General features: G+C 36.2%; 1 pseudogene; it reads right to left on the bottom strand.

Moving 5' to 3' along the window:
• Positions 1–105,063: 105,063 nt before the first annotated feature.
• On the bottom strand, positions 105,064–106,357 carry LOC111176327 (glycoprotein-N-acetylgalactosamine 3-beta-galactosyltransferase 1 pseudogene; annotated as a pseudogene).
• Positions 106,358–144,179: the final 37,822 nt, after the last annotated feature.

The raw sequence follows: 144,179 nt of genomic DNA, 5'->3' as shown, positions 1-144,179 counted from the left end.
ATGATTTTTTGAAGTCTATCATTAATTAAATAATAGAGCTGGGGACTTCCCTGGTAGCGCAGTGGTTAAGAATCCACCTGCCAACGCAGGAAACACGGGTTCGAGTCCTGGTCCGGGAAGATCCCACATGCCGCAGAGCAACTAAGCCTGTGCGCCACAACTACTGAGCCCACGTGCCACAACTACTGAGGCCTGCTCGCCTAGAGCCCGTGCTCCGCAATGAGAGAAGCCACCGCAATGAAAAGCCCGCGCACCGCAACGAAGAGTAGCCCCTGCTCACCACAGCTAGAGAAAGCCCGCGTGCAGCAACGAAGACCCAACACAGCCAAAAACAAATAAATTAATTAAAAAAATAACAATAATGCTAAGTGTCATACTCTGGTCTTCTATATCTTATTTCAGTCTACTACATTAACCCAAGTGAGGATGTAACAAGTAATAATATTAAAATATCAAACTCCATCAGATCAATAATCTGGTCAATCCAGTGTCTGGGTATCTTAGTGGTATCTGGAAAATTTTAGAAGAAAAAAGTGACTTTCATTGGTTAATGTATTCACTATTGTATTACATGATATCTATATCATAAATAAGTTCGTAATTATAAGTAAAACTCATGTTAGTTAATTTATGGGAAAATCACTTTGAGACTTACAAAGATTTGTATTAACATTTGTAATGTAATTGATGAGATGCGAGAGGCAGGTTAAGACCAGTGTCACAGAGAAATAGCTCAAGGAGGAGATGTAAAACCAAGAATCGCTCAAGCAGGATTCGGCAACATGGGGAAACAAGAAGTCCAGCATAGGGGAGAAGGGACAGTGTGATCAGTGGGCGGTGAATGTAAAGATTTTACTTTTACTAGAGCAAACAATATTTTCATACGGGAGTGGTAGGACACAGCATTTCATGTCTTTTTTTTTAAAAAAAACAAATTGTCATACCTTAGATCTTGTCATTACTAAGGGTTGCAAACCCTCCACAACCTTAATTTTAAGGCCCCTACTCTCTGCGAACTCACTCACAATTGCATGATGACTCTTCACGTATTTCATACCTAATAAGATCCACCATTTTTTCACTGCTCCTTACCTCCCTCATGTCCTAACTTCCTTCCCTCTTCTACCCAACTTTAACTCAGTGGTCAATCATTATAATAACTCAGTTGCATTAGCTTTTACCCTGCTCTCACTTTGTCAAACTCCCTTGGTATTAACAACCCTGGTTAAATAAAATTTCCACTACTTCATACTCTATACTCTGCGTTCTTCCAGCTCAACTTAACATGGCTGGAACAGGTCCTGGGGCTTGTCACCATCCTACTTGATAAACTAAGAGAAATCTTGCACTTTATAGTGTTCAACCTCAGAATATTTCAACAGTTAATTTTTTCAGAACCCATTAGGAACCTAATATTTTTCAGGTTATAAAAGTAGTATTGTATACATAAACATACCGTAACGATTATGGCAGTGAGATTCTATAGCCAGTTGTTATACTTAGAAAGTTGTTTCCCATTCTGTAAAGTTTGCCTAATGTTGATCATGTTAATCATAAAATTTTCAATGTCAAGCCAATATAAAACATGTCAAATGACAAACACTCGAGAGCATACATATTTAACTAATAAATTATTCACATCGTATATTAAACTATATTTGAAATATGTTTAGGTCTTTTGTTAACAATCTCCCAACTTGTTTTCATTGAGTATTTTCTCAAATCATAATTACCTGATAACTTCTCAAAAATGAAGGATAAATAAAAGCTGTTACTGCTCTCACTTAAAAGAGACTATTTTTCATGATGACATTATTTCAATACAAATTTTATTAAGATATTACTTAATAACTTACGCTGTACAAATGTTCCTAATATTGCTAGGCAATTGAAATTCTGTTTGAGAGTTTCTCTCTGCTACAAACCGTATGGGCACATCACATATTTCAGAAGCCCTCAATGTGTACATGATCTTAGCCAAGATGAACATGTGAGTTGAAAAGTTCAGGATTTGGACTAAGGCCTTTAGTGACATAACGTGGAAATACCATTACATTAGCTTAGAGGGAAAATTCACCTTTTTTTTTTAAGTTGATAACATATCAGTTATATCCAGAGACAGTATAACTTTTAAAGACAATAATCCTTGAAATATTTCTTTTATGAGTAAGTGGCTTTTTAAAGGCATTAATTTATAGCAGTATTGTACCAGTTTAGAGATAAGATTTCTTTTTTAAGAATTTTATAAATGTGGTTTTAAATGATGGATTATTTTAATATTCAAGTACTGAATATACATATAAATTTATTAAATTTATGTATTTATATATGTATTCATTTATTCATGTTCTTTCTGCAGACTAGTATCTTCTAAATATAAAAAAGCATTAGGAGGTTTTATGCAAATATCTTAAATGTTATTTAACATTATATACTTCCCAAGACACTTGTAAGTCTATGAAACATACAATAAAGCTTTGTGTCAGATTCTGTATTATTTCATCAGAACTCTGTTGCAAAGCATAGAAGATTAGATTGTAATGAGATATAATATACTAGGACCACACCAAACAGATCTAATGTAAAAAATTATTCAGGAAAAAATTTTGTGACATGTAATTTTTATAATCATAAAATTGTTTTTTTAACCTTAAAATTATTGAAACTCTGAAAAAGTCTACTGTCCATTGGAGCAATTTTTTCTACCTCTGTATATTGTATTCCTACTAATAACTTGGAAAATTTATTTCCTTTTTTTAAAATAACAATAACAATTTTTATAAAACCTGGAGAGAAGCATCTCTAAATGTTCATCTAAACTAGCATTGACTGCTTCCCCTTCTGCCCAACTAAAAACCTATGGAAATAATGCATTAAAAATATATTTGTAGGGGCTTCCCTGGTGGCGCAGTGGTTGAGAGTCCGCCTGCCGATGCAGGGGACACGGGTTCGTGCCCCGGTCTGGGAGGATCCCACATGCCGCGGAGCGGCTGGGCCCGTGAGCTATGGTCGCTGAGCCTGCGCGTCCGGAGCCTGTGCTCCACGGCGGGAGAGGCTACAACAGTGAGAAGCCCGCGTACTGCAAAAAAAAAAAAAATATATATATATATGTATATATGTATATATGTATATATATATATGTAAAGTTAAAAGAAAAAATTATAGTCCTTCTTGGAAACAAGTATGGAACTTAAAGTTAGATTAATAAACTAGAATTGATGCCACCATAGATAGGCCAGTGGGAGTGAAGACCTGGAAAATACGTCTTCAGATATTTCATGGTAGGGATCCTTTTTCAAAGCCTGAAATATGCAAGCATTTCTGTGTTTAGAAAAGTTCTGCCCATCAGCATAGAAAAGCTGCAAAGATGCTCACTTTCTGCCTAGGGTCATGGTTAGAGAAAAGAACAATAACAGTAAACATTCAACTACAAACAATGAAAACCCAAGCCCTGTTTCAGCCATGCTCAGTGATTCTACTGATGCTTTATACATGTCTGCGACCTTAAACCAAGAAATCAACATGAGCAGAGAAATCCTTTGTCAACACAGGCAGAAACAAACAAACAAAACCTTCTATTTAGATACTTTGACAATATAGGGCAAATGGTACACAATACTCCGTCGGGGAGAATACCCCCCCCACCGCCCCTGGAAAGAAAATGAAATTGCAGGAAAAAGGATACTCAAGAGGTTTAATTATAAGATCTAACAGAATATTTTGCATTCCCATAAGTGGAGATAAAAAAATAATAAGAAGAATATAATATAAGTAAGTTCAAAATTATCAAAGGGATAAGACAAAGAAACAGTAATTAAAAAAAAACGTATTTAGAGGAAAAAAAGAAATGCCATCATCCAATCAAAAACAGAATTTAAGGAACTGCATTTTTTGTATTACATGGTGCTTGATGCTGTGAGAAGTACAGACATTTGAGACAACGTTTAATACATTATCAAAACTTAGTATATTATCAAGACATTTTCATAAACATAAAAGGAGAGGGTTGATTTACATACAAAAGCTTCTATAAAGCTGTATTGTCTGACAAATTCAATGATGCACAGCATTCAGAAATCTTTGGTATAAGAGGAATTTCATACTTCAGAAGTCCAGTGTGTTCTTATGAAAGAGTGTGTCATTCTTCCTTAAAAATCAGATTTAATTATGTTGGTACCGTTAGTTTGCTTTTACTTTATCATGGCATTAATACTATCCTAAATACCTGAACACAGATATAATCTGTAAAACCATATTGTATTATCCACAGAGTAGAATTCCTGCTCTTTGACAACATTTTTTAAAGTAAAGTAACTTAAGTCCATTCTCTTGTTTTTCTTGTACATGATGAAAATGATTTGGATAACACTGAAGATTTCAGTAAGTGCAAACACATTCAAAATGTAGTCTGAGACATTTTGCCTGAGGCTTCCGTGAAATAAAATTGATTTCTTCTGAGAATAAAGTATAAAAATATTTATATAATACGGTTTTTTTTACAAAGCATTGTCTTGTGATATCCCATCTCATTTTTACGACAGGGCTATGAGGGCAGTATTCGATGGTTCAAATTAGATGGTAAAATAATGCTATTATTGAAAATAAATGGCCGATTGTATGGAGATAAGGGGAAAGCCAGGAGGCCTGTTAGAAACTCCAGTAGCATGCTACTGGAGTAGCATCCAGTACCATGGTGGCAAATTGAGTAAGTAGAGAAGGCCAGAAGTTTATAGTTAAGAAAATTTGGGGGTTAGAGTCTTAACTCTTAGAATACATTAGATATGGCAGCTAGGTGACTGAAATACTTAAAGATTACTCCAGATTTTCATCTTGAGCAACTCATTGCCTAGTTCATGTTATTCTTTATCCTCCCTGTTCTTTCTTCACCCACGCTACACAATACTGTGACTCACCAAAAGGAACATGTCATCATGTCATTCAAGACAGGGGTCTCTGAGGAACCACAATATCATGAAAAGAAACGTGCACGGAAGCGTGTAGGATGTTATGCCTTGACATTCTCCCTATAACCTCATGTAGAGATTTTTTATTAACTACCAAAGGAAAATAGGCACATGGCTCTAATTTCAATAGGATTAGAGAACACGAATGTCAAGTATGGAGACTCATTCTTTCTTTAGCACCATAGAGAAAGTAAAAGAAGAAAGAAGGATTATGTATAGAGTCAAAAAACTCTGAGTATATGTGTATAAAGTAAATAACCCATTGTGGAAATATTGATAAATCAAGGATATATAACTCGCTTGACATTTTTTTAAATTAATTTTTATTGGAGTATAGGTGATTTACAATGTTGTGTTAGTTTCAGGTGTACAACAAAGTGAATCAGTTATACATATACAAATACCCACTCTTTAGATTCTTTTCCCATATAGGTCATTACAGAGTATTGAATAGAGTTCCCTGTGCTACACAGTGGGTTCTTATTGGTTATCTGTTTTATATATAGTAGTGTGTATATGTCAATCCCAATCTCCCAGTTTATCTCTCCATCCCCTTCCCCTGGTAACCATGTTTGTTTTCTACATCTGTAACTCTATTTCTGTAGTGTAAATAAGTTCATTTGTACCACTTTTTCAGATTCCACATATAAGCAATATCATATGATGTTTGTCTTTTTCTGTCTGACTTACTTCACTCGGTATGACAATCTCTAGGTCCATCCATGTTGCTGCAAATGGCATTAGACTCACTTGAAATTGACAATAAAAATTCTTTAGTAGCTGGAACCCAACTGAATTTAAAATGTAACTCAAGCTCACATAATTAATTGAAATAAATATTCAGGGGCTTATTTAGGTATGTTCCATGAGCAATGTTAGTGAGAGCTCACAAAAACACAGAATTATAGTCCCTGTTTAATCTCTTTGCTGATGGAAATATTACACATGGGATTAAATTTTCAAATTGTTGCCAAACCCAAGTTTTGAAGTGAATGGATGGAAAGTGAAAATTGGTCGTTTCAGACAGCTCTAAACATTGGGATTTTCATTGAGGGCAAAGGACAAGAAACAGGTTCCCGCTCTGTGATTATCTACACATTCATTGTCTGTGTTGTCTGCATTTTCCTCAGAGCACCCTACAGAGGACTGTGTAACTAAAAGCTTTTCCCCTGTATGTAATTGTAAAGAGCACAAGTGGTATGCAACCATATACAATGTGAGAAAAATTATGACCATCACCATCTTGTCTCCAGAGAGATTCACACTTAGCCTCAATTTTCTCCCAGAAAGCCCGGGACAGATACTCTCGGCAGTTTTCTGAGGGTCACGGGTGGAGAGAGGGCAAGCTTCCCACTACTCCAACGGAAATATGTCAGTCTTCTGCTAACGGCATATGTTTCATGCCCACACATGGTAGATGTAACTGGCAGGGAAGCAAAGCACCAATAATACAAAGACCTTGCTTATCTTCCTATTATATTGTCCCCTGCTTATCTTAGATTTCTAGACATTTCTGAATTTCTAGACATTTTCTCGCTTCCATTTGCAGGGAGATCCATGAATGAGCTTAAAAAGTGAGCCATTCACAGGAAGCCTAGTGTTTTAGAAAAGTTTTCTGGGTGCAAGGAAGAGAGACACACTCGGGATGTTCTAAGAAAAACGTGGGTGGAGGATATAGTGTAAAGAGACAGCATTGTTTATTACCTGACTGTTGAGAAATTTGCTTTCTCTTTTGGGTTTTCTCATGGTATCTATGTCAGCCTCACAGGCCAAAATACTACCTCTTCCTGCAATTTCACTGTCCCTGCTGGTCTTGTGGGTGGGGCTTCTTTTGTTATTGAGCTGACATTGAGGCTGCTGTGGGCAGAAAGGTCAGTCTGGAAGGTCAGTGGGAGGAGAATTCCTGGGAAGCTCTAGACGCATGGCTCTGGTCTCTGACTTTCTCTTTCAGTTTTCCTGTCCTTGCCATTTGTCTTCTCATTTCCTCCTGGGATGTAGGCAGTACTGAAAGTTAACTTTACATGTCTCAGTCTCAAGACAGCAAACTTTTTGAGTGGATCACTTGCTTTCTAACCTGCTTTCTTCCTGTGGCTTTCGAGGCTTCAGTTAATTTCCACTCAGAAATTATTATTAGGCATAATCAATCATTGTGTATTCAGTATTGGTTGTGTGCCTGTCACTGTTGGAGGCACTGGGAAACAGTAGTGAACATGACAGATGAAACCCTGCCTTGTTGGGCCTAAATTTCTAACAGATGATAATTAATAAGTAACGTATCATTTCAGGCAGTGATTAATGTAAAAGGGAAAAGCACTCATGTGAGTGCAGGGAATCTATCCTGCATAATGATGACAAAATGTCCCTGTATGTTTAAAATATGTTTTGGTGGTATTTAATAGTCAGTCTAATATTTCAGTAAGCTTGAGCTTTTAGTTGGAAAATGCATATGATAACTGTCAAATCTCTACTAGAGAAGAGGATGCAAAATGCAAATGAGTGGGGCTTCCCTGGTGGCGCAGTGGTTGAGAGTCCGCCTGCCGATGCAGGGGACGCGGGTTCATGCTCCGGTCCGGGAGGATCCCACATGCCACAGAGCGGCTGGGCCCGTGAGCCATGGCCGCTGAGCCTGCGCGTCCGGAGCCTGTGCTCCGCAACGGGGGAGGCCACAACAGGCCTGCGTACTGCAAAAAAAAAAAAAAAAAAGCAAATGAGTTCCTGATCAGGAAGGAGAGGTGTGGCCCTGAAACCCAGACACCTCAGGTCCCAAGGTAACAGAGCATTTTCTGTTGGGTTTTGTGAAAAAAATTGCTAAAGCAGTTATGATGGGCTGTATTGTTTTCTATTGGTGTGAAATAATTTCCTAGAAAGCTAGTGACTTAAAACGGCACCTGCTTATGATTTCATAGCTCCTGTGTATCAGCGGGACATGGCTTAGCTGGGTGCTCTGCTTGGTGTCTCCCAAGGCTGCAGTCAAGTTATTGCCAGTCCACATTCTCGTCTAGCACTAGGGTCCTCTTGCAAACTCTGGTTCTTTTATCAGAATTCAGTTCCACGTGGCAGCTGTAAGGCTGAGGCCCTCAGCCCATGGAGGCTGCCTGCTCAGAGCTCCTTACCATGAGGGACTCTCCATGGGCAGTCACATCACAGCAGTTTGATCATGAGGTCAACAAAGGAATCTTTCATGCTAGTCCAAAGTCTGCAGTCTAAGAGGATGGAATCACGTAAGGAGCCTCTCTTCACTGTTTCCGCATAATGTGTACACTCCATATAACGTACCTCATCAAAGGGGTGATAACCCATCACCTTTTGCCAAGTTCTATTATAAGCAGATCACAGGTCCCACCTGCAATCCAGAAGAGGGGATGCCACAAAAACCTTGGGGCGGGAATTATTGGAGGTCACTCTTGCGTCTTTCTGCCACATGGCGTATCTGGGAAAAATAGAGGAAAGTGATCTTTCTTTTTGTAATTATAACTCAGCTGAACCCATGCAGTTAGATGCTAAAATACCACAGTTCTTCAGTCTGTGTCCAGTTGTTCTAGTTCACATGTTATAGAGCAGATGCTCTGTGCAAGATCCTTAGCTTAGCTTGAGTGTTTGTTTCTTTTCCTTCCCTAGACCTCATTAAAAAATATGAAGTGAGGAATCATACAGCCAAGGAAAAGAGAGGGGACCTTGTGGTTAACAAAGAGGTTTCAACAAACATCTGAGTGAGCATGAGAGCTTATGGGTGGATGGTACAGATCATGAAGTGGAGGCCTGGAATGTAAAGACGTGGGCGGACATGGACCTGAGGGCTCAAAAGTGTTTCTAGGCTGTGTGTGCACAGGTCAGAGATGCCAAGGAAACAGTGGGTCCATCAACAGAGGCAGGGGACTGCTGTCAATGGGAATCCTGTTTGTAGAGGGGTGCAAACTCCACCAGGGCGGGAATTGCTGCTTGTTTGGGATCGTTGATTGATATCATGGTAAGGTACTAGAACTGCGCCCACATGATAGGTGGTCCATCAGTGTTTCTGGGACACACATGTGAATTTAAACACTGACAAATGATGTGTAATCGATTCACAGTTCTCTGTAATATAGGGGCTGCATGGAACATACCGCCTGTTCGGTGGTAATGGGCGCTGGAAACTTCTGTTGGTGAAGAAATGAATCTACAAGTGAATGAAGGTTTTTGAATACACCTCTGATTGATCCCTGATGATGACGTTCATTACCTAGACCTTTACCCTAATAACCCAAGACTATCTGGTGTTTGTTACAACAATTTCAAGTACAAGTTACCTAGAAATAATAAACTGTTTTTCCTGGCTATACGTTTCCAACTGAATAAAATGAAAAGTACCTCCAAATGTCAGAAACATAGCAGAAAAAATTAAACACTTTTTTCACTGAAATTTCCTGACTTACATTTTCATTTAATAAACTCTCATGTCAAATGGGAATCTTCTGCATACTCAGTTTACTATTTTTTCATTAAAAAGAAAACGTGCAAACACATTTCAAAAGTGAAGTAGGAAGATGATGTCCTTGGACTGCTGGTGGGGAGGCCTCTGGGCTATGACCATGTGCCCGCAAAGAAAGACAATCAATTTGCAGATTTGTTCCTGCAGAGCCTCGAGAATTTATTTCGAGAGCTGAGCAAGCCGGCTTCGCCATTCCAGCAGTTCTGTTTCCAGTTCTGACTTTCTCAAGTCAAGATTCTGCAGATTTGCTACCCCAGGATGTGCAAGTCTTATGCTACTTGGGGTTTGATGTAAAAAAGAATCCTACTGTTCAGAAGCGAAGGCCTGTCAGAACAGGACCAGCATCTTTTTCCATCTTTCTCTGTAGAATAACTAAGACTAGGGGGGAAAAAGCTACTTTTTCCTCATGAGGAAAAAAAGCAATCAAAGCACTCAAAATTCCTGAGTGATATTTGGAGCTCTGGCAGCATTTCGGGGCTTCCATGCTGCTGCTACTTGCTTTTCTTGATCGAGGTTGCATTTCCTAATACCCTCTGCATTGCCAGAGCCATACCTTCTGAAAATTCAATAGAGATGGAGATGATTCTTTCTAACACTTAAATAGTAAACAATTCAAATTGTCATCATAAAGGCACGTTTATATGTGCCTTTAGGTCATTCTCAGGAACGTTTTGTACATGCTTGTAGTAAAGTTAAGACTCTAGGGGACTTATGAAAACTATGAGTGTGCTACAGCCCTTATCTGCAGAAAGTTGCCTTCTTCTAAGACAATTTTTTCTTCCTTGGTGGCCAGCCTCTTCATGGGTGTACACACGTGTGCATGTGTGTGCATGTGTGTGCGTGCCCAGTGACAAAGCGATCCGATAGATCTGGTAGATACAGCAAAAAGAAAGAGTAGTTCCTCTTTAGAGTTTGTCTATGCAAAACAAGGTGTAAGGCAATTATTTAAGTCATCTCAGAAACAAGATAACGGGTGCCTTAAAACAGAGAGGAAACTTCTCTTTCTCATAATTTATTATAATTAGTTAGAAAAATAATAACACCTTCTATGTTTATTTCAGCTGAGTGCAATGTGGTCCTCATAGCAAGCTATTGCCTTGAGAAAAGCTACTGGGAAAGTAGGAGACCAGAGGTTCATCGTTCTCATTATGGGTTATTTCCTCTTAAAAGTGTTACTTGTGTAAAGCGAGAAAACCTCCACTTTTTGCATAGAGTGTGTTTACTTCTTTTCATAGAGAGGACTCAGAGCCCTAACAAAAGAGCCTGCGTGAGCCCTCACATTTCCTGCCTAGGCTGTTCAGTGGCATCTCGAGCCGATATCCTGCCACTGGGCTCCATGGGGAACACTTCAATATTACTTTCCACCCCTTAGTAACACTAGGCAACCACCTGGTGTGAAAAGTTTCCCAAAAATCTTACACAGGAAGAAAAATTTAAGGCTCCTTCTAGTCTTTTCTTACCTATGGATGTATTAGAAACAAATATTTTGGCAAATATCTCTTTAAAAACTGAAATGAAAGAATCTCCGCTCTCCTTGCTTTGGGGAGCATATTTGTTTGACGATGACATTTGCTGCAAGGTTTTCCCAAAATGGATGCGAATAATCATAGATGTGGCTAAATGTAGATGTTAACCAGCTTAATAGTATTTGGTGAATCTGGATTCTCGCAGAATATACAGATGTAAGCTGAAATAGCATAGAATAAAAGAAAATAATCTAACTATATAAAGCATCTGCCAACATTCTATCAACTTAGTAAAACCAAGATAAATTGACTTATAATTACTCATACGTTGAATAAAGCATTTCCTTTTTAAAGCTTCAGTGAAATCCTGCAAAGAGTAGCACAATTTCCAGGATCACTTTTTATCTTGCTTCTCTTGCTAAGGCACTTTTTTTTTTTTTTAACATCTTTATTGGAGTATAATTGCTTTACAATGGTGTGTTAGTTTCTGCTTTGTAACAAAGTGAACCAGCTATACATATATATACATCCCCATTTCCCCTCCCTCTTGTGTCTCTCTCCCACCCTCCCTATCCCACCCCTCTAGGTGGTCACAAAGCACCGAGCTGATCTCCCTGTGCTATGCGGCTGCTTCCCACTAGCTATCTGTTTTCCATTTGGTAGTGTATATATGTCCATGCCACTCTCTCACTTCGTCCCAGCTTACCCTTCCCCCTCCCCGTATCCTCAATTCCATTCTCTACATCTGTGTCTTTATTCCTGTTGTTCCCCCAAGGCTCTTCAGAACCTTTGTTTTTTTTTTTTAGATTCCATATATATATGTTGGCATACGGTATTTGTTTTTCCCTTTCTGACCTACTTCACTCTGTATGACAGACTCTAGGTCCATCTGCCTCACTACAAACACCTCAATTTCGTTTCTTTTTATGGCTGAGTAATATTCCATTGTATATATCTACCACATCTTCTTTATCCATTCATCTGTTGATGGATGCTTAGATGGCTTCCATGTCCTGGCTATTGTAAATATAGCTGCAATGAACATTGAGGTACATGACTCTTTTGGAATTATGGTTTTCTCAGGGTATATGCCAAGTAGTGGGATTCCTGGTTCGTATGGTAGTTCTACTTTTAGTTTTATAAGGAAACTCCATACTGTTCTTCATAGTGGCTGCATCAATTTACATTCCCACCAACAGTGCAAGAGGGTTCCCTTTTCTCCACACCCTCTCCAGCATTTATTGTTTGTAGATGTTTTTGATGATGGCCATTCTGACTGGTGTGAGGTGATGCCTCATTGTAGTTTTGATTTGCATTTCTCTAATGATTAGTGATGTTGAGCATTCTTTCATGTGTTTGTTGGCAATCTGTATATCTTCTTTGGAAAAATGTTTATTTAGGTCTTCTGCCCATTTTTGGATTGGGTTTTTTGTTTTCTTGATATTGAGTGGCATGTGCTGCTTGTAAATTTTGGAGGTTAATCCTTTGTCAGTTGCTTCATTTGCAAATATTTTCTCCCATTCTGAGGGTCGTCTTTTCATCTTGTTAATGGTTTCCTTTGCTGTGTAAAAGCTTTGAAGTTTCATTAGGTCCCATTTGTTTATTTTTGTTTTTATTTCCATTTCTCTAGGAAGTGGGTCAAAAAGGATCTTGCTGTGATTTATGTCAAAGAATGTTCTGCCTATGTTTTCCTCTAAGGGTTTTGTAGTGTCTGGCCTTATATTTAGGTCTTTAAGCCATTTTGAGTTTATTTTTTGTACGGTGTTAGGGAGTGTTCTAATTTCATGCCTTTACATGTAGCTGTCCAGTTTTCCCAGCACCACTTACTGAAGAGGCTGTCTTTTCTCCATTGTCTATTCTTGCCTCCTTTATCAAAAATAAGGTGACCATATGTGCATGGGTTTATCTCTGGGCTTTCTATCCTGTTCCATTGATCTATATGTCTGTTTTTGTGCCAGTACCATACTATCTTGATTACTGTAGCTTTGTAGTATAGTCTGAAGTCTGGAGCTGTATTCCTCCAGCTCCGTTTTTCTTTCTCAAGATTGCTTTGGCTATTCAGGGTCTTTTGTGTTTCCATATAAATTGTGAAATTTTTTGTTCTAGCTCTGTGAAAAATGCAATTGGTAGTTTGATAGGGATTGCATTGAATCTGTAGATTGCTTCGGGTAGTGTAGTCATTTTCACAGTGTTGATTCTACCAATCCAAGAACATGGTATATCTCTCCATCTGTTTTTATCATCTTTAACTTCTTTCATCAGTGTCTTAAAATTTTCTGCCTATAGGTCTTTTGTCTCCTTAGGTAGGTTTATTCCTAGGTATTTTATTCTTTTTGTTGCAATGGTAAATGGAAGTGTTTCCTTAATTTCTCTTTCATATTTTTCATCATTAGTGTATAGGAATGCAAGAGAGTTCTGTGCATTAATTTTGTATCCTGCTACTTTACCAAGTTCGTTGATTAGCTCTAGTATTTTTCTGGTAGCATCTTTAGGATTCTCTATGTATAGTATCATGTCATCTGCAAAGAGTGACAGCTTTCCTTCTTCTTTTCCGATTTAGAATCCTTTTGTTTCTTTTTCTTCTCTGATTGCAGTTGCTAAAACTTCCAAAACTATGTTGAATAACAGTGGTGAGAGTGGACAACCTTGTCTTGTTCCTGATCTTAGTGGAAATGCTTTCAGTGTTTCACCATTGAGAATGGTGTTGGCTGTGGGTTTGGCATATATGGCGTTTATTATGTTGAGGTAAGTTCCCTCTATGCCTACTTCTGGAAGGTTTTTATCATAAATGGGTGTTAAAATTTGTCAAAAGCTTTTTCGGCATCTACTGAGATGGTCGTGGTTTTTCTCCCTCAATTTGTTAATTTGGTTTATCACATAGATCGATTTGTATTGAAGAATCCTTGCATTCCTGGGATAAACCCCACTTGATCATGGTGTATGATCCTTTTAATGTGCTGTTGGATTCTGTTTGCCAGTATTTTGTTGAGGATATTTGCATGTATGTTCATCAGTGATATTTGTCTGTAGTTTTCTTTCGTTGTGACATCTTTGTCTGGTTTTGGTATCAGGGTGATGGTGGCCTCATAGAATGAGTTTGGGAGTGTTCCTCCGTCTGCTATATTTTGGAAGAATTTGAGAAGGATAGGTATTAAATCTTCTCTAAATATTTGATAGAATTTGCATGTGAAGCCATCTGGTCCTGGGCTTTTGTTTGAAGATTTTTAATCATAGTCTCAATTTCAGTGCTTGTGATTGCTCTGTTTATATTTTCTATTTCTTCCTGGTTCGTTCTTGGAACATGGTGTTTTTCTAAGAATTTGTCCATTTCTTCCAGGTTGTCCATTTTATTGGCATAGAGTTGCTTGAGGTAATCTCTCATAAGCCTTTGTATTTCTGCAGTGTCAGTTGTTACTTCTCCTTTTTCATTTCTAATCCTATTGATTTGAGTCTCCTTTTTTTTCTTATGAGTCTGGCTAATGGTTTATCAATTTTGTTTATCTTCTCAAAGAACCAGCTTTTAGTTTTATTGATCTTTGTTATTGTTTCCTTCATTTCTTTTTCATTTTTTTCTGATCTGATTTTTATGATTTCTTTCCTTCTGCTAACTTTGGGGTGTTTTTGTTCTTCTTTCTCTAATTGCTGTAGGTATAAGGTTAGGTTGTTTATTTGGGATGTTTCTTGTTTCTTGAGGTAGGATGTATTGCTATAAACTTCCCTCTTACAACTGCTTTTGCTGCATCCCATAGTTTTTGGGTCGTCGTGTTTTCATTGTTATTTGTTTCTAGGTATTTTTTGATTTCCTCTTTGATTTCTTCAGTGATCTCTTGGTTATTAAGTAGTGTACTGTTTAGCCTCCCTATGTTTGTATTTTTTACAGATTTTCTTCCTGTAGCTGATATCTAGTGTCATAGCGTTGTGGTCGGAAAAGATACTTGATATGATTTCAGTTTTCTTAAATTTACCAAGGCTTTATTTGTGACCCAAAATATGATCTATCCTGAGGAATGATCCATGAGCACTTGAGAAGAAAGTGTATTCTGTTGTTTTTGGATGGAATATCCTATAAATATCAATGAAGTTCTTCTTGTTTATCATTTAAAGCTTGTGTTTTCTTATTTATTTTCATTTTGGATGATCTGTCCGATGGTGAAAGTGGGGTGTTGAAGTCCCCTACTTTGTGTTACTGTTAACTTTCCCTATTATGGCTGTTAGCATTTGCCTTATGTGTTGAGGTGCTCCTTTGTTGGATACATAAATATTTACAATTGTTATATCGTTTTCTTGGATTGATTCCTTGATCATTATGTAGTGTCCTTCTTTGTCTCTTGTAATTGTCTTTATTTTAAAGTGTATTTTGTCTGATATGAGAATTGCTACTCCAGCCTTCTTTTGGTTTCTATTTGCATGGAATATCTTTTTCCATCCTCTAACTTTCAGTCTGTATGTGTCACTAGGTCTGAAGTGGGTCTCTTGTAGACAGCATATATAGGATCTTGTTTTTGTATCCATTCAGCCAGTCTGTGTCTTTTGGTGGGAGCATTTAATCCACTTACATTTAAGGTAGTTATTAATATGTATGTTCCTATTACCATTTTCTTAATTGTTTTGGGTTTGTTACTGTAGGTCTTTTGCTTCTCTTGTGTTTCCTGCCTGGAGAACTTCCTTTAGCATTTGTTGTAAAGCTGGTTTGGTGGTGCTGGATGCTCTTAGCTTTGGCTTGTGTGTTAAGTTTTATTTTCTCCATCGAATCCTTGCTGGGTCGAGTAAGCTTCATTGTAGGTTTTTTCCTTTCATCACTTTACATATGTCCTGTCACTCCCTTCTGCCTTGCAGAGTTTCTCCTGCAAGATCAGCTGTTAACCTTATGGGGATTCCCTTGTTTGTAATTTGTTGTTTTTCCCTTACTGCTTTTAATATCTTTTCTTTGTATTTAATTTTTGATAGTTTGAGTAATATGTGTCTTGGCGTGTTTCTACTTGGATTTATCCTGTATGGGACTCTCTGCACTTCCTGGACTTTATTGACTATTTCCTTCCCCATATTAGGGAAGTTTTCAGCTATAATCTTTTCTAATAGTTTCTCAGTCCCTTTCTTTTTCTCTTCTTCTTCTGGGACCCCTATAATTCGAATGTTTGTGCGTTTAATGTTGTCCCAGAGGTCTCTGAGACTGTTCTCAATTCTTTTCATTCTTTTTTCCTTATTCTGCTCTGCAGTAGTTATTTCCACTATTTTATCTTCCAGGTCCCTTATCTGTTCTTCTGTCTCAGTTATTCTGCTATTGATTCCTTCTAGAGAATTTTAAATTTCATTTATTGTGTTGTTCATCATTGTTTATTTTCTTTTTCGTTCTTCTAGCCCCTTGTTAAACGTTTCATGTATTTTTTCCATTCTATTTCCAAGATTTTGGATCATCTTTACTATTACTACTCTGAATTCTTTTTCAGGTAGACTTCCTATTTCCTGTTCATTTGTTAGGTCTGATGGGTGTTTACCTTGCTCCTTCATCTGCTGTGTGTTTCTCTGTCTTCTCATTTTGCTTAACTTACTGTGCTTGGGGTTTCCTTTTCGCAGGCTGCAGGTTCGTAGCTCCCGTTGTTTTTGGTGTCTGTCCCCAGTGTGTAAGGTTGGTTCAGTGGATTGTGTAGGCTTCCTGGTGGATGGGACTGGTGCCTGTGTTCTGGTGGATGAGGCTGGATCTTGTCTTTCTGGTGGGCAGGACCACGTCCGGTGGTGTGTTTTGGGGTGTTTGTGACCTTATTATGATTTTAGAATAGAATGTTGTGAATTGTGATTCTTTCTAAATTAAATCACAGTGTATGTTTGATACATTTGTGGGGAGGAAGGTGATCTCCATGTCTAACTCCTCTGCCATCTTGAAGATCTCCCCCGGCACTTTCTTTTAAAAGGATTGACTTCAGTTTTCTTGTAAAAGTTTAATTTTATTTTGACATTTTGGATTGAATTCAAGGGTTTTAAATGGTAATTGTTTCTTGTGGTGTTATTTTTGGAAGAAATATAGAAAAAGTAACAATTCTTGCATTAATTGCAGGATGTAGTGAGAGAGTTATTAATTGTAAATGTTACAAATCTGAAGAGACACATCTACTGAAGAAATCTGGACAAAAACTATTCATGTCTGATTTAACCCTTAAAATTATGTCTTAAAATTGAGAGTGTTATAATTAATCACAACCTTACCTTGCCATAAGGACTTCTATATTCTTAGAGGGAAAATATGTAAAATTTTTTAAAAAAATTTATGCAAGCTAATTATTCATTTTCTTTCAAAATTGGTGGTATATTTGGAGAGAACTGTAATGTTTACTCCATTATGGCTTTTAAAGAGACTATTTTATTTTTCATCTGATCATACTAATTCTCTTCTTGTGATACCTCTCATAGATAAATCAAATTGACTCTTTTATTATTAAATATTCCCATTTATGTTCCATTTTGAATTAGTTATTGGACATGGAATTAAAGAATAAAATGTTGTGAATTGTGATTCTTTCTAAATTAAATCACAGTATGATGAAGACTATTAAATATTAATGAGCTATATCTGATATCAATAGGGGACATGATATCAGTAGGGGACAGCTTTGGAATGGTGTCAGTGATTTCAGCCCAATTGGCAATATATTTCATTTTGTTGTATTACAAAGAACACTAATTAGGCATGAGTATTTAAGCCATTAGATCAATGTTTTCAATTGTTTTCCACTGCTCAGTGATTAACTTAATATGCAATTCAGATCATTGTAAAAAATCTAATATAGATTACTTTATCAAACCTCAGGAGTCAGCCAATATCATTTTAAAACTCTGCTAAAGCATTATCAAATATTGCTCAAAGTAATTTAAAGCCCTGAAGAGGATTTCTTCAGAAATGTCATCTGCCCATAATTTTTCCCATTGATATTAAACTTAATTTTTGCATGTGTACACCATGAGAGGCCTAAGTGTATATTTATGAAATCATTGCCTATGGATAGTATGTGCAGCATATTCAATAGCTTAAAGTTCAAAGTTCTCTTACATGAAGCTGATATACTTGTTTGCTCTCCTATGCTTCAGCCTCTTTTAGGTGGAAATCAAAAAATGTCTTCATTCTGCTCTTTCCTATTTGTGCTGGAAGCAGATGTTAATATTTAATACACAATTTTCGTTAACCAGTAATTGGTAATAAAGACAAAATAATTTACTGTTTCAGGATTCCTCAGTGTTAACTAATTAAACCAGCCGCAGACCTGGAGCACAGGACAATGGCAAACTTTCAGATGAATTAATTTTATGGGAGACCAGCTGAGTAATTGGACTCCAATTACAGGCAGTTTAGTTCCATCATCACCTTCATATATAATTAAATTCAATTGGTTGATACAGCTTCTATTTTTATGAGGCCACTTACCAGCTTTTTGAACCCCACTGTGACTTTGGATTCAGGCCAATCAATTATTAGTCATTTCTCTTTCAAATGGAAATGCTCTGGATTAGTCATATCTTCCATTATGGCCACATTTAAAATATCTCTCTTTTAGTACGTTGTGGTATACTTGGATCTCTCTTTTTGCTTCTACACCAAAAGGATATTCATTTATGCTGAAATGTAATAAGATGAACACCCATAGGGCACGGCCATATGAATTTGAAGCCTGGCTGACATAACATCCTGTGTCATCTTGTTTGCAAATGAATCTTCTCCTTTTGGAAAACAGCAGGACAGGTCTCTCTCTCTCTCTCTCTCTCTATATATATATATATGTATATATATATATATTTTTTTTTCTTTGCCAAAACTCATCTGGAAATCACTTTTGCTTAGTATTCCAAAGCTCAGATTATTTAATTCTCTTGAAAGTGACTTTTCTTGTGTTTTAGGAAATATATACCAATGCTACAACAAAACTGTTAAACATTTCTATAAAAAATCCATGTATATGTTCTGATAGATGGATTGGTCATAAGGTTTTGATCTGTGTGTGTGTAAATTTCCAATGTTTATGATTGTAAATGTTGAAAGTATTTTTTAGGACAGTGATTCTTGAGGACATATTTATTGGCACTTATTAATTATTCTAAAAGTTTAGATTTGCTTTATTTGTCTAGAAACAAATTCTTGGTAAAATGGAAAACATTTCTTTAAAAATCAGAATTATTTATGGGGAATAGTTTAGTTCATTCTAATCTAATCTGTTAAAATGATATAATTTATTGAACGAACAAGAAATGAATTATTTCTAAGACCTTATTATCAATCATAAGTACACATTACTACACTGATAAGGCAGTTTTGACTACACTATGGATCGCGTACTTGTCCTTCTGTAGTGATTTTTAAACATAGTAATATATTATCAGTGGTAAAATAAAATTTAGCAGTTGTGAGGTGGTACCAGTAATAACCCTTCAAAATTAACTAAGATGACAAAATTACTTCCATTTCCATCTATGCAAAAGGAAGGCCATCACTTCACAAGAAAATAAATTGGAGAATCAAGGGAATGGTCTGAGATCAATTAAAGAAAACAATTTATTTTGACCAAACAACGCAAATAATGGAAACAGAAGCACTTCATTTTGTTGCCTTGTGTTTAGTTTGAAAGATTTTGAGCATTACTTGAAGTTTCCTTTTCTACCCTCTCTTTCTGGCTTCAATTTTATGAGCAAAATGCAGAGATCATACAGGCTCTACATGACCCCAAACAGGTAGATTTATGGTTGACCTATAATAAACTTTCTGAAAACGGGAGTATCAATAACAAGGGAAATGATTAAGCATCCCTCAATTTTTAATATGAAGTTAATTTTAACTTTTACTTCCTGAATTGTATTATAAATCTTGTCTTTGTTGCATTGTGTTGCATGGGTTAAACAGGGCATTAGAAGTGATATAGTTAAACCATTTTACAAATAAGAAAACTGAACACTCAAAAGATAAAGAACACATCGATATTTAGTCAGAAAACAGTCTCATTCAGATTTTTACAAACGGGTAGTGTTCATTCTACCATATTTTGTGTGACTCCAAATCTCATGAGTATTTTCTGCTTTGTGTTCATATCTGCATTGCAATGCATAATATTCATATGTCTAGTTAAATATTAGCCTATTATGGTAAAGACTTTTACATAGAATTTTTAAAAATAACTGGGAACTCCATTTTGAAGATATCCTTGTTTTCTTTAAATCTGTCTTTTTTCATGGGGGGCATAAAATAGTGAAAATGCCAAAGGACATTTTCATGTAGTCAGCAATGCTATCTAAATTTTTCTAAAATATGTAATCAATTTCCACTTTGATGTTTGTTTGTTTTTTTCCTATGCGAAACCAAAAAGGATGACTGGATAAATGCCCATTCAATCTAAACAAAACTAAGAGCAATATTTATCATTATGTAAGACAGGAAACACAATAATGTAAATTTTCATTTGCTGTTTAATCAAGGCAGGGTTGTTTTTACTTTGGGAGTCATCTTAAGTCACCAGTCTCATATTATAATATATAAAAAGGGCTCCTGATCATAGGGAAGCATTGACCTTTGCCTTCCCTCAGAACAGAATCAGCTTTCAGGTATCATCTGAATAAAGAGAATGTGTAATAAGACGTCTGTCTGTCTCTCTCGCTTCTCTAAGAAGAGTTTAACTGTGCTAACCAGCATCCCCCTCCAAACAGTACAACAAAAGCCTGTGTGTGCCCTGGTGTCAGCTTAACAAAGGGCTTTGAGAGCGCTGGCCTCCTGGGCAAAGAAGCACATCAATAACCCAGTGGGAAGTGGCACCGACAGAAGGTAAACATGGGTCAGTCCGGGAAAGCCTGGTGGGTGGTGGAGCACAGTTCTGCAGACACAATAAAGAGAATGACATCAGAGGGATTCGTCCTTCTTTTCAACCTGAATTCTCCGTTATTAACTACGGCATAACATCATATAGGCACAACAAAGGAAGACTCAGCCACTTTCAGCTGCACACAGATGGCAGACTCAGGGCTCCTGTGAGAACGGGTCAGTGCCCATTGTGTTGTGAGTTATTCAGCTCGGGGGGTGGGGGGGGGGAAGGGACACATAAATGTTCTGGTTTAAGTAAATATTATTCAGTCATGTATACCACTAGGTTTGCCCAATTCTCTGTCATTATTTATTAGGGACATGTGAACCCCAGGCGAGATTTCCAAAATTCTGGGCATAATTTTTCTGTCAAGGGTTGGCAAAAGAAAATAATATTATGTAGACATTGCATGTATGTCAAGGCATTTTTTTTTAACAGCTTAGCAGGAAATCATTAGCTTTTACTTCAACTGGATTTAATAAGACTCTATTGCAAGATAGTTCTTTTGATATTCATATTAAGTCAAAGAAATACACCTTTATTATTTTCCTATGTTAACTATAAAATAGAGGAAAACATAATTGGGAAATGATGATTCAATAGGTTGAATGAAATTCCATGACATCAGCAAAGTATCATATGGGGAGTCATTTCTGTGAGAATTCCAGCCTCTTTTTTTTTTTTTTTTTTTTTTTTGGATTTTTACTTAGCCAGGCAAGTGGCATAACTCTTTAGACATTTGTGGATAATAAACAAAAGGTTTGGGGTAATGTCATTATACACAAAGCATCATTGTACCACATAAATTGAAAGCTCCACCCTGAGTATTAATTTAAATGTTTAAAACACATAAACATTTACTTTGAAGTGTTTATTAAAATTGTATATTTTAGTAACCTAATCAAATACATTTACCTCCGTGAAATCTACAAATTTAATATATTCCATTTTTCCCAATTCTATTCACTTAACAGGTAAGGAATAAACCAACTGACCTCCCTATACATCTAATAAATATTTTTTATTTTTAAAAATTTTTATTGGAGTTTACTCACTTTACAGCAACTGTACATCTAATAAATTATTTTTTTAAATTTAATTTTAAAAAATTTTTATTGGAGTATAGTTGCTTTACAATATTGTGTTAGTTTCTACTGTACAGCAAAGTGAATCAGCTATATGTATACATATATCCCCTCTTTTTGGATTTCCTTCCCATTTAGGTCACCACAGAGCATTGAGTAGAGTTCCCTGTGCTATATAGTAGGTTCTCATTAGTTATCTATTTTATACATAGTATCAATAGTGTATATATGTCAATCCCAATCTCCCAGTTCATCCCAACCCCCTTTCCCCCTTGGTATCCATACGCTTGTTCTCTATATATTTTTAATGAAATCATGCTTGACTGCATGTTTATTTTCTTTATACTGAAATAAATATCACTTTGGTTCCTATTGTATTTTTAAATATAGTGAAGTATTATAGTCATACTATGTTTTCAGGGCATCATGGCTATTATTTTATAGAACAATCTTGTCCCATCAATTTTTGTTTACTGTGGTAAGTGAATAAAATATCCCATGTTATATTTAAATGCATATCACAGCATAAATCTTAATAACCTAGCTCTACCTTGTAAAATCTACATAGGATATTTGAAAAATAGAATTTCAGAAATGAGAAGTAAATTCACGGCAGATTTTAAGGAAACTGTGAGTAGTTATCATTGTTAAATTTAAGTAATAAAATGAAACTTATGGAAATGTATGAATATGTTCAGAAGTATAGCAATATGAATATGTATTGAGATTTCCTACCAATTCAATTACTCTTTCCACCTCATCAATTAGGTAAAAGCTTAACTAAACAAATTAATATTGAGTAGTTTCCCGAAGGCCAAGGACCTTAGCTTTGTTGTAATGAAGAGGAAATGAGTTCCAGATAAGTGTGTCCTTTGGGGAAAATGGCAGAAGTTCAACTCTGAGGATCAGACAGGAGTGCCCTATTGATCTCTTTTCTCCAAAGGTGGATATCATGAAGGTAAGTAAGTAGTCTCTGAAGTAACTAGGGATTTAACTATCTTACAGGCCAAAATCAATATCTTTGAATTCTATAGTCAAGCAAATATGAGGTTCAACAGTAATATACAGATGCAGTCAGCTCATTAAGTAGAAAAAGAAGAATTATCTTAAAGTTTCAGTGAGAGACAGGGAGAAATGTTTTTTCCAATTATAATTTATGAGATATTTTGAAAACATAATTACTGTCATGTAGAAATTGTTCAAAGCAGATGGTAAACTTCAAGGTAATGAGAAAGTGTCATTCTGTATTTTTACCATTGCCTTCTTTAAAGGTCTTCTTAAAAACAAAAGCAGCACCATTAACTCACCGCTGCACTCCCCTTGCTTATTGCAACTGGAGAAAATGGCTGTCTACAATTTTGAGAAATCCAATTAGTGGAATGTTTTCAGTTTGAAAACCTTTGAGACCTATTACTTTCATTTCTTTATTTGTTCATTCATTTATTCATTAAATATTTATAGGAGTGAATAATATTTGCCAAGAATTGCTCAGACATTAGGAGTACAATATTGAATAAAATAAGAAATCCTCCATTTATGTGAAGAGGCAATTAGACGCGATACAAGATGAGCTTTTAACAAGTAAACAAATACATAATGTTAGTTATTAATTAGTGCTATGAAGGAAATCTGAAGGAAGCGAGGAAGGTTACATATATATAGGGAGGGGAAGTGGGTTCCAGGCAAAGAAAACAGTGAGGGCAAAGGCCCTGTGGCAGGAATTGCCTGGAGAAGTCAGGAAGCAGTGAGATGGCTGGAGTGACATGAAAACAAAGGAAGTCAGGGAAGACGGTGATTAAAGGGATGGGGTCAAGAGATGACGAGAGGCTAAGGCTAGATTGTGTAGGACTTTGAAGGTCAGATAAGGACTTTAGCACTTTCTCAGAGACGGAAATCCTTTAGAAGGTTCAGAAGGTCTGCATCTTAAATGGATCATTCAATTCTGTGAATAAAGCTACAGAGTGAGCTACAGAGGACAGAGGAGGTGATGAAAGATTGCTTTGAAATGTTATTAGAACGTGGATGAGCAGAGATAATTAAGAAAATATCAGGGAATTCCTTGGTAGTGCAGTGGTTAAGAATCCGCCTGCCAATGCAGGGGACACGGGTTCAAGCCCTGGTCTGGGAGGATCCCACATGCCGCGGAGCAACTAAGCTCGTGCGCCACAACTACTGAGCCTGCACTCTAGGACCCACAAGCCACAACTGCTGAAGCCGGTGCACCTAGAGCCCTGTGACAGCTCAGCAACAAGAGAAGCCACTGAAATGAGAAACCCACACACCGCAATGAAGAGTAACCTCCACTCTCTGCAACTAGAGAAAGCCCATGCACGGCAGCAAAGACCCAAGGCAGCCAAAATACATAAATAAATTTAAAAAAGAGAGAGAGAATATCAGAAAATGAAATTTAAAATAAATAAATGAAATGAACAAAGTCAAGTTGTTTCTCTGACCAGGGAAGGAACCTGTGCCCCTGCAGTAGAAGCATGGAGTCTTAACCACTGGACCACCGGGGAAGTCCAACATTTCATCTATAGTCTCATAACTTTTCATAATTTCCACCTATTTGACTTCCTGTCATTTTGGGGATAATTTCTTATGTTCTCTTTTCCAATTCACTAAACTTTTATCTAGCAGTATTTATCTGCTCTTAAACTGTTCCAATTTGTATATAATTATAGTTATTACATTTTTCATTTCTAGAAGTATTTATGAGCCCTCTTCTAAATTTATCTTGAAGAATAACAAATGACCAAGACTTACACTTTTAATCTCTTTGCTAATTGATTTAAACATGCTAAATATTCAAATGTCAATATTTTATTTTTATTCCAAATAATTTCATAATTGAGGTTTAGTTTCTGCTAGATCTCACCCATGGTAACTTGATTCTTGTGTTTCTGCCTGACTCATAGCTTTTCTCATATTTCTTGGTTCCTCTTTGAATTATTTTTTTTATCTGAATATCTGTCAAATTCTTACCAGGTCATTTTTACACTTTTATCCAACACTTTAAACAGGTTCAGCCAGAAGGTTTTGCTGGGTACTTATCTGCCATATTGGTCTAAACAGAAGACTTTACGTAACATCTACATTTCATTTCAGAAAATAATTGGCAAGTGTCCAATTCTGCATAATTGATAGATATTCACATAACTCTCACTAACAAAATTTGAGAAATATTTTCCTGTTAATAGAATCAACTTCAGACACATTATGGAATCAACAAAGCAAAATCTTCTTTTTCTAAATTTTCCTATCTTTTCAGTAATTTTTCTTGATTCTGGCTCAAATTTTTTTATCCAGTTCGTCTTCTTGCATGGGCAATATAGTCTCTCCTGATCACACCTATGTTAAGTGAACTGCTGTCATAAAAGGATTTGGTGCTTCCATTCACGTGAAGTTAAACACAGTTACTGATATTTCCATGTCTTGCTTGGTTACAGGAAGTTTAGTACAGTGGACATGTTGTACTTTGTCAAATTGAGTAACTGAGAACTACATTTCCCAGAATGCCCTTGCCTGTGATAGAGCCAAGACCTTATCAAGCTCTGGGGCTGCTTCAGGTCCTGCGGCTGCTGTAGCTCATGTACTTTGTTCTGTCCTGTGGCTCACCTGGTTGGTGTGGGGAAGCAGCCGGGCCTCCTCTGTGATGGTTAATTTTATGTGTGAACTTGACTGTTGCTAAGACAACTGGTAAAACATTATTTCTTGGTGTGCCTGTGAGAATGTTTCTGGAAGAGACTAACATTTAAATTGATAGACTAAGTAAAGAAGATCACCCTCAGCAATGCAGGGGGGCCTCGTCCAGGTCATTGAGGGTTCAAATAGAACAAAAAGGCGGAGGAAGGGAGAATTTGTTCTTTTTGCTTGAGTTGGGACACCCATGTTCTCCTGCCCACAGACATTGGCTTTCTTGGTTCTCAGGCCATCGGACTCAAACAGGATTTATACCATTACCACCCCACCCTCATTCTTAAGCCTTTGAACTTGGACTGAGACTTATACCATTGACTTCCCTAGTTCTTAAGCCTTCAGACTAAGATTGAATTATACCCCTGGCTTCCCTGGTTCTCCAGCTTACAGACACGGACTCTGGACTTCTCTGCCTCCATAATCCCAAGAGTCAATTCCTATAATAAATCTCCTCTTAACTATATCTATTTCTATCCTATTGATTCTATTGCTTTTGAGAACCCTAATGTCCTCCTTCAATCTTCCAAATCCTGGAATAAGCTTGTGCCTGTATCTTCTTGTGAAGGACACCAGCTTATTCTGTGGGTCACCCACACCTTCAGGGCTGAAGTCACAGAGACAGACATGGGCTCCATTTTTTCCGTGCTCTCCTTTACTTCCCTTCCTGATCTTGGTCCTGCCAACTTCAGGTCCAATGCTAGTTGCAAAAGCCACAACCATACATACAGACTGTTTAACCAGATGCCACAATATGATAAGGGCTAATTATTTTAATGTGTCCTTTATCCTGTATCACTCATAGTGATTCTACCTTGCTGATCAAACTGTAACTAATATCAATACAATGACAAGAGAGCACCAGATTGCCAGGGTTTGAACTTTATATCTCTTCTGCTTAGCAGCTGTGTGACATTTGCCAAAATTACTTAATCTCTCTGGGCCTCGAATTTCTGCATCAGGAGAGTTGAGATAAAAATAATATTTGCCTCCTTTGTTGTAAATTAGGTGCCCATATATGCATGGGTTTACCTCTGGGCATTCTATCCTGTACCATTGGCCTATATTTCTGTTCTTGTGCCAGTACCATACTGTCTTGATTACTGTAGCTTTGTGGTATAGTTTGAAGTCAGGGAGCCTGATTCACATATATACAATGGAATATTACTCAGCCATAAAAAAGAAATAATTAAATTATTTGTAGTGAGGTGGATGGACCTAGAGTCTGTCATACAGAGTGAAGTAAGTCAGAAAGAGAAAAACAAATACCATTTGCTAACGCAAATATATGGAATCTTTAAAAAAAAAAAAAAAGTTGTGCTGACAAACCTAGTTACAGGGCAGGAATAAAGAGGTAGACATACAAAATAGACTTGAGGACATGCGGGTGGGAGGGCGAAGCTGGGGTGAAGTGAGAGTAGCATATTTTACACTACCGAATATAAAATAGCTGGCTGGTGGGAAGCAGCAGCACAGCACAGGGAGATGGGCTCGGTACTTTGAGATGACCTAGAGGGGTGGGATAGGGAGGATGGGAGGGAGGCTCAAGAGAGAGGGGATATGGGGACATGTGTAGGCACATGGCTGATTTGCTTTGTTGTGCAAGAGAAACTAACACGGTATTGTGAAGCAATTATACTCCAATAAGGAGCTATTAAAAAAAAAAGAAAAATAATACTTGCTTCCTAGGGTGTCTGTGATGATTAAACATGTTATTACATGTAAAACACTTTGACCAGTGCCTGCTTGTGATAAGATCTCAATAAATGATGATATTAGCATGACTAGTAATTTTAAAACTAGTTGGAATAGTATTAATGGTGTACTAATGGGAATAGTACACTTAACTGCATTTTATCTGAAGTTTAATGGGCAAAACGCTTTAAAATAAGACTCGAAAATGATGAGACATAAGAAATCAATGTTTGTTTTAAGAGAAAGCTCCACAAACAGTAACAGTTCTATGCTGTGTTTAAATACAGGCCTTCCCTCTTCCAGAATAAAATATCTCTTCCTGCTTGTTTTGTTTTCTTAATGGACTGTAGATGTGATATTTGGAATATGTATATAAGTGATATAAAATTTCAAAAATGCATATAAATATTTATTTCCCTTCTACTTGATCTCATATTAGAAACAGTGGTAAAATTTTTGGCATTTTAAGAAAGGGCTTTAAAAATGAAGGGTCATGTGGATTACCAAAACCAGTATTTCCACCAAAGATATCTATATTTCTAACACACACTAGCAGTGAGCTGTTAAATATTGAAAATATTAAAAAGCAATACTTTAAAAATACTTTAGAAGCTTAATTTGTGACTATGACCAAGTTGTAGATTTTAATTCACTATTTCTTAATGATCATATTGTGTTGAAGAATGAAGGTGTGAGTGGAAATGATCTCTGTAGAAGGCAACACGAGGTACTGGAAACAGCAAACCAATGCGCAAGAACAGTAGACTCTAAATCAGGGGCATTAAGTTCCATTCATACAGTCATGCATTGGTTCATTCAAATGGTTGTTTCTTGAAGGCCTGTCTTGTGTTACCCCAGCTCTTTTGCTGGCTAGCCTGGACTCCTTCAAAACCTATCTCAACCCTAACTCGACCTCTTGGAATCTGTTTCCTCAGGTAAATTTTAGGAGTTGAATTAAATAATTCACCATGGTCCCTTTCTGCTCTAACATCTTATGTTTCTACACAATCTTAAGAAGGTGTCTGTAATGTTAAATTTCACATGTAGCAAACTCTTATAATGAGGTCCCAGGACAAATGCCTATAGATAAGTTTGAGTTGATAAACATGACGTGCTATCTCCAAATTATATTTTAAAATAAAACTTTAGGATTCACCAAATCCCTCCAAGGAAAAGAAGGAGGGGATATTCTGGGCTGCGTATAGTCAGTGAAAACTTGACAAATTCTTAGACCTCATCAGGTTACAAAGGAACAGTGAGAGAAAACAGAGCTCCCCACTGTTCTGTTATTGGTTTTCAAATATGAGGTACTTTTCCCCTTCTCTGGGTTACAATGCAAAACTCTGGTGTATTTGACTGAGTCACAAAAAAAAAAAAAAAAAGGATTAAACCATATGGATTGAGAAGGACTATTCTACCTCAACATTTCACTGACATGAACGCCCATGACTTTTAGTCCTTAGGTGCTTCAAGGAGGCAGAAAACAACTGACTCAGGGTGGGTTTTTTCCCTTTCTTTTTTTCAGTCTTTGTGCAACTGGTGGAGGGGGGTCACTAGGTATTGGGTAACTCTCGGAACAGAAGTTAAAATTCTTTCTTATGTAACGTAAAAAAAGCAGTTGGAAAAAACAGTAATTTTCTGGATATTTGAATGTTTTACAAATAAGTGAGTGGGATTTCTTCTCTGTTCATTTTAAAGACACGACTAGCTTGTTTGGGGGTCTTTCTACATTTATCTCTGCACTTCATTTACTTAAATGGAGTTTGACTTTTGCCAGGGAAAGAACTTGGTTTATCTAAACAATTGTCAGATTTTACAAAAGATATTTACCAAAGCTGTTCTAGCACTTACCATTTTCTTTAAGAAACCAGCATTGAAAGATGAGAAAACCTTTGGATCTCCAGCTGGAAATGGATACAATTTTTAATTACTTTCAAATTATGACTAATTTAATTTGAAATCTTTAACCCCCAGGTATGAATTAGGGAAAAAAGTTAACCATTATAGCTTGTTAATAATGGTAACCCGTACACAAGCTTTAAAACTACCATTTGGCACATAAGAATCACTGCTGAGAATTTAAGTTTTACATAGAAGCACAAGAAATAAAGTTAAATTATTACCAAAAACTTCCTTTTTGTTTCTTTTTTTTTTTTTAAAGATTTATTTATTATTTATTTATTTAATTTATTTTTGGCTGCGTCAGGTCTTAGTTGTGGCATGTGGGATCTTTGTTGTGGTGCGCAGGGTTTTCTCTAGTGACATGCGGGTTTTCTCTCTCTAGTCGTGGCACACAGGTTCCAGGACACATGGGCTCTGTAGTTGTGGTGCATGGGCTCTAGCTGAGGCACGCAAGCTCAGTGGTTGTGGCACATGGGCTTAGTTGCCCTGCGGCATGTAGGATCTTAGTTCCCAGACCAGGGATCGAACCCGCGTCCCCTGCATTGTAAGGCGGATTCTTTACCACTGGACCACCAGGGAAGTCCCCAAACTTCCTTTTCTGAGTGACTGTTTCTATGCTACTCATATAGTTTAAGTGAAAACTGTCAAACTGCACACATCCTGAAACAGTGAAAAAAATAGAGTCAACATTTTGTGGCTTATAATATAGATTTTGGCAAGGAAAATAGAGTTACACCTAAAAAATAAATTAAAATAACATTTACACATTATCATAATCGTACAAAATCAGACGCTAAAAGGACACCTAAACCTGTATTAGATGCTATATTCATTAACAGTTATCCCAAATATATAAATGCAATTGCCCTTAAACACAAATAAGAGCATTTTTGAAGAAAAGAAAGTAAAATGGAGGCAGAAAACTGCTGTGAAAAAAACCAATGATTTATTGACACATATTTGAAAATAGAATATGTTTTTATTTCTATATTATTAATACCATTGTTATGCTATGCTTTTTCAGTAGTTTTTCTAAGATTTATGCAAATTAGATTTGATTGTTTAACCGCATTTTTGTACACGAAAAATTCGATCTGGTGTTAAGCATATCAAATACGACTGGGTTAAGCACTCCGTTGCTTGACAATTGATGTCCTTTTAAAAAATTTAATAAGCAACGTCTAGTTGAAAATACATATGCCAATGAGAATGGAAAACGTCAGCAAAAGTGAGAGATGAAGCAGACTAGAAAATATAGAAACAGTGTTTCAAATTCAGGGAGGTAGAATTAAAATAACTACCCTGAACATTTGATTCAACCATCAATTCTGGAATTTTATGACTTGAGGAAGTGTGCTGAGAGATAAAAATATTGTTAAAACAGCAGAATTATGAAGGCATAGGTATTTTCCACATTCATTCTATGATTTTATGAATTTCAGAAAGGAAAGTTGAATTTAGGGTAGAGCTGTATCAGTCAGGGATATATATATATGTGTGTGTGTGTATATATATAGGCTACAAAGTTCGTTGGCCACAAATTTCGTTTGGGTTTTTCTGTAAGATGTAAGGGAAACACCCAAATGAACTTTTTGGCCAATGCAATATTTTTTATACACACACACATCCTGAGAGAGAGAGATTGATTTTAAGGAATTGACTTACATGATTGTGGGATGGGCAAGTTCAAAATCTTCAGGGTAGGCCATGATCCTGGAGACCCAGGGAGGAAGAGATGTTACAGCTTGAATCCAAGGCAGTCTGGCAGAATCTGTTCTTTTTCTGAGGAACATCAGTGTTTTTCTTAAAGCGTTTGCATGAAGACCCACATCATGGAAGATAATCTGTTTTCTCAAAGTCTAATGATTTAAATGTGAAGCTCACCTTAAAATTTCTTCACAGTGACATCCAGACGTGATTGACCAAATATCTGGGTACCGTTGGCCTAGTCAAGGTGACACATAAAATTAATCATCCTGGGAGCCATTTTGGAAATCTTTAGAGAAAACATGTGTCATGGCTCTGATTTTTAAAGATAGAAAGAAGAGTAAATGGAACGAAAATCAACAAAGTAAGGTTCTTGCAAAAAGACAGACTATATACCATAATAAAACATCTAAAAAATGCTGGGTAAACTTTAATAAATGATCCTTTAAAGGATTAACTGAGCTGACACAAAAAACGAGGAAAATCCCTAAGGGACAAAAATGAAAAGGAAACTGTAAAAAGAGTGTTAAGATGGATCTCTGTTTGGCTATTCTCAGGATATTTAAACATTCAAAGGTTTTTGGAATGAGAAATAGAGCGTCTTTAACCCACAAAGGAGGGAGAGTGAAGTGGCCACTAGCATTTCTAAAAAAGTCCCGCCACTGAACAGGGACAAAGCAAGGAACATGTCTTTCCTGCTGTAGGCACAAGAGATGATATGAAATAAAATACACTTCTCAGGAATATATTTCCCCAGGCTTGACTTTGGACTTTGCGTTTATAGTATCTGAGTAGTCCAGGAAATGTCAAGCAGAGCAATTAGCATAAAAATACGTAACACATGGGAACCCAACATAAACTAACACAGATATCTCTCCAGTAAAAGGCTCTTAGCTAACACACGAGGAGAAAAAATCCACCATGAGCAAAAATCAGTGGAAAAAAATCAAAATTACTATTAAAAATTAATATAGTAGATTTTTTCATTACTGCATATAAATACGTATATACACAATATTAAGTAAGTTAAAAAACAGAAATTGGAATCAAAACACTTTACCAATAAAAAATTGGAGACAATTCTAGACACGACTTAATAAGATAATAATAAATATGATAATGACTAATTCTGGGAGTTAAAAAAGAATATTTGACTAAAATATTAAGACAACACCTATGAGGCCAGGGAACATTTGTGAAAATTGTATTGTTTAGGCACATAGTAGAAATATTTACCACATTCTCTAACCGTAATAATATTATTACAAGTAATAAAAAGTTTACTAAAGATATTTTATATCGTTGGATTTTTAAATACACAGCATAATGAACAACAAAGATCTGACAACATATTAGAAAATACAATTGAACAAAAACAAAATATTGAAAAGTTTAGTTTAATTGATATTCATATAAGGTATTAATGGGGAGAAAATTTCTAGCAAAAAGGAGTATACTGGAAAAGAATTAGCTAATTTTATTTTATTTTTTATTGAAGTATAGTTGATTTACAATATTGTGTTAATTACTGCTGTACAACAAAGTGATTCAGTTATACACACATATATATTTATACACATTCTTTTTTATCTATTCTTTTCCATTATGGTTTAACATAGGATATTAGCTAATTTTAGATTAAGAAATCCTCGAAAGGACAAGAGTCGCTCAAAGGATGTAGAAGAAAATAAATAATAAATACAAAATTTGCGATTACCAAAATTAATACAAGTAAAATTGAAAAGTATTAATGTTTCTAAGATCATTTAAAAACTGTTATCTTGAGCAAAAAACCTACCCTTGAAATTCATCAGACTCACTTCTCATTTTGTTGGTCTAGTGTTACCTTCACATCAACACCTGACAAGGACAGAACCAGAAGGAAAAATTACACACCAATAACATCAGTTAACAGTCATTAGACCTAAGTAAAATATTAATGCACCAATCCTGTATTATAGTTAAAAAATATATATGATTATGTTGGATTGAATCACTCAAGGGTAAGGAAGACTGACCCTTAGAAAAATCTATCAATGTAACTCACCTCATTAACTGATAAAAGATTATATCATAGATGCAGAAAGAAAGAATTTTATAAGACCTCCATACCCATTCACATAAAAAGGTATTCAGCAAATGAGAATTTCTTCAATATTAAACTTTCTAGTAGCCATATTAAAAAAACTTAAAAAGAGGAACAGGTGAAATTAATATGATAATATATTTTATTCAGTCCAAATACAAAATATTATTATTTCAACAAATTGTCAAAAAAAGATCTCTAATGAGATATTCTGCATTCTTTTTCATACTCTTTTACTTCTAGTATACTTGCTGATACACATCAGTTTGCAGCCTCCATATTTCAAGTGATCGATAACAACACGTGATTAGTGGACGGCACTGCTCCAAAGTCTTCCAATAAACATTCACAATTATCATACTGAAGGATGAAATAAAAGCAGTGAAACATAATGCCTCTCCTTGGTACTTTTATTCAACACTGCAATGAAGAGCCTCAGTCCAACCTGAAGTAATTGGGACTACAGAGAAGTTAGTCTGGGAAGCCGATTTACCAACCAGCTTGGCCATTCTCACAAAGAAATCCGGAGGCAGAATGATCCTCCGAAGTTCTTCCCCATGAGGTTGAAATGGCCAGCTCTTAATACCCGTCACACTCTAATGACCCAAACAAGGTGGCCACATGAAGACCAGCAATGCCATGAAGGGACTCATAGCCAAAGGCTCTCCACACAGTGTAATCCCAGCAACTACAACACGTTATTCATGGCAAGACCATGGACGATGCCTTCCAGTGTCCACTACACCAGCCCAAGCACTGGGCTTGGTCTTTTTTTCATGGTGGAAAATAAATTCAGAATAGTAGTGACCTCTGGGTTGGGTGAGAGGCAAAGACGGAGAGAAATACCATCAGGGAGGGATAAACAAAGGATTTCTGAGATATTTGTAACATTATAGTTCTTAAAATTTGTGATGAGTAATGTGCAAGTTCAACTATTTTGGATACTTTTAAATGTATGAAACATTTCATCAAAAAATAAGTGACTGATGCCTGAAGGGAACGAGGAAGGGGGCAGTGAGAGACAGAAAGCAGGGGTAGAAAGAAAGGCAGGAATTACAGATGAGTTGCACCTTGAGGGAAAGTAAAAGAGGCTCTAACTAAGGAAGACATATTTTCAAGAGAAAATGAGTAAACAAACCAATGTATTCTAGACTTTTCTGTAGATAAATAGAAGTAAACATAGTTGAATAAACACATTTAGAACCAAGCTGGGTTAGCCACTCTGTTTTTAGCTAAGGAGTATGGCTTTATCTCATAGGCTGTGTGCGTGTGTGGTCGGTGGGCACTGAAGGAATTTTGTCCATAAAAGACCTATTTGTGGTGATCCAATCTTGAAAAAATATAGTAAATTGAATACATAAAACTTGCGTGACATGAAACCTGTGGTTTTAGAATGGAACCTCTTTTAGTGTGACTTGAGGTGTGGATTTGACGTTGATCTAGCAAAAAATATTCCACAGTCCTACTACATTTTTCATAAAAAGGAAAAGCAATTCTGTGCTCCTTCAAGTGTCCTCTGAGCTTTTATACAATCAGTGATTACGATCGTCTCCGTTTGAAATATAGCATCAATCTGAAGTGGAGTATCTTGTGGCAAATCATTCATGTAATGCATCTTATATGCATTAGTAAAAACAAAACAAAAAAACCCAAAAATAAACAAGTGTAAAGAAGCCATAAAGATACAAAACACTACTGTATTTTTAATATATATTAGCCCTTTGAAAAATATTTGAAGTGTTCCCTAGTACCACTGCTGAACTAACATCTGATTTGGCCTTAAGTAATGAGGATAGTCAGTCTTTAGTGGGACAAGACATGCTTTTTATAGGGTGTCTGTTCCGTTTCTGTAACAATCATGCTTCTATAGGTTGTCTGTTCTCTTTTTTTCAGCCTTGATGATAATCTTAGATTCCTTCTCTCTACCATTCAAAGTTTTACCTTGGGAGTGATCCTTTTTAGTGGACTATATAAGGGAATAACTATGTCAAGGTGGGTCAGCCCTCACTAAACTGCATGATCCTACAGGTGAAGTTGTTGAAACCTGTCACTATGTGTCTCCTTTTCAGGCTCCAGAGATTGAAGGGGTGTCCTGGCAGGACCAAACATCAAGTAACTCATGGAGTCTATTTGTCCTCCCGTCACCAATCCTCCAGGATACTATCAAAAATCAACTGTCCTCTGTCCTCACCAGGGTCTTTGCTCTGAGGTGGAAAAATGCTAAATAGATACAGTTTACTGTGTTCATGACTGTTAACTAGTTATCCTCTCCCCATAATACACTTACATTTTAACTCTGGTTTTTGTCAAATACTGTCTTATAAAAACATTTTTCATACTCATCATTTATTCCATCTCCAGTCAGAGACTGTGCTGCATTATTCCACTTGATTTTCACAATCCTGGGAGGAAGGAATTATTCAAATGATTTTACAGATTAATGAGCTGAAGCCAAGTAACTTGACTGAGGCCACAATGATAGTAAAAGAGTGATGCTGGATTGGAACCTGGCTTCTTCAGATTCAAAAGTTTTATTTATTTAATGACTGTCAAACTTTTTTTTTTTTTTTTTTGTATTTGAGTGACTTTAGTTCCATCACTGTAACAAGTAAATAGGACTTTTTTTAAAGAAGTAAATGTCATTTTACTTTTTAAAGTTTATGTTTTATTTTATAACTCTACACAGAACCAGCTCAGGGTTCAAGTTATTCTTTGTATTATTGAGACTTAACCAAAATTAAGATTCATATGTCAGATCTTTTTATTGTAGCAGAATAAATTTTTATTTCTATCAAACTGAAGAATGGGAGTCATTCTTCAGGCAAGCTATGTCTCAAACATCAATAATACATTTAATACTTAAGTTAACATATGGAGATGAGAATATAGGTTCAGATACTTGGAATTAAGCAAGTATAGTCATCCCCCCTTTAACCGTAGTATCACTTTCTGCAGTCTCAGTTACACATGGTCAACTGCAGTTCAAAAGTATTAAATGGAAAATCCAATAAATAAACAATTCATAAACTTTAAATTGTGAGCCATTCTGTGTAGTGTGATGAAATCTTGCGTGACCTGCTCCTTTTTGTACAGGATGTCAGTCAACACTTTGTCCAGCACATCCTGCCTCATAGTCACTTAGTAGTTGCTCGATAAATCAGCGGATCAAATGTTGCAGTGCTAGTGTTCAAGTGAACTTATTTTATTACTTAATAATGACTCCAAAGTGCAAGAGTAGTGATGCCAGCAATTCAGATATGCCAAAGAGAAGCTGTAAAATGCTTCCTTTAAGTGAAAAGTTGGAAGTTCTAGACTTCACAGGAAAAAAAAAAAAGAAGTATGTTGAGGTTGGTAATATCTACAGTAAGAATTAATCTTCTATCCATGAAATTGTGAAGAAGGAAAAAAATTTGTGCTAGTTTTGGTGTCCCATCTAAACTGCAGAAGTTATGGCCACAGTGCTTGATAAGTGCTTAGTTAAGAAGGACAAGGCATTAAATTTGTAGAACAAGATATTTTGCACTCACATACCTTTTATTACAGTATATTGTTATAATTGTTCTATTTTATTATTTGTTATTGTTGTGAGTCTCTTACAGTGCCTAATTTATAAATTCAACTTTACCATAGGTATGTATGTATAGGAAAAAACATAGTATATATAGGGTTTGGTACTATCCCTGGTTTCAGGCATCCACTGGGGGTCTTGGAACGCATGCCCCACAGATAAGGGGTGACAACTGTCCACCAAAACAAGATGGTTGACAACAGGTGCACAGGAAAAGCGCTCTGACTCACAGCAAACAAACAAATGCCTTCTAAGAAATTTGATCTGACATTTCAAAGAACAGTAAGCCAAGGGGACAAGCTGTTGTTGAGATAGAAATCTGATTTCAGTTTAAAAGATTTCACAGTGAACTAGATTAAACCTTTTTTAAGACCACTTTTAGAAGATTATTTCTGTTTTCTGTGTAAAATTTCTCTTCTCTGGTTAAATCCAGATACTTTCACTCATTCCTTTATTTGTCCATTCATAAATCTATACACGCATATCTGCGTAGATCCCACTGTCAGCTCAAGGGAACCTTATTACCAACACTACGCTTCTTACGGAGCAACTACTAGGTGCTAATACTGTGGAATTAGAAAAGATTAACACGTGGGTTGGGGTTGAGGAGCTCCAAGTCTTATATACAAATAAGTTATAAATGCAATGATGAAATAATATTCTGTGTCTCGAGTTATTCATTCATAGAGAAATCGATGGGTTAGAATTAGATGCATATCGTGCCCAGATTTAAAGGGCACGGAAGTTCTCTAAAGTGATGTACATGAAGGAAATACCGTCTGGGGACCTGTGGCTTAGAGAGCAAATGTAAATGAAAAACAGGGTTGAAAATTGATCTTAAAAGCAGTCTTAGAACAGGCAAAATTAGCCTGTGTAGATTAGTAAGAAATATTTTATATTTCATTTAAAAAATTTTAAAGAAATGTTAATCTTCATAGCTCTTAGTTTTAATTGATAAATTAATAGAATATTTAGTCTCATTCTCGTGTGTGTGTGTGAGTATATATATAATTATATAATTTTTGGTAAAGAAGAAATGTGCTAGGTAACAAATTTATCTGTAAGTTCTTCCACAAATAAAAGCAATTTGAAAGGACTAGTTAATAGTTTTTTTAAATAAACCTAATCCAAGTGGAAAGATAATTCTGAATAATTTAAATTACAAATAGTCTACTTTTCCCTGAACCATAACATTTATTTCTTCCCTAAATGTTACATTTTCTTATTTCTTTCAAAGATGTACTTATTTGCAAAGCAGAAATAGAGTCACAGATGTAGAGAACAAACTTATGGTTACCAAGGGGAGAAGAGGTAGGAGTGGGATGAATTGGGAGATTGGGATTGACATATATACACTATTGATACTATGTATAAAATAGACAAGTAATGAGAACCTACTGTATAGTACAGGGAACTCTACTCAATGCTCTGTGGTGACCTAAAAGGGAAGGAAATCCAAAAAAGAGGGGATATATGTATACATATAGCTGATTCACTTTGCTGTACAGTAGAAACTAACACAACATTGTAAAGCGACTGTACTCCAATTAAAAAACAAAAAGAAGAAGGAAAGGGAAAAAGCAGCCCGGAGAGAATATTAATTATTTCTTTAATTATTAATTAAGTAAATAATAATGATTTACTTGTCAAGTAAACATTCTTTTAAAAATAAATAAAAACAAAACAAAACAAACATGAAGCAACCAAAAAACTGACACACAATGGAAGGCCCATTTTTATATTTTATATAAATTATTTTCAAAACATACCCATCAGTTTCATCAAAACCAGCCTAGTAACTGGATTGATCTTAAATCCAATATTTTCACAGCTGAAAAGTGAATGAATGACCATAAATATTACACTAGCTACTAAAGAAATAAATCCTTTTTATACTTGAAAGCTTCATAGCCGCAGGATTGTAAAATAGGAGGAAATTGTGGACCAAAGAAGGAATTTCCATTTATTTACTGTAATGTTGAGAACTTGGAGAGAAAAAGCTTCAAATTTTCAGTCCTTAAAGGCTGTGAATAACAGCCCAGGGTAAGGAACAGTGAATAATAGTGAACTTAGGGGCTAAACTATAATTGTTGCTGTCCATCAAAGCAGTGTGTAAAAGATTTGTCCCTGAAAATAATCATATGTTTAAATATTTTAATGCAAATAAAATGCATGCTGACTCTTTATAAAACATAATACATCTGAAATATTTTAAAGACTTGTGTCCTTTGTACCAATGACTAAAGTAATCTTACTCATTTATCAAAAATCTTTCTTTGTTGAAATTTAGGATGTACTTTCTTCCTTAGTTATATTATGTGAGTAATTACTTTTCAAGATATTAAATCATGAATGATAAATAAGCCAATTTTAAGTATTTTCAAAAATTGTGACCTTCTTGGAAATAATCTGTAATACTATATACGTTGCACTGGGAAATTCAGTAGTCACTTTATTGAAGACCTTGACCTTACATGTTTTCTTATCAACAAATCAGTATAAAATTGAACATTTCCATCAGACACTGAATTTTTAAAAAATGTTGTTTCTGCGGCTTGGAGTCTTTTGCTACATTTTCCTATCTTAAATTCCTCTGTCTTCCTAGTGACTTGTCTCTGCTCTGGCATAGCCTATGTTTATTTTAAGGAGTGGCTTAAGGAAACAGATCTTCTTGGGACATGGTCCTGACTAGAGCAGGAAGACCATTCCAGAAGGAATATTGTCCTCCTAGGTATCATGATGTCTGTAGCCCAATTTTGCTTAGGGAAAAAAATGCATGTTTAAAGATATTTTATTATGACCTATGAATATTGGCTTTTATCCATAAAGGTCAACACAAATTAGTATTAACACATGGCTCTTTATACCAATTTTGTGGGAACTCGACCCTATACCAATTTTGTGGGGAACTTGACCCTCACATCTGAGTTGTAGATATCTCAAAGCCAAGATCCCCTTATCATTCAAAAACTAACCCTGATTCAAGTCTAGCGTTAAGGTTTTCATCTGCGGGCAGGGATGAGGGGACACTGACAGCCTTTATCCTGTGCGCTTTATCCTGCTGAAGACCCTAGATCAGCTCTCTGGTTGCAACTTTGGTGGCCCAGCACAGGAGTGAGTCACATTTGACTACTTGGTGTAGCAAAGAATAATTTATTTCCACTAAGAATCCATCTCCTTTTAACTTTTTAAAATAATTGCAGTAAATGTAGGGTTATCCCTACCAAAATATCAACTCATTTTCATTCTGATGTATTTTTTTTCTGAGAGGTAGGGACGAGTTGCAGTTAGAGCTAGTATAGAGAATTCTGCTTATACTAGAGCTGGGAGCTGGAGTGTGTCAAGTAGATGACATCACCTGTCATGTCTGTAATGCAGAAAAGAGCTGAAATGCATCTATAATCATGCACATTTGGAGTATCGCACAGCCCGGAGACATATGAAATAGAATTAGCATTGGAAGGGAGCAGTATAAGGGAACATTTCCCTTTCCTGTCTCCTAAGGATTTGGGCACATGCACGTGTTCTGTGGGCTCATAACACACTCAGAAAGTCTGCTTTCCCAGTTCCTCCAAGAAATTCTCAACATTGATATTTACACACAGTTTCTTTATAACATATTTACAGTGTATAATGAATTTGCTTCAAAATAGACACCTCTATGAGTTTTGAGTTCCACTTTAGTTCTTTACCATTTTTGCCTTTTGATTTGTTTACTTACCCAACCAGTGTTCCTATAAAATGTGTTACACTGATTTTCTAAAACTGTCTTACTTGAATATATTTTAAAGTCTACTTGGATATACATGATTCATTATACTTGGGAAAGAAATACTGGTTACCCCCCCACCAAAGAAAAGAATATAAAAGTCTTTTTGCTAACATGAAGACGAGCTGTTAGCTGTGTGTATGTTGACTTTTCACCCCTAATTTAGTGCATTTTCTCAATGCTATTCGAACTTACACTTGAAAGTAATGAATAGTTTCTTTCATTTTACAAGTTGGTCCTTCCCCGAGTGCTTTTAGCTAACTATGCCTTTAGAGAAAGTGGACTTGATTTAATATAAATTGAGGCAGGGTACACAGAGACGTTAGAGAAAAGGTTTCTGAAAACGAGACTGCAATTTACCATTTTGATGTTTATCTGAAAAACGACTTCACTTTAGTACAAGGGGAAAGAAAACACTTAGAGAGAGGCCCTTATGGTCCAAGCATTTTAACTAATAAAATCCTATCGGTATTTTTAATTTTTAAAATTTATGGTGCCTAGCCAAATTTATAGAATCAGTTAAGTCAATTAGAAAGCATGAAATACAAAATTAATGGTCTTACTAAATGTCTCAGATTGCAACCAGCCTTTCAGTGCTGGTATTCTCAGGTTTAAAAAGACTCATCCTGTTATGCTTCCATGTAATAGAGAAGTTATTTTTTCCTCTTTTCTTGTATTTCTCTCCCTTGCCTGTAAAAAGTTATCTCTCACCTTCGTTTTTCATGGAAAGAACAGTAAGTGACACTACTTTACTTAATCTCTAAACCCAAATCTTTAAACCATTGCTCTAAGATAGGGTCTAATGTCACTGTGACAGCTTTTATGCAAGGGTTAAGCATTATCATTTTCTACCTCATTTCTTCCTCCAGGACACCTTGACATTAGAAAATAAGTTCATCCAGCAAGTTAATTCATTCAAGTACTTGGCAGGCCATAGGCAATTGACTGTTCTTGGAAGGCCCATTAACAGGGAGAGGTGCTCTAAATCAGACTTTCTATGGGGACCACACTGAAGTTAGTTTATGACCCAAGATGCTGACGGTTTAATACCTGTCCCTAAAATTTTCCAAGCAAGAATCAGCTCATCTATGGGCTAGGCTACAGGACGTTTTGAGTCTCAAAGACGTAAGCAGGAAGCCGTTTTGCAAAACTGTGAAAGCAGGGGCATTGCAACTAGGCAAATCCAGATCTGAGTCTTGATTCTGTCTGTTCCTTTCTCTGTAAAGTGTGAATCATCCTTTGACAAACTTCATTAGAAGTGTGACATGAGTTAATGTATGGAAACTTTTAGTAAAGTGTTTGACAATAAGGAACTAAGTTGTAGCTTTTATTGATCTTTTCATTACAACTACAATCGTCCAGCCGTGGGAAAGTCACTTAATTCATCCAAGCTTCAGTTCCACATGTACAAAATGAAATCACTACACCACGTTCATAAGTTATGGTTGTGAGTGAAGATTAAATGAGGCAACAGTTGTACTTATAGTTCCTAAGCCTCAAGAGTAGATATGTGTATTTTTAAATACTGAAAAGGATACATGATCGCAAAAGTTTAAAGAAGTTATTTAAAGGGCTGAATATTGACATTTATAACAATAACAAGTTACCCTGAGAATTCATTAGCACAGGCTTGGAAATTATACAGACTTAGCTTCAAATCCCAACTCTGTTATTTTTTTGCTATATGTTCCTGAGTAAAATGCTTGGTCTCTTTACACCTCAATTTTCTCATCTTGAAATGGGGAAAAAATTACTTTTCTATAGAAAGTCAGTGAGAATTAATGACAGTATACATAAGGAATATGGCTTAGTGCTCAACCCATAATTACAATAAGAACAAGGATAGCTAACATGTATTAAGCACACAGTATTTCCCAGATACTAGACTGACTACTTTTCGTGAATCAAATAATTTAACCTTAACCTTAACATGACTATTAACTCTATTTTATCTATGAGAAAACTGAGACCCAGAGAGGTTTGTTTTCTTGCCCAAGACCACAGAGCAAATGAGTGATTGCATACAGATTGAGAAGGTACTCAGAAAAGAAGATATTGTTATAGTACTCCCAGTGAAAACACGATTACTTCCTGGTCGATTGGGGGTGCTCCAGCAACCGTGGTGTATTTTTTTCATCACTGGTTGGAATCTGTCTTGTTCCCACCACTAGTGACCTAGCTAATTGTTATTTAACCTTTCCTTTTCTTTTAAAACATTCCTGATGAGTGATGAATGGTAATGACAGTGATTGCTTATTGACATTTCATGAGCTGGATAATTTCTATGCATACATTCTCTCTGTTCTAGACAATGTCCTTACTGGAAACTGTAATGTCCTCCTTCTTCCAAATACTGATAATCAGATTCAAGGAGCCCAGGTTACTTCTCCAGATTTATATACCAAGGTATTCAAGGAGGTATGAAGAAAAGTTAGGTTTTTCTGAATGTAAAGCCTAAATTTGTTCCATCACGATATATTTCCTTTTTGAAGGATCTTATACATATCTACAAACCCTAGAAACTTCACAGAGCCAACAATATGCCTAAAAACTTATATTAAGAAATGTCTAAAGGATGTAGAATAATTTGGTTTATATCCACAAAATATTAGTGATCCTTTAAGAAAGAATAATCATAAATAAGCAACTCTTTAGTACCACATATGACATTTATGTAAGTACTGTAAACATGTGTATAGTATTCATTAGTATACTTATTAAAAACCCTTTATCACATACATTTCTGTATTCTATTTTACATATAAAATATAAGGATAAGCTGTGCCTTTACATTGTGGTTGCAAAGATGGTTCATTTTCAGAAATTATAGAATATGAAATAACAATATCATTTATAGATAAAAGATAGGAAGTAAACAGAGAAAATTAGACAAAGAATAAATTTAACCTGATGGGGAAATAAGAGAGTAGCAGAATATAGTTTCCCTAAAACAAACAGAGAAACGTGTTTTTGAAAGGAGACGTTGTCAAAACTATGACATGCCTTGAGAGGTTTCATGAGGAGATGTTAATTGGATTCAAAAGATTTAAGAACAAGCGCCCTGTTGTGAGCTTGACTAGAGGATTTCAATAGAGCAGTGAAGTCAGAAATCAAACTAGAATTGATTAACAGTGAGTGGAATGTGAGAAAAGGGACCAACCTGGGAAGACAATCCTTCAAGAATGTTTTCGTTTTCCTTTGAAAGAGAACAAAGAAATGCTAGCAGGTGGAGGAAGATATATGGGGTCAACAGAGAGCTGCTGAGTTTTCTTGGTTGTTGTATGTATTTTGACTCATTTTAAGAGGAAAAATATTAAAACAGTGTTCCTCAATATTGTTATTCTGTTAATTCATGCTTGAAATGGAATGTCCTAAGCCCTTCTAAAATGCAGGCTCATGAGTCCAACCCTTATTTTTTACTGAAACCGTGGGAAAGGAGGCTCAGATATCTGCGAGTGCCTCTGGAGATACACATGAACAGTGCAATATAAGAATCACCCAGTTCAACAACACAAGCACCTTCTCTATTAAAGGTGTCAGATGCATAGATTTAACTGCATGCTGAATATATCAAAACGATTTGAGAGTCCTCATCATCAATTTATTCTTACTGAATCTCTCTCCCCAAGAGATTTTAAAGGTCAATGGATTTATCTAGTTCTAGAGTGGAAAGCTTCAATCTTTTCCACTCATGCTCTCAACCACCAAGTGAGCAAAGATGGCACAGGGGATGGAATCTACTTCTCATCTCTGAACGTGTTCTCCTGCTAAGGAAGTTACCAGAGGAATGGCTTCATTTCCTGTTCGTTCTAGATAAGAAAACCTCCCTTATGAATATAACCTGCTTTCTTTGCTTACAATACCAGACTTTTCATGGACTCAGGGTAGAGGCAAGTGCTATTCTATGTACTCCTTTCTCCTAGATGGTCTCCATGCCTCCTTGTCTTGGTATTTCTGAGAAAGTTCACTCTTCAGTTGCAGGTGCCTCAACTTTATATGTAATCTTCTTAGATCCTCTCTTCTTGGAGTTCTCTGCCCAGCACTTCCCCATGACCTCTTATTTTTTATTACCCTAATAAAGTCCTTTGGGTTTGTGTAAGTGATTAAGACAGGTATAATCACAATGTCCTTACATCCAAATTCCACCTTTTCTGCATGAATCCGATTCTGTTACTTTGCTTTCAAAACTTCAGTTTCCTCTTCTGTAAAATGGAATCAACGACATCTATTCTGTAGTGTTAAGAGTCAATCTGAGAAGAAATAAGCATGCGATAAGCAGTCTTATTTCTCTTCTAGTCCAAAACACCAGCACAAAGGGGAAAACTACTAATATGTTTTTCAGTTATTGTCTCTCTTGCTTAGTGTCTCTGAGAATCTATCCTAATGAAAGTGTTTCAAAGATTTTGCTTTCCTAAAGATTTATAATTTCCTAGAAGTTCAATGGCAGTAAATTAATTAAAGCTTCACTAGTCTTTTACAGTGAGACAAAAAGAATTCTGCTCATCTTTGGCTAATCACATACAATAATTTGGGGAATCTGTCTATTGCCCTAAGAGGTTTCTCTTTCCTGAACTTAAGCAAAAATATGGTGGCTGGATTTAATGATTGTTGATACTACTTCATTCTTCCTCTCAAATTAAAATAACCATAGATGTATAAATTGTGAAGAAAGAATGTCATATGAATGCAAAAATATATTCTTGTAAGTAATAATAAACACCACTGTGCATAGCATCATATTAAAGTCTCCACTAAAATTGTTTAAAAAGATTTATATTGTTAGAGAGAAAAGGGAACTTAATATTATAAGTACATGCATTTAAACTTAAATAATTTTTAGTGGATAAACATATATGAATTTTCCTTAACACAGATTTTCCATATCTTATTCTGTAATAACACACATCTGACTTTTTCAAGAATTAAAAGGTAAGAATTAACACAACATTGTAAATCAACTATACTTCAATAAAATTTTTTAAAAAGGTAAGAAGATATGAGCTGAAGGTAATAATATATTCAAATACACTGAGCCCATGCCTCATATAGGCCCTTAAAAGAGAATGGATATTTTTGAGACTCTTAAGTATATTTGTACCTCCAGAGCTTTTTCAAGTTATATCGGGTAGAATGTTTCCACCTGAATCTTGTAACACTAGGACTTTTTATAAATCACATGGATTGAATAGAATCACATACTTGGGTACTTATGCATTTGTGAACCATGGAATTGAAAAAAGTAATTACATTTGAAAACCAGTGAAAGGTTTTGAACACCGTGTAAAATTCCCAATAGGCAGCGCGATATTGCTTAGCACCATCCATTTTTCCCCCTGGTTGTCATTCTTTTACTGAAAACCCAAACAATGGTACACGTACGACCAGCGTTATGATGTAATTGGTAGTACTTACACATCACCGCCATACAATTAGAAATACTGTCTAAATATGTGCTTCTATAAGGAACAAACACATACTTATTAGAGATATCGACATTTTCGGGTCTCTTAACCGTATCGTAATTTATTCCATAAGATATGGTACATGCATAATTTTAGATTTTTTGCTTTGTTTTATTTTGTGGGCAAAATACTATATTACAAATAGTGAAAAAGGGCGTTATCATGTTAAAGATTTATTCTTCATTTTTCCACCTATAAACTCAAATAGCACGTTTTCCTACTCTAAAAAATTCTTGTGTAATGATGTCACCTTGTATCATTAACACTAAGCATGTGTCTTGATTTCCCTACAAGCCTCCAAACTCACTGAAATCAGGGGCCGTTTCATACACCTCTACTTATACTTCACCTTGACTAGAGAATTGCCTTCAATTTTGTAAAGGTCAACAATTTGCAAGGGATTGAATAAGTGATTGAGGGCACACCTGTGACTCCCATACATGACTGTGAGTACACTGTTGGATAGAAAGTGTTCTTCCCTCCATTAAAGTACTCAACTCTAAAGGAGCTTTTTCTCTTTTCTATTTCCTACAATGCTTCTTCAATGCCCCTTTGATAGTCCTTTAATTTGGCACAGATACTAGCTCATGGAGATGCAGAATACACTTCTCCCCTTCGCAGCATTAATTTTTAAGTTTGTTTGAGTTGGGTGAGTGATCGTTGCTTCAATTCTAGCTTGGAGTCTGTACACAGGCAGTATAACATATGCGCTGCAATGGCGTGTGTCGGGTATGAAGAGCCGAGCCATTAGGCAGTGCATTAAGAAAGCCTCTCCAGCTAGTGCACTGAGCGTGGCTGGATCTCAGAGAGGCCAGACCTATGCAAACAGAGCCCTTGAGATGCATTTGCTTGCACTTTCTTTGTTTGTATTCTCTGATGTTTGTAGATGCTATGTGAGTCTTTTGATTGATTCCATTTGTTGGTTACATGAGCACGCCCAAGTGGGTTTTGTTCTCTGTGAGTTCAGATAGCAAGGAAGTATAATGAAATGTTTCCACCTGCGCATAAAGATCTTATCATATGTTACAGCAAGCTTTATCACATTCAGTGCTGATGGATTTTCTGAGACTTGTTAACTATTAACAAAATGTTTTCTTAAATCCTCTACAAAGTCCATAAGCATCAAATGTCCATTGTCAAATATCTATAATCTTTCCCCCACCAAAAAAATCAGTCTTTTATATCTTGCATTAAATTATCCAGATGCAGCAAATATATTTTCATTAACAATTATCTGAACAATTGCCTCATTTTTGCATGTAATTTTTATGCTGAATGGTTCGTGGAGTATGACACATTTCAAAAGACTGATCAGGCTAAGGATAACTTTTACATTTTACAGATAGACTTAAACAATTTATATGGTTATTTGCATGCTTATTTGCCTATTACCAGAGGAGAGTTTTCTATAATTTAAATTACAAGTGAAGTAAAAACAAAATTCCATTTCATCAATTTTATATACTTAAAATTGTTCTTCTCTACCAAACTCTTTCCCAGTTAGATTTTCTTAATTATGTTGCTTCTTTACCTAAAATCATTTCTTCAAGATTTTGGCTTTTTTTTTTTAACTACTGTTGAGATTTTTTCTAATCTATTGGTTAAACTTTCCTCAATCTAGTTTTTAGTAATTTATTATTAGAATGTCTTTAACCATCATTACAATTTTTTTTTTATAAAAAGTCATTTTGTAAATTTTCTCTTTAGTGGTAGTTGAATAGACAGGCACAAATACATCAGAGTTGTCCTGGTTTATAGAGATGGTGCGTTAAGATATTTATTGAAAACGTTTCTTATAGATGCTATAACTGTACAGACACTTCACCAAAGATGAAATAAAATAAGTAAACAGTTGTGTGCCAAACATACAAAATTATAGTGAGAAAGTGTAAATGACCAAAGCAGTTGGCTCACTACGTTTTGCTTATTAAATTAATAAACACATAAAATATGTATGAGGCAGGTAAGACAGATCAGGAGTCTGTGAAATAATTTTTAATATGCCTGCTTAAGGGTTATACAGGAAAGGTTATGTGTAGGAGCAGGTTTTCAAAGTTGGTGAGACTGGCTCGTCTTACAAGGAAATTGACAAACAAACCTGTAGAACATAAATGGAGTTTCAGTTGATAAAACTTTGTTCTCAGAGGGTTGCAGGAACCTAACCTTACATTCCCCTTAGGGGCAATAGGTTAGTATACACTAATTCAGTGTTCACAGGAACTTTATAGAACATACCTACCATGGATGATGAGAATCAGCTCTGTGTGTGTGTGTGTACATATATTAAAGGAAATGTTGACAATATTAAGTTAAATGTTGTTTTCCTTCTCTTCTCATACCTATCTTATTCATTTCAAGTAGATGTAAGATTCTAATTACTTCACTATGGCCGTTAGGATAGGAGGGCTGAAGCACTGAAATATATATATATATATATATATATAATTTTAATATGAGTCTCTCTCTTTTTTCATTTATATTAGAATTATATCAGTTTATTGATTTTTAAAAAATATGTGTGTAGTAGGTTATATTAAATATCGCTTTCATTCCAGGATTGTAAGGGGAATATTACAAGAAACAATTTGATCTGGTAAGATTAAGTACCACTGAGGTAGGATACTCACATATTTTAGAGAGGTCAGAAGCTTGCTAAATTATAATTAAGAATTTAAAATACGATGCTAGTGAGACAAGTAGGCCATTAGAGAAAGATTATTTAAGAAAAGATAATGGAACAACCATTAATCATTTGGAACTAGCATACTTAAATTCCTAATATGTATCTGACATCAAAATAAGTTCCACAGGAAATTGGTGTACATGTAAAATCTGAAATAATGTAACACAAATGTAGGGATTTTTCAAAAATGTTTTTTGAGATGACAAAACTTCTAAAACCACAAAATCTCTAAAGGAAGACTTTGACTTTATAAAAAGTTTAAAGCTGTGACAAAAATCACTGTAAACAAAGCTGAAAGATAAAATGGGACGTGATCAGAGTTTTCATGATTAGATTAAGAAAAAGTAGATGGAGCGTTTAGGACAAGAATTGAAAAGTCAATAAGAGATTTGTACTCCTATGATGGTGGTAGAGTATGCTGTCACAGCATTTCTGAAAGAGCAGTTAGCCATTTACAACAAAAACTCTAAAAATTTTCACTTCGCAATTCCACATTTAGGGATGTAACTCAAGTAAAGAATTAAGTCCATACTATACACCCCCCCCACATGTTATATATATGACATCCTTTATACCTTTGTTTATTATAGTGCATTTTCAGAGGCAACCTAAGCCTTTAGCAATCAAGAAGTTACTAAATAAAATTATTGAAACATTTTATTTTAGGAAAGCTAAAAGAAAAGATTGAAATCTTAGCAAGGAAGAAAAAGGAGGGGAAGGAGAAAGAGAGGAAGAAGAAGAAAAAGAAGCAGCAGCATTCATCTACAGTTTAGTAACCATTTAGAACAGACACTGACAGGTTTTATTAATAGGTGTAATGGAAATTGAGAAAAGAAATATAGGTAGTTAATTAGTATAGTTACCTAATTCAGGAAACTTTTTTAAAAACTAAAATTCCAGAAATTATATAAATTAATTTAATTTGTGATCCTTCTGGTATTTGACATGTAAATTATAGGTTTTCACCTTTATATGTAATTCTTTAATGAAGCTTATCCAGTAACTATTGATCTGTATTTCAATTTTAATTAGGATGCATTTCTAGATTTGTACCGCTTTTAAAAAATATAAGGCAATTATTTTTGCAACAAATATATCAAAATACCCTTCTAAGGAGAGTGTGTAACACATTCATCTTCATCATCACTGAGTATTAAAATTTTTATAAGTTGCACGTATTTAATACTCAAAATACATCTAAATTTTGCTCTAGATTTTCAAATTAAAAAAAAATTAAAGTGTGTGAGTCCATGATGTTATCAAGAAAAGAAAAGTAAGTGCCAATAATTCCTCTTTTTCCTCTTCTTTTCTTTCTATTTTTGGGGTAACAAATTTAAATCTGGGGAGCAACTAAGACACAGAGAAAATAAGTTTCAAACTATCTTGTTTTGACAGAGGTTTTATTTTTCTGTCTTTGCTGGGGCTCAATGATGCTCTATTGAATCTTACATATTATTTTGTGTCACTGAGAAATAAAATGTATCAGATGGTCTATAAGTGCAGTTTTATGAGGAAAAGAAACTATATGAAATTGACACTTTCATTCTCAATGTATCTGTTATTGGTGTTATTTTGCGTCATTAAGTCTACACAAGAACAAGCTGTTCTGCGTGACAGACTCTAGGTCCCTCCACCTCACTACAAATAACTCAATTTCCTTTCTTTTTATGGCTGAGTAATATTCCATTGGATACATGTGTCACATCTTCTTTATCCATAGTAGCACTGACATATGTACACTACCAAATGTAAAATAGGTACCTAGTGGGAAGCAGCTGCATAGCACAGGGAGATCAGCTCAGTGCTTTGTGATCACCTAGAGGGTGGGAGGGAGATGCAAGAGGGAGGGGATATGAGGATATATGTATACATAGAGCTGATTGTTATACAGCAGAAACTAACATAGCATTGTAAAGCAATTATACTCCAATAAAGATGTTAAAAAAAAACACAAGCTGTTTTTGCTGCTGCAAAACTCGAGTCAATATAGTTACAGCAGAGTGAGTTGAATTGTACCCCTCTTTGCACATCGTGAACTAAATTGTCAATGAAGTAATTCCTCAGAAGCTTTACTATTATTCCCTGTCAGAAAGAACAGCTTGATTTTAGGGTCCCAGACTGAGTCTAGCGTTGGCAGTTGTTGAAATCACCTTTTTTTTCTATACAAATGTAAAACATTACTGTAAAAGTCATTGAAAAATAATCAATACAGACCCTCACAATCATATTTTCACTGGAGTACTTTCTTGGCTCTAACTGAACTTGGAGAAATACTTCTTTTTCCTTCCTTCATACTGATATTCTGTGTGTCTCTCACGGTTTTTTTCTTCAGTTCTTGCACTGGCACAATTGTTGAATCCTAATGGCAAGGAATCCGTGTTGCAACTCCAAACACTTTTCAAGGTAATAGATGTGGGTGTTCTCCGTCCCTCCATCCGTCACATACTTTTTCAAGTAAAAATTAGTAAAGCTCTTGCAGAGTTTTTTACCAGGTTGATCATATGGAATGATTGAGTTACTGAATTGTCCTTCCATCTACTAGAAATGGCAATGGATTTATTCAGTCGATTTCAATCCCCTAAAGGAGGCTCTTTATTTTCATGTAAATACTTAGTTTTTAAAGTTCAGAACTACTCTAAACACCTGTCCTTAATCATACAAAAATCTTGACTATGATTCAGATAAATTTAACTTATATTTGTGTTATTGTATTCCATAAAAATACCAATGAATATTTTGAGAAAAATTTAGATTCTCAGTGCTTTTATGATTTATCCATTCATTTAATGTTCTTATTTTTAAGATTTTTATGAACTATTCCTTGAGCCATAGTCTAAGTTACATGTTGAAAATCAAGACAAAGCTATTTCTTATCTACCTGATCATCAAGTTATTTCGATTACACTGAGCATTGTCTTCAACCTACCGTCATTGGGAAACGAGTGTCTCTAATGCTTAAAAAGCAATAGAGTGGAGGGAAAAGACATACATAAAATGTCACAGTTCTAAAAAAAAACTTGTAATAATAATAATAAAAGAGCAATGACTTTTAGCTTTATCTCCACAAGAAGATCATGACAGATAATGAACTTCTATAGAGCTAAATGCAAGGTAACCTTGGATTTGCTGGATTAGAGCTTTGACAGTGTAGTAAAGATGAATGTCCTTATGCTGTGCACTACAGGAGTGCCCTGACTTGACCAAGCCCAATATATACTAGTGCCAAATGTTCATGACAAAGGATCTTTGTCCTTGCATAAGTCCTTGACATAATATTCCCATTCCTTCCTCCCTCCTGCCCCAGTACCTCTGCTTTGTAATTCCAGGAGGCTACTTGCTATTCCTCAAACACACAATGAATTTTCATGCCAACATGCTGTAACTGGCACAAGAGTTAGACATGAAGAATCCCCCAAGCACCAGTAAAAGAGGGAAATAAAATTGTCCTGGGAGATTGATCAACATGTAAAGAAGACATTTCAATTTAAAGAGACTGAAAGCCCCCAGGGCCAGCAGGCTTTAACTCTAAATTATTAAATATATTAGCATATCTAAAGAAAGAATATAGGAATTCAGGGAAATCTGAGCAAGATGGGAATTGGGGAGGAGTACGAACTAACCTGCAAATTATCAGAAAAGGATGGTCAAGGGAGATAATTATTCAGAGCACCTATCAAACAAACGATCTGCTATACAAACTACATGTATGTATATATGTATGTATGCATACGTATACACACATCGATCTCTAAACATGTATGTAGGTATGTATAGTGGACGAGGAAAAAAAAGACTCAAAAAGAGTTGTGAGTTGAGTTTTATTCAATGTCATACTGAGGACTGTAGTCTGGGAGACAGCCTCTCAGCTCTGAAGAGGCAGGGGGCCAGGCCAGTATACATGCGGTGCTGGCTAAGAAGCACATGCAAGCTCAGTAGAAGGTTACTGCTAGTCAGGAGGAATAGATACCTCCGTTAACGATTATAGTGCTTTTCTAAGTATGGGAAGATGCTAGAATCCGGGTTCACTAAAAATTTCCCCTGAAATATATCAAACTATCTATGTTTCTGTTTTACCTGTTTTCCCAAAGCACAGAGTGCCTTATCTCTTCTTCATCCTCAGTTCCTTTCAGGGTATAACTGTAGGTCAGCAACTGCAGTGGTTAATGACTTAATCCTTATAGAACCAGATGGCAAGTGAAGTTTCTTGTTTTATAGTATCTATCATCTATCTATCTATCTATCTATCTATCTATCTATCTATCTATCCTTGTATGCACACATGTACATAAGGTTGCTAGATATTCCCCTCTAAATTTATACCAGTTGCCATTCTGAAATGAGCAGAATAGAAATTAAATTTAAGACTAAATTTTAAAATGCAGAGGTAATATTCTATTTCTAATTCATAATTTAAAAATATAAGTATATATATCCCTCAAATTTTTAAATTTCAAATTTCTTCATTCTTTAATTCATGCATGCATGCAGACATTTATTAACATATGTTTCTTAGTGTGTTTTCTCAATATTAAATGTTAAAGAAAAAGTATTATTTTTTCATTGTGCCACATATATTGTTTCACTACTGAGTTCAAGCATTGTTCAAAACACTAAAATTCCTTCATGTCCTTGCATTCATGAAAGAAGTCTGTATATAATTCTGAAATAATTTTGACAAATGTAAAATTAATAAGTATCATAGTGTTTTGCAAAATTTGCTCACTTGCTTTCATACTAATGCATGATTTTATATATATATATATACACACATAGATATGTGAATTTTATTTTTCAATCAGGACTTTTCAAATGATAATATAGAATTTTATGTCTTCAGTTCTGTGGTTCTTTTGTTTTTATTTGTTTTCAGTAATTGCTTTTATTTCCCTGGACTAGGATTTTTTTTTTTTAATATCTGCAGGTCATCTGATATTTGTCTGTTAGAGTTTTACTACTTTAGGTCAATATCCCAGAGTCTTAGGGACTGACAAAAATTTGTCTGAGCCCAGCACTCTGGGAAAACAGCAAAGGTAGGAAATCTACCCCCTCTATTTTGTGTTCCTGGGCTAACCACAGAAGATCACCCTCCCCTGTGTGGGATAAACCCCAAATCCACTCTTCCTCAATGACTCTCTTGTTTTATAAAATCCCAATTTTCTCCCTCTTCTTTGACTGGTTCCTCAATGTCAAATTCTCCAGCACAATGGCTTAGATAAAAATCACAGACATAGAGCAAGGGAGTTCATTTTATGGACTTGGACATTGATGAATTCATCAAAGAACTTGCATGCCTGCTCTTCCAGTATGCCTCACCTGCAAAGCCTCTACAGATGTTAGTACCTTAGTGGAATTCCTTTCTCACACATCCTTGCTGACAACCTACTCAAATCTCACAAGGTTTGGCAAAATGTCATCCTTTGATGAAGACTTTTCTGAACCATTCAGTTCTCATTATTTGTTTCCTTATAATATCATACATTTCTCCTAAATCCTATCACCATTTGTTATAATTCATTGCTTCTATGTGTGTCTCTGAAGCACGTTGACAAACACACTGTAGAAAATCAATAAGTGCTTGTTGACTGCCCAGTTTCAATGAATGATGCACACACAATGAATGAATGCATCAGAAACATTTCTTTTTTACTACTTGCAATGGCCTTTCCTTTACCTGTATAAATCCTACAAGGCAAGTTAATCTACATGCAGTGACAGTAACATAATTTGGGATCAGCTCAGAATTACTCTTTCTACCATAAAACATACCTCATATTAATATACTTTTAATAACATTCATTAAATGCTCTAGTTCTCCTACCTATCACTGGAAAGACAGAAAATCAGTAATTTTGGAATTTGTTTGAAGAATAGAGTCACTTCCTGTGCCTGCTAGTATGTATACTACTGCCCAACAGTAACTAAGGTATGCCACTTTCCAGAGTACTTGTGTATCTTGGAGTGAACTATTTTACTAAATGAACCAGAGATCACTGAAATATTTTATGGATGTCCCAAGGAGCCTAACATCCCAGGCAGTAATTTATTTATGGGGAAAATTTGGGTAAATATTTACTATTTAAGCAGCCAAATCTTTATAATAATTAGACTGTAGTGTACATAGGCATTATACAAGTTGTAAAGGTAAGATCCTGAGGGAGGTCCCTACCGTTGATTGGCAAGATTATGTCCTGTAGTTACAGAGGAATGTGTGGTATGGAGCCCATGTGAAATCATGAAATCCATGTTTTCAACTAGCTTGGACCATGCAGATTTCAAGTTGTTTTTACACCTGGTTAAAATGTTATTTCTGGATTCTTTTAAATGCCTAATTTAAAAGCTGAACAGCAATTTGACCTATAAAATAGCACTGTCAGTATAACATTGTGATGAGATAAGATTAAATGAATCAGAAATGATACGTTAATTCCATATTACAATATGCCTGGGTTTAGACATTAGGAGGGTGATTGTTCTTTGTCTTTAATCAAGGATTTGCTATTTCCAAACATTTAAAAAATAGCTGATGTTTTCCAGAAAAAAAAAACTGATGCTAGGCTCACTCATCTCTATTCATTATTCTATGAGTGCAGGGTACAAAGCTGGGCTTAAGCTTTGCCAGTTAATATGCCCACAGGACCTGGCACACTGCTTACCAGAGCCAGCCAGTGGCTGGACTGAAAAATGGATGAGTTTTTATTTCTGTGATATCCAGCACACATCCCAAATATCCAGTCCATGGCAGCTCACAGCTCCCTCTTTTTAACTGCCTCTGCCCAGCCTTAGCCCATGCCTGAATTTCTAGGTATGTGGCACATGCAGTCACTATTCAGACTTGCTTATTAAATTGTTTGGGTTCCTATGGAAAAAAAACATACTAAAAATCATATAAACAATTAAAATGTGGGAAGTATATCTCTCCTTATTCTCAGGTAATATGATTGTCGTATATACAGGGCTTTTGTAGTGATACAGAGCTGAATTAATGTAAGTTAACAATTTTCAGCTTTGGAGACTGACACGAGAGACCTTTAGCCAAAGACTTGCTCTCAGTTCTTTCTGTGGCTCTTTTCCTGGTTATGTTTTACATGCAAAAGCTTCAAAAAAAAATTTTTTTTGAAAGGTTAAATTTGAAATTCATTTTTCTCATGCATTAATCCATAGTATTAAAACAAATATGTAAAAATTTATATTACAACAAAAGTGAAAACTTGTAAATGCATAATGATAACTCGTAAATGCTTAATGTTTATAGTACTTTCAATTACTTTGTGTTTAATTACATCTCTTGAGTTGAAGTTAAACATCTGTTTTGGGACTTCCCCCAATTTTTGTCAGTCTATCCCATGCCCTTCCCTACCCTACATCACTCTGAGACCCTGCTTCAGCTTGGCATTGCCCACCTCTGGGATGGCGATATGACTTAGGGTAACTGAAGTAACCTATCTTTTCAGGAAAGTTAATTAGTCCAGGGGCAGTTAAACTGGTCCATTCCGCGTTCTTTTTTTTTTTTTAACCCTCTGTCTTCCACTCCCCACTCCCCGGCCAGATCTGTTCTCTGTGGGGAAAGAGACCTGCCAGAAAATAAAGCTGGTAAGACATGAAAGTTAAGAAAGATAAGTAGTCAATCCTGTCACATAAATGTAGATGCTCTAATACCTGTTGTATCTTAGACTCACGTAATGGGCCCTTCATGACCATAGCGTTAGGGGGCTGGGTAAAAAGAAAAAAAAATTAGGACGTTGAAATGTGTTGCCTACTATTTCCAGCCTTAGGTGAGATCCAACGAGAAAATGAGCATTAGCCCAAAGAGGCCACCAGAAATAAGAGAAGAAAGAAAATACTTCCAGAAGCACTTTTGGCCAGTAGTCAGCAATCAGTACATCTAAAACCCATAATAAAGTGCCTTGCAGCTTTAGAAAAGTGTGTGAAACTCTCTGCCCCAAGCAGAGACATGGAAGCAACAGTCACAGGAGACAAAAGATTTCAATGTAGGTGGAGACAGAAAAAAGCTGGGAAGCCTGATGCCACAATTATTCTGGGTACTTCTTGCTTGATGAAGGCTAAAATTTTCTCTTTTTGAACTTCATCTCTTTTGGAAGTAAGGACTATCAAATCACTCATGTTGGATTGTCATCCATCTGACACGAAAGATTCAATTAAGCTCATACACATCCTCAAAATGTGATTCTGCTCGCACTTCAGGAAGTCTGAATAGGGTCCTCACCATCAAACGTGTTCTCGTTCAACACTGTCTCTGCTGTTTGTATCTTCACACTGGGTTTTTGTTTTATTTGCACACTATCTTGAACTAATACTTTTGTTAAATATAAGAAAAATTTGGTAAAACTGCAATTTAAAACCATGAAATATATGCCTAAACAATTTGTTATAGGATTTAACAGATGTAAATTACTCTGCCAAACTACAACAAAAATTAAGATGCACTCTCAATTTCCATGCATATTTCTTTGTAGATGGGTAACAGGCCGTTTGCAGATCACACGTCAATTACACTGGTTTGTGTTACTGTGGTCCAGCACCTCATAATGCTGCCTTTACTCAGCTTGAGATTCAGGCCAGCAAGCAGATTGATTGGTACTCAGTGAATCTCTGATAAATATTTTGTTAATTTCTAATAAATGATTGAATGAATATATAGGGAGCTCATTAAATTAGTGTCAGAAAGTTTTAATTCCCTATCCCAATACCCATTTTCTCTCTTCTTTTAATACAATCCCTACATTTCATTTAATTCACTTTTCAATTAGAGAAGTTGCAGCAGCACGAAAACGAAAAGCCCCACATAAGAAAAACTGAGCGATATAAAACTTCAATTTTTTTTCCAGTAAAATAATCCAGAAGTGGCAACCCAGTTGTTCTATGGCTTCTTCATGGTCTCCAGGAACCCCATGACAGCTTCCTACTTGGCCAAAGGTAGCATGTCCTTCTCATTAGCTTCATCCAGAATTGCTCTAGAACCTCAATCAGTATCTCCATGTTCCAGACAGCAGAGTAGAAGAAAGACATAAGAAGATTGTTTGTACTTTTTTTCTGGTAACTTTACCGAAGTACCACAATATGCTCGTCCCACCTCTGGGGAGGAGCTTAGTCACTTGGCTACACGGATGTCTGGGGGAAGCTATGAAAAAATCATCCTTTAGCTGAGCCGTAACGTGCCCAGTTAAAACGTTAAGGGGCCCTATTGAAAGGTATTATCATAAAAATCACAATACCAGTCTTCTCTCTAGGATCATGGTATCTTGTAAAAGAATCCACAGATGAAAATGGAAAAGTTAGGGAAGTGAGGGCAAGATTCAGTTTCCGATCTCATCTCCTAGTGACATTAGGCAAGTCACGTTTCTTGCCTCTCACTCTTTAATTTCGAATGTGGAAATTGTATCAGGCAATCTCTTATTTCTACTGCTATTTCTAGTACCTTCCATGTAATCACATATATTATTTGTCTCTCTCGTTTACAAGCACTTTCATTCACTTAATCTCAGTCATTCCTCAAAAGAACCAAGTAAAGTAGTTTCATTTTTCATATTAAAAGTAAAAAGTCAGTAACATACAAAGACAAGCATCTGGAAAGAGATGGAGACAGAATTGTATTCCTTGATTCTGTAATGATTCCATGAAATTGTGCTTGATATTCATAGCAAAATTAACATTGGTAAAATTATCTTAAACTTACACTCCATTTTGAATGCCTGCTTATAGCTTAATAATTCATTTTCATGAATATTTCCATTTCAAGTTGATTTCCTGCAGGTAATTAAATAGAGTATAGGCATTTAATATCTGAGTTTTTGACCAAAGTTCAGGGTTCAAGGATGTTGAAGAGCAAAAACGTATCAATATCATTTAATTTAAAAATACGTATTTTTCAAACTGTTCATATCTAGTTCCTGGCCTTTCATAGAAGTGGTTTTACACCTAAAAAAGTTTACTCTGCATTTTGTGAAATAGGAGGACTGCTGTCTGTTGCAGTAAATGTAGGTTACAGAGAGCTAAGAATATTTTTATGATGTGACTTTTGCTGTTTTGGACTATATAATATCCTTCATAGTTACATAAAACAGTGCTTTGTGACACTCATTAAAACCTTACTTTTTAAGTACAAATAATATTGCTACATGGCTTATTTGGGAAAGAAAAAGAATGAGGCTTTAACTAATTACAGTTTCCGTACAGTTTCTGACAACTAAATATTGGATTTGTTTCACATGAGAGTTTATGTTCTCCATGTGCTCCACTGAAATTGTTATTTAAATAAAACTTGGGCCTCCATGTGAGGCCCAGTGTACATGACATTCACACACAGCTTGCATGTGATAAATGAAATACTGAGTGCCTATTATCTCTACTTGGTAAAATCTGCCTTCGTTTCTCATTTTGAGGGCTTAGCAGGATGCTCAGAACTCAGTATTGGGAGAAGGACACGCGCTCCCTGCTGGCTGAGGTGCCAAAACACTCTATGTGTCAATGTCCCAGCCTCTTGGCTGGTGGCCTTGGTGATGCTCTGCTCCAAGACAGCAATGCATTGCTCTCTTGCCTGGGCGGTGACTCACTCCTTCGAGCCATAGCCTGGAGAACAAGAGAGTCATCGGCCATTTGGGTCACTTGAAAAAAAAATCCCCTCTATCCCATCCCTAGAAAAGAGCCATCCATTTCCACCATCGGATTCTCCACTGGATCTTCAACCTATCAGACACAAAGGACTGTTGCTCTGTTTGGAATAAAATCCTCCTTGATAAACTACTACACAAACTTGATCATAGCAGTAGCTATCTGAACAGCTGCCATGCCATAGAGCTTGTCATGGAGGGAACCAAACTGTGCCTTTCTCCCATTTAGCAATTCCTCTCATTTTAAAGAAACAGGAAGAACATTTTGCTGATGACCTTCTCTATTCAATTATATTATGCACAAGAAAGTATCTTTACTCATACCAGCTATAGTATATCTGAACACAAAATAATGGTCATAGATTTAAATATGATACATCTTGAATACTCAAAAATTATTCAGAGGTAACACAATCTATATTTCTGAAATAAATTATAATTATGAATTACATTTTTAATTAAAAATCTGCCTGAGTTTTAAGTTTAAAATGCATCAGTTTTTTTTACTTGCTTTATTAATGCAATGTTAATGATAGATCTGTAGTTATAAAATGCAAGATTTTTCAGCTCAATAGGTCCTTCATAGTGTTCCATTCAAATTTCTTACCCTTCTTACCAATATGTATTTATGCTTTATCAACCTAAATCTTAAATTAACAAGTATTTGCCTTAATTGTTATGTTTTCTCCAAAAAAACTCATCCCAGTCTCATGAACTTATACGTGGTAGTATGAACAAAAAATTTAATACTTCTGTCCAGGATGGAGTTCAAAGTGTATTTTTGCCCACCTTCATTGAGATATTTCACACCCACCCAAAATAAAGGGACATAACCATCTATATAAACAAATCATGGTATATAGAAAATGTCCAGTAGATATTTTAGAATAGATGAATGGAAGTCTAAAAGTGAACTCATAAATATATTCCACAAACACACTAGACATAAAGCCTCACTTGATAGCCAATATTTGCTTTCTTTGAGAATTCCACTAAGATGCACATGATTGCCTTTGCCAGACTCCTGAGGGCTTTCTTCTTCACCTTCTTTATCCCCTTGGTCATCACATTCTGTTGGACTAAAGAGCTTTCAAATCTATCCAATCCTTTCTCTTCAATGTTACCACTTCAATTTTCCAGTCTTAATTTATTCTGCAAACTGATAATATATATTTTCTCTTAAAATTGTTTTCTTATTTAAAAAAAATAATTCAGTGGATCCACTGCCTGAAAAATGACTAGACTTTTTTACCTCGCCCTAGAAGCATCTTTATGATCTGTCTCCTGCCTGTTTTAGTGATATCACTTTTTCCCCCAAACACAAAATTTCACCTAAAATGAATAACTTGCAGTTATTTGAAAACACCATGGTCTCTTATGCCCAGGTGTCATGACTCACATAATCCCGATTGCCTTTTCACACTCTACCTTCTTCAGAACTTGCGTTAATCCATCTTCCACATTTCAGTTCCGATATCATCACCTCTACAATTCCCAGTTCCCTGGTCTCTGCTGGGCAAAATGCCCCTTAATTATACATTGTTTTGTGATTATATGTCTATCAGTCTGCCACAAAAAATGAATTTACCCAGTGTCTACCTCATTTCAGATGATCACTAAGTGGTTTTGTATGTCTAAGTTATTGTCATATCAACTTTGTAGCATCAAAGTTAAAAAAAACTACAAAGAGTAAAACAGACTTCAAACACACTTGTGTTATAATTTTAAAAAGAATTAAAATAGCTTTGCCTCACTACTGGCTGAAATATAGCGCCTATTTTCTGGTAATAATAGATAATTATTTCCTACCCTTCCACATAGAACAGTTGAAGATTATTTTTCTGTGAGTAAGGCTCAGTGATAAATTGGCAATAATTTCCTGAAATGTCAAGTGTTTAGGTTGTTACATATTTTTTGTTGTGAATCACATTATTCTTTTAAAATGCCAAATGCACTTGTGAACATTGCATTTTTAATCTAATAATTTTTTATTCTGTATTGTTTGTGCATACAGCAAAAGGTATCCAGACACCAATCTCTTATTCTAGAAGAGCGTTAGCTTTAGAATATCAGGGGTGAGTGGACATTCTGTCTCTCACTGCTTCTCGTCATGGGTCCGCTTGCATGTTATTTAACCTTTGTGATTCTCATTTTTATTTTTATCTGACCTACTTTTTATCAAGATAACAAATTGACATGCTTTTGAAAAAGCTAAGAGATACTAAAATCAATGTAATTGTAATAACTGGAAAAAAACAGCAGCTCACCGTCACCTTCCTCTTTTCTAAGAATTGCATGGGGGGAATTGCCTGGCAGTCTAGTGGTTAGGACTCAGAGCTTTCACTTCCAGTTCCAGGTTCAATCCCTGGTTGGGGGATTGAACTAAGATCCTGCAAGTCTCAAGGTGCAGCCAAAAAAAAGAAAAAGAAAAAAAAAGAATTGCGTGGTGATCAAGCTGACAGCAACGGATTCATTTGGAAACTTTCAATGTCTTCAGATAAGGCTCTTCCAAACATTTGCATGGAACAACTTGCAATTGGGCAGTTGGGGTTCAGAAAACAGGATGGCGCAGGGGGTTTCGCCCTTCGGAATGTAGGGTTTCTCTAATTCCACGTCCCACTCCCTGTTTTCAATAGTGCTGACCCATCCCATTTCTTCAGCAATGACTCTTCAGGCTCCCGTGAAGGTGTAAGCCTCAGTCTGTCCAGGGTGGCCATGATGACCCCACAGTCCCTCAGGTAGACTTCTGGCAAACAGCACTCTCTTTCTGTCACTTCTAGAGTAACTGGTCCTTGTCTTTTGTGGCCTCCGTATTTGGTTTTGGACCTTGATTTCTTCCCCTCACTGCATCAGTCATCTTCCCTGTGCATGCTCTCTGCCTATATGATGTGTGAGATTAAAGATCTCTTCTCCTGAAGATAGAAATTGCACACTGATGCTCATTCTATACGCAGTTTAAGGGATATTTGCCAGAGAATTGGGGTCAGAAAATTCTTTGTTGCACTATCTTGCAATTGGAAGTTGGCTTCATCATTTTTATCATGAGGATAACACCTGCCTCATAGCATTGCTGTGAAGGCTAAATGGAAAAATGTGCAAAGCTTCTAAAACTTTTAAAGTTTGAGAATGAGTTGTGATTTGGTTCATCTCCAAGACCTTTAATAATAGTTTTACTGGCTAAAATTGCATGTGCATGCAAGAGCTTCTCCTTGCTCAGAGGACGTGTGATGCATTTATTTTTTCCCTTTAATTTGGTGGATAGTTTTACATAGAAATACAATTACAACTCTGTATAATTTCATTGTCTATATTTTAATTATCAAAATTAAGTGGAATGCGTTCAAGTTTTAATTCTTTCAGAATCAATATTCAATCATAACTTTTACTGCTGGTTTGAATTAGCCTTCGAACAAGTGAAGGGAAACAATGTCTACATAACTTGGTAATATTTTAAAGCTTTCAGAGAATTAATGATATTTAAAGACATCTTACTGTTTATTTCACACTTAAGTCTATTTAAAGCTAGAACAGGATGAATAGTATTCTAGCATATTAAACAGAAGAAAGAGAAAATACTTCCTAAGCCCTCAAATATCCACAATTTATTAAAGAAAATACTGAAGACTTTTAAACTTGGCATTCTCCACCGAAGACCGAGATGATCTAACTTTAATATCTGAAGGCTATCAGAAGTGAGCTTCTCTATTATGACAACTTCAGCTAATTAGAGGAGATAAACAAAGTTATATTTCTTTTTATCTTTTTCTCCTTACAACGTAGTAACGATCAGATTTCTGCACATAAATATAGCAGTGAGTTTAATGCCCGTTAAAGATGTTCACGAATAAAATAATTAAAAAATGGGTCCACCACATTACTGAAACATATGTGTAAATCATATGTGTCAGGCGGAAGCTAAATGAAGTCAGTCAGAATGAAAAACAAAGGCAAACACAGGAGTTACAGCTAACTGGGAAGTAAGCAGAGGTAGTAGGAAAAAAGTAGTTTAAAATGAACTTCAAAACGTGTAGAAGGCAGAGCAGGGTGGTGAAGAGAAAAAGCAAATATACACTGATGGACTAGCTTTGGTTGTGTCTCTTTGTCTTTCCTTTTGCTAATACTTCTGTCCTCAGATATTTGCACAACACACACACACACAAATCAGGGTAATCAGAGACATCACACTTTTGATCTACTGCTCTGGAATTCCTGTATTTGGGTCAGATGTTTCTCTTGGCATTACAGTGAGAGAGGAAATGAAGACCAAGAGAAGAAGGAGTGATGGATTCTGGGGTGAGGGGCAAATGGAGCCTTTGTCCCTCAGCTTGTGCCCTAGGATTTTCTCCCTGGGTGAACTTGACCTTAAACATATTATGGGATGCAGTTTGGAGTTTCTACATAGTAAACATTTCCATTTCTAAACAGCTGCATTTGTGTTGGCACAATTCTAAATCAATTTGATACACTATCCAGTCGGGTAGAGAATGCAGAATTTTCCCCAGACGGAAAATAACATTTTCAAATGGTTCTCTGTTTTTGATATTTTTAAAATGGAATCAGTGGATTAGGTTAAACCTGCCACCAAGATGCTCTCGGGGTAGCACTATCCTGTGGCTTCATAATGCTTCCGGTTTTCACATAGAAATAGTTTTGATGCTTCCGTGTAGAAACAGATTTAAATATAATGAGCAAAGCTAGCAACGTGAGGCTTAACAAGAATCTAATCAGGTTAAACACAGATTCATTAAATTGGATTCGTTTAAATCACTTATACTTTGAATCACTTATCACTGAAATTATTTCCAAAGTATGTAAAGAAATATTTAATAAAACTGACAGACACTTATGACTACTTTAACAAAAGTCTTTAACATATATGACTGGATTTCTGGTAATTGAATGCAGTCACACAGAGATCTTATTAGAAAATATGGACATAAAAAGTTACCAGCAGTTTGAAGAATACACACAATTGAAAGTTTCTAGCTCTGTCCAATATAGTGCAAACCTTATGTGTAATGTAAAAATATCTTCTTTTAAAGTCTGTTCTGAATTCCACTCTTAAATCACATCTAATTTTGGATGCTCAGTTTTCATGGGAAATACTTGATCTGTATTTAGCTTTCATTACATTTACTGTCAGAAAGCAGATTCATATACACCAGGTATTCCAAACATACTTAAAAGTTTTCAAATAACCAAATTGACCATTAGTTTTTTTTACATTCTCATTAATTAAAGTTCAATAAAATTAAAAATTCAGTTGCTCATTTGTACCAGCCACGTTTAAAATTCATAGCAATGGGGTTAATGGCCGCCATATCCAACAGACGATTAATCTCGTACACCCCTTTCAAAAATCTATTTTCAAAGCCAAGGAGAAACAGCACTGAGGATTAGCTAGCACAAGTTTCCAAAATTAATATTTTCAAATTAGTTTTTAAGGTTAGATAAAGCACAAGAGAGTTTGGACATTGTTAGTTGGGTAGCATCATATATGAAGCTTTACGATACAAATTAATATTCTCCATTTGGTGAGGGGGAAATTCTTAAACTGAAACATTATTCAGATCAATAGAGCAAACGTGTACGAAATTAAGTCTAAAGGACTTTTTCGGTATTAATGCAAAAGTAAATCTTAGTAAAGCAAGAGAGGAAGTAATTCTAACATTAATCAAGGCGATATAAAAAGCAAAGGGCATTTGAGATTTGGGGAACGGGTGAATAAAAGTATAAGCTGTGAAGAAATAATCTTACTGGTCATCTGTTTACTCCTCCTGCATTTTGTAGGAAACTACAAGATTCTCAGTTGTCTGCAGACAGAACTGTTTTTCTAACAGTGGTTTTTTTGACTCACAGTCAGCCTATCTGTTAGGGGTTGAGCAACGTTACATCATTTATGTAAGAAGAAAAGGGGACTAACAAGTCAGAATTAAACCAAGTGAATTTTCTGGTCTCAGGCGCACTTTGGCAACCTTACTTTGGACACCTGGGAAGCCTTTGGAGAGTTTTCAGTAGTCTGTTGGGAAACTGTTCTTTATAAGCTTTTAACATTTCTGCATTCTTATGAACAGAGGCACCGACTGCCCTGGTATAGAGTGTCTTTTCAATGGCGTGTGTATAGTCAATACCCCTGGAGTATAGAGATGGGGTCTTCCTCTTAGCAACAGTCAGGCAATCTACTGCCCATAATAAAATATTTGGGTGCCCTAAGCTCAGGGTTGGTCTGCTTTCACATAATGCACCACATGTGAAGGTGTTACTTGGGCCTCTCTGCATCACCTCATGGGAATTAGAGCTCAAGGAACTGGAGCAAAAATGATGATTTTGGGCTACCATGAATAATAAAATATGCTTTTTCTCTTACTCAGGAGCCTCGTCTTCTATAGCACTCATGAAACTATGGCAGGTTAAATTGTTATCTTTCAACAAGGGTAAAATCTCACACCCTTCACAACAATTGACAAAGTTTACTTTGACATTGGTTGTAAATAATTTGCCCAATAACCCTTTTATTTTGTAGAAATTTTTTTCTCTGTTTTATCCAATGGGACACAAAGTTTTGTAATAAAAATAAAACCAGGTAGATTTAAGTTTGAATTATCTGTTCAAAATTAGACGTTATCATAATTGGCACTTTTCCATTTTAATGTGAATTTTAAATCTATTGGCTATTTAAGGTTTTAATTACCTTTTTGTTTAATCCTAAATATTGCTACAATTTCAAATTAGAATACCATATAACCCAGTAAGAATAACATTTAGTCTGATCGAATAAGATATTCCACTTGATATAAATATCCTACTAGAATGAGTTACACAACTATGATATATAAGGTTTTGAAGACTGCTTTAGATAAGGAAGAAATAGATTGTCATTTGGTCTTAGAGTATGTTAGACAAAATATGAGCCAACTCACTTCCTAACAGGACTTTTGCGAAGTGTTTATCATAATGATGTGGGAATACAACCTGATATTTGGAGGAAAATAATGCGTAGTCACTTGTAAAATATTTTCATTTCTCAATTTAGAATGAAAGGTCCAAGTTCTGAAAAATACTTCCTTTATGTATTCAAAATATTTTCTTTCCACTTTTCAGTCATGATAGATGGATTTTAATGTGAATGTAAAATTTACAAAGTATAAATAAAATAATTTAGTTCAATGTTAGCATTACAAATTTCATTTTCTTGAGCTGGACTAGAGAAAAATTGTAAAATATTGTGGAAAATGTTTTTGACAACAGTTTTTTTCCTTTTATCTACTTAGCTATTAAACAAATATTATCAGTGCTTATGATAGACACAAATTGGAGTGACTAACCAGCACCCATCAGTTTCTCCAAAGACTGTGCTACTTGTCCTTTTCCTCAGGCATGACTGATTGTTACCAAGACAGAAAACACGATCCAAACTAGAACTATCGTATTCAACTCCCCCATAACACAGACACTGAACATGGTTGGTGCTATTCTGGTTTTTGTAGTTTCCGTGAGGCTGGGTTGTTTAGTTCTTCTTTAAATTATATGGGGCTCAGTGATCCCCATCAGTAAAGCCTACAACCCCAGTTTTCCTCATGTTAGAATTTGTTTCTGTTGCTTCTAATTAAAAGGGTTATTGTTTAGCATGTGCTAGGAAATGGGCATGTTAAAAAATGAGTAAGAGAGTCAGTATGATCAAGGATCATGCAACTTAGTGGAGACAAGTCGATCATCATTTGCAAAAGCATGAGAAAATTAATTGCTAAGGCAAGAATAAATCTTGGGTTCCCTGGGAGTCATCTGGGCAGACTTTTTAACCAGTCTCGTTTGACAGGAAACAAGGGTACGAGGGAGCTAAATTCTTCTACTTTCCTTTATTTGTCACATCATTAAACATGACGAAATTGACCTGAAATGTTACTTCATTTTAAACTGCACATCTAGGGACTTCCCTGGTGGTCCAGTGGTAAAGAATCGCCCTCCACTGCAGGGGATGCAGGTTCGATCCCTGGTCACGGCACTAAGATCCCACATGCCTCAGGGCAGCTAAGTCCTCGCGCCACAACTACTGAGCTCGCGTGCCCAAACGAGAGAGCCTGAGTGCTGCAAACTACAGAGCCCGTGTGCCCTGGAGCCCATGTGCCACAACTAGAGAGAAACCCATGCTGCAACAAAAGATCCCACATGCCATAACTAACCAACTAGCCAAAAAAACAAAGAAAATAAATAAATAAATATTTTTTTAAAGTTGCACATCTCATCTCACCACTCTTGGTTATCTGCACCATCAAAGTTACCCTGAGGGAGCCAAAGCCCAGTTAGGACCATGCTTACCATAGAAAGGAGGTCCCAGTTCCCCCTTTTTTAATAATAAAAATTGTTCTGTAATGGCCCCTTTAATATCCAGAAAATAATTTTATAGATAATATCTTACCTTTTTAGAAAAATTTAAAACAAAATCAATAATGCTTTGTGGTATAAAGGAGGAACTAGGTTAAGTAATTTAGAAAACAATAATATGTATATTGATATGAACAGGCTGAGGTATGACTGCACTAGAACATAATAAATTTATTAGATGTTTACAAATCCACATAGAATCAAGATGAATATGGCAGCTAAAAAGACAGAATTATACACATGCATTTTAATGGCAACTCAAAATACATTAAACAACTTCCACTGATGTGATTTTCCAAAGTGGTGACAATCTTAGTGAAAGATCCAAATAAAACAAAGTAAAATATCCCTTCAATTTACATAGTAGTTACATTCCTAAAAAAATGATGTTTATTTAAATCTTGCAAAAATACTGGTTTCTCTGTGAATGAGCATTAGGTTCTAGGCTCAGATGATTTAAACAAGTTTTTAGCCAAAATAAATGTCTAACAGGATTTTACCAAGACGGAAGGGACATAGGACAATGACATGGGCTAACTCTCACACGTATTACAGAATAACTAGTATCCTTTGACTACATCTAGTAAATGACAGTACATCTCAACCACCAAAGCTGTCATGACCGACAAGATCATCTCCTCTATTTTCCACAGTGTTCCCCTAGGGAACAGTGCCACCTTCATTGAGAACCACAGTCATAAAGACATTAGATTTTGTTTAGTTGCCTAGAACTATTGAACAAAAGCTTTTCTTTTATCCCTAATCATTCTTTAGCCTAGGTTATATAGAAATAAATCAAAGAAAGTTGGTTCATAGGAGGTAGAGACAACATAAAAGAATAAGGACACATTCACTTCAAGCGGCGATTTGATAGAAACTGGAGATGTTTGAGAGGAGTTACAGTGAAGAAGAGTGGTCCTAAAGTGAAAATTAATAGTACAAATTGTGCAAATAGTGAGTTAATCTCTTTGGAATCCATGCTAAATAAAACAACTGGGAAAAAAGGTTGGAGCAACGGCAGTTAAGCAGAGATTGACTATGGACAATTGACAGTAGACCAGATCTGGCTAGCAAACCCTTTATTGCTTGACTCATACACATAGTTTTTAAAAAAATGAAGGCCAAACTTATCAAATCAGGAGATTTACCACATTTGCCAAGTTTGGATTTCTGGATTCTTTTAATAAACTGAAGATCTTGAATCAATGAACCACGTTTCCACAGGGAGCATCATGATGCAGCTGAGTAGCGGCTGCTTCCTTTACACGGGGTGTGTAACCTCCATGGGGTACATTTCAGCTTTTACCCAATCTCCCTCACCCTGGGAGCAGTCTGCATTGGTGATTCTTGGTGTAAACTCTTCAAGAGAAGATTAAAGAAGTGAGGTTTATTTCAGTAGGCCATAGACGTTTTTGGTAGTGGATGGTAGGTAGCTTCAAGAGTCCATTATTTGTCATTTATGGAATTAATTTTAGGTTACTGGGATAGTGTATATGGGAAATAATGAGTTTGTGGCTGTAGTAATGATAAAACAAGGAGAGAAAAAGCAATTCAAGTATAATTCAAAGGTAATGTAGACTTATCTGGTTCTCCTATTTAGATGAGGTTGAGGGGAAACGGAAAGTTTCTAAATGCCATTGATATTTTGAGCCCAAATGAGGGGAAAATGGAAGTGCTGTGAGTAGACTTTGAGTATCAAAGGGGTTGCTAGTTTTGGAGGAAAGATGAAATTATATTTCCACACCCATGCTGTTGAAACATGTCAGAATATTTCCATGAAAGATTGACAGGTGTGAAATTGAGGTGATCACTGAAACAACAGAACTGAGTAAAACTGGAAATAGGATACTGTTTTGCATAATGCCTACATTTAGTGGGGAAAACAGAAAGAGAGAAGTGAGAAGAGCTGAAAAGAATGGGTCTGATTGAACAGAGAATCCATCCAAGGAGAGGATGGTGAAGCCAATGAAGTTCAAAGATTAAATAGTATCAGATGTTACAGAGACCTCCAGGAGGATGAGCACAGAGATGCAGTGGAGGACGCAGCCACGCTTGACACAGAAATTAACATGGGATGGTCTAGCTTGAATTCAAACTGTAAGATAAGGCATAAATAGAAAGTGAGAATGGAGACCATTAGAACAAACTACTTTTATGCATCGGGGTGTGAAGGAAAGTAGTGACTTAGGACATTAGGTTGGGTCAGTAGGAGGTTTCCGGGGAGGATTTAGTAGGAGCCTCATAGTATCCAATCTTTCTTGCAACAGTCCTACAGGCATAGTTTCTAATGTTCCCTCAGAGATTATGCCCAATTATTCTATTCCACCACAGTCAAGGAAGCTATATCTCCCCATCAAATATTTAGTTTATTTTTAGTTCTTTATAGGCTTCCCACTCTAAGTAACATTGCCTAGTACCATAGTTGACATATTCCATCTTATCAGGTTAGAAGGAGAACAAAACTAGGAAGTTAATCAAAAGACAAATTCTCATGCAGAAAGGCAAAAGGTCTTGTTAACTTTTGCCCACACTCTCTATGTGTGTCATGATATCTATAATGATGTGTAGATAACGTTAACAATGGTTTTACTGAGTGACTGTTTTTACTTCATTCTTTACATATTATATTCCTTTATTTATAATGAATGTAGACCTTTTTTATCAAAAGAGTAAAGCATATTTATATATAACAACTCATGGAGAATCCTTGTCAGACACAATTTTCTATAAGTTCTGGCCACAGTGCTAATGCAACAAAGAGAAATACTACATGCAGTTTTTAATGAGATACAGAAATAGTAACTATTTCCAGATGATTTATTTATATGCATAACATTGTAAACCTGCAACCTTACAATTAATAAAGCCCTGCGAATCTGATTGAGGGGCTATGAGAGAGAATTTAGATTAAAAAAAGAGGCCAAGAATTGAAACTTGAGCCACTGAAGGGGCAAAAATTCAGGAAACAAAGGAAGCCTCTGCAAAACTGACTAAAGTGGCCAGGCAGTTAGAATGAAAACAAGTGAAGTGGGGTTTTTGCCAAGGAAGTAAAAAATATAAATAAATATTTCCAAGAGGAAGGAATGATTACCTGTGTCAAAGATGAGGACAGTAAATTGATCACTGCAGTTAGCAACAGGAATGTCAATGGTAACCTTAATGAATTCTTTTTCGTGGGATTTTAGAAGAAACAGCCTAATTCAAATAAGGTTAAAAAGTTTGGACATCTTGAGTATGGAAAAATTTTGCAAATATAAACCCCTTTTGTGAATGTAAACCTGGGACCACCAGAGGGATGAGCCTTTTGGCTGTGGAGGCAGAAGATCCAACTGATGTCCAAGAATACACTTGAATTACTGCATAAGGAAGAAATACCCTTTAATTTTTAGGTAGCTAAAGTAGACATTTATTTATCAGTGACACAAGGCAAAAATAAAAAGCAAAATAAGATGGTAAGATTAAATTCAGAATTATAAGGTTTTACAATAACTGTGTCAGGATAGATTTAAAAGATTATGCTGCCTAAAATTTGAGCTGCAACCTATCAAAGAAAATAATTGAAAATAAGTGGCTGTATATAAATGTACCAGAAAATATTAATTAAAAATGTTATATAGCAATGTTACTCTGAGACAAAATGAAATTTAAGTCAAACCATTACAAAAGAAAACAGAGTTGGTTTATTTTTTGAAAGGAAAATAACTGTTGTATTTAAACAACTAAGAACCTCCAAATATTTATGGCAAATGACTGATAAAACTACCAGGAGTATTGACACATGTCTAAAAAATGTTTAGAAATTTTTAATATACTTTGGAAGAAAATGGGAAGTTCCCCAGGCAGAAAATAAATAACTCTAAGGAAGAAATAAATAAAACAATTAACAAACTTGAACTAAATATGTGTAAAATCTATTTTAAAAACAGTGAATATATACAGTGAACTGTTATAAAAATAACTATGCAGTAAATCACAAGGGAAATTTCAGGAAATTTCTTAGTTTTATATTATTAAAACCATAATTATTGACCTCAATTCAATTAACTTTGAAAGTAACAACAAATAACACATAGAAATTTTAAAAACAACATTTTTCATAAACATGAGGAAATAGAGAAGAAACAAATTAAACTTTAAAAATAATTTGAATCGAATGACAACAACACTAAACATGTGAATATAGATAAAACAACACAAAAGAGTTATATTTCAAATGCATTTACTGTCAACATAAAAGTTTTTAAATAAATGAAGTAAGTTTTAGCTCAAGTAGGCTACGTGAAGAAAACAAGAACAAACAGCAAAATAAAACTAAAAACCAAGATTAATAAAAGAAGAAAAGAATTAATAAGAAATACAGTAGAGGGGCTTCCCTGGTGGCATAGTGGTTGAGAGTCCGTCTGCCGATGCAGGGGACACGGGTTCGTGCCCCGGTCCGGGAAGATCCCACCTGCCGCAGAGTGGCTGGGCCCGTGAGCCATGGCTGCTGAGCCTGCGCGTCCGGAGCCTATGCTCCACGACGGGAGAGGCCACAGCAGTGAGAGGCCCGTGTAGCGCAAAAAAAAAAGAAAAAGAAAAAAAAAAAAAGAAATACAGTAGAAATTACAAAATCCATCACCAACAAATTAGTACTGATTAATAAAACCTAAAATGTTCACTAAGAAGTCTAATAAATTAGGAGCTATCACAAATACAATAATAGAGAGGGACAGGAGCATAAAGAGGACGTACCTAACATAATTTTAAAATTATACGCGTGTCCAATAGTGAGCTGCTCTGATTGCTGCAGGACTAGGCTGAATTACACAAAGGGACTCAGGAGGGGGGCTTCAGCTTCTTTCCAGTCCAAGGATTCTTCCAGGCAGTGATGCCAAACCAGTGGAAAAGGTGACAGATCAGATGTGCAACTACTGAATCTATTATCTGTACTGACTTTGATGAAATTCAATGGAAGGAATAATTTATTAGTACTGTGCATGTCCAAAAATATATCTAAAATCTCTTGAGCACTATACCTTTAAATGACTTATGGCTTGATTCTTTTCCTATGGTAAATATATAAATGAAATAAATAAATAAAATGTAAATGTGTCCTCAAATACCTGCCAAGATGGAACACCATCTCTAAATACTATTTATTGGAGTTGGGGTTATTTTTCTCATTATGGTACTCTTTCCATTACCATAAGGTGTGGGTTCTGTGCCAGAGTGGGTGTGTTTCCACTTTTAGTGAGAGTTAGGCTCTGCTTGGCTAAACTCCCACTGTTTCAACTCTTCTCCATGTTGTGGCCCTAAGAATATAAACGATTCTTCAGCTCTGTTGAATTATTTGCTCTTTTGTTTTCACAAGATAAAGTACCAGAGCTCTTTACACTCTTGTTGGTTTATGGGATTACTTCACTTTATATCTATAAATTATCCCTGCTGTCTTTCCCTCACCATACACAATTGGATAAATTCTTGCCTTATTTAACCCAATGCCTACCCAATGGATTTAGCAGTGAGGATCAAAGGGGACTTTTATTTTATCTATAATAATTATTTTATAAGACCATTAGTTTCATGTATTATTTTTGTAAAAGTAATTTAAACTGCAAAAACTTGGTAACTTAAAAAATTACTTCTAAAAAATTAAAATACAAAGCCAATAGACACCAATATAAATTTATATCTGTCTCAGTTTTAGAATGGGCAAAGGCTTACTTATCATAGAAACAGACAAAAACACAGTTCACCTTTGGTTAAATACAGTGTAAAATACGTGGCATGTCAAAATGTCACAAATACAATTAACAAGATATACTACCTTTTAGCAAATTATTATTATCTTAACATATAAATAGCTCTTTTTATTGGATAAGGAAATATTAATACATCAGTATAATTAGAAATGGCTCTAAAAGACAATTTATAGAAATAATATAAATTTCCAATAAATTTAAAAAGTTGAACCATGCAAGAAGTCAAATTTATAAAAATTAGAGAAATAATTTTTAAAGATTTTTATTAAATTTACAAAGAATAAGCCTTACAGTTGTAAATGCTTGGGAAAGCATTGTAGAAGTGATCTTATACTCAGCTTGGGTAATGTAAAATAATAAAAGCTTTTTTGAAAGATTTTCTGGTACTTCCTAGTGTTTGAAACAATACTTTTACTTGCATAAAATTATCTTAGGGAAGAATCTAAGAGGCATTAAAAATTTATATATAATGATATTAATAACTCTTTGATTTCATAAAGTAAAAATGCAGTAATCTCAAGGTTCTACATTCATTTTTCACTGAAGTGGTTATCAAGACTGATGGTAGTTTCTGGGGATAAAATGGAGACTGAATCATACATTGTCATTCTCCACAAGAAGTTTAGAATCTAATGGGAGAAACTGGTGTTTATAAATACTTCCACCGAAGTCTATATAATTATAAACCACATGTAAAAATAGTACAAGGCACTCTGACAACATACACCAGGGAGTAAGGAGAAGTGAACAGAAATGATCAGGTTTCAGAGACATTTGTGGAAAAAAAAAATGAAAAGTTTGGTGCCTAATTACAGCGTGTGATGGATAGGAGGGCATTGTGGATGATTTTAAATTTATTTCTTACATGAGTAACTGTGTCATAATGTTTATTAAAATAGGGCACCCTTGAAGTGCCTTTGGTATATGGGTCTAGAACTTCGAGGTGAGCTCTGGATAGAAATTTACATTTGGACTTGGTGGCCATCCAGAAGTGAGTAGTAGCATTAGTGTGCATGAAAACAGTGGGAAAGAATGTAGGACAGGCCTGCAAACTGAGATGTTTGTGGTTAATATAAACTCTTGAAGGGGCCAAGAAATAAAATTAGACACTTTAAAGTTTGCATAGAGACTGGTCTTGTTACATTGGTTTTTTTTTTTTTTTTTTTGCGGTACACGGGCCCCTCACTGTTGTGGCCTCTCCCGTTGCGGAGCACAGGTTCCGGACGCACAGGCTCAGTGGCCATGGCTCACGGGCCCAGCCACTCCACGGCATGTGGGATCTTCCCATACCGGGGCACGAACCTGTGTCCCCTGCATAGGCAGGCGGACTCTCAACCACTGCGCCACCAGGGAAGCCCATTACATTGGTTTTTAAAACACAGTGGGCCTAAGCTACACTGAATGTATCTGTGGACTTTATATAGCCTGGAGAAGAACCTTTTTGTGAACTATGCTTAGAAAAGAGTTTAAAACTCAACCTTGATGAATTTGGGCAATAGGTAAATGGCGGAATATATTTTATTCCAAATACTGAAAATCTTATACTGATTAAAAATCACTTTAAAATACATTCAAACATATAATTTAGATAACTTCTCAAGACAGTCAGCCAGCAGTTAGGCTTAATAATGTCAGGTGGCTACTGGTATTTCTTCTGTCTTACCTGGAAATGTATAAAATACTAACCAGTATCTCAAACCACAAGGCAGGCCGTTGATGTTTTGTGTGTATAATTTTCTACCACCTCTGCAGCTACTTTTTGCCTTTGCTCTTCAATTCCTCAAACTACATTTTAAAATATGAAAATAGACTTGGTGTGTGCTTATGCATTATTGAAGCACCCAATCACTTAAACGTAAAACTGATTGTTTGCTATTGAGCAAATGAAACATTTAGATGGTAAATTTATCTAATATTTTGATGCCGTCTAAATATAACCATAACCCTAGAGAGGTGTATAGACTTAGAGCGTAGCTATCCATGCATGGAAATGTGACTGAAAATTCTATGTGTGAGAAGGAATTTCAAATCCACATGGCATGACGCTTAAGCGAGTAAGTTTGGTAGTCTCATGGACCTGGCTTAAATTTTTCTACCATTTTTCAATTCCATAGGTAAATTGAGCCTCACTGGCCTTCATGCTCTACAACTACAAAATGGGGAAAATACTATTTACCTAAGAAAGACTGGTGTAATTGAGTGAAAAAACTTGTACAAATGCCTGTCATACTCTGGTACTTGGTAGAGACAGAACTTATATTGTTTTCCTAGTTTTCTTAGTGTAAAACAATAGGATAAGGTGTCAATAGATTTTGTGGAAACTGTGAAACGTTGAATGTTTAAGCCAGGATAAATCCTCCTGCATTGAGACTGGAAAAAAAAATTTTTTTTAAATACTTGCATTGGCAGAACCTAACCTAGCAAAATGATGGCAGTGAATATAAAATGGAGACATAATTACACATAAGTTATAAAGAATCCAAGTGTGTTAGACAAGACAGACCATTAGAACAATTGATGCTCCCCGGTGGGTTTCAGTCTTTTAAGCTGTTCTATCAATATTGACATATACAATAGGCAGGGACAGATCAAGTTTTATGAGAGCTGAAACTTTTATAATTTTATATTTTTTTATGATTTGCAAAGGCCTCCTATAGAAATGAATAAAATTTATAAATCCAAAATTAGGTAAGAAATTGAGTGTTTAAATTGAGAAAAAACTGGCAAATATCACAAACATAAAATCTAGAAAGAAAAAAAAAAGCAAGCTATCTTGATTAATTAGCTGCCTGACACATTTGTATATTTCTTTCAATTACTGGTTTGATTAATATTTCTCAAAAAATACACAAAAGTAAACTGAAATTAAGGCATACACAAGATCAATTCAAACACACTTTAAATCTCTGCTCTGTACATTGAGTTACATTATTATGTAATCAAATTAGTCTCATCTTACACTGATCTATTGATTAATACGTGTAGGTGCTCTGTCACCATTGTACTTGTTTCTTCATTCTATTTGCTGAATTGGTAGAAATTTTGAGCGCTATTTTGTATGGCACTGCCAGTTTTCATCAGGAAAAATGCATCAGATACACTAAGACATAATTTGGTAGGTTGGAACATATAGAACCTGTAACTGCCCACACAGGTGCTCCAGAGCTTTTCAGTGCCCTGTAAATACAGGAATGCGCATCAATTCTATCCCAAGCAATTCCCATCAAAAAAGAAATAAAATCTATGTTCCCGTTATGGTTACTATGATATGTGTGTGTATATAAATATATATTATATATATATACATACACATATATATGCATAAACATACACACACAGACACACACACACATATTTGTGTGTATCCCTAGCAGGAGGTGTTGAATTTCCATTTTGATTAAGTGTCAAAGAAAAATGAATCTTCTGCTCTCAATTCACATTTACAGCAAAAGCAAAACTAGTCCTCGCCTATCCCATGCCTTTTGTGGCCACTATATTTCTCTCATCAGGGCTGATGTGAGGGCTTTGATGTCAAGGTTATGGTACCTGATTATCACGCGACACGACTTCTGGCCCTGTATCAGAATCTTCAGACTGGACAGGTCAGCACGAAGGACAGTGGATGTTTTCCTGAAAGTCCTTCCTGTTCTGTGGGTGGGCCCGCAAAACCTTACCATGGGAGTGATGACAAAGGATAAAATAGACCTGAATCACCAAATCCAAATGAAAATAATTCCCAAAACAACTTACCTAATCACAATAGCATCTTAATGGTCGACTAAAATAAGGAGTGTTGTAACAGAGGGAAAATCAGGGCAGAAAGAGACAGTGATCTTCAAGAATCATAGTCAAAATAATTTAATTTTTCAAATTTTAAAAATACATAAAACCATGTGAACACTTTACTAACCCCCTTCCCAGGACTTTGAGGTAGTTCATTCTAAATCTGCCCTTGTAAAGAAGCCATTGTCCTGACATACATGACTGTGGGTTATCAGTCCTTTAGCGTTTCCCTTTACCACTCAATTTGAAATGTACAACCATCATATCTGTTATAGAGAAAGATGTCTGAAGTAGAATCCACTTTGAGGATGGGTTCCAGCCAGAGAGGTCCTCAAGCCTGCTAGTTATTCCCTTTAACACTATCAGCAGTGCCCTCAAGAAAGTCCAAAATTTGTACCTGAGCCCAAATTAGGTAATCACAGAAAGTTAAGTAACATGGATCGCAAGATCATATAATATTAAAGAAACTTAGAGCTCACTGCTTTCCAAGGCCGGGTTTTCAGACCAGCAGCTTAGGGCCAATGACACCTAGTGATTTTGTCTCTCCGTTATCTACTAGAAGAATTAGGTACATACACCTCACCTTTTTGACGACTAAGTTTTTTTTGTTTTTTGGGGTTTTTTTTGCTGTACGCGGGCCTCTCACTGTTGTGGCCTCTCCCGTTGCGCAGCACAGGCTCCGGACGCGCAGGCTCAGCGGCCATGGCCCACAGGCCCAGCTGCTCCACGGCATGTGGGATCCTCCCGGACCGGGGCACGAACCAGTGTCCCCTGCATCGGCAGGCGGACTCTCAACCACTGCGCCACCAGGGAAGCCCTACTACTAAGTTTTCAAATTGCTTTGACAAGACTCTCCTGTATATTCAACACTATACTCACTACACATTGAGAAAGGAAATAATAATACGTACAATATTTTATATAGTACATATAGGACATTAATATTTTATGTAGTATAGGCTTTTTTCTATACTGCAATTTTACATTATCTAATAGACAATATATGTTCCACTAAATCAGTTGATTTTTCTTAATGTATAATGGTTTTGAAATAAGTAGTTTGGAACTAATGTACCTTCAAGTGTATGCATTTTCTGCAACTCCAAATGGGAGAGCGATGGCTTTAATTTATGTCAAACAATCTGTTTGGGAAGCAGATTTTATATTAACTCTGGGTTTAATCAATATTCAATACTTCATGTTGTATTTTTCACAACACAAAGTAAACAAAATTATTTTTGAAAAGAGCCAGAGGGTACTTGAATTGAATCATTTCCCTTTCCTTACTGTCAGTTATTTGTACAGTCTTCAAAAATTTTTCGTAGAGTTTGCTTTTTTTTTTTTAATTAATCATTATGTTTTGTGGTAAGGCTACTTAGAGATCATAGGGTATTACATATAACTTGTTTGATCTTTGGCTGCAGAAAATTTTATTATGTACAAAAGCAAATTAAATAATGAAAGATAGTGTTGGAATAATATAACTAAATGAAACTCTTGGTTCCCATATTTTAGATAATTTAACTACATTATTTTTCAGCCAGAATCATGTGGGCAGTTACCTCAGTTCTGTGGATCAACTTTATGTCTTGAGATACACAATAAGAAGATTGTCATCTTTTTAAACCTTTGTTGAAGAACACAAACTGTATAGCAGAAATGGTGGTTTCCAATATTCTGAATGTGGCTGAAGCTACAAGCATTCTTAATAAAAATGATGATTTCCACTAGAAAGCAAAATCTTGGAAATCACTAATAAAAATTTAAGGTGGACTTATAGGTTAAACTGATTCATAAATTATATTGTTAAACACCAAAGACATAAAATTTTTCTAAATTTTATATTATTAGTGTACTTTTTCTCAAATCTGTTTTTCCAATAGATGAATTCTACTTGCAAATAAATTAAAATAATTCAGTAAAATAATAGTTAATTTTACTGAGAATTTTAAAGACCATTCTACCCTGAATGTAGCCTTTCTTTGCCACTTCCAGTGTGTTTACTTTTTGATGCTTCTTAGATGCTAGAACAATTTAAGGACAATTGGTATCACCTTTACGAGAGACAGGAAGTATCTGATTTTGTTTTCTAATCTTTCTGACAAAGTGGCATGCGTTTGTTCAAAATCAAAGAATATTCAGTAGAGTATGAGTTATATTATAGTTAAACTTCAAAATAGCATGTTTAGCTTTCATTAATTCATTAACAACAAATCTCTTGTTTATTTTAAAATATTTTCCTAAAACTTCTGGAATGAGAATGTGGGGTTAGATTTCACCTCAACAACCCATTGATGATCTAGGCCCATATGGGTCAAATTACGTAAAATGTTGCCATTATTGAAAAAAAAGTAGTTATTTGATTTTGAATGGTTTCGTTTTTTAGTTTGAAGCCATTGTTTTCCTGTTGATGTTGGATGTCCAAGTTGGATGCTGATAGAATGATTGCCCTATTTGACTTTAGAAAATGTGGTCAATGGAATAAAACTATGACACTTGTCTAAACAAAGCAACTGTCAACTCACATCACAGACTCCTTCTAAATAAAGGACTCAAGTACATTAAATTTGTTTTTCTTTAATGAAACTAAGCCTTTTCACTGTCATTACTCATTCCTTCTAAAAACAGTGGAAAATGCAATACGTTACTCAACTGAGACCATTTGTCTTGAGGTGCATATTTTATTGATGTAAATAAATGAGACTTTGGCCCACTCAACTACCAATGTTTTGATTTTATAGAAATTCTGTATATATATCGAAAGTTGTCATTTTTGAAATTACTCCATCCCCTTCCCAGAAACTCTAGTTATGATGTGCAGGAGCCTTAGGGTAAGACTGAAAATTATTATCAAAAAAGCTTGCTATGTGAGAAATACATGTTGATTAAGATTCTTGACTCCTATGTATAATAGATATACATAATCAAGAACCATAATATTATAATATCCCAGTTGTTTGCCAGCCTCCATGTATTAAACACATTGTTCAATTTACTGCTATTGCTTTTTGTTCAATTCTCTTTTCCTTTGTGACTATTTCCAGGTTAGAGTCCAGCCTTCTCAATACAATTATGTAATTATTGCTGATAAACAGTGTTTCTGATTTATGGCATTTCCACTAGCAGCTACAATGAATTGGATCTTTATGACAGAATCATGTGTTCAAAAACTTCCCTGCCTGCAATTCAAGGCTTTTGACATTTAAACTTCCAAAATATTGCACACTATTGAAATCTTCCATCTCTTGGTATAGAGAGCAAATAAGCCACATACTAAACTTTTTGCAGAGGGATTCTTTACTGCAATGGCCTGTCTGCCTTGGAGATGCAATGGGCTGCTTCTCTTTGGTGGCAAAGAAATCACATGCCTGGAGGATGGCACAACCCTTAAATGAATGCATGGGTTTAGAGGGAAAACTTCGTGGCAGAATGAGTGTCTTTGAGTGTTACAAACTTCTCTCTTCTTAAATACTTGGTGGATGCTTTCCCATAGGTGTGATATTGATATAAGTCTTCTGTAAACTATCCTGCATATAATTTCTCTCTCCAGTGAAAAAGCCAATGAAGTAGTCCATCAGTCAGTTCATAAAAAAAAAAAAAGGCTAAGTAGAATTTTGCTTCTTATAGTTAAAACAAATTGTCAGACAACTTTTAGTTAAAGCAAAGTTCCCCTTAAAATACTTGACATTACTAAAGCTAAAAGAATTAAAATAGACTTTTATAATATCTCATTAGAAAAAATACTGTTCTTTTCTTTGAAACTTAAAGTGACATTTTCCTTCTTTTGATTTTCTGGTATAACAATTTAGTAAAGTTAATGCACATGAAAATTAGATTTCCTTTGCTGTTGCCTTTAAGTGGTGAGGCATTATTATGTCACCAACGTAAATTCTATTTTTAAGGTTATTGATTTAATGGAATACTATAGATGTTCATTCTTTTATTCAGGAAAATAAGTTAGCTTCTATTAGGTATTCATTAGTACAAATTGCACAGGACTGAAAACAGAGTAGTTAATCATATGAGAGAAAACTCATAAAAAATATTGATTTAATATTTGCTTCTGAGAAAAGAAAAATCATGCCAGTTTGAAATGAGCAATCTTAAATAAAAACATCAGGAAAAAATGAGAACTTAGAATCATCCATTCCTCTTATTATTTGCCACTTATATGAATAAAATAAGGACTATACTATAGCATTTATTCAATGTGTATAAATATACAACCCATCCACCTTTTCTCTGCATCATGAAATTGTTATATGCAAATCAAGATTTACATTCACACTTGCAAAACATGCTCTTTCCATTATGAAATGAGATAATCCTTACTTAGGACAGAAATTGAATTTTAACCTTTTGAAGTTATTGTATTTCTACCAAGGGTTGATTTTCCTACGTGGTTATTAACTTCATTTCTCTCAATATGGCAAGATACTTGAAATAAAGGAAAATAAGTGAAGGATTAAATTTCAAAATTAACGTTTTAGTGCTCAAATGTATCATATTTTAAATTAACTTTAGCCTAATTGATTTAGAAGAATCATAAATGTTCCTGTAGAATCTCTCGATTGAAAGACAGTATTAATACACACATGTAATAGTTTGCCATTTTATTTCAGCCTTCAAATTTGTGTTTATTAAAAGTAGATTGCATTTGGAATATGTGGTTTAATATTTTTGTCCACTCATGTATAATACTGGGTAGTGTTATTAAAGGTAAGAAGAATTACGTTGATTCACAAAATTAAATAAAATTTCTGAGTTTTAATTTTAAGTAACTGTAATATGTCCATATCTTCTTCCAGAAGGATAATTTTGTAATTATTTTGTTTTAATTGAGCTAAGTTTTGTGAAGAGTAAGGGTAGAGTAGAAAACGGAACATATTTATGAATGAAGGTTAGTTGAGTAATTTTCTTGTTATTGAAGCTTCTTGTTTCGAGAATGGATGCATGTAATCTGTAAATCTTTATTTTAGTGCAGTCACCTGGCACTTAGTTTGGCCCATATTTCTATAATAAAGTTTGCAATACTTATATTTCTGTCATGTGGTATTTCTTTCACAAATGTATAAAAATTCACCATTTAAAAAATTTTAACAGGCAAAAATTGGGCAGGATGTTGTAGTTATTTTTTAAATATTGCTTATTTATTCAAGCAGATTGAAGCAATAATTAGATATGGCCATGGTATAAGACAAGATGTTTCTCAGTTGCTTTTTTAGGAAAATATGAAATCACCGCTAATCCTAAACAGCTGTATAAAATACATGCGACATACAGGTGATTCCTGATGTTTTTCAGTTTTGTAAAAAACTATAAAGTTTATAGCTAAATTTAAAGTCTGCATGGAAAAATAAGTGGAAAATATGTATAACTTGTAGTACTGTATTTTTTCTCTTAAGTCATGGTGAAAAATGATGATTTCATAAAGAGAAATTCTTAATAGCTAGAATATGATGATATTCCCAAAGCAGGGCATTTTAATGTAGCTAATTTGATATTGCCTCTCAGGAGTGGACACACTTTTTTCTATAAAGTGGCGGATAGTAAACATTTTTGGCTTTGAGAGCCTTGGGGTCTCCATCAAATTAGTCAACAGTGTCATAATGCGAAAGCAGACAATATGTAATCAAGTGAAGGTGGCTGTGTACCAGTAAAACTAATTTGTGGGCACTGAGATTTGAATTCTATATGATTTCACATGTCAGGAAATATAATTCTTTTCTCAATTTTCCAACCTCTTAAATAGGTAAAAATCATTCTTAGCTCGCTGCTTATACAAAAACAAGGGTGAGCCCTAGATTGCTGACTTCTGAGGTAAACATTTTGATAGAGCAGGGCCAGAACTTATGCACCAAATTGTAACAGCACAGAGTCCCATGACCCTCTACTTTACCCTATACCTTTGCTTTAGGACAAAGGATAAGTTGTTCCTCAGTGATGGGATGGGACACGAATCTGAGATCACTGATGGGGTGACAGGTAGGCACTCAGTACCTCAAGTATGAAGTAAAGATGTCTATGGCATGCATTACTTGGTAATAATTAACCAACATGGAAAATTTATCCTTATTATGTTTCAAAACAGCTGCTCTTCAGAATTGCATTGTCAAAATGGTCTTGTCAAATTAGGATCTGTTCATACACATTACTTATTTATTCAGCCCCTATGCAGGAAAGTTGAAATCAAATATTTAAAAGCAACTCCATTAGGGCTTTAACAGTAGGGCTATCATTCCTTCATCTAACTCACCAGATATTGGCATACTTTTCAAATAGCCTGCTAGTCTGATGGGCTGTGGTGGATGGCAAAATCTGGTCTGGGGAAACTTGCCTTAGGAGTTGCTGAGGATGACAAGGGGAACTCTCCCCCTTAACAAAATCGTTTCACTTTCGTTAGTGGTCCATTTGCTTTTCCAACGAGAATCATTTAAAGAATTGGTACACTTTGCTGGTATAGATTTTTGAAAATCAGTGCGCTAGAGCTTTAGCACCTTTGTTAGAACAACATTTCAACTGAAATGAACAAACTCAAACTTCATTATTGTTTACTTATCAGCCGAAATCTTCTCTCACCTTCGTGACAAGGTCATCCAGAATCTACTATCATTTTGCTTTCCAGAATTTCCCAATATCCTCCCATATTGGGCTGTACTCCTCATATGTATCTGAAAACCTGAATTTTGTATGACCTTCTGTCTATGTTAATTTCCACCTATTTTAAACTCTCTTCTCATTTTTTCTACCCAATCTCAAAAAGCCAGCTTTTGTTTCCGGACTGGTATAATTTGGTTATATTTTCTAATTGTTACTTGTATAATTATTTTATTTTCCACAGATACAATTAAATTTTTGAGTGTAATTTTTTTCACTTATTATTTTTAAAAAGTATGTTCTGGATAGTTTTGAATAAAAGCCTGTATTCGATGAATATTTTCTTATGATTGCATATCATTTTTGTCATTAGAAAAATGTTGAATGTTATTAAATATGTCAAAGAAACTTCTAGAAAAGCTGGCACACCCCTCAGTGATGCTTATATATGCTGTTATATAGAATCTCTTAATTTAAGGTAACCTCTGTATTAATTATTATTATTAGTTTATATCTGGTCTTTCAAAACTAGCAAAAGCAAACCAACCAAAATATTTACTTTTCTTTTGAGTTTCACAAACTTTAGGGGAAGTAGGTTATTGAAACAAGCTATTTAAATTATTTCAGAACACCAAAGACAATATTTGATTTCTTCATGAAGTGCTGTATTAGTGTATTTAGATCTCAACATCTAAAAAGTGTGACATCTCCATTTTTTTTTCTTCTTCTTGGTATAGAGTAGTAAAAACTTCATGGAGAAAATAATGTCAAGCCCATTTGCAGTAAGAACGATGAAATGAAAGCCTGGAGAGCAGTGGTATTCTGGATATCAGCAAGAGATACCAGTTACCCTTGAGTCATTCCAAAGGGCACAATTAATTCTTGAGTTCTGTGTGCTGTTTACATTACTTATTCAATAACATCATGGCTTGAGATTTATCTAATTAGTTTACATCCGTTTCATCAATGAGAGTTGCTTAGTATGCAACAAAATGTGTGAGCTGTCTGAAGCAGAGGGTCACTTTGCCAGGCCAGATCTGGAAGTTGGAACCTGAGGGAGCTCCTCTATGACATTTGTCCTCACCAACATCCACTGTACCAGCTTCCTGTGCTCCATCAGGTAGACCACTGAACCCTTTCTTTCTACCACACCCTGGTGACTGCATGGGCTCCCTCCACATCTGGAATCAGGCAGTTCATGGTTTTCTCAAGCCTCCTCACTGTAAAAGAGTGGTTGCCTTCTTCAAAGAGCCCTGAATCAGCTCATATGTCCACTCCCACTGAAACCCAAAGCCCCTACAAAGCGGGGCACAGCTAATTGTGAAAATGCAACCAAGGGGAAAAGGGGGGAAGGGGTAAACTGGGAGATTGGGATTGACATATACACACTACAATATATAAAATAGATAACTACTAAGAACCTACTGTATAGCACAGGGAACTCTACTCAGTACTCTGTAATGACCTATATGGGAAAAGAATCTAAAAAAGAGTGGATATATGTATATGGAGAACTGATTCACTTTGCTGCACAGCAGAAACTAACGCAACATTGTAAATCAGCTGTACTCTACTCAATGCTCTGTGGTGACCTAAATGAGAAGGACATACAAAAAAGAGGGGATATATGTATACGTAGAGCTGATTCACTTTGTTGTGCAGTATAAACTAACACAATATTGTAAATCAACTGTACTCCAATAAAAATTAATATAAGGGCTTCCCTGGTGGCGCAGTGGTTGAGAGTCCGCCTGCCGATGCAGGGGACACGGGTTCATGCCCTGGTCCAGGAAGATCCCACATGCCGCGGAGCGGCTGGGCCCGTGAGCCACGGCCGCTGAGCCTGCGCGTCCGGAGCCTGTGCTGCGCAACGGGAGAGGCCACAACAGTGAGAGGCCCGCGTACCGCAAAAAAAAAAAAAAAAAAGAAAAAGAAAATTAATATAAAATGCAATGGAAAGTTTAACTGTTTAACGAGTTAATCACTAAATCCCTGCACTTTTGCCATACTCTAAAAGCAAATCACAGGGTCCTTGCATTACAGAAAGGGAAGAGAGTATAGGTTGTGAACAGCAAGGAAGTGAAACCCATGGGGCCACCCTGGGTATACCACACATTAATATTAGAGTATTAATATATCTATATGTGTGACAATCAGTGTCAAATGCTATTCATAAGTCAATACATATTTGTATATTTTATTCTATACTGTTTCTTTCCTCTCTCTTAGTTTTTAAATAAAATATCAGATACAAAATCAGACCAAAGGTAATTTTTAGCGATTTCATTGTTGGCTCAATTTTAATCCTTTCTCAACTGTGAAGAATAAGAAGTTCCCTCTCAACACTGAAAGATGAAAACTTTAGGAAACTGGCTGATATCGCAAGTATTCTGAGCACTGAGACCATAAAAAAATATCAGAAATAGAACAACATTGCTTTTTAAATCATAAGCTAATGTCATCAACTGCATAAACTAACTTTTTCTCGGAGCAGTATACATAGAAAACACATCTGACAAAGATACATTGAAAATGTAGAAACGGCCATTGTAAGAGGTTACTGCTACTGTATGTTTCTGTAACAAACTGTAAATGATTGAAAACATTAATGCAAATCATTGTCCCATGTGTATTAACTATATGTGTGTGATGATTAACATTGATCTCATTGCATACTAACTGCACGTGTGTGTGTGGGGAGGGGAGGTTGTATGAGAGAGAGAGAGACAGAGAGAGAGAGAGAGAGAGAGAGGGAGAGAGAGAGAGAGAGGATAGTTATTAAAGATAGCCAGATGACAGTCGAGTGGAGAGGATGAATCTTCTGAAGATAAATGAGTGTGGAAGCCGCTGACCTTCACAAGATCGTGACTGGAACTAGATCTGTGGCTTCTGTTCGGAACTAATTTCTTTGTTTAGAGCATTTATTTGGCATGTGCAAAGCAACTTGCCTACATTCTATTTTATCTATCACCAAAGGGTCCTGTGGTCACTACTAATATAATATCTATTTTTCTCGAAAGAAGACAGAGGCTTAGAGAAATTAAGAAACTTGATAAAATCATATTGCTAGTAAATGAGTGGATCCAGAGTTAGAATAAGATATTTAACGTCAGAATCTGCACTTAGGTTACTAATTCAGGCTTTTCGATTTCAAAGGCATAATTGAGTCTAGGAAGGAAAAAATAAGAGACCCTTGGAGGTGAATTAATTTCAACTGCATTGATTCATTCCCATTATGGCACACTTATTACCCAAATAGTGTATTTTCACTTTTTTTAATGAGAAGCTGCTTTTTTGATCTATTAGAACTTATAATAAATAGTCTCCATACCTGTATGGAAACAGTATGAGCCCTATCTAAATATATCTTGCCTCTAGGTTTCTTTTCACTGTTTAATAACTTCTCACTATCATGTTCTCGCATGTGGTTTTTTCTTCCTTTTACATCTACATACTCTCACTTCTGTTTGTTTATCCATGTTTATTATGAAAAAGTGAGACAAAACTTTTCTGTTAAGGGAAACAACATAAACATGAATGCATTCATGTAAAAGAGACAAATTCAAACAACCCCCTGAAGTTTTGGAAGAGTGTGGAGTTGTTCTTGACTTTGGGTATGAACCCTGTAAGAAGAGCCATCTGCTGTGGCTCTACTGTGAAGTAGAGGCAGGAATAAACTGCCTGCCTCCTGACCCAGTTCCTGACTAATGCGACGTGATGTGTCCTGACACTAACAGTCACACATTAGGCTGCAAGCTGTGTGCTTGTGTGTGTCTTCTCTTTTTCTCTCCCATATTCACAGCACTGGAATTCATCATCTCAACTGAGGTTTTGATGATCAGAATTTCCATAGATTTGGTGGAACCCACCAACCATCTACAATCCATTGAAGGATATATGCTCCTTAGATGGTTCTCTTAGAGACAAGTTTATTTACCTGAATGGATGATCACCAAACTCACTTCACTGAAACCTGGGAAGGTGAGGGTGAGGGGAATAATTCCATGAGGTCTTTGGACTCCGGAAGCATTTGGACCAGGAAGCATTTCTACACTGTGGCTAATGCCTTCGTTGCTTTTTTCTTACTACTTACCTTGAGCAGCGTTCTAGTCTGGGTATGACCTCAGTAGAGCTTCCTTAGATCTATCAGCACAAATGATTGGATGATGACAGGACCAGAGAGGTTAAGTGACTCAGATACCTCTGGGAGGTATATTAGTGATGGCTATTATCTCAAGGCTGCTGAAAACTCTACCTCGGGGGACTCGAGGGAGAGGTTACCTATTACCAACATATTGTAGATAAAGTAAACCATGGCTAACCACGTTGTGTCCAGTCCAGTGCTGGACTCAGTAACCCTTTAATTGCTGGTTGGGAAGAACTACTTGGGAGGAACGTAAACCCCAGAAGACCTCTTGATTCTTCTCACCACGTCTTCATTTCCCTTTAGCCTTTCCCTTTAGCTATTGGCAGCACTGAGCTTCAAGCTAGGAGTGAGCTGTGTAGGCAGGGAAGAGCACCCAGACTTATTGAGGGTCTGATGGGCTAGTCTCTGTAAGTAAAATGGTGAATAAGAAGTAAACTCCATTTTGCACCTTAGAGTCTAAAGGGTTGACAGAAATAAAAAGAGAAATGTATTTGCAATGCAATGGAGCAAGCAAATGACAAAGCCTGTACAAGCTATGATGGTTGTGGGAAGCAAAGCATGCTTAACTGTCTGTGGGGCTTCAAGAGAAGTCTTGAATGAGTACATGACACTTCATTCTTTTAATATGGTTGGGAATTCAAAGCTATTGCTGATAAAAATCTATCCTACCTTTATGAATAACAGAAAAGAAGCACTTCCATCTTTGAATCTCTTTTTCTCTTTCTTGTAGAGTCATTTGACATTAATGTCCCAAATTATAAAATTTACCAAACTGTAGAGGCAGGCTTGCCCAACAGTACTTGCTTAAGTGTACGTAATATCTGCTCGGCCTCATGACTACCATCGCAAAATGCAGATACACATCAACAGTGCAGATCTAATTTAGACTGAAGGGGATAACTCTGGAAAACTCTGACATTCTGTACAATTAAATGAACGCTCCATGGGTTTTGTTGTTTTTAAATGAAACTTCTTATGCTTGTCCCCGAGACCATAAAATGTGGAACAGTGCTGGAGGCCCCTGCTATTTTTATCTGAAGTGCACAGAAAGTATGACTCTTTTTTTAAAGGAAATGTCATTTTGGTGATGTGTTGCCAGCTACTCTCACATGCACAAGGTGACTTTTAGAAGAGTACTTTAAAGTGCCCAAAGTCAGAAACTCAGAATTTTCAGCACCCTGAAAGAATCTTAATGATTAAGACAACATTTCTTCAGATGCTAGACCACAGAGCATTGTTTTTCACTCACAGCTGTACAATTCTAATAAATGCTCAGCAGAGCCAGCTGAGTATCTATCTGTAAGTGTGTATCAATGAAACAGGGTGTATAAATTCTGAACAAGGCATGAAATGACTTAGGATCCCAAAATCTAAACATAGGAGCATAGGAAACGCTGATGTCAGTTGGGGGAAAAGATCGATCACTTCAGAGTAGTATAGGTTCAGCTCTATCTGTGTCAGAAAATCAAACTCAGATTATTTTTATGTTTGGAAATAGATGGGCTGTTTTAGCAAGGTAATTCTATTTTTAGGAGTTGAAATATTAGTAAACAGGCCTTGCCAAAATTGATAAAATGTTCTTGTTTTGTTTTCTTTTAAATTCAATCTTACCTATAATGTTTGTGTGATCAATAACCTTCAAATGCAGACATTCAAATGGAATTTTGCAATAAAAAGGTTAGAATGTACCTCCTCAGATAAAGTGTTATGTATGGATTTCAAAGTCAGGGTTAGCAAAAATATGGAACCTAGAAGGGCCTCCTCGCAATACACGTAGACATCCAAATTGTGACCAATAAACTGAACCTCAAAAAATGTGATTCATCAAAAAAACATAAATCATAGAAGTGTCTCATTCTGGCATTTCTAGGTGATTTTAAAGTCGAAAAAATCCCCAGGTATTTGATACCTTAATATGTATAAGCTTATATTACTTTGTAATCCACTGCTTAATATCTGTAACCTCAAGAATGCCATCTAATACTTTTTAGTGTTTAGTGATTTCCCCATGCAAAATATAAATAAAATCTCAAAATATTTGGGGGTTAAAAAGAATATAATATATAAAATCGCTAGAGGTTTCGTCTAGCTCTGTTGTCTATGATTCTATTGGTTTTTAGAACAATGGCATATAAATAATGCCGAACCTCAAACTCCAGTGAAATAATTTTTATGTTTTATAATATAAAAAGATTATAAAAATAATACTTATATAATTATAAAAAAGTATTTCAGAACTTTAAGATTATACTGAGTTTTCAAGATTGTCTGATTGACAACAAACCTCATGTTTCAAATATGTGACCCACTTCTTTTTCTTCCTCCCCTTTGTGCTGCCCTGTTACTTCTTCCCTACTTACCTGAAATTCCAACAATGGTTATTCTTAATCTTCTTGTCAGAGGCTACATAAATAATGCTAGTGCCTGTCTGGGTTGAATGTGCCCTCTGGGGTCAATGGAGAAATTTTTTTCATGTGAAAATTTGAACTTTCTCTTGGATAAAGGCCTGTATTATTTTCATAATTCACCCACAATTATGTCATCAGTGCTTTCTTTTTCAGGACTGCTAGGCATAGAGTAATTGATAACAGAACAGCTATACCGTAGAGTGACTTATCTTTATGAAAATAAACCACAGTTATAGTTTGAAACTTACATGAAAGAAAAATTAATGGGTTAGAGGAGAAAGCATTCTATAAATCACCCCAACTCACTTATCCATTACCAATTGCAGTGATTGGTGAGTGATTCTAGATATTTTATGCTTTCAGTGATCATTAAAGGACAGTATATTGGATGTATGGAACTAGTTTATTAGTTGTCTTGGTCAGTTTATTCAAGGTTCTGTACATCTTACTTCATATTAGGAGACAAAATGAAAAGTGAAGAAGGCTGCTGCAGCACCCTGACTCATTTTGATCTGCCCAAATCTCTATAACTCTCAGTGCAACCATTTCAACAACTGAAACATGGGAATTATGATCCTGGGAGATGATGTAAGATTATTTGAAAAGTGCATTGTACTATTTAGATGCACATTGCTACATAAGTAGAAAATATTTTAAGTAATGCTACATAAATCACTCTGAATTTCTTAGCAAAGGGAGATAGTATTTTGAAGATGAATTTGAGAATTAAGCACTTAATGAGGAGTCACCTTATGAATATAAATTGATTCTTGGGATCCGTGCATCAGCTTGAAGTTTAAGCAAAATGGAAAAGCTGTGAACAGGAGTTTATTGTTAAGAAGCAACTTGAACAGCTCCTTTAATTCAATGTGTCATTTGAGTTGTTGTTAAATAGCCTTAGCTTATTTTGAAATACAAATTAATTATCTATTACAAGCATGCCATTGCTTATCGCCTTCAAACTCTCATTAGTATGCAAATGACTCTAATTAGGTCACTGTCAGACAATATTAGTGCAGAGTCACTTTCCATGGTTTAGAATGAAAGCTTTTGGCTCCTAAATATTTATAAAACTGTTTCTGAAATCAGCTTTACTTAATTGGGATTATTCTGGAAGTCTTATTGGTTCAGAGGAAATAATCTCAGACAACAGAGGAAAAACAAATCATCCTTTAAAAAGCACCAAGTTTTAATTGACGCACATACAATTAGATTATTAAAGAAGAATATTCATGTCTGTAATATAAATGTTCTTTTAAATACTTAAATCACTACATACGTTTCTATATATTTTTATCATCTGTTTTTTATATATCAGCATGAAAACAGAAGATTAATATGACTGTAACATGAACTTTAAAGAAAGTTTGGTTTATTAGGAATATTTTTAACAGTAGAATTATTAACAGATATTAATTAATAAAACAGGGCAACCCATAGCTCATTACTGTGAGTTCCATACAGTGGATTTTTGTGTGTGTGTGTGTGTGTGTGTGGTACGCGGGCCTCTCACTGCCGTGGCCTCTTCCGTTGCGGAGCACAGGCTCCGGACGCGCAGGCTCGGCGGCCGTGGCTCACGGGCCCAGCCGCTCCGCGGCATGTGGGATCTTCCTGGATCGGGGCACGAACCCGTGTCCCTTGCATCGGCAGGCGGACTCTCAACCACTGCGCCACCAGGGAAGCCCTATGTCGGCTCTTCTTGATTACCTAACCTAATTTGTAGGGGCGTGGGTAATTTTTACAGACTATTTTATACAATGTTGCATATCTGAAATTAACACAATAACATATATTATTATTACTTAGGATATATAAAAATACATAATGTAGAGTTCTTCAGAATACATCTTCAAGCAACAAAAGATTGATGTTTTCTGACTTAAGAACCATACGGAAAACAATTTGAGTCAGCCCTACTTCTGGCCTTGCTTCCTGTAGAGTCTCCTTGACACAGTGATTGGAGGAATCCTGTTAATGTTCAAGTGAAACCCTCAAATGGCTTCTATCTCATTCCCAGCAAAACCCCAAACCCCTCCTATGCCCTCTCAGACTCAACATAGGCTGGCTTCTCATTACTGCCTGACATCTAGTATCCCTTTCTTTGTTCTCTTTGGTCTGCCACACAGAGCTCTGGTGTGTTTCTTGAATACATCAGGCAGGCCCTCATCCAAGCAACAGGAAATTCCTTCTGCTAGTATCGGCTAACTTGCTCCCTCCACACTTTATTCAAAATCCACCCTCTCTGAGGGGCTTCCCATGGATAGCCCTCCCTCAGGCATTTCCAATCTCAATAAGCAACATTTTTTTTTCCTTTCTAGTACTTAGCATTTAACATGCTATTTTTCTTATTTTTGTTACTACTTGCTTCTCCACTAGATCATGAAGTACATACAAGGGAAAGATTTTTTGCAGGAAACCTTGCTTGGCATTATAAAGCATTTAACACGTATTTGTTGAAGGAATAAATAAACAAATGAATATCATATCTTCCCACTGCAGACGGGTTATATTGCAGTCAAATTTTTCTGCATCCTTTGTCAATATTCTTTGAAGATATGGAGTATTTTAAAAAGGATTGATGGAGGATTTGAAAAACTAACTGTAGAAAAACACTTTTTGGAAACATTAAACTATTATATGAAAGGTTAGGAACTGAATGTGAATTATCTTTGTACTTAGCACTGATTTGAATGATTCTCTTTTTATTTTTAAAATCAGTGTGATTGGTAATGTTACTTTTGTGTATTCATAGACTTAACCTCCATTAAACTAAATTTTTGGTGAGTTCTTTTATTCTTGTAGCTCAATTGCTTATAGCGCATAAAAAAATTAGGACAAAATCTACCTCTTGGAACTTTTATGAGTGTTTTATAACTATAGAAATAGATTCTCATATATATGAGTATCTCTAGGATGGTTTACTAGAACATATCAGGACCATTGCATTTCTGAGATATTATTTTTAACTGAGTGCTTGATGGAAAATTTCACATATCTCATAACCAAATGCTTCTAGTGGAGGTGATTTGCAGCCAAGCAGTTTCCTGATGACAAAAATTAGAATATTATCATGTCATCTATTAATAAAGTGCTATTTTTGCAATTTTTGACACATTGGAGTAGGCTATCTGTGTGCGTTATTCTGGTAATCACTCATGTGTTCAGTGTCTATAATCAGAGAATTCATCCTAAATGAGACCCTTCACAGAATCTTACTCTTCACTTCTGTTTAGTTTTTTTTCATATTAAGTATTATAGACCGAAGCTACCATAACTGGAAAATGTTAGAGTGATAAATACAGAGATATTATCATGTTTTTCTCAGCTGAATGCACAGACATTTTAATGCTATTTTTCTGAATATAGAGGAATTTTCCTCACACTTCATACATAGATACATTTACTTTGTTGTGATTGGTGATGATAATGACTATTGGTAACACATATTTAAAATCCCCCACTAAAGTCTTATACTATATAGGAAGCATTTTTCTGCGTTATAAACAGATATTATTAAAGAAACTAGGTATGGTAATTTCACTTTCTTTTTCCTTTCAGTGATTTTAACAAATTGTAACTATCAAGTTCTCAGTAATGAGACATTCATGTGCTGTTCCTGTTTTCTGTTGTTTGTCCCAGGGTCCATCTAGAAGATGAGATAATTAAATTGCTAAATTTGAAAATGCAGCGTTACTTAAATCCCAGGGATAGAAATGAACTAAAGCCCTGGCATTGCAGTCACAAGTCCCAAGGTCAAGTACTACCTACTCATAAATTAGGGTCTTGAGCAAATTTTTTTTTTAATTTCCATTTTCTTTCCTATAAAATTCTTCCCTGAACTCTCATGGTTCTGCAGAAGTGTCTCAAAGAAGTCAGGCCCAAATTATACGAAGAACAAACCATCTCCATTTCATCTGGAGAAGCTCTGCTTTTCATATACTTTATAGTTCCTAAGATTTCCCCATGTTATGCTTCTGTTACGTTTATACTCATATTTCATGATCGTCCGTCAGTCAACATATACTATGAATCTAATAGTTGCTAAACACGTTTTCATGATGGATTTATAAGTTTTGTTTGAGTATTTTTTGTTTGATGATTTGCTTATTCTTGTGACTGTGTTCCAACAATCATTTAAGAACGTAGCTCAATGATATGGAATTTTCTGTTTAAAAATGTTGACTTCAATAAAGTCAACATAACATTAAAACTGGTCACACAGAGTTTGAGATTTCCACATATAGCTCACATAAAACCTGCAAAAAAAGCAAGTTCATTTCACTAAATCAATAAATCCCAAACACCCTTCTGTCGCAATACCTTGGAGTGATAGTCTACATTTTCATCAGTAAGAGTGGCACTTTGTAGTATTGTTTCTGATGTAAGAAATGGTCAGATTTGCAATTCCTAATTGGTTGGATTAGTCTTCAAGACCTGCTTAACGCTAAGGTACAGAGACTTATGCAGTAGTCAACCTATGGCACATAATTCCTGGCCATGGAAAGATCTATTTTCATAATTAGAAATTTTTATTTATGAAATTATAACACTGAATTTGATGTTAAAATGACCATATTTCTACATAATCATGAGTACTGAAGAAATGGAAGAGAAATGAAATACTTTGTCTCTTAATTCCAAGCGATATCACTCTTTTTTCCAACTATAGAGATTTGATCATCTCAGACCATTTTTTTCTAAATCTTCAAGGAGCAAAATAGTTATACTAGTCATGTAAAATTTTACGGAGGCATCTAAGAACAGATATTTATAAAGAAGAGTGTTTGAGAGTACTGGATAGGAACCACTAGATGTCTCTTTTCTTAAGTTTTTTGTTTTTTGTTTTTGCGGTACGTGGGCCTCTCACTGTTGTGGCCTCTCCCGCGCAGGCTCAGCGGCCATGGCTAACGGGCCCAGCCGCTCCGCGGCATGTGGGATTTTCCCGGACCGGGGCACGAACCCGTGTTCCCTGCCTCGGCAGGCGGACTCTCAACCGCTGCGCCACCAGGGAAGCCCCTTAAGTATTTTTAATACCTCAAAAACTAACTGATAACTTATTTGGATAATAGATTACACATTTCTCTATGCTTTACAGTGAAAATGTGTGCCGAAAATAATCAGAAAACAGACTGTGAGATGCTAAAATGTAAATTTATTGGTAGGATCACATAATGTTGCCAGCATCTTCTCTATCTGATTGGAAGTGGTAATGCCCTTGATTCAACACAGTATTGCATAATCGGTTATTCAGTCTGTGTTGTTTGAATTAGGATGTTTTAAAAATATTGGATATGTTGTTTTTTAAAGTTAAAAGGGGAGCAGGTATCATCTAGTCCAATTCTAGGCACAGAGAATGAGCTCAGTTCTTATTTCTTAATACAAGAGTTTATGAATAATTGGATATGTGAATTAATGAATGAGTATTTGAGGCTGTTTAGTGCCTTAAGTCTAAAGACCAAGGACTCTGGAATGAGATCTCATGCATGACTATCCCTCAGGTTCTGAGTTCATAAAATGGAAAGTATCTGCTTAGTTTATTTTCCCAAAGAGGTAGGAGCCCAGAATATTAATGGCAGGAATTCGTATAACAACACTTGGCAGGAGAGGGGAGCAAAGATTTTTGCAGGGGGCTGTTGTGCTTGAATCAAGGAAGGCAGCAACCTGTAGCAAAACTGAGTGAAAACTTGGGCATTTTGACAAAGTAAATGTCATTCTCCAGTGGCTAGGGGGAGAGCAAGCTTCTCTGTAGAGTCCAATGGATGATGTGACAGAAGGCCACAGGACAACTGCAGATCTTTTTGAGCAAATTAGTTCTCATAATACCCCAAGGAAAAACTCTTCAATATTAAAAAAAAAAAAAAAGGGTTGCATGGTTACATGAAAAAACACCCTTTTGAGTCCAGACCGAAAAGATGAAGCTATTGATATAAAAGCTCTGTGTAGCCAGGAAGGCATGGCTTGTAAAAGAAAATAGAAACTCATTTTTTCCACCTCTAAGATATTTTACAGTAAATGAATTAGTTTTAAAGTACCTTAAAGTGTAAAAAAAAAGTGTAGCTAAAAAAGAATCATCATTTCTACCACATGGGGAAGAATTCTGACTGAATTTAAAGTGTTTAGCTGGCACTTATGCATGCATACAATGGAAGAGGCCCACGCATAGTAAAAACCATGATGTTCATTTCTCTGTTGTTTGTAGTGTAGCCATCAATGAAATTGGGAAAAAATGAATCAAAGGAAAAAGGAGCATGTTATTTTGTTCATTTAATTATTGATTGATTGATTCATTCATTCATTTATTAGTGTTGCTTATGTGTAACTTATATATATTTGAAATGAGGTTTTGTTGCTTTGATTTGTTCCTGTTTTTGTTTTGTCTTAGAGAAAAATTGTCAGAGATAAATGTTCTGAAATGTTTCTTCCTTATTTCCTTCCCCCTTCTTTCTTCCCTCTACCCCTTCCTCCCTTTTTTCCTTCTTCCCTTCCTTTCTAGAAACATCTTGTTTACTTCCTCCTTATAGAAATATGTTTTTTAGTACAAGCAAATAACATTAAAACAAAACCTTCGGGATTTTATTTTTATTTGGAACTTTTCCCCCGTTGGATTGCTTACTGTGATACTTCCTTAAACATGTAAACAAATAATTTATTTTCTTATTCTTCTCCCTTCTCCATCTATAAGCAGTAATTTGCATCTTTGTGTGTGTGTGTGTGTGTGTGTGTACGTGTGTGTGTGGTGGCAAGTGAAAGTAGTCGTCACTGAATCCAAATGGGCTTTGGTTTCTTAAATTCCATATCTATTCCTCAGTGATATCAATAGATCCTTGAATATTACGTTTTAAATCATGTTTGCATGTTTAATCATATTGTTTATGATAATTGTGGATTTGTATAGTTGGTTCTCAAAAATTAACAAACCTAACAAAACTATTTTTATTATTCTTACTTCCACATATTAAAATTTTTCAGGGACTTCCCTGGTGGTCCAGTGGTTAAGACTCCACACTCCCAATGCAGGGGGCCCGGGTTCCATCTCTGGTCGGGGAACTAGATCCCACATACCACAACTAAGACCTGGCACAGCCAAAAATAAATAAATAAATATTTTAAAAAATAAATAAAAATAAAATAAAATTTGTCAGCACCTATGGATTTTGTTTTTTGCATTTGCCACCCAAATCTACATATAATTTTATACTCTGAATTTAAAAATATTTTAGTAGATTTTTTTAGAGCAGATTCACATCAAAATTGAGCAGAAGCTACATTCAGCATATATAGCATTTTTTAATATAACCATATAATTAATTTTAATTTGGGATAATTTAGTAGATAGAGCATTCTTTTTAAGTGCTTCTCAATTTTTATCTCTTTAATAATTCATTCAGAGAAACAATATTCCAAATGTTACCTTGTTTCAATTAAAAAAAAATTACTAGAAAGCCAAGCAAATAAGCTATACCATCAGAGATTTTAAAAGTAATTAAATTCTGTGTATACATAAGTGAGTCTGCTATACTCTTAAATAATACAGACTATTTGTACAACATATACGTTTAAATATCAGATGAGAGCCAATGTGGAAATTGTAGTAAAGATAAAAGAGAACTAAACATATGATGCAGGATTAACTGTGGTCTACTGAAGAGAGAAAGGAACCTTGATCTCAATAAAAGATTTATATTTACTAAAAGATTCAATGTAGTTACTAAAATATTGATAATTAATTCAATCTTGCACACTTTTTCATGACTTTTCCTTCACATTTGCCTGCTTTCCTGAATCTCTGGGTCACTTTATATTTGCTCTATCTTTGTGTACATCCTGATTTTACCCACGTGGATTTTCATTAAGTGGCCTCCCAATTAACGTAGAAATAGTACCGTCAAGCTTAAGAAAAAATAAATCCAAAGCCTTATTTTCAACCATGTAAGAAATGCTTCAGACTAGGAAGCTCTTTTATAACGAGTCAGTGACACAAAAACAGCTGCATAGTCGTATAATTTCTTGAAGCATTATTTATAAATTTTGCAGTGATAATTATAGTGGTAACTGAGAAAAAAAAGAGTACAGCACTGGCAATGAAAGTGACAAAGGTAACATCAGAAGAAATGGAATTGATAATCCTTAATAATTTCAGAAAAGAAAACTATTGAATTTATTTATTAGTATATATTATAAAATTGAATGGGATCTTAAAGTATTTTACCGGAGGTTTGTTTTCTTCCCAAAAGAACATTGATTCTAGAAGTCTGTTTAATTATCCAGACTTTATGTAAGATAAGAAATAACTTAAATTTTAATTATCAAAATATATGTTTTTCTTGACTTTTGATAATAAAAAGAATGCTGACATTGATTTTCGTTGCCAATATGTTACAAAATTATCAAAACAAAGCTTAAACAACAAAGCCAGTCTCACAACAGGACTCAACACACCAATTAAGAAAAGAGTAAACTAAAATTGATTCTTCTTGAACCTGCTCTGAGGTTCACTGAATTAATATTTTGGTGGAGTCAGGGAAAGAGAGAATTATGAGGCTCATGGAATTTTGAGTTAATGAATTCCTTTTACCATCCTGGGTTTGCACTTGGCATCATTATCCAAAATGATTCTGTTAATGTCAGGAGTTAAGGGGCAAGAGAAAAAGATCATGGACGGGTGATTTAATATGGGGTTATATGCTTGTATTATTTGTCAAACTCTTAAGTAAGTAAATATAGAACATAGGCATGAATAATGTCTAATATCTTACTGTATCACTTTATTCTAAAGTATCAGATATGTTTATTTTTTCTCCTAATTATATGCTCAAGCTTGATAGATTGCGATGTAACTACTGTTTCAAATTTTCAAAGAAACAGTCCAGGCTAACTGCTTAAGCACAAACCTAATTTGTGTGTAAAATTTTATCTTTTTCAGGGAGCCCTATAATCTACCTTGGACATTACACAACTACAGAGAGGATCGTTTAAGACAAGACAAGCATATCCAGGGATGAGATGGTAGAGAGAAGCAGATGGCAAGGACCATATCTTGGAAAGTACACATGGTTAAGAAACAGAGAAGGTAAGAGGAATGTAAGATAAATGAGTTAGAAAATTATATAGAAAAAGGAAAGAAATATAATTATTTATTCTAGTGAAGATAGAGGTAAAGAGCAGGAAAATCAGTGTACAATGCTCTTTAAGAATTGAAAGCGTTATCTAACAGAGGATGATGACTTGATATATAAGAATAAAAAGGCTCTTAGCCCTCTGAGGGCATGATTGCTAGACCCACAGGATCAGGGCCACAAAATAAGTTTCAGTGGTTATGTCACAAGGTGGAGTTTAAAAAGGTAGAAGGAAGTAAACAAATCTACAGTCTTTATGGCTAAAGGCTACCAGAAACAAGACTGAGTGCAAAAATGTGGAGAAATTTCAAACAGATATAAATGATGGCCAACTCTATTTATTATTCTTTGTCTTTTTCCCTGTTATAAATACACATTGCAGACTCATCTTTACAGAAGATGAATTAATTGCACGACTGTTTCAGATTTAAACATATCTGGGAAAATCAAAATTATCTGTCGAAAGCTTTTATAATTAATTGATATAGTATGAATTAAAAAGAAAGTCAACATTATTTTTTTCTATTCCTTTGATGGAGAGAGGAAAAAAAATGGAAGAAGGCTTTGACAAAGAAATGCTTTTACTGTTCAAAGGGAACTTGTTTAGGAAACGGAACACATTAGCGTCTGATGCTAGAGCTTTCCTTTCAAAGTGAAATTAAGCTGAGTAATAATAACCTCCTCCCTTCTGCCTTCTTTAAATAAATACATTCGAACATAAAACCTTGCATTGTGGTATGAGGCTTATAGCTTCTTTTACCTTTAATGAGACCAGGCAAACCACGGGTTAAGAATGATATGTTAATGAGAGAAGGGAGTAGAGGCAGCCCCAGGATGTAAAGAACTTTTATTCTTCATGATTGTGTGGAGAGTTTCCTTCACTTGTTAGCCTCCATGCATTTTTGTAACACATGAAAGACCATATGGACTTCCAATTGTAAAGGTACTTTGACTTGGGTGTTTATATTGCTTTGCCAAGAATTTACATTTCCTTAATGGTAGATTCAGCCTTCAGGGACTACTTCCTCTTTCCTCAGCCTACAAACCCAAAGGCATTCTCCGATCATCTCCTATCCCTTGGATCCCTGAGCTCCTCTGCACACCCCTCTTTCTTGTTGCCTAAAAGCTCTTGTTTATCCCCCTAGTTTAATTGAGAAATTGACCACTTAGATTTAAGTATTCTTCTCCAACCCATGTTCTGCTTTATTCCAATCTCTCAAACTAGACATCACATATTATAGTTATATAGAACTAATATTCATTTATATTTACCCATATAGTTAAATCACATTTTTAACCAGTGTTTTTATGCGTCAAATCTACACTCTAAAATCATTTTCCTCATTCCTGAAATGTGTCTTTCACAATTTACTTAGTGAAAGTATGTTGGTGATAAACACTTTTGAGTTTTAGATGTCAAAAATTGTAAAATTTCATTCTTGATTGGAATTTTGAATTTTAAGTTCTATTTTCTCTTAGAACATTACAATTATTATCACACTGTTTTCTGGCTTTCTATCATTGTTGCTGTCACTTAGTCAACGGTCAGCCTATTGGCTCTTCGCATTTGTCTTTTCTCCCTGAATGTTTTAAATTTATTTTTTCTTCGAAGTCCCTTCACTTCAGTGTGAAATGTCTAGGTGTGGATTACCTTTTGCTTGTAATTTCTATGCTTCCTGGATCTGAAGTTTACTGTCTACTAGCTGGAAAACTTTCAGACACTATTTCTTTGAATAGTGCCTCTTAAAGTTTGTTTCCCTTTCTTTCCTTTTGGAAAATTAATTAAATGTATATTAAAATGTTTCTATTTTCTATATCGTTTTTAACATTTCTTTCATAGTTCCATGTCTTTTTCTCTCTGGACTGTATTCCGCTAGCTTTGAGGATATCTCTCCATCTATGTCTAATCCATTGAGTTGCAATTTTTCAATTGTGGTTTTCATTTCCAGGTATTCTTTTCATTATTGTTAAAACCTGTTGGTTTATTTCTTAAATGTTGCTCACGTTTTCCTAATTGCCTTCCTAAAAGCATATTAAACATACTTATTCTATATTTTGTGAGTGATAACTCCAAAACCTGAAGTCTCTGTGTTATGTGTTTCAATGCTCAGTCATGGTACCAAGCTGCCCTGGGTATTTTATGATCTGTCACCGTGAGTCCCAAATTCTTTGAGGCCTAGGTTGAAGTTTGTTTGTTTTTCTTTAAAGGTTTGCGTTTCCTTCTGAAAATGCCTGAGGATAATAACAATCTTAATCCACTATAAATTAAATACTTTTGGGCTTCCCTGGTGGCGCAGTGGTTGAGAGTCCGCCTGCCGATGCAGGGGACACGGGTTCGTGCCCTGGTTCGGGAAGATCCCACATGCCGCGGAGCGGCTGGGCCCGTGAACCATGGCCGCTGAGCCTGCTTGTCCGGAGCCTGTGCTCTGCAACGGGAGAGGCCACAACAGTGAGAGGCCCGCGTACCGCAAAAAAAAAAAAAAAAAAATTAAATACTTTTCTTGAGGATTTTGGGGATATATAGGTGACATGAATATATACATCAAAACCACATGAGGTGTGATTTGTAACTATGAATTTTCAGGGAAAATTTTCCCCTTCTATCTAGAACTAAGGTTTAAAAGAGTCAGGAATATTTTTTGACTGTTTACTTAGTGGAATATTTGTACACTTTTTACCTTTAAATATGGGTATAGCTTATAGGATCTCAGTTTCATGCAACCAAATTCATTATCTTTTTCCCTATAAATTCTATCACCATTTCCCCCTAGTTAGGAATCTTCACTGCCCTTGACCCCTGTAATTCCCTCACTTTCCCACATCTATTGATGGTGATATGGCTTGCATTTTAGTCCCTGGACGTAGGGTTCTATCTCAATTTACCAAATGCAAACAAGCCCATAACACTGCTGATTTGCTTCTAGATGATCTGGTCCTGTGCGTATGCTTATTTTAAAAATCTGTATTATACACAAAAGGTTCTCAATACTTATTTTGAAATGAATAGATAAATGAATACTGCGGTCCAATAAACAAAAATTTTCAAAGTCTACAACAAACAACAGTGGCTTGTTCATGATAAAATATAGGATTGTATCCTGTGCCAAATATAATATAAACTAATTATATGGTCATTGAAGGAATAAGTGCCCCATCATCATTTCCAAAACTTTTATTATTGTTATGGTGTACTTGTCATTAGGATAAAAGTTATGTTGCAATTATGCAACCATTACGCTATTAATTTATTCCCTCTCCCTCCTAGCTTTTGCTATCTCAAACCATAAAACCATCTGGGAATCTATTCTGGCACAAAACATACATTTGGGAAGAGCATGCAATTTTATTTTTGCTCATAAGCCATATAAATTCTATTCAGAGCATCTTCTATAACATCTCTACAGTTAGATTTCAACCTAAAAATAAATTCTTAAATATTAAATAGATCTGGTTGTTACTGTTTCTTAATGAATTAGTAACCAAATCCCCCTTTTATGACCAAAGGCACTATAATATCCTTGGGTTTTTAGGGTCAGATTCAAATACACTGCAACATATTTTGTTTATATTGGCAGTGCACATTTTTTGATACAATTAAACCCTGGAGTCAGCCACCCTCTCTGCTCTCAGGTGGAGTGTCCCTCTCTGTATTCTTTGGATCCTAAGTGTTTGAAGAGCACCTTATCTCTGAGAACATGGGTTTCAGGAATACATTGCCTGGATCTCCCACCCATTAGTTTTGCCCCATTATTATTCACCACCTGCAAAATGGGCTGATAAACTTATCACATCAGGTAATTATCATTTTTAACTGAATCAATACACGTAAGGTGCTTAGAAGTGTGTCTAGCACTGAAAAAATTCCTCAATATATGACTCGTAGTAGCAGCAGGAGTAGTAATGTCTTAATTCCCATGGATTTTAATATAGTTAGAGGCTCAATGTTTCAAGTCTAAATAATTCCACAAGCTTCAAAATGTACAACTTTCCTCTGACTCTTCTACCGTTAGAAGAATGACACACCAACTTGATATTACTTGTGAACTCTTTTTCTCTGCTGAACACTGATGTTATCCTTTGTCTATCATCTCAAATTCACGTTTTGTTATTAATCTATTGCTGCTGTGTAATGTGTGGCATAAAATGACACATCTTTAATATCTCACGGTTTCAAAGGGTCAGGGTTCTGGACACAGCTTAGCTGGGTCCCCTGCTCCAGAATCTCTCACAAGGTTGCAAACAAGGTGTTTTTTTGTACCTTATTGAAGTATAGTTGATTTACAATGGTGTGTTACTTTCAAGTGTATAGCAAAGTGATTCAGTTATATATATATAGATAGATATACATTCTTTTTCAGATTCTTTTCCCTTATAAGTTATTACAAGATACTGAGTATAGTTCCTTGTGCTATAGGTCCTTGTTGGTTATCTATTTTATATAAAGCAGTGTGTGTATTTTAATCCCAAACTCCTAATTTATCCCTCCCCCTTTTCCCTTTGGCAATGATAAGTTTGTTTTCTCTCTGTGAGTCATAAAAGGGGGATTTGGTTACTAATTCATTAAGAAACAGTAACAACCACTATTTCTTTGTAAGTAAGTTCATTTGTATCATATTTTAGATTCCACACAAAAGCCATATGACATGATATTTGTCTTTGTCTGACTTCCTTCACTTAGTATGATCACCTCTAGGTCCATCCATGTTGCTGCAAATGGCATTATTTTATTCTTTTTAATGGCTGAGTAATATTCCATTGTATATGTACCACATCTTCTTCGTCCATTCATCTGCTGATGGACAGTTCTGTTGCTTCCATGTCCTGGCTATTGTAAATAGTGCTGCAGTGAACATTGGGGTGCATGGATCCTTTCAGATTATGGTTTTCTCTGGGTACATGCCCAGTAGTGTGATTGCAAGATCCTATGGTAGCTCTAGTTTTAGTTTTTTTAAGGAACTTCCATACCGTTTTGACCAGGACTGGAGTCTGATTTGAAAGCCTGCCTGGAGAATTGTGTCTTCTCACTGTTCAACAACACATAGCATTTGTTTCAATTGGACATGCTTCATAGCCCTCTCAGAAATGAATTCCCACTTCAATATCCCTTTATTCAGTAATCAATTCCCAAATACCTACTCTGTTCTTGTATGAGATGTTATGAAGTCATTCTGCCAGCTTGACTTGGAAAGCATCTTGCCACTTCTGGAACATGGCCCTACCCTCCAAGTCTTAGCCATTCCTCCACCCCTCACAGAACGTCTTGTCTGCATTCTCCAGACAACAGTACTTGTTCCTTCTTCTTACCTCTCATTTTACATTTAGAACCACACATTTTGGCAGTGAGATTTTCTCCGATTTGTTCATATTGGTCATATGGAAATAGGTATTAATGGAACAACAAATAACTTGAATGTAAAATCCATGCCTTATTTTTGACTTGCACAACCCCCAGCACAGATCTTGGAAATTTGGTACAAATAATAATAACTATTATTAGTAAATGATTATCTAATTGAATCATTTTTCAGCATGGAGATCTTGTTATTTAGTATTAGAAAAGTAATGCTGTGTTCTGGTAGGATCTTGGAAAACACCGATAGGATTTTTATTTTAAATTTTGGTCTCCTGAATGCACCTTTAGAACAAGTGCCTTTTTTATTCTTTATTCTGGAAGAGATACTACCAATTATAAGTTATCACTGCAATTACAGATTCAAGGCTTGAGTTTACAAATAACACTGAGCAAAAATATTTCCTTCTAAAATATTTTAAGGACAGGTTTTATTTAGCATTGTGTATATGTTACAAAATGGTGTGATGAAGTTTTAGCAAATTTAACTAGTTTGGTTAGACAATAATACACATGGTCAGGAAGAGGAAACAAAATCTCTAGTTCCTCAATGTGGCCAAAGCCCATTTTAACATACTGCACAGCGTATTTAAAGCTTCAGTCGACAGTCATACATAAGAAAGATTTAAGATACTATACCATGGAATGTTCACTTAGAAGAAGTGCTCACTGAGGTTCCAAGATTCTACAACAGAAACGCAGAAGACTTTATTCAGTGTAATGTTAGACACTTTATTTCTCCATTCACTCATGTTTTTCCTCCTAGAGTTTTATAATTTTTCCTTTGGATCTTCATGTTTGTATGCCTCACTGTTTCCTTTAGTCTAATCGCAGGCAAGGTAGATCGCTGTCTGTAAACACAACCATATGGATGAAGATGATAAACAAGGTATTCTAACACATACACTGCTGTAGAGTCAACAAAGTGAAGATAAACTGCAAGTTCAAAACAGCAAAAAGAACCCTCTACAGGAGGATAATAGGTATAGCCCCAGCACCAAAAGTTTCTGGTTAGATAAACTTTCAGTGGTGTTCTGGTCCAAAAAGATGGAAAATTTCTTTTCCAATGGGGTCTTTAGAATCCCTGCTTCTACATTCATGATTTCCATGTGTCTCCCCTGGGCTGTCTCCCATGGCAGAACTGTGTGTACATCCGTCTGTCTTGGCTGCATCAACAAATTTCAACACTCCTTTGCTTGGTACATCTCCTGCTTCTTCACTTATGTAGCCCTACCTTATATAGGGCTTAAATCTTCTCCCTAAGTGTATGGGTTCTTCAGGGTTAGTCTGCCAAAAGCCATCTCGGGTTCTCTTGTATGACACAAGCATCATCACCCGATGTCAAGAACCAATCAGTATCTTCTAGACAAAGCTCAGGAATGCACTGAGAAGCTTTCATTTTTTCCCAGTAGAATTGGTCCCTGCCTTCTTTGGTGTTTAATCCCACAGTAAGGAAGTCTTTATTTCCTTCTGAACTCATGAACAACACTTTAGTACAATGCCGGGCCCAAGTAGATTTGACATGTTTGGTTCTTTTCTTTAGATTTTTGAAGCCAGGTCATCATAACCCAGCAAAGATTTTTAACCCTCCAACAAGAGTTGTTCAGCTATGTCTGCGTTCTCACCTGCACGCCAGCTGGCATCTGTGTTAAAGCCCATCTCTCTTTCTAGATGGTTGCGCCCCTTATCATGAAGCTCATTGTGAAGAATAGGCTGTGGGTCACCCCACTCTCCCGAAACAATATTAAATAGCTGAGACTATAAGGGAAAGCTGACTGCTGACCCACAGAGGAAGGAGAAGACATTTAGCTAAGACCTGGAGGCCATTCCCAAAGGCGTGTCTCCTAAAATCTGCAGAGGAAGTCAAGGGATCATGAAAATACACCGTGCTTATCCTTTATCCCGTCTCTTCCAGATAGGGCCCCCTCCTGAAAAGCGGGTGCAGGAGACGGGCAGGAGGCTGGAAGCACTCGGTTCACCTGCTCCCTGGAAACTGACAGCACAGGGTGCTATCTTGCCCTCTGGGGGCGACATTGCCCTCCCAGTGTCACTCCTCCTGGCAGCGGAGAAGGAGGTGGAGGTTGACTCAGGGATGCCTGGTCACTCGTGGCCTGTTTCAGCTTCAGCAGCAACTCTCCGAGGGCTTCTCCATCCACACGCTCGGATGGACAGAGCTCCCTCCCCAGCATCCTCGCAGTGAGCTCCCCACCCCGTGCGCATCGCGCCCAGCGAGACCACAGAGCAGCCACCCCGGGTAGGGACTCTAATGAGAAATCTCGACACCGATTCAGATAACATGTTCCTTGGATGTATAGTGCATTTGGAACAGAGGATGAATACATACATCTCTTTTTTTCTTCCCTCTTGAAACTGCTCAAAAGCTACAGTGAAGAGATATTTTAAAAGAAATAAACAGAATTATTAAGGAAAAAAAATGTTAGAAGAGAAAAGAGCAACACCGTTTTCAAAGAGGTAAGGCAAATAGTGAAAAGTTTTCTTAATAGACCCAGGATGACAAAATACTGTTGGGGGTGGAGGTGGGGAGTGGCAGTGGGTTGAGAGCCAAAATGAGATAGAATGAACCATTTCCAGCAGGTTTTCGAATTTCCAAGACTACTAATATTAGCTGTTCACTCCACGGGGAGGATAGAGAAGGATGATTATGTAGAATGAGATCGAAAGGGGAGAAATAAAACTAAAGTTGTGAAGGAAACATTCTGATGTCCTAAATCTCTTCTCCCACTGAACTCCCAGACACTTATCCTCCATGCAGGATATCAGAGGAATTTTTTTGCAAAAGAAGACGATGACTCTAAGAGAAGACTCCTAAGGATACTGATTGTCAGTTCCCCATCAAATGGCCTAGCTGAATCACCACTTGGAGAAGATGGTAGGGGACGTACACTTGGAACCTCTAAACAGCTTCTTACTTTGCCTCCTTACAAGGAGCAGAATCAATGGAGTCAACCAGAGCCTCTCAAACAAGAGGTTTGAAGTAAAGGGAAAACAAACAAAACAAAGAAAGAAAGAGAGAGAGAGAGAGAAAGGAAGGAAGAAAGAGAGAAAGAAAGAAAAAGAAAGAGAAATGGAGAAAGAATTTAGAGGAAATAGGGACTCACCAGGGAGTAGAAAACTTCAAAAATACTAAAACACTACCCTGGATATCCTCAGACTGATAAGAAAATATATTGCAAGCTTGAAGTAAGAAAAATATACTAGAAAAAAAGAGCAGTCTGAAAGCTACACACACACACATTCATACATCTCACACACACACACACACACACACACACACACACACACACTAAATATCTTGGGGAAATTAACTCAAGAGAGCAGAAGTAAAACTCAGTAGAAGTTTTGGAAGATAAAGTTGAAAAAAAAAATCTCCAGTAAGTAGGGCAGAAAGACAAAGATGGAAAACACGAGAAAAGATTAAAATAAAAATTATTCTAATTGAAGTTCTAGAAATTCACAAAGAGTAACAGAGAGAACAGACATGAGAGCACCATGAATTAGATAATTCATGGAAACTTGCTAAAGAGAAAGGGCATGAGTCTAGATTAGAATAGCTTTCTAAGTGCCCTGTGTACTGACTGGAGGGTACGTGCCTCCTAGGTCCTGGGAACAGTCAGCCAGTGTTCCCTGAGTGCCATGTGCAAGGAAGACCATGTTCAAAGTTGAACACAGAGGAAAGAGTCAAATCTTTCAGTAATTGATAGGCATCAGTGATGACTCAGGCTTTTACTGGGGTAGATGGGAAACGACTGCTGTGTTTTGAGTAGAGAAATGACATCGTCTGTTAGTTTAACTTGATCAATCCGAGAACAACAGAAAAGAAGACGAAGACAGAGCAAACCTATCCATTTGCAGCACTTGTGATAAGGTAGAGATGAGGGAAGGAAGGGGTTTTGACCTGGGTGGTAGCAGCACAGGTGAAGAGAGTGGTGGGAACCTGTATTTAAATTTAATATTTAAATATAATTTGGAGGTAAAGCTAATAGGATTTGCTGCTAGATTGAATGCAAGGTAACCCTACGACAAAATTTTTACTAGTGGTAGAAACAGAGTTGGTTTTTCTTTCCTTTCTTTTCTCTTTTTTTTGGGGGTGGGGGTGGGGGTGAGGGTGTTGTTTTCAACATGGTGAGCTCGAAATGTAGATTAGACATCCGGGAAGAACTGTTCAACAGGTGGTTGAATCTAACACTCTGGGATTCAGAGGAAGAACTCAGACAGTAGATATAAACGGGAAGCATGCGATGAGGTGACGTCATGAGGGGTTCGAGTGCGAATAGAAGACAGCCCTGGGCTTACCAGCATTTAGAGGTCAGAGAGAGGAGTCAAGTTCATGAAAGCAGACTGAGAAAAAAAGGCTAGAACACCAGGTGTTTCCTGGAATCCAAGCGAAGAAGATGTTTCAGGGTGCAATTATGTCAAATGTTGATATTCAAGTCAGATGGAGAACAGGAATTAGTCTTCTTGTTAATGGCCTGCAAGCAGGGTGAGAATGCAGTCCTGATTGAGGAGGGTTCAAGAGAAAACGTGAAGAGTTCAGTTGAAGAGAGTGAGTCTGTTCAGACAATACTTGGTGTAGATTTGCCTTAATGGGGGGCTGGGGGGGAGGGAAGGGGGGAGGAGTAGAGAATTGCAGAAGAAGTGTGGGAACGGATGCTAAATGTATTAAGAGAGGGATTTTTCTTTTTGAAAATGATAGAAAAAGTGTTTGATGATAATACTGATTCAGTAGAAATGCAGGGAAGGGAGAAGAGCTACAGCAAATGCCAAGTGTGGGCCAGAAGGATGTGTCAGCAGGAGGAAAGCAGGCAGTACTAGGAACCCAGATGGCACATCTGTCTTTACAGGAGACGAGGTGGAGGCATGGCAGACGTGGGGTCGATGTGTCATATCTGAGAGCTGGGGGAAGGTCTCTCTCCTACTTGCATCAATTTTCTCAGGAAAATAGAAGCAAGGTGGGGAGAAGACGTTAGAAGCTTGGAGCAGGGGAACATTTGAAATGGTGGTTGCATGGGCGTGGGAAAGTGAGTGGGCCAAGTCACCTTGACCTGAGTTTTGGGTAGAATGTAGAGTAATAGAGACACCAGCACTGAGTACTGATCAGACCCAAAGCAGACTCTAAGCTCATCAGGAGAAAACGTTGAAGAGGAAAGTCCATGTGTGTGAGAGAAGACAAGGAGAGAAAACAGAGCTAAGTAGAAAAGAACCATAGCAGAAGGTTAATAGTTACTATCGCACATGCAATTTGTATAAAAAGAGGTGAATTCTCAATGAACCAGATTCAAGAGCTAAGTGGTTTCCTGTTAAAAGGACTGCATTTTATTTCTAGAGCTGGTGGAACTACTTAATTCTTTATATGCATGAATAGCTTTCATATAAATCACATTTGAAAATATTTAATATTTGAAATATCGAAGAAGGAATAGGAAAAGGGAGAAAAAAGTACATGCCCATTTGTGTGTGTGTATATATATATGTATAGATAAGCTATACATTTAGCTGCCTGAATAAATAATGCATGTATTTATTTGTTTACACTTCATGGCCTTCTTAATGCCAAAAAGGATCTGAGATATAAACAGATTTGCCATCTCTATAATGAAGCATCGTCACAATTAATAGTGTGTAGCTGTGCATTTCAGGGAACAGTAGTTTCAGCTAGACTAACCCACTTAATTATTAAAACATGGCATTAAAACTAAGATTGTTTTCCTTGTGAAAGTCATCTGACAACTCATGAATCAAATAGTTAGAGCTGAAAAACAGCAGTGACAAATGCAGAGGACAACGCAGTTTTCTCGTCTATCATTTACGAAATCTTACATTTTGTCAACAAATTTCCCCTGATTAACATATCAAAGCCTTTGTTATTATCATCTTTTAACAAGGTTATACACGTGAAGTTGTATGAATTAAACCCCACCTCCCAACCCCCATCAAACCATTGTTCATGTCCAAGAAAGTAAAATTTGAAAACCAGTACGTTTGTTGGAAAATGGTAATCAAATGTGCCATGATCTTTGGGAGAACAGAGGTCTGCACTTATAAATCAACCTTCAGCCCTGACTTTGACTTTGGTATCCTGGTCAGGTCCAGCCTTGGGGTGGACTCCCCAGTTCTCCAATGTTCCTACAGACATGGGTTCCTGGGACCATCACCTCATGCTTAGGACTGGGGAGAACGTCCAGCGTTTCTGCACATGCCTAGAACACGATGAAGAGTGGATTGCTAAATATTGTCATGGGCCACAACTGTTTTTACTTTGCAAGCATTCTGAGAGTACGAAAAAAGAGCTGATTTAATCTTCATAGCATTCACTGTGGTTTATTGTCTACCCGGAGCCTTAGTTATAATTTCAAACCAAGAACAAGGTCCTCGTGCACGTGACATCCAATGAGCCATGAAAGGAACGAAGTACATTCACTGCCCTGGAGAGATTCCAGCAGCTTCTCCACATGAGATCCGTATATAACAGATGGGACCAGGGTGACTGATTTAATTAGAATATTTTAATAGCAGGATGGTGAACATTGTACAGCTCTATCACTTAGGAGAAGGGCCATTAAATTCACCAAAGTAATTGTTTCATTGGGAGGATATGTCAAATAAAAAAATATCTACATGTAATATATATATTTAATTTGAAGGGAATTTCAGATAATTATGAAAATGAAGTCATTATATAACGTATGATGGTTATCTAAATCTTTATGAGAAGTGAACCTTTAAAGCTGCTCAAATATTTATCTTGTCTTATTAATTGAAGTATCCTGCTGCTTTAAGGTCCTTTTGACCTCGTTACTGTTGTCCTACAGACTTTACCATGATACATGAGAAGGGGAAGTAGCCTTTTCAGTGTGTTCAGAAAAAAGACAGTTTTGAGACATAAAAGGCCGTTTACACAGTATACAGCATTTGTCTAAAGTTAGTGAACTCTCTAAAGGAAATAGTAACACAAAAACACAATTCTTAGAGGAAGATAGCATCCTGAACTATGCTCTGAATGAATTCTACAGAAGCAGAAAACAAATTAATCTCTTTTAATTACTGTTATTTAAACATAACATTTTTGAAGGTTTTTATTGAAAAAATTACTATTAGTCTAAATTTATATTTACATCACTAAGGATTTGCACATTCAAAAAACTTTTATCTTCTAAACCTGGTGGATAATGTATTACATATTAACTCCCAGATAGTATCTATCATTCTATTTTGAACAAATCCTATATTTCATTTAATATAATATAGCAAGTCTTCCTGTGATAATGAGCGGTTGGTGTAACACAAGGCTTAGCACCATGGCGCTTAATGAAAATTGGATTAAAGTGATAATAGAACTGATGTCAGTTAGCCTTAGTAGAATCTATTGTTCAGTTTCTGTTCAAGCAGCAATGAGAAAAATGCCCCTTTTTATTTAAAAGGTCTCAGTCTTATGTATATACCTGATAGAATTTTTAAAATTTTGTTTGCAAATCAAAATAATCAATTAGGTTTAAGGGGAGGTTAAAATGAGATATCTACTATGCCTATATGTTTGTCTATCTATGCATCTCTATATTTATGTAGCAAAGAACAGTTTTCTTTTGATAAAAAGAGGAATAGCATATTTATTTGCATAGTAATAATGTTTCATACTTTATCTTCTTGAACTAATCTATTTAATTAATGCATTTATTTTTTAAATAACTGGTATATTCATTCATCACTCTTTTATTTAAGACATAATGGTAAATGCTTAGTATTAAATACCAGAGACAAGTGAGAATGAAACAGTTAAAGAGAAAACTCCTAGACACTTTGCCTGCAGTAGCCAGGAGAGATATTTGCTGCTAGGATCCAGAAAGTATCATAGTGTCAAAGATGCCGTGGGGTGACTTGATCAGGATGTAAACCTGGCACTAGTTTTCTTCAGACCCCAAACACAAGTGAGCTATAAAATCTCTCTTACTGCCCCAGCCCAAATCAGATTTCAGTCGAGGAAACAAAACTTAGGGAGCTATGACAGTGGTACATTTCTCAGTTAAAGAAGCAGGCAACTGTGCCACGAATTCCTAGGAAGCCTATCGAAGGAGCATACATGCTCCTATATTACTGTATCACACAGACCAGTGCAGTAGCTAGTAGTAACAGGCTTAGCCAGCCTTATGTAAAAAACTGAAAAATAGGCTCATCTTTTTTGAACTTTGAACATTAGCAGATAGTATAAATCGAGCCCTCTGCAGTTTGTATTGATATCAATCTTTATAAAGCTAACAATCTGGGATATGGACAGTGTACACACAAGAGAGTATGAGAAAATAAAAGAAAGCAGGGTGTGTTAAGGAGCGGAGCGCATACTGGCTGGTCATGATACACTAAGAACTGCATCCATTTCCAAGTGAGAAGGACCAAAGATTAATCAGAATCGCTTTATATGTTACCTGTATTTTGATGTATAAATAATTCTGGTTCTGTTAATCATTTAATAAACTGCATGTAGTTCTAATATCATGTTTTAGTCATTCCCAAGGAAAGCTTTTGTTGCTGTTTTAAGACCTCAGTCCTAGCTTGAAGAACCCTTTCCAGTTTTATCAAAGGGTGCAATTGACAACCGTAGTCTAACCTTCTGTTACCAAGAATGATCAGAAAAGATAGGTGTCACCTATACAGCATGCGACTTTCTTCACACCCATTCCTGCAGGAGTCCACTCTGCACCACACCCACACGACACCAAGGAATGGCTCTTCACTTTTCACTTCTTCCCCTCATCAGTGGCTTCCCTACCTCTGAAAATGTTTCCCCAGATGTGCATGTAGCAGCCCAGAATTTGAACAAAAGCCCCATCTTTATTTTTCCCCTCATTACAAATGCAGAGATATAGAGAAAAATTTTATAAGGCATGTCAAAGATAGGAAAACAATTGGATCATTTCTAAATTCCCTTCTTAAAACTGATTCTGTGCTAATGCAGTAATAGGCCACTAAAAAGAAACGTGTCTATGTTAAAATCACTTTTCCATTTTCCCCTTTATAAAATATGGCAAATCGAATAGCTATTTATATTGCCAACAACTGAAACAGTGTCAGATTTTTGAGATCTTCTGGAAATGTTTATTGAATTAGTGAAAGAATTAAGTCAACCAAATATTCTGTACCTTGTGAGAATGCTGCTAATATCTGGTTGTTAATAAAGCCGAAGCTTCAGGCTACAATTATTGAGGAACAGATATTAGTTTCATCATGATATATCTTGTCTCTCCTTCTGCCTCTGATGGAACGGATGCATTGTATTCTGGCTTGTACTGTGTAGGAAATTAACTAGAACATATGAAAATTAAGCTTGCTAACATAGACTCAATAATACATTAAAGCAATCTGATAAAAATAAATGTCTGGGGAGCTAGGACCTAATATGTGCAGAGTTAATATGTGCAGTTAAAACTGTATACTCTAGATGGGAGAAAAGACATATAATTTTGAAAAAGAAAAGTAAATTAAAAAGTGTCATTAGATGACAAAATAATATTCAAATGAGGAGATGTATTAAACGGATGCCATGAATCTGGAGAAATGAGAGGTTATAGTGGTCTGCAGTTGTGTTCAAAGGCTATAAAGAGGCAAGTACTTGAGTGGATTATATTTGACTACTAAATTATTTAGCTAATTATATATTTGCAGCATACTTTGTAATTGCCAGGTGATGTCTTATTGATTCTATGTCAAGACTGTAGAAGCTTAGGGGAGAGTTCAAGAAACAATTGATTGCCATTTCTGATAGAATTGGAAGTGGCTTCTAAATGAGCATTCCACATTCTTATCCTAGAAATTGTTATCTATTGCCCTGGTTACTGGATATTTACCCACCCTATTCAGAAATCACAATGTTAGCATGACATTGAGATTTTCGTTTCTAAGGGAGAAAAATATCTATTCAACACAGTTATGACATGATGAATGCTTGGCTCCAATAAGTGAACTTCTTCTTAGATTGAATATAGAGGTCGATGGATAGAACCTGATGCAAAGGGCCTCATCCTTTTGTTGGTTTCAGATTCTTACCATCCAACTCAGAAGCCTAAATGTGATCTTAATTTTGCCGAGGGAATCCCAAAAGCATCCAAACAGCTCGCTTTTCTGGAAAAATATTTTTCATGATCCTGCATTGTTGAAACAAAACTATTGAAATGGCAGAACAATTTGCTGTAGTGGGCAGTGTGTGGCAGTGATGTAATCAACAGGGCTGTAAGTGGCCAGGTGGGGTATCAGGCAGGCCATCGACCCAATACAGCAGGACAGGTGGACACCAATGGCCATTGCAGTGTCTCAACAACTACCGTGGTAGTGAAAGAGCTTTTTCTTGGACACTTCATGTAGTTTAGTGGGAATAATAGTGGTGGTCATAATAATAACAGTAATAACTAATGTTTTCAGAGTGAATGCTATGTGCTAAGTACTGTTCTTAGCATTTTATGTACATTTAATTTGATTTATTTTATTATTTCCACTAATCTTATGAAGTAGTATTAGTAGCTCTAATTTCAAGAAAACTGTGATACAGAGGAAGTAGTTAGTTTTCAAAGTCCCAGAATTAGAAAAACCAAGGGTCTTGAGGTAGGCAGTGTGACGTCTGTTACACACACACACACACACACACACACACAACATACATACGTCCTGCACATTATCAGAGTATCTCTCTTTTCATGTCTATTCTCCTTGTGCCATTTTAAAATCTAGATATAGCGTTAACCAGAAAAGACCATATGGCAACGATTAAGAAATCATTGATATTCCAAAGCAAATGTGATGAGCAGTGCGCTTTATTAAAACAAAGTATCAGCATCATGCAGGGAGAGTTTTAAACATGAGACATTTAGTGATTTTTACAGTTTTTCTGATATTTCATAACATTTTAGTGTAAACGGTTAATAAAATACTGGAAAAAATACAAGTCCTCAACTATCTTCCCCAGGGTCTTTGTGAAGGTGGGAGATTAGAGTTCTGTGTGAGAACTGTACTTCTACACATGGTGATTCAATATGTATTTACTTGGTTCAGTACTATGGCTCATATGGCAAGCAGAGGGAGGAAGAAGTGTAAAAATTGGATGTAAAAAAACCAGATAATTGACGTATTAGTTTCCTATAGTACTGAAAAAAATTACAACAAATCAAGTGGGTTGAATCAACACATATTCAGTTTGTAGGTAGACACCCTAAAACCAAGGAGTCAGCAGAGTCATGTTCCCTCTGGAGACTCTAGGGGAGAACTGGCCTCCTTGCCTTTTCCAGCTTCTGTAGGCCACCTGTGTCCCTTGTCTCTTGGCCTCTCCTCCAACTTAAGCGGTAGCATAGCACCTTCAAATCTCAGTCTGTCTCTCTCTTCCCCCAACACCTCTGTTCCCTTTGTCACATGTCCATCTGTGACTCACCTTCCAGCCTCCCTCTTACAAAAGGACCTCTGTGATCACATTGAGGCTCTTGGATAATCCAGGATAATCTGTCTATCTCAAGATACACCTCTAATTTAATCACCTCTGCAAAACCCCTCTTGCCATGTAAGGTAACATATTCACAGGTCCCAGGGATCAGTACTTGGATGTCTTGAGGGGTGGGAGACACATCATTCTGTGTACCGCACGCAGGTAGATAACAGCAAGTTCAAATTAACCTAGACCTTAAATTCCCCTCACATCTACCCTCTCCCATCCGAGCACTCTGAGTTTTAGCTGTTAGCCTAGAATGTCTCTTGTTTGTGTCACACTCTTTCTCCCTATCGCCTTACCATGGAAATAAGTTGGAATTTGGAAGAATTCTCTTGCTTGGGACCCCACTGTAGATGTTTTCAAATAATAGTTTTAACTGGCAGGAACCTGCTTTAAAAAGCTGAAAGTGATGTGCTCTATCCTATTAGTCTGACAAGTCACCCTTATCGAATTATTTTGTAGGTATGAGACAAGAGGCCCAACTGCTGTGCTCTGGAAGGGACCACAGGTGGCTTACAGATGTGCTGAGGTGAGGGTCACCACTGGGCGGGGCTGAGGCAGGGGTGAGGGTGCAATGATTATATACTGCAGCATTTCTGAAGTAAGCAATTTAGAGAGATATTGGCAGTTTTACTTTTCTGTAACATGCAAACATTTTGTAGCCCAATGTGCGTAGTACTTTCAATAACAAGCGTTCATTTGAAAGCAATAATTGGGATTTCATATACATGGGACAGGCATTTCTGGTTCAACCGTATTAGAGTCTGGGCATGAAGTCACCTTATTTAGTGCTTTCAGTGTGTCTTATAGAAATATTATGTTATCTTATTTGATCCTCATAGCTCTATAATGAACCAGGTCTCAATTTTCTTTCTTTTTTCTTTTAAAGAATTTCTTTTTTCTGATGTGGCCCATTTTTAACGTCTTTATTGAATTTGCTACAATATTGCTTTTGTTTTATGTTTATGCTTTTAGTTTTTGGCATGTGGGATCTTAGCTCCCCGACCAAGGATCAAACCTGCACACCCTACGTTGGAGGGCGAGGTCTCAGCCACTCAGTCTTAACCTGAGTCCCAGGTCTCAACTCTCTTACATCATATTTTATTCAATAATATTACAGTAGGCATTTTAACTAATGTTTAACTTCTTCAAAACACTCTCTTTCCACTAAAGTCCACCGAAAGGATCATTTCGCTTAACCCATTTATTTTACACAAGAGAAAACCGAGGAGCTGAATGTTTAAGTAACTTACCCTTTCCTCTGTAATTGGCAGAGCTAAACTTACACAGAAAATTAACCAGAGAAGAAATTTCCCTTGGAGGACCAGTAGAAAAAGAATATATGATTAAACACAGATGGTATCTTGCTCTCCTGATATGTCTACACATTTTCTTCACTTGTTTTTAACTCTAATCAAAAATGGAATCACCCTAAGCTTAATATGACACATTTTCCAAAATCCTTTTGAAGTCTCCTGCATACAGCATTTTATCTCTTGAGACTAAGCCAGGCTATGGTTGCCGGCTTACTCCTGGTGAATACAGGTAGAACTTTTTGTTTTTTCTGTTCTTTTGTTTTGATTTTGGACTTTAGCTGGAACTTTATGGTAAGCAACCTTTCTTGACATTAATAAGAAGCCTGTAGCAATTCGTTCCATGGTAGCGTAAAGTTGTAGCCTAATCTTAACTCAGGTGTTCCTAAACTCGGCTGCACTGAACCCTAAGGGATTTGTGGATAGACTTTTGGGGGTTCATGAACTTGGATGAGATGTTAACTTTGTCACCAATAGAAATCAAAAACTTTCATTTTACATTCAAGTTATTTGAATATATCAAAAAAACACTGTACACTCACCACTACTTTGAAATTATGGAAGTTATTAATATGTTAACTACATTTCAATAGTTTGTTTTCCTTTGTTATCCTATTTGGTTATTTTACATGTATAAAAATCTTAGAAGCCTGTGAGCTTCACTGGGTTGTCAAAGGGATCCATGGCTCGAAAAACTACTAAAATGAAATATTTGGAATTCTCCACACATGTTTCTTTCTTTCTAGACTTACTAAAAATGAACCCGAAGTGTGATCAGTGCCCTGAACTTGACCGAATATTCTTTCAAAGTTGGATAGGAAAGAGAAATGTGAACTGCTATCTCTCGCTCTTCTTTTCTCTAAGAACTGAACTCAGGCAATCATTAATAATTCATTCATCACAAGATAGAGGAGGTGTGTATTAACTACTTGAATAGCTAATATTGAGTCTTTACCTACATTTTTATGATAAGCCACTGAACTGAACTTCCATCGTATTGTCTACAAAGCAATAAATGCTACCGTATCTGCTCAGAATGTGTATACTTCCTCCAAAGGCCCAGGTTCTTTAGAGTTCTACATAGCTGATGGTTTTGTGCACCATCAGGTTAAATCTCCCACTTGTTTTTCTTTCACTGATCGCACAACTCCAGTCTGAGAAACGCTGATGCCACAGAAACCGAAACCCCAAATCGCACACTTTTGGTTACACAAATCTGAAGTTTTATAAATTTTAGTCAAGAAAGCGCCCCTGATAATATTTTATTATCTGACTGTGTAAGATACATTGAGCTTCTTAGAACATGTGGCTGTGGATTCATCTCCCATTCAGGCCAGTTAACTCCATTCTGGAATGAGGCCACAGATGCATCTCAGTCAAGGCCGTTTATCTTACAAAATTTACCACAAGTCTCAAAAAGTATTCATGAGAGGAGTCTGATTAGTTGGGTGTCGGCCAGTTATCACTGGCAGAAACTTAGAGCGTGTCGTTATGAACAATACCTAATGTTCTTAAGAGCCCTCTTTGAAAATTTATATTAGAGAGGCCTTCAGACCTCTAGACAAGTCTAAAGGACAGAATGCATCATTGAAAATGGAAACAGAAACTATGAATTGTACAGTTAAAATCAGTTAAGAAAATCAATTTTATGTTACTTTTATTTTACTACAATTAATCCAAGCTAAACTAAAAAAAGTGAAATCAGAAAGAGCTGTTAGTTTCTGTTCAGAGTAACTCCATGATGACATGAAGGTTTGGTTTCAATCTGCCAACTTTCACTAGTTTCCAGTTTAAATTTAAAACTTTACAAAGGGATGTGTGATAATATATATGTCATCTGCTCAGAGCAACGTCCGTTTCTACAAGCACGTCTGAAGAAATATTTAGCCATCGCTTGACATTTTATAAAGTTAATATTCAAGATAGGTAAAATGGGACTTGGTTTCTCTTTGACTAAATTTAAAATAATCCAGAAGTGGCAGAGGAAATCTAAATCATCCCGATTCAGATATGTGATTTAAATGTTGGGTGTTTGAGGATGAAGCTTGGCCAATTCATGATTCTTCCCATGTCACAATTTCCTTTCATTCTTCCGTGGTTTCTCTTAAGTTCCTGGGAAACTGTGCTAGTGTCATGGCATTCCAGGAAGAGGTGTCCGTTCCATTGCCAGCTTTTGTCTCTGACAGCACTTACTGAGACGTCATTTAATTTAGCCAAGTCTTGGGGCACCTGACATGGAATCTGGTCCTGATGCCGAAGAACTGTGCCACGGCTTCTGGGCGTGGGGCCTCGGCCCTTGGACACTATGCTTAGTTCTCCTAAGAGCAGGTGCTTAGATCACGGGCCCCCTTAGATCTACTCCTTGTTTCCCCTCCCCACCGTTGCAGTTATCTAGCCTTCATGACAAACCACATGTAGTGGCATAACAACTATTTTATCATATTCTTGGATTCTGAGGAGAAGGAATCCAGAAAAGGCCCAGTGGGGACAGCTTGTTTCTACGCTGAGCTATTTTGGGCTTCATCTGGAACACATGATGTCTGGAGACATCTGAGTCATCTAAAGGCATGTTTCCTTCACTCACATGTCTGAAGGGTGGTGCTAGCTGTTGGTTGCAACCTCAGCTGGGCCCTGTTGGCCCAAAACCTATGTGCAGCTTCTCTTGGCTGCTTGGGCTTCTTCATAGCATGGATGGCTGGGTTCCAAGAAAAAAAGAAAATCCAACAGAAACAGGCACTGGAGTCACGTAATGTCACTTCTACTGTTTGTAAGCCCACCGGATTCAGGGAGAAACACAAACCCATCTCTTGATGGTAGGACTGTCAAAGTCATGTAGTAAAAATAGCACACGGAATAAGAGTAATTGTTGCAGTTGTCTTTTGAAAATACCACCTGTCACACCCACCTCATGGGGAACTTTATTCCTTATCCGCACCAGGCCAAGATTATCAGAATTTTCTGAAGCTGCCTTCAAGCCCACAGCCTACATCTCTTTTACTGGTTCAGCACCATGATATGTTCTACAAGGTCTGAACATTCATGGGCTACACTTGGGAATATAGAAGGCTTCTCCTCTACTCTCAGATTTCCCTTAAACTTAAATGGGGACTAGCTCTTCCCCCTGGACAGAGCAGAGGGGTGGGTGTGTTGGACTCCTTCTCAGGTTCCAACAGCCTCTAAAGACCAGTAACTTCTCTAGCTTTCCTCTACCTGCTTAACTATTGAGACCTTTATTCATCTGTTTGGGAAAATGCCTAATGTATCTGCATATTGCCTGTCTTACTCTAATACTCCTTAGTTACCTTTTTTCTGTGTTGTAAATGTTTACTTTTTGGATCGTTGGAATCTTTAAGTCATTTTGCTTTCCTCCGAATCTACACTTATATAAATCAAGAGTACCTGCAAGGCTTATCTAGCTTTGGATTTTTAAGGCTTATTTTGGAAGTCGAAGCCAATTATTTGACTACTTCTTCATATTCTATTCTGTGTGTCTTCCCTTCCCAGGGCAATAACTCGGTCTTATTATTATTATTATTTTTTTTGCGGTACACGGGCCTCTCACTGTTGCGGCCTCTCCCGTTGCGGAGCACAGGCTACGGACACGCAGGTTCAGCGGCCACGGCTCACGGGCCCAGCCGCTCCGCAGCATGTGGGATCTTCCCGGACCGGGGCACGAACCCGTGTTCCCTGCATCGGCAGGCGGACTCTCAACCACCGCACCACCAGGGAAGCCCAACTCGGTATTATTTTAATGATAGAGGTAACTCAGAGTAAAACAGAACTAAGAAAGGGAAAAAAAATCAGCTGGATAGTATTTCAAAATACCATTCTGCTACATTTGCAAAGACCATAATCTAGATTGACAATTATATTTCCAATCCTATTTGGTAATGGGTAAGCTTCCTAATGTAATATTCATTATGAGTAAGTCATTCTAAAATATATTAATCTAATCCTGAGACATGTAAAATTTCCAATTATCCTTTATATTTTTGTTTATTATGTAATAAACTAATCTCTAACTTGTGTAAATATAGGTTGTGCCAGATCCAAGGAAACCCAAAAATATTTCGTAAGGTTTGCTTTTTGCCTTAACTCAACTTTTTACACTCTAATTTGATGCAACTTCTATTTGTTTTGTTTTTTTGCGGTACGTGCGCCTCTCACTGTTGTGGCCTCTCCCGTTGCGGAGCACAGGCTCCGGACGTGCAGGCTCAGCGGCCATGGCTCACGGGCCCAGCCGCTCCGCGGCAGGTGGGATCTTCCCGGACAGGGGCACGAACCCGCGTCCCCTGAATCGACAGGCGGACTCTCAACCACTGCGCCACCAGGGAAGCCCGCAACTTCTATTTGTTGCGTTACTATATGTTATGGCATTTTCTAACTATGTGAAAATGTAATGTTTAAATCCAACTAATAGATACAATGTATGCCTTGCCAATTGGATGTGTTTATACTAAAAAATGAATGTCAATTAGTTGTCAAGTTCTCATAGTAGAAAATGATGAGACTTATCCTGGCTTTGTTAATTGATTATTTTGCTCCTCTCTAAAATAATGGCATAAAAATGATTAGATGATGTGCATGCATGAAGTTTCTGTAATAATTTTAAGTAGATAATTAAACACAGGGAAGGTAGTTACAGATATAGACTTTGAGAGTGTTGTTTAGTATAATCAGAAACTGAGAAGGTTTTAGAAGATTTTTCTCTAAAGCAGAGGAGAAACATACTCAAAAATATTCTATTAAAGACTTCAGGTTTCCAGCTCCACATGTAAGGAGATTGAAATTCACTATTCCTTCCTAACAACATATAAAAAGATGAACAGATTGAAACATCAACAACTTTTTTTGAATCTATAAAAAAAAGAATGACACAGGACAAACCACTATCTCCAAGACAGGAGAGACAGGTGAATAAAGAGAGTCACAGCTTCTTGGAGCCTCAAAAGAGAGCCCATAATATAAGCTAAGGACTTTGGATGATGATGTTTTGCAGTGTAAGTTCATTGCTTGTAACAAATGTACTATTTGATGGGGGATGTTGAGAATGGGCTGCTTTACATGTGTGGGGAGAACCTTCACCTCAGTTGTGCTGTGAATCTAAAACTGCTCTAAAATATGAAGTCTTAACACAGATTTAAAAAAAAACTACTCTACCGCGCTTCCCTGGTGGCGCAGTGGTTGGGAGTCCGCCTGCCGATGCAGGGGACACGGGTTCGTGCCCCTGTCCGGGAAGATCCCACATGCCGCGGAGCGGCTGGGCCCGTGAGGCGTGGCCGCTGAGCCTGCGCGTCCGGAGCCTGTGCTCCGCAACGGGAGAGGCCACAACAGTGAGAGGCCCGCGTACCACACACACACACACACACACACAAAAACAAACAAACCTACTCTACTGATCTAAAGTAAAAACAAACAAAAAAAACTATTGAAAAAGACAAGGAATTTCTGAAAATATTCTGCAATAAGAAAATGAAGTATTTCTTCAATTTGTAATTAAACTCTAAATAGTCACTGGTAGAACTCCCATATGCATGTGTACACGTGCGAATGTGCACACGCGTACACACACCGAGGGAAAGGATGAAAACAGAGAGGTTAAAATAAACATAAAAAACAAACAAACAGAAAACTAGATTAGTAATTGAAGGAAGGAAGAGACCACAGCCTTTACTTCATTTTTGAAAGTAGCCATTGAAAATCTAGTTTTCAGACTCTTGGGGTCCCCTAGATACATTCATTGTAATAGTCAAACTATTTTCATAATAATACTGAGATGTTATTTGTCTTTCTTATGGTGTTGACATATGCACTAACCTTGTAAACCAGTTTGGGTAAAACTGCTGGTTTCTTGGCACAAATCAAGGGAGTGGCCCCAAACCACAGGTAACCATGGATTTAGCCAGGACCTTGGTAAGGAAAAGAAAAAAAGAAAATTTATAGAAGACTTTCCAGGGTGAACCATAAATATTGTTACTTTTGTTAAATCTTAACTCTCCAGTAATGCTGTTTTAATTTACTGAGTGATGAAATGGAAGCATTTATAAAGCATTCCCACTGCATATCAAAGTACGGTGATTGCTCCCTAGCTTGTGTAATTGTCTGAATTGCAAGCCAAACTAGTTCATTTTTTTTTCATGAAGCACCATTTTTATTTTACTTGAAAGACTGACAAAAAAGCTGTGTTTACTTAGAGCTGAGTATTTGGTGGACATTTCTTTGACGTTGAACAAAGACATTGAACCTGCCTCTTTAAGAAAAACATCTGATAGCATTTGTTGCCACTGATGAAATTTGAGCTTTCAAATGAAAATCAGAAATTTGGAGAACTTGTATTCACCATTGTAACACTGACACTACTTAATTCTTAAATGCTTTTCTAGTGGACTGGTGATGAAATTAATGTGACAATATTATAAAATAAGATGTGTCAATATTTGAAAGATTAGCATAATTTAATAAAACAATACTTTCCAAATGATCTGTGCATGCATGATGTCACATAATCGTGTATGATTAAAAGACCCATTTAGAATGCAAGACAGACCAATCAATTTGAATGTAAAAGGGCAAAAAAATGATGTTTTCTGATTTCAATTTATATTTTAAAATTACCACTTGTCAAATTTTGGTATAGTATTAAAGAAGAATATCCCCAATTATCTGAAAAAGGTAATTCATACCATCGCCCCTTTTACCAACTACACATGTTTTTGAGAAGAATTTTGTCCATATGCTTTAGTCTAAACAATCTATGGCAAAACAAAGAATACAGAACCAGGTATAAAAATTAACCTATCTAAAGGCAGACATTACATAGATTTGCAAAAATATAAAACAATGTTCTTATTATTTTTTAGTTTTAGAAAATTTAGTAATTTTAGTAATTTTTTTCATAAAACAAGTAATTGTTATTTCAAAAGACTTAATTCATAAATATTTAAAATTTTTCTCACACTCAATTAAAAATATTTTTTTACTATATATGTTATATATTTCTTCCCAATTTGTTCCTTATATATATATACATTTCTTGTTGTTTCTTTATCTTTTGCGCACGCCGCGCAGCCTGTAGGATCTTACTTCCCAGATCAGGGATCAAACCCACACCCCCGGCATTGGCAGTGCAGAGTCTTAACCACTGGACCACCAGGGAAGTTCCTCACACTCACCTTTTAATACAGTAGTAACTATTGATGGATGTAAGTCACGTAAGCAAAAGCTCTTAGATCATCAAATCTATTTAATGGTATAAAACCATATTGAGACAAAAACATCTGCACACCACTGCTTCAAACAATTCTCTGTTGTATATTTGTAGGGAAGATTGTGGACATATCTGACCTGTATGTCACTGTTCCCTCCTGTATATTCTTTTCATCCTTATCTCTCATTACATTTTTTTCTTCTGACTTTTCCCCCGTTCCTCTCATTACTCCTTTCTAGTCTCTTCCAAATATTTTTAAATATTGGTGTTTCTTACAGTTTACTCCTAGGCATTTATTTTTCCTCCATAACTTCTCCCTGGGTGACTGTTGAGAAAGAGGCATCTGCCATGGATTGCACTGTGTATTCTTACTAAGTATGTCAGGAGTGTAAAGCTATGACCACTCTTTCCCCAGGGAATTTCTTTGGGTTGTGTTTTCAATAAGAGGCTCTGAAGGATGAAGGAAATATTCCCCCAAACAATGGGCCAACTGACTTCTCTTTTGATAAAAGCAGTAGATTCCTCAAGCTCAGTGTTGCTCTTCTCAATGCAACCTGCTGCTGTGTGTACCAGCATCCATCATGGACTGCCTGTATCACCCCCTAGGATCTGAGTGACATGGAAAGCTGACAGAAACAGACAGGAACCTCTGGCTTTGCTGTTTGCCTCGTAATCAGGTGCCAGGTGTCTTCTGCCGGCACCTAAGAAATGGTGGCAGGCAAACTTGTTAACTTTCGAATAGAATAAAATCTTTGATCTTGCACAGTTCTTGAGTGTGACTTTTTCTCACCTGTGGTTCCCCCTAAAATTCAGAAAGAGCAATGACTTTAAAGTACATGACTTTACCCTGGATTATGGTCCCAGCTCCAGATTGTCTACTAGAACAATATGAAAAACACAGTTCATGCCCTAATTGCTCAAAGTTTAATTTTGTAAGGTAATTCTTTTCCTCAATGGGTATAAAATCCTTGAAGTAGGGATCATACCTTATAGATCTTCTGTATTCTTTGCAGCCCTAAATTTTATATTAGGTCATAGTTACACTTCAGTAAGGTCCTCATTTAAAGTTAGTTATCAGTGGTAATATTTCCTTCTTTGATGCTCTAGTATCAGCTAAGAATTCCCAAGAAATAATTCAAAAGTAAATGACTTCCCCAGATCTCACACTTCGTTGCTTTTTTTTCTTTCCTTCCATAATTTCCAGGAGTATAATTAATTTAGCCTGAGAGGTTTTTCACAAGTTGCAGCCCTAGCCCATGGCCTTTCAAACAGTGTACCTCTGAGAGTGTCTGGAAACTTAGCTGAGTAGGGAGCTATAGCCAAGCCTTTTGTTCAAATGTACCAAATACAACATGTTGGCTCCAAGAGGGCAGTGTCCATTCACGGCTGGTGGGACCATGGCCCAAAGCCAATCCTTGGTGTGGACACTGTACCTCTTAGAGAGGAAGAAAAAATATCCCTGATAATGACATTTTAGTTATGGTTTCAGAATCCGAATTACCAACAAAATTTTCCTTAGTGAGAAATAAAACAATGTAAGCTTTAATATCATAATTAAGGCTAGGGTAGTGTTTCAGGAGGGCTTCAACAGGACATTTGCACAGAGGAGAGGAAACTCCCAGAGGTGGCTACAAAAAACTAAAGGTTATTTTGAATGATGACCAAGTATTATCAGTGAGGGGTTCTTCTAGGTCAATGAGGTCACGTGACTTCTTACTGTAAATTTTTGCAGAATCAAGTTTTAGGTCCTTCACAGCAGGATTCTTGTAGCCCTCATGATATCTACAGATTGTTTGAGCAGTTTCCATGAGTATACATTCTGTTTTCTACCTCTGCCAACTGTGACTAGTGAATAACCATCTTCAGGATGAGGCATATTCTAGAATTTAAAAACAACCCTTGATTTTGGTATGACACTGATAGAGAGTCCTTTAAAATTGGCCACCAGATAAACAGATTCACCTATTATTCCAACTTCAAGCTTTGTTTGAAATAAAACAGAGAGAAAAGAACATATCATACATACATATATACCTAAAATACAAATACAGGCATACCTCAGAGATCTTGCATGTTCTGTTCCATACTACTGCAATAGTGAAAATATCACAATAAAGGAAGTCACATAAATTTTTGGTTTCCCAGTGCATATAAAAGTTATGTTTACACTACATTATAGTCTATTAAATGTGCCACAGCATATGTCTAAAAATAATTTACATACCTTTAATTTACAAAGTTTTTATTCCTAAAAATTGCTAACCATCATCTGAGCCTTTAGTGACTCATAATCTTTTTGCTGAGGGTAAGTCTTGTCTCAGTGTTGATGGCTGCTGACTGCACAGGGTGGTGTTTGTTGAAGATTGGGGTGGCTAAGGCCATTTCTTAAAATAAGACAACACTGAAGTTTGCCACATGGATTAAATCTTCCTTTCATGTACAATTCCTCTGTAGAATGCAATGCAGTTTGATAGCATTTTCCCACAGTGAAATGTCGTTCAAAATTTGAGTCAACCTTCTCAAAACTTGCCTTTGCTGTATCAATCAAGTTTATGTAATATTCTAAATCCTCTGTTGTCATTTCAACAATCTTCCCAGCATCGTCAGTGGTAGATTCCATCTCCAGAAACCACTTTCTGTGCTCAAGCATAAGAAATGACTCCTGACCAGTGAAAGTTTGATCATGAGATTGCAGCAATTCAGTCACATCTTCAGGCTCCATTTCTAATTCTAGTTCTTTCTATTTCCACCACATCTGCTGTTACTTCCTCCACTGAAGTCTTAAAAACTTCAAAGTCATCCATGAGGGCTGGAATCAACTTCTTCTAAACTCCTGTTAATATTGATATTTTTACCTCTTCCCATGAATCATGAATGTTGTAAATGGTATCTAGAGTGGTGAATTCTTTCTAGAAGGTTTTCAATTTATTTTGCCCAGTTCCTTCAGGGGAATACTATCTATGGCAGCTATAGCCTTATGAAATGCATTTCTTAAGTAGTGAGACTTGAAAGTTGAAATTACTTCTTGACCCATGGGCTGCAGAATGGATGCTGTGTTAACAGGCATGAAAACAACATTAATCTCATTGTACATCTCCGTCAGAGCTCTTGGGTGACAAGGTGTGTTGCCAAAGAGCACGGATATTTTGGAAGGAATTTTTTTTCTGAGCAGTAGTTCTCAACACTGGGCTTAAAATATATTCGCAAACCATGTTGTAAATAGATGTGCTGTCATCCAGGGTTTGTTATTCCGTTTATAGAGCACAGGCAGAGTAGATTTAGCATAATTCTTAAGGGCTCTTGGTTTTTTGGAATGGTAAATGAACATTGGCTTCAACTTTAATAAATCACCAGCTGCATTAGCCCCTAACAAAAGAGTCATCCTGTCCGTTGAAGCTTTGAAGCCAGGCATTGACTTCTCCTCTCTAGCTATGAAATTCCTAGCTGGTATCTTCTCCAATATAAGGCTGTTTCTTCTACACTGAAAATATGTTGTTTAATGTAGCCATCTTCACTAATTATCTTAGCTAAATGTTCTGGGTAACGTTGCATTTTCTACATCAGCACTCAGTCCTTTACCTTGCACTTTTATGTTATGGAGGGTGGCTTCTTTCCTTAAACCTCATGAACCAACTTCTGCTAGGTTCGAACTCTTCCCCTGCAGCTTTCTTACCTCTCTCAGGCTCAACAGATTAAAGGAGCTAGGGCTTTGCTCTGGATTAGGCTTTGATTTAAGGGAATGTTGTGGCTGATTTGATCTTCTATCCAGGCTACTAAAATGTTCTCCATATCAGTAAGAAGTCTGTTTTGCTTTCTTATCATTTGTGTGTTCACTGGAGTAACACTCTTAATTTCCTTCAAGAGCTCTTCCTTTGCATTCACAACTTGGCTGTTCGTTACAAGGGACCTAGTTTTCTTGGAAGCAAACAAGATGTCCTTCAGTAGGTCAATGGATAAATAAACTGTGGCACATCCAGACAAGGGAATATTATTCAGGGTTATCAAGCCATGAAAAAACATGGAGGAACCTTAAATGCATATTACTGAGGGAAAGAAGCCAATCGGACAAGTCTACGAACTATACTACAAACTACAGTATGATATGTTTTTGAAGCAAATTTCATGAGTTCTAGATAGAGCGAATCATCATGAGCACTAGATAAGATATTATAAATAATGTGGCTGCACAAATAGCACATTTATACAGGTGCTTTCCCGTCTCTGCTGTATTGAATTCTCCAACTTGGCTTGACTCTAACTTTAGAGAAATATAGTGCAGTGACGATCCACGTGGAACAGCTGTATATAAAGTATCAACAGAGATATAAAGTTTTAGGAAAGATGGGCTCTTTCAGAACCCTTTGCACCTGTTGAAAATGGACCAGTTCTCCTTTGCCCCTCCCCACGGTGGATGCCTAGTGCCTGCTGCAAAGCTCCTTCCTACCCTCTGGGCCTCGTTGTCTTGCCAAGTGCGGAAGCTGACATTTTTCCTCTTGTTTGCATGAGCATTTAGAAAAGGTTCTTGAACGGGCACCTGAGGGAAAGGCAGCACAGCAGATCCAGTGAGAGAAAGAAGGGAAAAAAAAGGCACAAAGACAGAAAGAACACTCCCCCCAACCAAAACCACAAAGTTAACAAAAAAATAATAGATGGAAAATTATAAGAGGGATGAAGCTTTTGGAAGCAATCGAAATAGCTTTGTCACATTGATCTAAGAGAATTATTTTAAGTAAAGGGTTTGCAATAGAACTGAGAGCTATACCTTGAAGAAAGCTGGAGTTTGGAAAGGTTATCGAATATCTCTCTTTATCCGGTTCTTAAAATAAAATAGACCAGCAGGCTAAAAAACTTTTGAAATAGGTACTGGATAATTTTCATTACAATCTATATTTACAAAGCACTGACAAATAATATAGGGCATGTGAATGGCCTTAATACGTATGCACATATAAAATAAACACGTAAGATACACATATAAACATATGCATTATTATATAAATAATACTTATACTATTACTATTAATTATGGTTTTAATGCAATGATTATATACATGTAGACACCATCTATGTATATAGACCCACATAATTTTTAATTGAACATTTGTGTTCCATTTGGTGTTAATTTTTATTTATAAAATTGCATTTTAAATTAAATGTGCCGCTGTTTTAGAAATACTTAAAATGTACTATTTTTGTAATACAGGTAACTGATATTAGAGGACTGAACTTGAAATTTTTGAATTACTATTATACAGTGTGTTTTCTACAATACATTAGAAGGTTAGAAAATCCCATGATATTTTGATGACCTGGAGTTGTGCTCTAGTGGAAGTGCTGGCTTCAGGTGGATCTTTGCCCTCTTTTCTCCCAGATAAATTATCAGACCTATATCACCATCTTGCAAATTACTCCTCTAAGTAGAGAAATTCTTTTCAAAGAGATCTTATTAAAAGACACATTTCTCCTCTGCTTAGGATGACCGCGTGAGCTCAATCTACAATAAATAGTTCCAGTTTACAAGTATTTGTTTCTTGTATTCCGGAGAAGGCAGGGCTGTGCCAGCTCATTGTCAATTTGGTTCTTTGTGATGCCGTTGCGTGACAGGGCAGAAATCCACTAGCTTGATTCAAGAGAGTGGAATCATTCCAAGTGGGGATACTAACAGCAGGAGAAAGAAACGGATACAGAGTCAGTTTTAAAAACTGATGAAAGGAAAACACGTGAATGGAGAAGAAAATTGAGCTGCTACAATAAAAAGAAGCAGAAATAGTAGCTCGTATTAGATCATCTAGGAAGAAGGACAGTGACTTCAGTTGCCTGGAGCCGGCTGTGATCTTTCGTCAGTCTTGCCAGAGATAGCCATCTGCCCCAATTAGGGACAGGTCACAAGGCCATCGTCTTTTTTTGTTGTTATTTTTTTTTTTTTTTTACGTCTTTATTGGAGTATAATTGCTTTACAATGGTGTGTTAGTTTCTGCTTTATAACGAAGTGAATCAGTTATACAAACACATATGTTCCCATATCTCTTCCCTCTTGCGTCTCCCTCCCTGCCATCCTCCCTATCCCACCCCGGAGGATATGGGGAGGGGGAAGGGGAAGCTGTGACAAAGCGGGAGAGAGGCATGGACATATATACACTACCAAACGTAAGGTAGATAGCTAGTGGGAAGCAGCCACATAGCACAGGGAGATCAGCTCGGTCATCGTCTTTTAGGAAGAGCACTCAGTGCCAGATGAAAGACATTGCCAGTGGGGAGAGAGTCCAAACAGGGTGTGTCCCCTGCAATGGTTATGCCTCGCTCTGGGTCTGATAAACAATTTAGCAAAGAAACATCACTGCCTTGTGGTAATAACACAGAGGATGCCACAATGAGAAGTTATTTCAATTAGCTTGAAGGCTGAATGCTACATACTTAACTACGGTCAGCCTCTGTCTTCTCATTTCCTAAATGGGTACATTACAGTTACATCTGCAGTATTAGAACAGCATATAACTCTCACCTATTTTTAATGTTATTTTCTTTACTGCTATTGATAGAAACATCCCCATACTGCTGCCTTCTGAGCTGGGCATGTGGCCTCACTGCATAAGGAGTGCTTTGAAGGGAACTATAGAAAGATATTGATTTCGGGAATCAACATCTGTATCTTTGAGAAGTGGCAGCAGATATAATCAGAGGAGGATGCATTGAAGCTTCTGCATTAGGAGGACCCAGATGCTTTATCTTACTACTTCTTTATACAATGTTGACTTATTTGATAAGCAGAAAGAAGGATCCTAAGGAGAGGAAAATAGCTCAGATAAATTTTAATATGGTAAACAGGAAATATGTGGAAATAAGGAAGGTATGAAATACAGGATCAGGTGAAGTGAGCCAGGACAGACTTCGGACAGTGGGAGGGAGGGCATTGGCTGATCTGGTTTAGGGAACAGTGTTTATTTCAAAGCACTTGTGGGATATTTGAAGGAAGGCAGTCTTAAAAATGCCAAATGCATACTTCATGATATTTCAAAGGCTGGCAGTTGAAGCAGATGTAAGAAACATCTGTTTAAAGTTTACAAATAGCTTTAATTCAAGGACACAATGGGCTGATACAATGTATTTGAGTCTGGAATGCTAGCATCCACGGGCAGCATGAATCAGAACCACCCTAAGTTCTGTGCATTTCTGAGAATGCATCAAAGGCAGTTTAAGATTTTCTACAGTTTAAAAATATTGTTCTAAATGTGATGTGGTATCCTAGATTGGATCCTGAAACAAACAAAATACATTAGTGGAAAAGCTGGTGAATTCTGAATAAAATCTAGAGTTTAGTTAATGGTATTGTTCTAATAGTGCCTCTGAGGCACTGTATTAATTAGTACAGTAGCATTATGTCAATATTAATTTCTTAGTTTGGACCAACGCATCATGACTTTTTACAGCGTTAACCTTAGGAAAAATGGGGTTAAGTGTATGTGAGACCTCTCTGTGCTGTGTTTGCAACTTTTTGTATATCTACAGTTACTCCACAATATGTGCAGTTTTAACAGCTGGGATTTTTGAAGTCTCTGAAAAACTGAATAAAAACATAAAACCATTGTTTTTCGATGTGCCAGAGAGGTACATTTCAATCTTTATTTTTTTACTAATTTTTTCTTGTTGTTCTGTATTTTAAGCTACCGAGTACTGAATAATGAAATAGCACAAGAAAAGAATCCCAAAATTTATATGAATGTCTGCCTTTGGGTCATGTCCACCTTTGGATCTTTTGTGTCAATGGTAAGGAATCTTACACAGAATTTTTAAATTCACTTTTCATTAAATCTATCTGAACCTAATTTTTCCCCCAAAAATATTTTATGGTGAAAAGTTATAACTTATACATGCAAAGAAAACTTAAACTTTTGAGAGATTTAACTTTAGTCAGAAAAATGTAGCCTAAGGGAACCAGCTTATAAGAATGCTGATGAAACGGAACACTCAACACCAGAAAATAAGTGGATTCTTCTAAGCAGTGAAAAAAGCCTGTCCTTTAAATTCTATCACATTGTCCCAAGTTAAGTTATTCTTGTGGATCCTGGCGTTATTTTTCTTGCAAGATATCTTGTCCAGCTTGACATCAAGAACAATTTTTAAAGTGTTAAAGCTGTAGTTTTGGAAGTATGATATGTATTCTAATCTCTAATTTTTTAACGAGGCTTTGCAAATCTATTTTTTGATTGCAAATCTATCAGTTTTCTTTAATGGTGCTTGTATCTTGGTTTATCTTCATTGGTAGATTGTAATATAATCATTACAACCATAAACCATTTTGCAGTTTAGTGATTTCACATCAAAATGCCTTATTTAATTCTTACAGCAGCAAAATTTTATAACCCCCCCATACAATACATTAGACATTAGGTGACATTAAATGAGAATCAGCTAACTCAAGGTTCTAACTAACTCATATTATGATTTCAAACCTAGTGATTTAGTTTCTGTTTTACTATTTATGAGAGCTAACATTTTGATTTGGTGATATATTTGATATTATTTTATTTTGTTTGTTGGAAGGTTGGGGAGTTTTTCAGTTTGGCATACAAGTGTTGTATTTTGATGTAGTCTCTTAATTTGCTAAACTATTTCAGGTTAAAATTGGACATAAGTATATTTAAAAGAGGTCTTTTGAGAGATGGTGGGATTTTCCCTGAATTTTGTAATTTGCCTCACAAGAAGATATAGTAGCTCTAGTAGAAAAATACACACACACACTCACACACACACACACATACACATACATACACATTTTACTTGCTGCTTTTTGGCTGTAGCTGTTCTATTTTTCAAAACATACTTTCACTTTGGTGGGTTTGCTATGGAAATTCATACAACTTTGAACAAAATAATTAAATCATATGTGAGAAATTAATGCCAAAAGTAGTATTCATAATGCTTTATTCATGTTTAGGGCTGTATGATATTTTAAAGAAATAATGATTAAAATACTACCCCCGAATACCCTCCATGTTTCAAAAGGTTCCAGGTGTTTGGGGGTTCGGTGACAAATTAGTGTGTGGCCTTCACATTTGCCCAGAGTAAAAGGAGAGAAATATATTAACTTGAGTTTATAACTTAACTTGTATAAATTTTAACTCTTTTTAGAAAAATATAGAAATAAGTTTTATATTTTTGATAACTTCATTATGAAGTAATACACAATGAACTTGCACAATTTTCTTTTTTTCTTCATTTTTCTTTATGGCTGTCCCCCACAGCCATGGCCTTTTCTCTGACATTCTCTTAATAAGGCTGAGAAACCGCCACATTTTTTCCGGTACATTTTTTTTTTTTAACAAGTTCTTTCTACACACAACTGAGGAGTTTAATTTGGTTTCTTTGCTTGCTTTCTCCTCTGATCGATAGATTTATTGACTGATTTTTGTGGTAATATCACTTACTATGAGTTCTACCCTCTTTAACAAAATTTTAAGTGTACAGTACCACATCGTTACCTATAGGCGCAGTGCTGTGCAGCAGATCTTTAGAACTTAATCATCTTGCATCACTAAAACTTTATAGCCCTCGGACAGCTCTTCATCTGTCCTTCCCATGAGCCCCTGGCCACAGCCGTTCTACTCTGTGTTTATGTGTTTTTGACTATTTTCGATTCTTCATGTAAATGGAATCAGGCAGTAATTGTCCTTCTGCAGCAAAGTGGGTGGATGTTGAGAATATCATCCTCTGGTTTCTCTTTAACGATGCTCGTAGGGTAGATATTATTACTTTGCTGTACCCATAAGTAACAGCGCTGCGATGGGGTTGTTCCTCCGTGTCCACACACAGAGTGAAGGACCTTCTACTTTTCCCTCCATGAACAAGCTTTCATCATCCCTGCTGTACTAGTTTTCTATTTCTGCTGCCACAAATAACCACAAACTAGTGGTTTAACACAACAGAAATGTATTATCTTACTATTCCAGGGTAAGAGGTCTAAAATGAGTTGTCAGGGATGCTTTCGGAAGGCTCTAGAGGGAAAAGCATCTCCTTTTCTTCTCCAGCTTCTAGAGGCAGCCCTCATCCCTTAGCTCATGGTCCTGCATCATTCTGGCCTCTACTTCCGTCATTACATCTCCTTCTCTGACTTCCCCTTTCCCTCTTATAAGGACTCTTGTGATTACATTGGTCCCATCCAGAAAATCCAGGGAAATTCCCCTATTACAGTATCCTTAACTTAATCCCATATGCAAAATCTCTTTTGTCATATAATGTCACATATTCACAGGTTCTGGGATTAGCAGGTGAGCACCTTTGGGAGACCATTATTCTGCCTACCACACTGGTCCATAGGAAGAAGTCCAGATTTGATAAAATAATACCCAAGACCCTTTTATTATCAAACTCTAATCTACTTTATCCATCTCTATCATCCCCAAATTCGTTACCGGCGTTTTAGAACAAAGCCATGCCAAATTGCAGTTCTCTGAAGCCATCTTCGCCTTTTAGAGTTTTGTAATTCCTTTGCTTCCTTCTGCCTGCAATGCATTTTCAGTCCTTTTCTACCAGACTAACTCCTACTCATCCGTGTTTATTTTAATTACAAACCACTTTAAACATATGGAAAGAAACGGAAAATAACAGAACAGACCCCTGTACTCCAACTCCCAAGATTAACCAGATGTGAACATTGCACTGTATTTGCTTTTAGTTTCTCTTTTCATTTTTTAGAGAAATGAAACATTACAGACCCTACTAGAGCGCCATCATCTTCTATCTCTGCCAGCATCCCCAGATGAGCGCCTAAGTTGATATTTATTCTTTATAAACTGTATATATCATAGCTTTTATCTCTATTAGTATAAAATAGAGATTAAGATACAGATTCATTTACAATTTGATTTTTTCACTCGACATTGTGTTGTTTTTAGATCCTAAGCATATTGACACGTATCATTTTTTAATTTAACTCCTCTGGAATCTTCTAGATCATTAAGAAAATTCATTTACCCAAAATCTATTTAGAATTAGTTAAGGAATTTCTACGTTTTTGGTTATTATAAGGGATGCTGCAATAAGCAACAATGTGAAACTCTCCCCTTGCTGACAGGCAGTTTCCCTAGCAGAGACACCTGTAAGTAGAATGTTTTATGCTACTTAATACCGTCAAACTGTTTTCCAATGTGGTTGGGCTAATTCATACTCCTGTATTCTCTCACAATTTGGTATTATTTGAGTATTTAAAAGAAATCATCTGATTACTATGGAAAACTATGGCTTTGATATTTGTTTATCATATTTGTCTCCCAGTGAGCTTAAAAATATTTTCATATGTCAAGTTACCATTCAGTTTCCTTGGTCTATAAGTTGAAATCAATGTGGGCGGGGTTTTTTTGTTTTTTGTTTTATGTTGTTTGTGCACAGCCAAATTGAGCTGAAAATACAGACTTCCCGCATGCCCCCTGGACCGACACTCATAGACTTCAGCACTGTTAACATCCTCCACCAAAGTAGTCCATTTGTTACAAAGGATGAGCCTATATTGACATATCATTGTCACCTGAAGTCCTTAGTTTATGTTAGGATTCACTCTTGGAGTTGAACATTCTATGGGTATTGACTAATGTTTAGGGACATGTCTCCACCGTTGCAGTATCATACAGAAAATGTCACTACCCTAAAAATCCTCTGTGCTTTACCTAGTCATCCCTCTTTCTCCAGACCTCCTGGAAACCGCTGATCTGTCCACACAGTTTTGTCTTTTCCAGACGTTTATATATTTGGAATCATAAAGCATACAGCCTTTTCAGATTGGCTTCTCTCACTTAGTAATATGCATTTAAGTTTTCTTCATGGCTTGATAGCTCAATTCCTTTTAGTGCTTGATAGAATTTCATTGTCTGGATGGACCAGTTTATCTATTCACCTACTGAAGGACATTTTGGCTGCTTCCAAACTTGGCAATAATGGAAAAACAGCTGCTGTAAACATCCATGCACAGGTTTTTTTATGGACATAAATCTTCCAATCATTTGAAGTGATGTCGTTGGATGGTAAGAGTATGTTTAGTTTTGTAAGAGCCTGCCAAACTGTCTTCCAAAGCGGCTGTACCATTTTGCATTCCCGGCAATGCATGAAAGTTCCTGTTCTATATTCTTGCCAGGACTTGGTGTTGTCAGTGTTTTAGATTTTGGCTGCTCTGATAGTTGTATAGTGGTCTCTCATTGTTTTCATTTGCAATTCCCTAATGATGTATGATGCTGAGTAACTTTTTGACTTATTCTTTTTCATTCACTTTCAGAATTCTCTGTGCTATTCTTGGCCCTTTACTTGAACTTTTTAATGTGCCATATTGAATTTTCTAATTAGCCTTTAATTTTTCATTTCTACAAATTCCGCTTCTTTTTCGTATATGCCTATTCATTTCTTCCATAGCATCTCTTCTGTTCTTATACATGTGATTCTTTCTTTTACATTTTCAATTATTTTCAATATCTATATTTTATAATTTTTTCAGATTGTCTATTATTTAAGAATGTGGATTCACATTCTTGTCGTAGTTGTACCTGTTAAATATTTCTCAAATTCAACATAGATCAAGATAGATCATAAATATTTCTCAGATTCAACCTATTTCCTCTATGGGAGTGGCTTTGTGAATTTCTAGCTTTCATTCCTTATTTGGGAGTTTTTGAACCATGCAAGTAATATAACTTTAAACTCCAAAACAAAAAGGTGATAGGAACCCAAATTTTAAATTTATCATAGAAGATTTTTTTCCCCACCTGGGTTTCAATCAGTACCAATTAGTCTTTTGATTTTCTTACTTGTGAGGTTATTTTTTTCTGGCCTATTATTTCTAGAAAGGTGTAACATTTAAGGACCAGTATTTGTTTGGAGATTTCTGCAACTCACCATCTCATGTAACTTCAAGGTCTTAATGTCTGTTCATTTATTCCTGTTAAAACCCAAGCCCTTTATTGCTGAGACTTACCCACATCACTAACTACAGCCACACACACATGCGCTCACACACATACACACACATCTAGGACAACCACATGCACTCTTTTCCAGCTAAGATACTTTTGCTTTTGTGGCACTTTGGATTTCCTTTATTCCTTCGGTATGTTTTTTTATTCTCCACGAGTATCTCTTGTTAGACATACAACTATTTCAGTTTATGTATATTATCACATTACCAGAATAAAGAGAGATCTCATTTATAGTTTATGATTTATTTCACATATTTCATTTTTGAATCCATATTTATCTTAAACATTAGGGTATGACCAGCTGTCAAAATTCCCTACTTGGATAGGCATCGTATTGGATTATGAAACTGGTTAGTTTGAACAATTTAAGGCACTGTTTTACCAAAGCATTCACGTGACATGATTAAGAGTCTATCTTTCCCTTTGTTCTTTTTTCTCTTCTCTCTGAGTTGGTGTCTTAGTATGGTTTTTCCCTATTTGGTGTCAAATTTTCACAAGTGACACTATACACCCATTTTCCTTATAAATAATGATCACAGATATAAACAATTAAAACAAAATCACATCGTTCTGCATGCTCTTGGCTAATGTTCTAGGTCAGGTTCTGACGACTTTTGGATGAGATGAAGTTGTTGAAGATTGACCAGGCTTGGATTATGTGCCCACCCTGGGTTGGGGTGTGGGAGATGTGGTCGACCTCACCTGAACTAAATGAGGTAAGGACTGAACATCCCACACGAAAGACATATTTGTTACAAGAAGAGAAAAGGAAGTGGTTACATTTTGGACTGGGAAAAGCCACTGTAATTATCACAGTTCTCTAGAGCTCCTCTGATTCTGTAGACAGACTTTATAATGTAATGATTCCCTGAGCTCCCACAGCACTTTACCAGACTGAAGACTGTAGTACTGGTAACATTGCTTTATTAAATTGTCTATTTGGATGTCACTTTTACTCTTCTGTAAGCCCTTTAAGATCAGAAGGCGTTGTCTTTTATACTTGAAATCTAGGCTCATAGCCCTTTGTAATTGCATCAAAAATGGTTATAGAAGAAAGAAAAGAAAGGAAAAGGACAGGAAGAAATAGGGAGAAAAGAAACCTATGCCAAAAAAAATGGTTAAATAAATTTCCAGCATTGCCACAAATTCATGATAGAGGTGGAAGTAGAACCCAATTTCTATAAACACAGTCAACTGAACATTTTTGTTATGTGTGTATCCCTGAGTGACATCATAGGACGATGTATAATGCTGGTGAAGAAAAAAACAAAGAATCTAATAAAACTGAAAAATGAAAAAAAAGAATTTACTGTCTCTTTTATTTAAATAGTTCATGGAGAGTATTCGTTTTACTTTTCTTTTCAGAACTTCCAGTTATATCATTTGGATGTAAGCTCCAGTTTTGCAGTCTTCTATTTTTGCCTTTGTATGGTTCAAGGCCATCTTCAGGTTTTCCTCCTCAAAGGAGCCACATGGGTGTGCAAATCCCTGATCTCAGGTGCTCCCATCATAATGTCCAGGATAAGAGTGAGCATCTCCTTCAGGAGCTGCTTTGGGAGAAAGAGTAAGGTTAACTTTCAGAGTCACTGATAAGTATCCTGTGGTACTTCATTGACCGTGACTGCAGCTGTCCTACACATAAATTCTCCTGCTCAAACGATGAATTTTATGAATGACTTATTCAATTAGGGCCATTCTGAGAAGTCTTTGGGTTAACCCCTCAAAGAACATATAGCTAAAATTATGAAGGTTTGGTCTTGACAGGGAAATCTTGGAGGGCTCTTAACCAGGAGGTGAGCAAATGAAGGTTGAACAGTAAAAACCAGCACCATCAAACATCATTTTCTCCCTCAGAATAGATTATAATCTCTGTAAGGATGGTGACAATGGCTTAATCATTTGATGCCCAGTAGTGATTTGTATTTGCCACTGAATAATTGTTTGCTGCTACTGTTGTTAATTTTCTCATGACAAGTCAGAATTACTTTCTTTGTTCGCCTTTTCCTTCTGAAAGTATATTCTCCTCCCAAACTTCGTAAGACCACCCACATTGTATTGGAATCCCACGTGATGAAGCTCTAATGTTTTAATTGCCGGATCTAGTTCCATATTTACTTTGTATAGGAGAATAATACCCAATTAACTAATATTAAAGTGATTACTAAAACTTGATTCATATATTGTGTTTTACAGATCTGAAGATCCAGCCTGTGTCATCCAATTGTTAGCTTCCACTCAGCACGTTCTATGCTCGTGAATTCCCCTTATTTTCCCTTCCACTAATGCAGTGAGTCTGTCTGAATTACAAGAGGTCTGCCTTGGTGTACACACCTTCTCAGAGAAAGGAAGTAATTAATAAACTTAAAAGTTCCTTTTTTCCCCCTTGCTAGCTCCTGCTGGGCCAGTGTAAACTATAACACTGTTCATGTCAGCGAAGTATAATCAACAAAAGGGTAATCCACATGCTATTATCCAGACTTAGCTGCAACAGATTCATTTCTGTTTCATAGTTTTGAAAACTTGTCAATATACTGCAGCCACAAGAGCCACTGAACTTAACCAGACATGAGAGTTTGGCTGGCCTGTCAGTCCCTGAGGAAGCCTTGGCCAAGGTTTTTAAATCTTGGTCAAGGTTTGACCTTATTCTCACCCTCCAAGAGTAGAAGCAATAATCCGAAGTGCTTTATCTTTCTTGTATTTTGGCCTTTTTTCCCGCAGATGTGCATTTACTCTTTTAAAAATATATTTTTTCTTCACCTTTTCTCTCTTTTATAACTTTATTTCTTGAATCTTGGTAAAAGAAGAGAAATTATTTTCCTTTAATCCCTGAGGGAAAGTAGGTTCAGAAGATACGATATCATCTTGGCAGGTTGAAAGAACTCAGAAGCGTATTATAATACATTACAGATGTATAAAACTTTGGTTTACAAATCTCTTTTATGTGCATTAGTTCAAATCCCAGAAAGTCCAGTAGGATAGGAGGCTCAGAAAGTTGAAATGATGTGTCCAGTATCACGCACAGGGTGATATAAGGATGACCACACAAATCTAGTTACAGTTGCAATGTCCTTTTCACAGCTGTCTCCCTCCATGTTGGTTAGAACTTGTGGAATAGGGGAGACACGTTCATTTATTCACCTTTTTTATTTGCTCTTATTTTTCTTTGACTTGCTCTCATGTTTTCTGTACTATTGAACTAAAATATTATATTACATAATTTTTCTGTGTTCCAGTAGTTTTGCTTCGCAATCATAGTTCTAATTGCTTTATAGCCAAATAATTAAGCAATTCCAAAAGCATATAGTGAATCTGCTTGGCATAAGGGACTGACTAATCAATGTTAGCAGAGTGAAATGATGGTTACTGAAGGCTGGGGAGTGGGAGGGCAGAAAGGTTGGTCAAAGAGTAGGCAGGGGCTTCCCTGGTGGCGCAGTGGTTGAGAGTCCGCCTGCCGATGCAGGGGACACGGGTTCGTGTCCCTGTCCGGGAAGATCCCACATGCCGCGGAGCGGCTGGGCCCGTGAGCCATGGCCGCTGAGCCTGCGCGTCCGGAGCCTGTGCTCCGCAACAGGAGAGGCCACAACAGTGAGAGGCCCGCGTACCGCAAAAAAAAAAAAAAAAAAAAAGGCAGGGATGATGTATCTCAGGAAGTGTATTCAGATCCATGACCCAGGTTAAACATGGCAGAATAAACGTGAATTTATCTCTGTTCCCTCCAGAAACCCAGTTAAAATATTAGTACAAGAAGTGAATAGTGATGACCAGCAACAAAACAGTTATGTCTATGTCTTTTACACTTACTCCATTCCACAATAGAGGATAACAAATCAAAGATATGTTTCTCAGACTCTTATGTTGATAGGTTTGGCCATGTGACCCAGTTCTGGCCTCGCAGGTAACTGAAGTAAATTGCATCTGCAGGATGCATTCTAGGAAACATTTCCTCCTTGAGAAATAATAGATATCGCTCTAACCTGAAGGGGAATATAAAGGAGATATGTGTATTTTTGTAGTCAAATCATAAAACAGCAACTGGATATCTATTGATAACATTCGTCATTCTTCTGCACATCAGGTTCACATTCCAACTTACATAATGTTCTTTTACAACAGCAATGCTTTCCCAACCATACCTCTTCCACATATATTTGTTACGAGATCTTAATTTTTGTCGTTGCTAATGACCTTCTTGTAGTCATCAGCAAAATAACTTGAAATAATTTCTACAATGTCACATGGTATGGATTAAGAAACAAGCTACATTAGAAAACATAACAAAAAAAGGGCCAGCAAGAGAAGACAAGGTATAAGTCCTTGCCTCATTTCTCATTTTATCAATGGAGAGGCATACTCAGATCTTGACACTCAGCTGTATATGTCACCCCATTGCTTTCTGCACTTACGAGGAAATCATGGGAGCGACCTGTCAGTAGGAATTTGAAAGGACTCTTTCACCAGTAGACGGCTTGGCTTTTCATGACAGTTGTTCACTTGTATTATCACAGAAAGCAGTCTTCCAGCACCTGGGAAACATGGAGCTCATGGAGAAACCTCCTCCCCCGCAACAGACGATTAAAGCCACTATCCTATAGGATGTCGACTTTGGACGCTGGCCCTTATGCTGGGAGAAGGTGGAAGCCCCTAGTTCTTGTTGGTTCATGGTCCAGGCAACCCAGAGTGATTTTTAGACAATCCTGCCTCTTTCATTATGGCCCAGCAATGGTCATAACTAGTGGACAGCCCTAGAATATTTGTCTTTAATGTAATAATATTAGACATTGTCCAATACTCAGGGGTTAACTCTATTCTAGGAAAGAATATTTTCATTTTTATTAATTTTTTTAATATATATTTTCTTATTTTGGTTAAATACACGTCTTTTTTTTGGCCCTGTCATGCAGCATGCGGGATCTTAGTTCCCCGACCAGGGATCAAACCCGTGCCCCCTGCATTGGGAGTATCGAGTGTTAACCACTAGACTGCCAGGGAAGTCCCAAGAATATTTTCATTTTTAAAAAATCATTATAGATTCTTGGGAGCAATAGATGGAAATTAGGCAGTGTTCTAATTTTAGTCCAGCAACAATTATGCTCAGATTTAGAGTTACAAGCTTCATCCCTTGGAGTAAAAAAGATATACTTTGTTTCCCACCCATGAAGATCAGTTAATCCAAAAGGATTCCAGAATCTTCTAGAAAGCATGATGGTGCACACATAATCGAACATAAATCAAGTTTTGATTGGACATTATGGCAGTATTAGCTTAAATAGAGGGATGATGATACTTCAAAAACACATCCCTAATTGTAGAGAGTTGAGTTTTGTGTAACACTGTTGGAAAAGGTGCCCAGGGACATGTAAGAAGTGAGATCAGTTGGCCTGGTAATATTATGAATATGTTAAATACCCATTTAATGCATCCAAATTAGTAAAATGTCTATAGTTTATGAGAAAACTGAATTTCTATGGGTCTTCATTTACATTTACAAATTTTGCTAGTTCTTGCCCTTTCCTATTCTAATATAATACTGGCATATGTCAAACATATTCATAAGTTATCATTTTGTCATTATATATATATATATATATATATATATATATATATACTCTTTTCTCATTGTGCCGTTTAATTTATACATTCATCTATAAGAAATATATATATAATTGTATAATTAGATAAACATACTCATGTTTACTATAAACATCATGAGTACTCAAAAGATCAGTAATATATTTTCTATGGCAATGTCACAAATTAGAACCTAAATTATGATTTATTTTATATAAAATTGCAATGATCCTTTTTATCTATACACAGTTTTCCTAAAAGAATGATTTTGTGCATTACACAAACCACTTCATTTACTTTCATTCTTTTACAAATCATATGCACCAATATACTTCCATATTCTGTGTCTATTTTGAAAATTAATACATTTTCAATTAGGGAGAAAATAATCTCAAGGGTAGCCAGGATTCAAACTAGAGTGTGTGTTTGTGTGTGCATTTGTATGTGCTTATGTGTGTGTGTTTCTGTATGTGTGTGTTTTGTGTGTTTCTGTATTTGTGTGTGTGTGCTTGAGTGTGTAGTATTTGCATGTGTATATTTGTGTTTGTGCATGTTTGTGTGTGTTTGTGTGTATGTGTGTGTATATCTTAATTCCTCTGATTTCCCTGAGCAACTGCTAGTTCAGCAGGACATACATAGATTCAGAGGTACAATAACTCTTAGACAATGGATATAAGTGCAATAGATTGTTTAGTTCAAATTAATGCTTCCAGATAGACTCAAGGGTCAGTCATTGAATAGCTCATTGTAAATAAGTGACACATTTGTAATGAAATCATCCATTTAAAAGCCAATCTATACAAAAATGGTAGAATTTGTATTTCATTTCAGCTGCTCTTTCAACTTGCATACATATTTAATTCTAATTTTTCTAAATAATAATAAAAAGCATAAAGAATGGAGATAATGTCTTCAAATTAACTTATTTCCTACAAAACCTAACAGAACCAGGAGTATAAGAAATAAAAACGGTTGCACCACTGTGCTTGGTTTGTGGAGAAATATAGAGGAGTAAATAAAATTACGTTCTCCACAGGGGCAGGGGAGAGCGAGGTATGATAATAGGTATAATGTAGAAAAGTAAGTATATATATGATCTCTAGTAATGTTATAAAAGTAATAT

Source organism: Delphinapterus leucas, chromosome 18 (assembly GCF_059928025.1).
Source record: "Delphinapterus leucas isolate spDelLeu-1000000601 "Yukka" chromosome 18, BTC_Dleu_Yukka2, whole genome shotgun sequence".
In the NCBI taxonomy this organism is placed as follows: domain Eukaryota; kingdom Metazoa; phylum Chordata; class Mammalia; order Artiodactyla; family Monodontidae; genus Delphinapterus; species Delphinapterus leucas.
Note: the sequence above shows the minus strand (reverse complement) of the source record. Positions and strands in the feature narration are given on the sequence as shown.